Here is a 140964-nt window from a genome sequence, read left to right as displayed (position 1 = left end):
ACTTATTCTGTTATCCCTATAAAAGCAGTGACGATGTACTTATTTTTTCCACACAATGTATCTTCATTTCGGTGTAGTTTTTGTTAAATAAATAAATGTATATTATTTATCTAATTGTAAATGAACAGTCGCATGCCGCCCCCCATAGCATGAAGCGGTGGCTCAGTAATTTTCTGTCATTTATTTCTTATCTGATTTCTGGCAAAAATCAAGTAGGTTGTTTTTCTTAGTTATTGAAACAGCAGCTGAGTCTTTCTTTCTTCTTAACTGAGGCAATGAGGCCTGCAGTTCTTTGGATTTTGTTCTGGGGTCTTTTGTGACCCCTTGGATGAGACATCACTGCAGTCTTAGGGGGTAATTTTGGTCAGCCGGCCACTCCCGGGAAAGTTCACCACCGTTCCATGTTTTTGCTGTTTGTGGATAATGGCTCTCACCATGTTTTGTTGCAGAAATGGATTTATAACCTTTTATTTTTATTTTTATTTATTTTTATTTAACCTTTATTTAACCAGGAATGTCCCGTTGAGATCAAAGACCTCTTTTTCAAGATTATTACTTTGTTTCTCATTTGTTTCTGAATTTCCTCTGATTGCAGCATGATGACTGCCTTTTAAGGCAGGTCCAATTCAAGTTTCTTGATCGAGAACGATATGTACGATATGCAGTTGTCTAAGCATTTCACTGCATATCGTACTGTGTATGACTGTGTACGTGACAAATAAAATTTGAATTTGAATTTGAACAGGTGTGGCAGTAACCAGGCCTGCGTGTGGCTGGAGAAATTGAAATCAGCTTTCCAAAGATGCGATACGCCACAATTAATTTATGTTGTTTAATGATCTGAAATATTTAAGTGTGACAAACACACAAAAAATTGAGAGAATTCAACGTTGTAAATACACCCTTTTAAGTGCTATTGACGCTCAAGTGCCATGGAGGAAAAGACATCAGTAATGACCTTAAAGAAGTAATAGTTGCTACCAACCTGACTGGGAAGTGAGTATAAGGCCATTTTCAAAAAATGCCAATTCCATGATTCTGCAGTGAGGAAGATTATTCACAAGTGGAAAACATTCAGTCATCGAGTTGACCATGGACTCTGCTGTATACCAAAGTATATTAGTCAAATGTGAGGCCATCTGCCTGACAGCTAAAGTGTGGTTAACACTGGGCCATGCACCACAACACTGATCCCAAGCACAGCAGCAATCGACAACAATCCCAGACCTCTGGGGCGGGACCTTAAGGGAGCTGTGTATATACAAATGTCCTCAAACCTCACTGACCTCAGCAATTTTGTAAAGAAGAGTGGGTCAAAATTCCTCCACAACAAGGTGAGACACTGATAAAGCCACACAGAAAACAAGTACTTCAATTTTTTGTCAAAGTTTGTTCTACAAGGTCATGAATCATGGGTCGTATGCAGTTTTTCCACACACTCTTTCTGTAGTTTGACTCTTTTTGTTAAATAAAAAATGATAGTGTAACTTGGCATGTGTTGTTGTTCATGTGAGGTTGTAATTGCTTAATTTAAAACCTGGTTAGAAAGAGATAATTGTTATTATGTCCTGATACATGAAAGCTTGAGTTTTCTTCCTTTTTACTGTGACTGTATATGTAAATTCATCCGATAAGGCACATTTTCATTTTTTACTCAAAAGTAGATACTGTGGAGTTTATCTTCATAGAATGGTTTTATTTGAAGTTGTGCTTTCCAATGTTTCGGGTGTGTAGATTTGTTCCAATCGTTGACTCTATTAACTTTGGCTTTTTTTCACCCATTAAATATATGTATAAACTACACTGTATGTAATTGGTGGGCATTCCACGTGATTCATATTATATCAAATAAACTTTATTTGTACAACATGAACTGACAACAAGAGTTGCCCCAAGTTGCTTTATATTGTTAGACCCTACAATATCAGTACTGTCTCATCAAAAATCATTGTCTTTCTTTTCAGTTCTGTATACATTTTCTCATAGTTTATCCATAGTCATCACCACCTTCCCACTTTGTGCTGCTACACATAGTGACACGAGGTAGGTGAGGCATTGCTTGTCATTCTTAAATGCTGTGTCGTTATAATCCCTTAATAAAATGCAGTTTAATTTCTAAAAGCCTAAATTGAGTTTATTAGTCATTTTCTTAGCTTAAAGCAGCTGTTTTTAACTCATTATAGAGATGATGAGTTTAAAAAAAATAGCCAGTGTCATAAACTGTATCTTTCTGTTCAACCACACGATGGAGCTGTTTATCTGTCATTGGTCTATATCAACTGGCCAGTCTCTTTTATTGCATTTGTTTAATCTTTAATCCATTTCCAAAATAATAACAATAAAAACAAAAATGAACAACTATGATTTGTGTGAGTTTTAACCCGATGAAGATTATATTGAAGAAGACTTTTTTCAAAAGCGCCATCGAGATCACACCAATTTAAAGATGAACTTTCTGCCTCAAATTTGTTGAATTTCACGCCTCTGATGGGATTAAATGCGTTGTCTCGTGACTACAGAAATACTTGTCGTTTTTATTCACATGTCTACTTTCCCTGAAAACATTGGCAGATGTCCACAAAGATGATTCCGGATCTTTGTTTTGCTCCGCTACTGGAGAGATTAATAGCAACAAAAGAATGATGGAAATCGCATAATAAAGTGTCTGCGGTATCTTGTGGTAATACGCAGATGAACTTTGCGCATGCCTGGGCAGCTTCAGTCAACGAGGACTTGAATGGGGAGGATTGGAACCAGATGTTTATTGGGACCGACGTGCCAGCCAATAAGGAGGAGGACCGTTTTGTCTGTGGGAGGAGCTTAGTCTCTATTCTCTACTCAAAATTTATTCTAACAGGTAGTTTAAAATCCAAACAGCACAACAAGAGCCGGGGGAGAAGGGAAGCGGTTATCCTTAACGGCATTGTGTTTCTGGATGTTCCCGGGCGGCGCTGATCATTCAGCATGCTGAGCAGGAAGGGCTCTTGTATGGGGATGTTGAGCGCAGCAGCCGTAGTGGACCGCAGCAGGGTCGGAGAGAGGCTGCAGGCTGCTCTGGCAGGGCTGCACGAGCTGCAGCTTCTCCGGGACAGACAGAGCGATATGGTGAACTGGGCGCTGAGAGTCGACCAAGAAGAACCGGTCACTTCGGTCAATGCAGACTCAGAAGGTGCGCGGCTCATGGGGGCCGAGGAGCAGCGACTGGAGGCGACCCTGACAGCCCTGAAGCAACAGCTGGTAAGATATCATTTCATTAAAAATCTATAAAGAATAAAAACAACAGAATCTTTTGTGATACTATGCTTATGCACAACTTGATGCTGTCATGATATTTTATTGCAGTTTTCATTAAATATTAGAGAGCTTCACTGTGCTCACATTTATTTATTTATTATTTATTTTTAATAAACAGTTTATTTGTATAGAAGGGGTTTCCGTCAGCTGATGCTCATGTGCAGTCCGCCTTCAATTATTACCAGACACACTTTTATGTCCTCAGCTGGGGGTAGGAAGTAGGATGGGTGTCATAAATCAAGGTTCACTGCAGGACCCGAGGACTTTTTAGCTGTGTGTGCGCGCGCACTTGGTGCACGAGGACCGCAGGGGGTCAAACCTCAATCATTAACCACTAATGCTGGGAAATTAAAAAAAAAATGGAACTTTTGCTGTGGATAAGAATCAAGGGAGTCTTGTTCATCAGAGGAGTTGTGGAGACAGAGAGCTCTGTGGAGTTTTCCATGACAAGCTTTTTCCATGCAGGCTGCTGTTATAAGCATTTTAAAGGAAGTGCAAGGGATTAGGGTGCTATACTTGACATGCAGCACTGGTCAAATGCATCAGACAGCATAAGGTTTAAATTGCGTTTTGCAATCATGCTGATAACCACTGGGAGTTTTCCAAGAATGGTCTCAGTTTAAATAGAAACCAGATGATCTAACGTGATCTTCCAAGAGAATGTAGCATTCATAAAATAGTGTGTTTGCAGGCACTGACTCCAGAGATTTCACTTTAAGAACCACTGTAACAGTAAATACCCCACTCAAGCTGCAAAGTAAGCAGTGCTTCGCCCCAACCCCCAAGCTTTCCTCCTGTAGTAGTTTACACAATGGCCAGCCCCTCGCTGTGGGGGAGAAATGAGTTATCCACCACTGCTTCTTCCATGCTCCCCCATGTCCTGCTGGGGTTAATCATCAGCCACAGCTGAGTCGCTTTTGTTTTTCTGATGGTTCTACATTAGAGCTTCTTTTATCTAAACAACAGACCTAATCTTAATGGAATTACAGCATTACTGACATAGACTTTGACTTTTAAGACCAATTTTCCTGTTCAGAGACTGGCACAAAGAAACTCTGAGTGAAATCCTTGTTTGCATGGGAAGCTTTACTGTGTAGCTTAGAAATCTTCTACCTTTCTAAGGAAATCTTTTTAGAGACGGTCTTTGTTCTAGGGTGTACCACTCACACTTTTGTATGTGTTGCCTGTTTTTCAGTCTCGTCTTCGAAAGCAGGATGTGGGCCTGAAGACTCACTTGCAGCAGCTGGACCAGCAGATCAGTGAGCTGAAGCTGGATGTGAGCAAGGCCTCCACGGAGCAGCTGGAGAGTGACAGCAGGCCAAGTTCGGGTGTGGTGGCACACTATATTAAAGCATACACCCAACCTACTACACATACTCTTAAATACTGAGAAGATCCTCATTGAATTGTTCGTTTTCTTTCAAGGTTTCTATGAGCTCAGTGATGGCGGCTCTTGCTCCCTGTCAAACTCGTGCAATTCAGTGTACAGCGAGAGCCTGTCATCTTCACAAACAAGCCTTCTCCTCGCTCCCATCAGCCCTTCTAATTGTCACGTTAGCCCTCCACCACCACAAGTTGATGTATGCCGCCGACGTTCTGCTGATGAGAGCACTACCCAGCCTAACCCTCCGCGGGGTTCAGGCCTTCATCTGGGCAGCAGCAGGATCCGAGCAAGCGCTACAGGCTCCGAACAGGCGCGGCCAAGACCTGTGTCAACTGGTAACGACATCTCTTAATTTTTTATTAAGACAGTCTTTCTTCTTGTAAAAGGAGCCTGAGCTTTGGAAAGTTAATGTCTGTTTTTGTTTCCATCAGGTGATCTTGACAGAATGCTGGCTCAAGTTCCAGGCTACTACAAGTCTGCGGATGCAAAGAAACCCCCAATGTGTCCAAATCTTAAGACCTCCACAGGGGACCCGAAGTTTCAGCGCAATCTGGAGTCCCGCATTGGGACTGAAAAGTACCACTATCCCAGCCCCCTGCATGCGGTGGCTCTCCAGAGTCCCATCTTTTCCAATGGGGGTGAAGCAAGCATGTATGGACTACTAGAGGGTCAAGGACCCCCAGGAAACAATTACAACACCCTAGAAAAGCCCTATGAGACAAAGACACTGACACATTACATTGACAACCTTCTCCAGCGCAGTCTGAGCAAAATCCAGAGTGATGCAGGAAGTCGAACTCTGGAGAAACACAGTGACTATTGCAGGAAACCCATTGAAGATAAAAGTGTTTTTTCTGAAGTGGCTCAGAAAGAGGTGCTTATGCTGCAGCCTCCTCCAACTAAGATGACAAACATCATTCCATTAGACTTCACAGAGAAGAGACACTGCATGGCATACTCCAGCCAAGAGCTGGTCAGTATTGCAGACCATAAGCAGTCGGTGAGAGGCCCACAGGTGCCACAGCAGTACTCCTATCCTGCTGCCATAAAGGAGTACAGCTCTGATGAGGTCACCTATTCATCGCTGAAGAGAAATGATAAACCACAAGAAAGGTATGGCAGTGTAGCAAAGAGCCTTTCTGACAAACGATGTGGAGAAAATCCAGAGCCAAGGCCGCAAGATAGGAAGGATCACAGGCAAAGACCGGTGATGACCCATAGCTCTAGTGCAGAGGAAAGTCAAGGCTTTGAGGTTCATAGCAGTCACACAGCTTCACCTGAGTTTGTCCATGCCAAATTTGTGCCTGCAGGATCTCAGAAGGTCAAAGTTAGGCAGGCAGATCGTAAAAGCAAGGCTTTGAAACTGAAAAGGAAAACCAACGAGAAGCCTCGAGCTGCGAGGCACCAAAACTTTGACTCCTTCTGTGAGAGGACCAGAGAGATGAGCACTGGAAGAAAGGGAGACCACAGAAGATCGGGAAAGGGGAAAGCGACCCAGAAAAATCCCACCTGTCAAACAGAGGGATACAGACAGGGTTCAGGCTCAGACTCCAGCCTCTACAGTCCTGGACTCATGTCTGCCCACAAGACCCACCCAAAGTCGCATCCCAGCCATGTGGTTACAAAGTCCAGCAAAAGCCCCAGACTGCAGTCTCTGGAGTATGAGCAGCCTGTAGAGCAGAGGAAGAAGAGGCAGATGACTGCCAAATGGCCTTCTGATGCGGACATGTTCCTGGCTTCGTGTGGTCAGCGTCTGAGGTCAAAAGAGCCCCACGCTCTGGCACCAGGGAGCATGCAGATGGTCTGGAGTATGAGTGCCAAGCCAGGCCAGTGGATACGACCTGCACTCCCCTTCCAGTCCTCCGTGTCTTCTAGCTCTTTTCTCCACAGTCTTAATGCCAAATACCCTCCAGCACCCTTTCACGTTACCAGTCACTACCCCCCAAGGTGTGAGTCTGAGTATTCAGCTGAATGCGCCTCACTGTTTCACTCCACCATCGCTGAAAGCAGCGAGGGAGAGATGAGCGATAACACCACCAACCGCTTCGGAGATAGCGAGTCCAGCCAAAGCTTCCAATCCTTCTCAGACTCCGACAGCAGCCTGTCTCTGTACGAGGGAGAGCAGGCAGAAAGCCACGATGAGGAGGGAAGCATGGTGTGGGCTGAGGCTGCGCTGGGACCCACCGCAGCTGGAAGGCCCCTCAAGCAGCTCCCACCCCGCCCCGAGCCCGCAGCCTGCCGCATCAAAGCTTCCAGAGCCCTGAAGAAGAAGATTCGTCGGTTCCAGCCAGCCTCCTTAAAGGTCATGACCCTGGTGTAGAAGAGTTTCCTCCAGGCACAATGAGAATTCCTGGGGAAAACACAGAGAGCTTTAGCCTCCCAGAACTGTTAAGATCTAATGCAGTCTATTGTAAGAAAACCCCTAATTCAAGTTGGATCGCATTTGTGCACTGAGTGTGTAATTACTATGACAAAAAACACAGAAAAAAAAACAACAATGTATGAATGAATCTGAAAGTGTAAAAAAATCACTGTATGTACTGCATGTATAAAAATGCAACCTTTACACTTAATTATTTTAAAATACATATTGCTATAATGGAATTTTCTCATAGCTTGCAGCTGCATTGAACAATTTCATTTCTCTGTCTTATAACTGTCTGTACATGAGAAATAAATCTTGTTTAGTTACCATTTTACTTTCACTTTGTTGATTGCTTATAGTTAATCATCTTATTTGAATAAACTGATATTTAATGTACACTGTGTCCTTTTTTCCTCATATATTCAGACAGCTAGATACTGTAGACATTTTTCAAATGAACCAGTGAGCAAAACAGTGTCGCCAGTGTCTTATCTGGTAACTTCCTTCTTCTTCTGCTCTCTCTTTGTTATCAGTCATGTTGGAAAAGTCTCTGCTTAATCCTCACAAACATCCCACTGTGGCTGCCCAGTTTAGCATAGATAGCTCCTTATCTGCTTTCCTGATTCTGCCCAGCTGTTGGTTTAATAAGTCGCAGCTTCAACAATCAATCCAGCCGGTCGTGTTTAATTACAGGGTTAAACCTATCAGCCCCATTCGTTTAAATGTAAGTAAATACATGCAATGACGAACTAAAACACACACTCCCACTCCTAGAGTTTCGCAAACAGACACCTAGATGACGGTCGCTGCAGAGGTTCGGGTTTCTGTGGAGAGACGTGCAGTTTTTAAATCAGTCGGTGTGTATAGCAAGGGGCACATGGGATTTAGAAGTAATGACAGATGATAAGAGCCTCCTCATTTCTGAGCTGTCATGAGAAGCTTAGGCAGAGGGCAGCTGCACGAAGTTGCCCAATAATCTCGTTTCTAAAAAGCCTGCCTCGGTATCTTTCCATTAAAATTCTTTCAGAGATGGGGTGAGTGAAAGGGCATGAATGAAGGTAGGCAGCACTTCCAAAAATCAGTCCTCTCTACTTTGGTCATATTTGATAATGTTTTCTCCCATCAGGAGGCCACAGTGACCTCAAAGTTCACAACTAAGAAGCTTACAGGCCTGACAAACATTTTCAGCATTTGATCAAATTTTGCTTTGATGTGGTCCCTGCAAATCCAGTCATTACGAAGGCCGTTATTTTTGGCTCATGAATCATTTATTCAGCATGAGTCTCGCTTTCTTTTAACTAGAAATGTTCACTTTACCTTCAGAGGTTTAAAAAATGCATTTTCTTTTGAATAGAAATGCTCGATAAAGAGCAGAAGCACATTTCTTCTATTCGTTTTAGACACAAAGGGGAAAAGGGGGAGGGGGTGCATGCTGATCTAAGTCAGCACTTTAAGTTCACAAAGTTGCAACAATCAAAACAGCTTATTAGGGTTCGTACATCCAGCTGACCTCTGTCCTCTTTGTAAGAGTGTCAGCAAGTGGTCGGTGGGATTAACGCTGTTGTTTTCAGCCCAGCTCAGAGAGAGCATGACAGGAGCTGGACTTGTCTTTGATGTTGAGTATTGCAGGATCGCGACGGCCTGACCTTGTGTGTTCAGTGACCTTTCCAGATGTAGGGCCAGCTCATCTCTGAGAGAGCATCTCGTCATAACAAAGAGGTCAGGGGTCTTGTTTTATGCTTGCCGTCTCTGGGCTTTCTTTATTGTGTTCCTCCGTGTCCGACATATCAGCCAGTAACTTTCTTTTAACTCGCTGTTTGAGACCGTGGCAAGAGGGCAAGCCTGGCTGTCTACTGCAAGCCCGTTCCACGCAAAATCTTGCGTTTTCATGCAGAATCAGTCAGGATCTTAACTGTTATTATACTCGGATACCTGGGGGAAATAATTTGCCAAGGTGATGAAACCACGGTGGGTGGAACTGAAAGCTGCACGCTGAGCATCAGGTATGCAGGCAAACACCTGCAAACAGGATCTTCCCATGACATTTTATAGGGTTTAAAGTTGTGTACACATAGGAGAAGGATTCCCAGTGGATACGGGTCAAGTCATACTGAAGGACTACAGATGTCGTGTGGGATCTCATTACAGCCACTCTGCTCTGAGTCTGACACCATATACGTGTGAACACATGGGCAAATGATCACATCTAATCAAGATGAGACATCTTCCTGGCTCACACCTGCCAGTCAAAGGTGTTAACAAAGGTGTTTCGTTTAGTGTTTTTAAATATCATACTTTTGTAAAAAGTCTTGATTGAAATAGCATCAAAGCAATGATGGTACATTACCTAAGTAAGTAGAAAAATTTAAATAGCACATTAGGTTTCCTTACATGCACATGCAGTCCAGGCTTGTGAGTGTTCAGGGAGTTATAAATAGGTGCATGTGTAATGCTGATTTACTTTCAGTACTAGGACAGTTAAACGGTGCCAAGAACGCACGCCACTGAGCTGGCTTTTACAGTTACAGTGATCTTATTATGCATGAACGCCTTACTTCTTCAGCTAACATGCATGTGATTTGATTAATAGTCCATTCACAGCTCCATCTCTGTAAAAGACCCAAAAATAACAAGAGATTTAAAAAAAAGGGGAATCAGATTATTTTAGATTGAAGTTAGCAATTCTGTAACAATGTCACATCTGCAAAACAAGGTAAATATCACAAACAAGCGTGACTGAGAGCAGAAAAAGAACAACAAAGGGCGTGTCACAGACAGGTACTACATTAATTCAATTTTGACTTGGTTCACACTGGGTCACAGATGGAGGAGGGATTCTGCTCTTACACATGCACGAGGTAATCCCAAAACCCGATCCACACCAGCCCTTCCCAATCTGCCTGCATGTTCACAGCGCATAATATCACATCAAGCAGTCTGTTTCATCTCCTCATCACAGTTACTCCAGTATATAATACTCCTTTTTCAATTCACGCTGCTTATTGTGTAATTCTCTTCATTTCTTGTTTGTATATTTCCCATCATCTAGTTCTTTTTTTTTACATGATTTATTTGAGGCTGTGTTGCTTCCCTCATGTGAAAGAGGGTGCTGGGCTTCAGATATAAGATGTGGATTTACTATGTTGACAAATGTGAGCTCAGAAACTCATTACCACTCCGATGAGAGGAGCTTTCCTCTCCTGCCCAAAGTGGAACCCCCCGGAAGCCCAGGAGGGGGTCTCATGCTTTTCCAGGATTCTGCAAGAAAACAAGAAGGATTAACTTTAGTTTAACATGTTGGATAACAGAGCCAAAGCAGACTGACTCATGAGAACAGCCACAGCCGAGTCATGTTTTTATTTCAGATTATCATGGACTGATTTCTGAAGGATGATTGCAGATTTGGCTCATATGAGAACTTAAGATCAGCTGAAAAAGATGTATGTTGGCACAGTAACACACAGATTATTACCTGATGGTGCAAACGTGCAAAATGCAATGATACAGCTTATCAACATGACATCTTAGTGAAAACTGTGGTTGTATTTTGAAATGTCACCAGATATTTTGTGGTGAGCGAACATGTTGACAAGATGACTGGGTTTTTAACTGTAGTCTCTGCGCTTTTAGGTAAGCCACTGATTCAACCAGCAACTCAACTGCAGTCCTTTGCATGGGGGATGGGCTCTGTAGTGTGTGGGAAGGCTTTTGTCCCTTTGCTTACTGTACATATGAATGGGGCTGGACCAGAATGTCCAATCTAATGAATGTCAATAGTCTGAGACTTGGGTTAAGGAGCAGGCTTCGCTGGTTGTGTAGAAGTGGACAATAGAGATAGAGAACAGAGAGACAACACTTTAGAAAAGCAGGGATGTAAACAGGAAGAGATGAGCAACCAGAGACAAGTGTGAAAGATGGAGAGCAATAGAGACAGAGCATGAAAATGCAGAAAATTGAGAAAAAGCTGCAGGGAGATGCATGATGTTAGGGCTTAGCTGGCCCTTTCTCAGCTACCACCTGTTCCTCTTTAAGCACATCCTGTCATTTAATACCTAATCCCTTCATTCATTCCAGCATGTTTACTAACCATTGTCTCTACTCCCTTCAAGCTGTGGTCAAGAGCTGGTTCAAAAGTTCGCAGTGTATGGAGGGCACGCACTCTCAGTAACTGAGGGCATTGTGAGTATTTTCGCTCCTGCTAAGCAATTGTCTGAGACAAAGATTGTGCACGCATGTGAGGGAGTCGTGGGGTTCTAGCATTTGAAGCCAACATTATCAGCTTTTTTAATATGAAAAAAAAAACCAAAACAATGGCAGACAGATAATTGGGCAGACTACAGTACAGATTGTATTAGCAATCCATGTAAAGACACACATTTGTGAGAAGATATGTGCAGACAAAATTAACGACAATATAATAATAATCAATTTGACAGCGAATACAAAGCTCAGTGGAAGCTCAGGTATCTGATCATCAACGAAAGTAAACAAATAACAGTTTTGGATGGAGATCAAAGTAATCTCAGATAATAAAGTAACATCTGATTGGTTAAATAAATCCACACGCTGCTGAGGCGTTTCAATTAAAAATCATAAATGTCAAACAGACAGATGTGCAAGTGGAAAAGTATTTTCCAAATTTAGTCATTTACAATAATGTGCAATTCCTTGAATAATAAAATGCTGATGTCGCTAAGAAAAGAAATATTAACAGCAAGCGACGGTACATTTTTACTACAGTAGCTTTTTTATATTGGTGGGCATGTTTAAATTCAAATCAGTAATATAACACTGTTGTCCCTCTCACTCAGTAACGCTATGCTTGGACTTTGATTTCTGCATACGTGTTATGTGACTACCAGAGAACAGCACACAATGAGCCACCAAGGCCAAAAATTGCTTCCTTGTGGTAAAATGGTATTTTGTGTGGCCTGTGGTGTCGTGGAACTGGGGCAAATCATGATATTTTATCACTGTTCAGGAATTGAAACGGAAACAAGATTTTAATGCTGCCACATCTAACAGTACTACTGACCTTACTTACAAGCTATCTGTAATTCAACAGGGACATTTCCTGTAAATCTAAGTGGTTGGGTTTATCTTGTGGAAACCACAAATATCTGAACACTTCATCACTTTCACCCAACTATCCATATAATATATATTGCCTTCCCTGCTTGGCTAAAAACCACTCCTGTTTTGTTAATATATAAATGCTAAAAACATTGAAGTAGGGATCCAGAAAGCAAGGTGTGAACATGCTCTCTCAGCTAAAAACAGTTGAGATTATATAAATCAGTCGGATATGGAAAATTGACTTTTAATCCAGTAATGCTTTAAGTTTATTAGTTAACGCTCAAGCATGTCTGTGTTTTTATTAAAAAACAGTCCACTCCTAGTGTTTTCACGCTTGGATAGGGAAAATGATTACTCCACAGTCCCCTTGTAGCTTAGTGGGACTGTACCTAAAGTGTGCAATTTAAAAAAAAAAAAATCATAAGCTCATTATGGAAAAGGGAGAGTGTATTTGTGAAGTATTAGGTAACATTTCCCCCTTTTTGTTTTTATCAGTTTCAGTGTCTCCGTGAGGATGTCCTGGCGTTTTTATGAGCAGGATGTCCTGTTTCAGCTCAAGGAATTGCTTCTCTTTTGTCCAGCCTCAGGCTCTAAACTACTAAATTGAACCACCCGGGCCTCATACATCCTCAGAGAGCACTAACTATCTTGCTTTATCTTGCATTTTTCCCCCTACTGTTGGGTTTGTCAACTGGCTCGCCAACAAAGCCACCAATTCTCATCATGAACAAAAAACAAGCCTTGACTCCTCTGAAGTGTTGTGTGAGAGCTCTGAAGGAGGACATCAAAAGAGCGGGGAGAGTGACAGCTGGTCCTCCTCTTGGTCTGGCCCCCTGATAAGATCAGAGTGACAGGAGTACATGAGACCCAACAGGTACCTCCCTCACGCCCCGTCACCCTCCTTACTGCTCCCATATGGCCACTAACAAGACTCTCACCTACCAACATGTCAGTTCTTTCCGTGAATATTCCGACTTCAGGCACATCTGTGCATACAAATAATATCTCTATTAAAATAAAGCGTTTATTCGTTCACCCACCAAGCTACAGGCATTTTATCTTTGACCTCTAGCTATCTTTAGTTATCACCTCCACTCTGTTTGCCTGTCCTTCACATGTGACTGCTCTCCTTCCACAAGATGCCGTAAATCCATTGGGAGCGTTTGCAGCCGACCACTTGAAAGCTGTGGCTTTCTACAGCTCCAACCGTAATGGACTCTAGCCTAACACCTGTAAAAATATTTCAGACTTTGAGCGAGGACTCCCCATTTGTCTCTTTCCAGCCCATGTGTTCCAGTTAAAGATGGGCTCAGCTGGCTTGTTTTAAACAAGTCAATATTCTGTTAATTTTAGGAGCTCTAAACTGTTTGTTTGTCACAGATTTATGATCCCAAGTGCTCCTCATTCATTTAAGCAATTCAAACATTTTTTAAATAGCTACTTGATTTAAAAGGAAAAGCACCATCAAATAAAGAAATTCTAATGAAATACACACGCTGTATTTTCTTGAAAGCATCCGAGACCATCCAATTAAATTCGAGTCAGCTGGGGGAAACTGCTTGTTATGGTGGAAAGTGCCACATTTCCTTGGGGTCAGTATCTTGCCGTTTCGTTTGTTTGCCTCCGTCTCCAAGGTACAGTGGTTAGCTTGCACACCCCTCATCTGAGACAGGTCCCAGCTCGCAGGTGCAATGGAAAAGATCCAACACTAAGAAACTGCAGGAAATAATAAGGCTCTTTCCGTAACACACCCTAACTCAGAACCTCCTTTCTGTCCTTTTGTTTTGCATTAGTCTCTATTTCGCCTTTTTTTTTTTTCAGTGTCTCAAGGCAAAAGTCAAACAAACAGAAAACTGTGGAGCAGACAAATGTAATTTCATCTGGCTCCACTAACAAACTGCAGGACACCCTGAGGTCTTGTCAAAGAGCTGATTTGGACAGGCCTCTTCTCTCATCACAGGGGTCAGGGGTCATGCAGGGAACAGACCAAGTGGTATCAACTCACTGCACCTTCAGGAAACACAGAGATAACAGAAAATATTCCAAAATATCTTTCATAGCTTAATTTATAGATTCGTAAAAGAAAAAAAAACATAAAAGGCCAGTATAGTTATAAGAATAAGAGATGGACAGTTTACGCTACACATTTACGTAAATACATAACGTGAAACCTAATAATTTGAAGCTCCAGAGGGCCAAAGTTTGTTTGAATGCACTCGAGTGTCATTTGTTTATGTTGTACTGAGGAATGGGTCTTTGAAACATGACACAAAAGCAGCTGATGGGGGAGGGCTGGCCCTAAGCCCTTTTACTGTGGTAGTAGGGAAAGTTGAAGAGAAGAATTACGACAGGAAATGGGGTTTAAGCCATTCTAAAAGGATCTTTCAAATAGAGAAAAAAATCTATTATTTCACTAATTATCATATTGTATGAGCTGCATGCTGTGGAAGTGGAAGGAAACATACGGCGAGGCTTCTGTTATCGCTTTTGGATGTTAGCGCCACAGCTTCCTGGCATAAATATGTTAAAAGGGCGGCAAATGAACTTCCCATTTATGGCTCTTAAGATAAACATTAACACCTGAGAGTGAATGTGCTTCCAGATAAACCAGGATTAGTGTTTGATAAATGTTCTGCAGGCAAAGATGAAGGGGCTTCTGGAGAAAACTGGCCTGGTTATGACTAATGTTTCATGGTGTTAACTGCAGAGAAGTGGATAACTCATCCAAATGTGGATGTCAGCTCAGTGAAGCAGGCCTGGATGATGACATGAGGATGATATGTTTATACGGGGTGTGCACTGAGGCAGTAAATCAACACGGGGCTGGGTCGTGAGGAAGGATGATAGTAGATCTGGGGGCCCTTGTGTTTTTAGAAGGATGGGGGATAGTTTGGGGGTAAACTCTGGCACTCTGAGGTTGACCTGCCAAGTCTGACCCTGCAGCTCCTTTGAACAGGACAACCCAGGGGGACACACTATGCCAGCTTGTTGAGGGATTTGCACATGAAGGACAGAGAGTTTAGAGGGTCTCAAAGGAGGAATGCAAGTAAGATCCCTTATCTTTATGTGTGTGTGTGTCATTCATTACAATAAGAGCAGCTGGGCTTCACCTGTATCAAAAACATAACACCCTTTGAGCTTTTGGAGGTGTTTTCACATGAAGAAGTTCAAGAACATCAAAGCATCGCTGAAAATCTGCGTAGATTCAGTTAACCATATAAATATTTGGCAGTGATAGGCCTTGACTAATGGCACAAATCCAACAGATAAATCCGTAGCAACATGTCCGGGCGACTCATAGAAATGTACACTACATGGTTTTGCAAAAAGCGGAGAAAGGGAGTGCTAAAGATCAGTGAACCACGTGCCACTTTGTTAGTACAAGCAGTTTTACTTTTACAGAAAAGCTCTTTTGAAACAATACAGGTCTGTGGCTCTTGCAAGGTTAGGTGGTGGGGAGTTTCATGTCAAAACAACTATTAAAGTATATTCTGTGGGAACTCTGCTCACTATGGCCTCAGGTAGGCTTATGTAGTCACGCTACCTTTCGGCGCCACCTAACAAATGCCACAATCATTAAATAAATAAAGAAAACGATGACAGATAGGGTGACGCACAGCTTTAGAGGTTCCTGTCAGACTGCTCTCCAGCAGCCTTCAGCCCTCATTCAGTTTAATTTGACGCCCTCATGCTCGTGGCTCCCCAGCCGATCTATTTTATTGATCTGTGCTGGGTGTGCTTTAGCTTGATCAATGCCTGTCTCTTTTCACTGCTTTTTACAAGCTGCACCAAAAAGCGTATCCTTCCTCGGTGCGATCAATGACAGCAAAGAAGTCCTCTCTGCAGGATGTGTGTGCAGATTTGGATTTCCTCCTCTCTAGTCAGGAAAGCTATTAAACTCTAAAGAAAAAAAGAGGGGCAAGGAAGAAAAAAAATACAATAAGGCAGGGACCGTTTGGCTGGAAAGTCCAGTTTTGATCCTGTCTCCAGCTGACTCCAGCTTATAGAGCACATTAGCCTTGACGGTCGTTTCTGCAGCTGTCTGAAGATCCTCATCCATGTACCAGAGAAGTCAGCGCGCACTTGCTCTGACCTCTATGGTGCACGCATGAGGATCACTGGCCTTATCTCAAAACTCCAGCATAAAGATTCATGAAGCAGATTAAGGCTGAGAGTTTTAGCCCAGCATTCCAGTAGAGTTCAACATGTGTGAAAGCCAAGAACAGATTCCTGTCTTAAACAAACTGTGTCCCTGCAGCCAGAGAGCTTCTTATTTTAGTGGAGTGACAGGCAGCACATAAGCCAAAGCTGCATGCCCCTGCACAGAAGGGCAACGCTTGGGCATATCTCAGTGTGTATCCACCTAACAAACACCCCAGCTCTCCAGGAGATCCACTATGTGTTGTCATGGCAGTCCTCCAAACACAGTAGGGATGTATTTAGTGGCTTTGTATTTCCTGTGTTTACCAAGCGTCTTGGGCAGTCCTACAGTGAGGCACAGGATGCTGGTCACCACAGCAGCAGCAGTGAAGTCTATGGATCCTCCGTGGAGGAAAAACACACAGCCACAGAAGGGAAGCTAATCTGAGGCGTCAACAGTGTAAGAACTGAGCCTGTACATCACTTTTCCATCAAACTGGGGAGAATGCTAATGGCAAACAACGTCTCTGCTCTTATTCTTCCGCTTCATCGCTCCTTTCATCGCATAAGCAGGCAGGACATCAACATATGGCACATTCTTACAAAGAAGACAGGACATCTCTGTCCCATAAGTGGATTTGTCAACCAGGAAACCAGGTTGTATTTATAGAAGATTCTAAGTAAGGGTCAGAGGACAGTAATCTGGCCTCACTTTAGCCTGACATCAGTAACAATCTGGGCTGGAAGTCCAAGCAGCATATCCATGTGTGAGATCAATTTCCTCAGACATTGTTCCCTCTTAACAAGGCATGCATATGCACCAGTAATGGAGTACTGTAAACCTTAAATGCACCTTTGAGCCTGCTGGAGAGGTGGCAGGGGAATAACTGTCATCAATCACCTAATGTAAACAGCTCAGTTAAGAAGTGATGTGTGCTGCTGTTGCATAATGACAGAGCAAGCTGCTACCCTGCTGACAAAAGGCTCTTTACTGTAGAGGCTGTTTCCTGACACATGCTGGAGTCAGTATGGTGGAGCTGCTTTTACTGGAGAACACTGGATCCCTCTAATGTTGAAAGCAATCATTTTCTCTCTTAATCCTCAGATCAAACATTACTGATTAAATACTTTTGTTAGAATATTGTTTACTGTGAAAGCACACTGCATTTCCATTGCTTTTATTACTGCGGTATAACTTCATGTAACATTTATGTTAATTTTTTGAATTTGTTTGCATGTTTTGTTTTAGCAATTTAAATCAGTACTTCACTCCACTGCAGAAAAAAGCAGACTCTGGAGCTGGAGATATAATAATCTGGATCAGTTTTAGCCAAGCTGGTGCTGCAGCCGTGTCATCTGTCTGATGTCTGTTCAGTCTCACCAACTATTGCATTGTAATATTGTTTTTCACAAATATTCATGCAACTCAGTCATTTCTGTCAATGCCCCCCTGCTGCCTAAACACTGACACCAAGCAGGTTTTCTCTGTTTTTCCTCTGGTCTGGAAATATCTGCCATCCATATAAGGACCTATCTAAATCAGTTCTAAAGACCTACACATTTTCACTTTCTGTTATTCTGAGACGCGTTATGGTTTTGTCGAGTCCACTGTAATTGTTTTCTTACCTCTTTTTTGTTTTATTTTAGCTCTTGTTCCTAATATTTATATTTATATTTCATTTTTATTCGACTCCTTTTATCATTTGAGCTTGCTAGCTAGCTTTGCTTTCCAAAATAATGTGCTGTTTATGTGTGTTTTTGTGTTTTGTACTTGGATTTGTGGAGACCTGACACAGAAAATGGGCTTGCCTTAACTTGACTCAGTTTGACCTGACCTTTGGTTTTGAGTGAGATATCTCAATAAGCACTTAATTGATTATTGATTCAGTCATTTCACCCTGAGGATGAAGGAAATGCAATAGTTCTGTGATCCCCTGAGGTTTATACAGCTTCATCAGTAGTTTTCATTACATTTATTTCTGAATTATTTGGTAAAACTACTAATATTCAGGCTCCTGCAGGGTCCTATATTTAAATGAAAATGTAAGCTTACATATGAAAATGTAATTCCACAACAGTTATATTTATCCACAAATATGTGTGTTATTCGAGTAAGAATGTGTGTGTGTGTGTGCGCGCGTGTGTGTGTGTGTGTGTGTGTGTGCGCATGTGTGTGTGTTAAAATGAATGTGAAAAAGCTGTTTTACATTTAATGTTTATGGTTTTTGTACAGTTTCATTTTCAAAAACATACCACAGTTTACATGAGCAACCAAGCAAATGTTAATTCAAATTTTAAAATAAAATAAAACAATATTAAGGCATTTATTTTCTGTGTTTTCTTTTATGAGAACAACATACATTCATGTTTAATTCAATAATCAGTTATAATATAAGTATAATTTAATTTAAGTTGTATACATTTGAAAAGGGCATTTAATATTTTCATTGTCATGGAGTATATTTGATTAGACCAGTACTTTGACTACATTTTGCATTAGCTTGTTGCTAAAGTTCGTCTGCATCTGTATTTGAATGGTGGTTCAAATAATTCCTATATAGTTAACTACTTACAATTTGAAGCCATAAAAAAATTGTTTTTAATCAGCAGTTACTTTTTGTTTTCATTTCAAATTCTTCTGTTCTATTATTGTCTGTTTCACGAGGCCAGTCGCTCTTTTACTTTCATTCCATGAAGACAAGCCCAGACAGCACATTCATCAGGCAGACACACTGGACCTTTGCGTCATACACTTGAAATACCTCCATAATACCCTTTAATAACATAGCCTAAAGAAGAATCATTGTACCTAGAATCACTGTACTTAGGCAAAAACATGACAGTGATTACTTCAATCAACAAAATCTCTTACTATCACTTTTACTGAGACTGGCCGAAGCTGTTTACAAGACCAGTGTGATCAAATGGTGCTTTAAACAGTTCTGTTTGTGTTACTGGGGAACTAAAAGGTGGCTCACTGTAAACTTTCCAGTCCAGAGCTGCAAATGTGAATCTTAATATACGTTTAAAAAGCAATATCCCTGTTTCCTACATATAATACACAAAGAGATGTGTGGTAACTGAAGAGAAAGAAAGAGTCAGTTCAAAGAAACGTCAGCTGACTTGCACTTCACTACACATTCCTAGCACTCTGCCATTTCTTTATAGTAAATCTAACATTGCAACCCCCTGCAGTTTCCTTCATCCCTGAACGAGTCCCCTGCCTAATGAGGGGCTTAGATTCTGACCCATTACTTCATCTCTGTCCAGGGCCTGTCTTTCCTATCACGTTGTTCAGCCTTACTGGACTTGCCCTCTTTCTGCTTTATCGTTCAGAGTGGTACGAAAAGTGTTCACTGCTTGAACTGACTGGAGACAAAAATATTCTCTCTTGTACAGATAAACTAAAGGGTACTCTCGAAATAAAGACGCATCAGTCCTGCAGTGAGCTAATCTTTAAAATTGGACTTTATTCTCAAAAGTGCAGAGCTATTATTGAGCATTGCTGAATCTTTAAAGCATTATTAACTTTTTTGGCCTCAGGCTGTACAGTAATAGCTCAAGAGTAGCTGAAATCCTGATTTGACTTGATTTGCTGTCATTATATGTAAATGTGTCTGTACTGGAGGATGAATGAGCACACTTTCCTTCAGAATAACACCCTCACAAATGAATAAAACATAAAGATGATGTTAATTTAGAGCATCACTAATGGTTTGAAACATTTTAAGCAGAAAATGAGCGATTCCAAAAATGTAATGACCCATTAGATCCGTGAAAAAAATCACTTAAAAGTATTTCTCTTTCAATAAAGATACACATTTTAACTGCTGAATGGATGAACCTGACCTGTGCTACTATTGCACAATTGCCCTCATCTTGTTGTCCCACTAAAGTAATTATACGGTGAGTAATGTAATTAACTGGGACTACTCTAATGATAATGCTACGATAACAAGTCCCAAAAACCGGTTATCAACATGCAATTACATCCATTATGCTGTCAAAACAATGAAAAGGAGTAAGCAGGCAAATTTATTCAAACTATCTTTATTTATTTGCACAAAAATACTTTCTAAAGAAGAGTCTCTGGGCACAGATCAGCACACTTGCCACAGCACTGAGAAGAGAGCGGTAAAACGAGCTCCTCTTTACACACAAACGCAACATGTCTGAATGGGTTTTGGTGTGAGGGTACTACCTCATGGTGTGAGGTGCTTTTTTTCATCTAACACCCTTTCATCAAATGTCAACTGGCAAATAAGCCCAGCCTACCCCGCAAAGAAGATTACTCAAACCACTCTCTTTGTAAAAGGTGGGAGGCAGGAAGATGCTAAACACAGGCAAATAAAGAATTATAGACATTTAAATGTTTGCCTTTTTGCAAAAGTGCTCCAGACACACAAATGCTCAGGGCGAGTGCGTGGAGCTGCCTGCGTGACAGCTGTCTTATTTATAGCTCGCTTTTACCCAGAAAGTCTTACTCCGAAAGGTCACACGCTATCATCCAGACATCACAAAATAAATGAAGACAAACAAGAGGAGAAAGTGTGCTAACGTGGCATCTGGAGTACACAAGGTTCTCATATCCATCAAAACATAGACACAATATGATCAATGGGCCTCTACAAGTCTGCAGTCCTTGATTGACTTTCTTTGCCGCGAGCCTTTTCTGCTACTCTAAGTTGTTCCGGTGTGGTCATCAACAATGAAATGGGTGTGTATGCAGCCTGTCTGCAGCTTCACGCTCCCCTGATTCTTGTTTTGCAATCAGCACAGGCCGGAATGACACACCCCGCATCACTAACGCTCACTCGTAGAAGCCAAGAGAGTGGATCAGCTACAGACGTCCACAATGCTTGACTGACAAAGGACAATCCAATACAAATAGAAACCATACAGCATATATCACTTATGACAGCTAACTGAAAAAAAAGCATCTGTGTGTGGTGTTATTAATGTAAGTTTGCAGGGGCAAAGTCACACGAACAAATTATCAAATTAATTTGGATGTTTGTTTGCTTTTAATTTAACAAAAGATGAAATGAAATGAGATGTTAAATCTGCACTTACACTACACCACAAATCACTTTTCCATGCACGGAGCAATTAAAACTAATTTCCACTGCCTTAAGCATTACCTCAAGCTTTATTTCTTGCTGCGTAATGACCCAATTCCCCCTGCGCACCGTGCTCACATAGGACAGCCAGTCACCGGGTTCAACCCCACAGGTGTCCAGACTGCAAGCCGAAAAACATCAAAAGGCACCTTTTAAGACCATGCTTATGATCTACTCGGTTTGCCCAATCTGTTTAGCAGAGCTGCCTCTCTAAATGTTAACTCAAGTATCGTCGAAGAATGTCCAGCTGATACTTTGCAGAGCTCTTAAAGATGACTGCTTTGTTGTTGTTTTCTGCCAAAACTCTATATTCTGCACAACCATCGTCAGCTGGGTGTTGAGGCCATAAGTGCTGGTTATGTTACTGATTATAATCTTTACGGACAGGCAAATATATCTCATTAGGAGCTGTGTGAACTTATTTTGAGCTCTACGACCAGGTTCAAACAGATTATTTGCAAAACTACCCGATACTTGTTTACTGCATAATTATGTGGCATCATCACATAACGCAGGTGACTGGCATCACTTATGACTGAACAAACAAGTAATACTGGCTATAATAACAAAACCTAAAACGTGAAAATTCATTCATTGGATGTTTAATGCGTGTAATTTAAATCGACGCGGTGACTAATAGCTGTAAAAACACAGGAAATGTATGGCAAAATGTTCTTCTTTGTGAGGGAATGAAAACATATATTAGCAACCTACAGTATATGTTTATAATATAATGTAGTTGATTACAGTTTATTAAGATGTGGAACCAGCTCCCAGTTTAAAATCAGGAGACAGAAAACCCTTTACACTTTTAATATTGGGCTTAAAACTTTCCTTTTTGCTTATAATTAAAGCTGGCTTAGGTGACCCTGAACCCTCTCTTAGTTATAGTGCAGTAGGCTTAGGCTGTTGGGGGCTTCCCATGATGTACTGAGTGTTTCTTCTCCACTCACCTCGTTTCTCTCTCTATGTGTTTTTACACAACTTTGCATTATCATTAGTTATTGAACAAACTTTTGTCTTTGGTGAGCACAAAGACTCACAAGAATGCACATTTAAAACTCAGATTGTTAACTAAAAGTCTTGCAATTGTTGCTAAAGTTACTCAGTGTTTAGACTTTGTTATATGCGTGCACTTAAGTTTTCCGTGTTGGCTGAGACTCCCGTAGCAATTAATCAAGTCCAGCCAGCGCTCATCTTGAGGATAGCTGTTAAAATGTTTAACACAGCATTCCTGTAACCTTGTGTTTAATAGAGTTTGGGGGAAATCATAGATCAAGAAGGACAAGAAATAGTCGAGAACACGGGGTAACGGTAAGCTTGCCTTGGAGATTAGAGAAGGAATAGAAAAATGGAAGTTATCAAGCAGCTGATGGCATTATACTGGAAGGTTTTAACTCTCTGCAGCACAAAACCTTGTAGAAACTGTTGTTTTAGATGACATGTAGTTTAATACCGACAAATTCAGCAACCAGCACCTGTAATGTAAGAGGAAAATGTATTACAGCCTACAGCGGTTAGGTCCCTCTCTCCCTGGTTAGCATTGTATTTATTTATCAGTGTACTAATGAGTGTGGCTGGAGTGAAAACCTGCAGATTTGTGGCCTTTCTTGACACATGGTTCCACATTCTTGTTTGAGACATTAATGAATAGCCATTTTTTGAGAAAAAAAAAAGCACATTCAATTGTTTATAGGATCTAATTTGTATCTAAGCCACACTCTCCATCCTGCATCGTTACCTCCAGTCTATCTGCAGTCTGCCTGCACAGCTCTGAGGGGACTACCCTCCCCCCAGGATTTGTCCACTCCTTGTGCTGTGTTCCTGGAAGACCGCAAAGAACTAATCAATGAGTCATGTGTCCTGATTACAACCAGCTCCCTATGGAGCATCTTCAAAGGGGCCCCGAAGAGATGTAGGCTAGGAGAACTATTGCCCTCCATGGGGTAATTACAAGTCGAGGCTCTATGGTCTCTAGTTCTTTTCTGTGCACACTCTGGCTTAAAGACAGACCAGACCAGTTAACAATTCACTCAGTCTTGTTAGCGCAGCGGGAGGCTATTCCAACCACTGATCACCAACTGATGGTGTATACCATCCAAAACTATACAAATCCACCCTCAACAGCATATTTTAAGAAAATACATGCTATTGCACAATGCGTATTAATTGAGAGAAGCAAGTGATAAGGTCAGTTAAAGATACTATAAACAGGGAGAGTGACATTAAGATTTGCTGCAGCTGAGTACACGCCTCTCGGTCCCAGGAAAACAAGCCAAGTGTTTAAGTGTTTATGAGTCAAAACTGCCATAAAACTAGGAAAACACATTTAAGTACTGTCTGGCTGCCTCAAGGCTTTCCGTTTTTTTCTCCACCCACTCCACTATTGCTTGTCCGGTGATATTCACACACATCATTTACTTTAGACTGATATCCAAGTCCCGTGGCTGTTTGCTTTGTCCTGTTACAGTAAAACACTGTGTTGAAGAATCCAAGAAATAGCATCTGAGGCAGTTTGCCAAACATGCAATGATTCTATGTTCTGCCAAGATAGCAGCCAGAAAAACAAAGAGCTGCAATCGCTATTATCAGTGACTGATGAGCAGCTGCATAACTGAACCCAATCTTGTGCATCTGTTGCCTATTTATTTAGCTATTACAGCTGCAGTAGTTAATTAGTGCTTGAAGTGATGACTACATAGAAAGTTAATCAGGAGTAGAAGTGTGGAGACAGTGTGGCTGATGTTGTCTTTGGGTTAAGACTCCAGTAAACCCTGTCTGCACGGCAGCAAACAGAGAGAGGCGATCAGGGACAAAACAGTCATTAGTATTAGCTTCCTGTAATGAGGGAAAATAAGAATACGTGTGTGTGCGTGCGTGCGTGCGCGTGCGTGCGTGCGTGCGTGCGTGTGTGTGTGTGTGTGTGAGTTCGTGTAACCTGTGTTATGGGTGTCAGTCAGGAAATTCCCACACAGGTTCTCTGCGTGAAAATCCCTTGCAGGTGTTCAAGTGCTCTAAAAACACAAAGAGAGATAAACAGTACTTTGTTTGCATATATTCTTGGAGTTGTTGCTAATAAGACACTAGTTTTCTGCACTGTTCTCATGCATACACATATAAATATTAGGTCACTGCCCTTGTATAAGTTTTGTTTTTGGGTTGGTTTTTTTTGGCTCTGTCAGACTGCCATCTATATTTTGTTAAACAGGTAACTTCAGCATTTAAATTAAACGACATAAATGTTTGCATCCACATCATACAATTAGGAAAGTATGGCGTAACTCCATACAGCACTGCATTTTTACATAATGCAGAACAAATCGTTATACATTACTGCCCTCATGTGGACAAACTATGTAGCCGTGACTACAGTGCCCTTTGACCTTCCTAGGTAACCTCTGCAGCTTTGGTGGCACACCATATGCTATTGGACGGACATCCAAGTTCATTGGAGTATTCGGTTTGTTCTATTAATTACATTCATACAATATAGCTGAACCAGCTGATGAATGACCTCTGTTTAGTTTCAAAGGAACATGAAGGTTACCAGCATGACCTCCTCAGTCATGATGGTTACATGATTGCTGAAGAAGCACTAAAATATTATTAACCGATATGGAGGGTGTTTTTTTGTTTGTTTTTATTAGCAACTTCTATGAATTAATGGAACTTACAGTTGAAGCATATCAGTAGAAATCCGATGAAGGGGTACACCATCTTTAGTGGGTGGGTCTGGACCCCCGAGCCCCATCAATAAGGCCAAACTAAACTTCTGACAAGGAAAAAAGTAAATGCTGAAATTAAAAATATAACATTGCATAAAAAAGAAATAATAATAATAATATAAAATAATAACATGTACTGGATGGAATTTTTTGAATAAGATAATATTTTGGCAAAAGTCTACATACAATATATTCTACACTACATTTTCAACTACATTAAATTTATACTGTACTTAAATATGGGCTAAAAGATACAAGCTTTACAGATATCATATCATTTGTGAGCAAGCTTAACAAAGTCTGCTCATCAAAGCAAGAAACTGTCCAATACAAAGGGATATTTATATAGTAATAACAATACAAGAGGGTTGATTTATTTCTCGTTTAAAGAAAGAAATGTTTCTATCGCCTAAAATTATTATATGGTAATACAAAAACTAGAAGGTCTGCATCAGTTTGAAAAAAAGTTAAGATTCTGATTATTCTTGCGGGACGTGAACGCAGCATCACACCCTAATTTTTTCCAACATCCGGGTCCTTTGGAACCAACCAGTGTGTGTGGAAACTGGGTAAGGAGGGCAGTGAGGAGCGGTGGAAAGGCGGACTGATGACAGCTGTCACTGCGGACAAAAACACTAACAATCTCTGAAGAGAACCCGAATGGCTCACCCCTGAAACTCCAGGAGACAAGGGATAACACCTCGACAGTATCGCGGGTTATTTAAAGGTGTCGCGAAGGTGAGGTATTGTTTTTGGGGGGCTGGGAAATATGACTGGAGGATCAGTGCCAATTTGCCCTGTCTGTCTCTGGAGAGTCGAGGTTAGCCCCACTAGCTATCCAAGCTAACTACCCAGCTAAACAAGTGAACTAGCTTTAGGTAGGTCTTCGGGACTGGGGGGTGGGGGTCATTGCCGGGGGATGGACACGTCTAAATAGTTCTCGTTTTCTAGAGCGTTAGCTGGGCTGAAAGCTCAATGAGAACCTAATAAGGGAACTTTTCAAATATGAATTCGGGAACGACGAAATGCTAGTTAGCACTCCCAGTTAGCTCAGCAAAGAGCTAGCTAACAGTAGTTAACGCTGGTAGCTAACGCTAAGGAGCAACACATTGCCTCACTTCATTGCATTACTTTTGTTCTAACCCAGCTGAGGCCGTTATTTTGCTTATATGACAGGGGGTAATTCCAGCTTTATTAGTGGGTGGTAACTTAACCCAGCTGATTAATGATGGGTGGCTAATCACCCTATTCTTTGTCAAGGATCAGTATTCGTTAAGTTGCCTGCAGCGTCTGTGATTAGTGCGTTTGACTCTTGGACCTACGCGGTTTAGCTCATCAAACGTCTGCATGGAGTGCTCATGTCTCACTTGGATCCTCTGACTCAGCCGGATCCTAAACTAGGCGTTTTCCCCCCCGTGTCTGTACCAGCCATCCACAGTGGGCTTTTGTCTAGTGATAATGTTAACTCTAATATTACTCTTATGTCTATCAACGCATGTGGAATACCCATTACATCAACTTAAAATGCAAGCGTAATCAGTGGACAGGTATTGTTTGTAGATTTATTTTTTTTTAATTAATTGTGTTATTCATTCTGTACACTTTATCATGCTGCGTTTTGGGTTGGTATCTCTGGCTGGTTTAAGCTACCAGAGCTCCTTCTATATGCATGTCACATTAAAGCTGGTTCATGTCAGTCACAAGTGTTTATCCAAAGCCCTTGTGGGTGCCATACAAGGGTCTGTTTTTGCAGGAGTGAAAATAAGAGATATGAAGTGTCTGAGTTGGGAGTGCAGAACGCATACACTGTGAAACACAGCCAAAAGGCATATGTCTAATTATTCTATCATTTGACTTTGTTTACTGACTTGTTGAAATTATTTTTATCTGCTTTTGTTCCTCCAGGAATTAACACACGTTTCCATCTCCTGGGCTTACGCAGTATGAGTTCCAGTACTAACATGGGGACACAAGGCACTGGTAGAAAGCGTGCTCCTCTAAAAGATCGGTTCTCAGCAGAGGATGAAGCGCTGAGTAGCATTGCTCGTGAGGTAAGGTCATTCATCACCTACATTAATTTTGAAGCTTACTGCAATGAACCTGGGATGCTTTCTCCATAAAAGGTTCCCCTTATGCAATCTGAATCAATGCAAATCAGATTTTTATTCAGCTCAAATGTTCTTGTTTATCCTCGTTGAGATAATGGGGGCTTCAAGTATAGACAGAAGACTGATTTGTCAATTTAAGGGTGGCTAACCCGGGCAACAGAACCATCACTTTTTAAAACTACCAGTTGTAGTACCAAGTAGTTTCTTAAGAGCATTGTCAGTACTCATATGCTTGCCTAAGCAGCATTATGGTTTGTGAGAGCCCTTTTAAACTGAACATGGCGATTAAATCTTTTGCCTAAGCTTTATAATGTAAATGCATGTGTCTACTTACTTTTTGTAACCCTTATTCTATCATTGCAATTACTTAAACCAAAGAAAAAACTCAGGTCATCGTAATGATTTTTCATCAATGTGAAACATTTCAAGAAGACAGAAGTATTTTTTTTTACTTACATTTGTGTGAATTCAAACAAAAAGAATTAAAAATGTTAATTATCTTTTGGCCTGAGAGATTGTGGAAAGTATTTACCAATAGCTTTTACACCATTTGAAATTGAGCTAACAATTTTAGAGCCCAGGTTTGGAGTAACCTGGCTGACCTTACTGATGTTCCAGTGTTGTTTTTTGAAAAACTGGTTGAAAGTTGAGACCAAAGGCTACTCAGCAGAACTTGTATGCAATCTATCAGGTTTCAGACTAGGTTAGCTATCAGTTTAGTTTAACAGCACATTGAATTAGAGAGGTGTACGAAGACTGCAGGGCGACTGATGTTAATTTGAAGTGTGGTGCTCAAAGTTGCATTATCAAAAACCTTCATATCTATATTTAGATATTGATGTTTGTGTTTTTCTAGTTAAGTTGTGAAGCAAGTGAAGACGGCTGTTTTGGAGTCCACAGAGGTTGACTTCACTTGTAGTGTTTTTGTTCACGAAGGAAAAACGCAGGCAAAGAAAAAAGCTGCCTGGCTTGTAACAACATGCCCTGGGATTATTCCATTTTGTTCCACTACAAGCCTTTCATTCCTTCACTTTTCTCCACAATATTGTGGATAACAGCAGAAAAAGCAAATATTGTTTTTGGTTCTTGTTGTATTGTTTTAAATAGTTTTTAAAGGGATCTTTAAATTCATATTTGCATGTAATAGTGATTCTGCAGGTTTTTTTTCCTGTAAAATTTAGGCTAAATCAGATAATTTCTTGCCTTTAAAAGCTTAAACCTAACGATAAATATCAGCCTTTAGTTGATGTTTATATTGACCTTTAAGAGCGAAGTCTTTGATGATCGAAAGCGGTGCAGTTCCTCATTCTTGAACTCTAAGCACAAGGCTCCATTTGCTCTCTTTATAGTTACACAGGCTCATCATAGAAACATGAGTCATCCAACCCTCCCAGTCAGGTCCTAAGTCTCATTCTCTTTGTGCTGCTAACCAGAGATTAGACTGTTTAGGGAGTTCAAGGGGTCAGTGTCTAACTTGTTTCACGTCACCACCTGCCCAGATTCTTAAACCTCTGCAGCTCCTACCTTGTGGTCAGGAGAGCCAAAAGTCGACCAGTCTAAAGTCTTGGCACAGTCCCCGACTGAGAGTGACTGTGAATTTGAGCCTGCACCATCACCAGACTAGTTTTGAGGCCCCTTACATTACTGGGCACTCAATCTTTGGAATACTGGCAGCTTACAAATCAAGCAGGGGACAAGTATTAGAATTAGATTATCACCTCATAGGTGTTGTCCCTCAGATAGGGATCTAAGGAGTCAACTATTTGAACAAAGCCATGCATGTCTTTTTTGATGTAGAGAGAGGAGTGTCTGTGCACAAACTATAGTTCATAGTCCATTTGATTTCATTTGTGATATCACCAAGTCGCTGTTGCAATGGAAAGTGTACAACTTTCCTTATATGGTTAGGAGTGTTAAGAGTTCAAAGAACAAAGCACCTATTACAGTCTGTGTTCATAAGCGTTTGGATGGCTGCTGGGATACAATCACTACCACTCCTATCCCCATTAAAACCTGTTTTTAACAATTATTATTTGGATTTCTAAAAGTAAGACATAGAGGAGTTAGCATTTTCAAGGACTGGTTGAGTATAATTCAAAGAGAGCCGAGACCTGGTGGTTTGCTATTTACAGGACTAGTATAGAGGACATACTAATCAGCTATCATAATTATTTCCACTGGAGTTAAAACAAGCTCAAACAGACCTCCCTTGTAAATGTGGCATTGAGTCTCCTATGGAGCGCACAAACACAACATAACAATCTTGTTTAGCAGATTGTTGCATAAATAAAGGTCAATTTAAAAAGCTCGATATTGACTGTTTCATTTCAGATTGCGATAATGTACAGTATGTTATCTAAATATTAATATTACATAAATTTCAGCATTTACTGCTGAATTTATTATGAAGAATTGTAGGTGATTAAAAAGTTATTGGTCAGTTTCTCACAGCCCGGCATTTTCCAGTTATTACAGACTGAAAGATTTTTGTTTGTTTTTTTATTTTGCAGAGAATTGGGGTTTAATTACAGTAACCTTGAATACAGATTCCTCATTCCACATAATTATTTTTAATTTTACAATAACTTTGACATTTACATTAACTTCTTGTACAGTGTGTGTTTTGCTTCAGGTTTTACAGTGGCATTTTATAGATCGTGTACCGATTAATCTGCTCTTTTTTTTTCTTTCTTTCTTTTTTTAATAAGTTTCACATTTTCAGAGAGCTCAGATGTCTTGAAGTGTTTTCTCAACACTATTCCCAACACTCAAGTCACTTTACTTTGACATAAACCAGAGGAAAAGGAGCCTTCTGTTACATTTCTTATTACTTGAATTTTGGTGAATATCCCCATATGGTGGATTAATCTTATTGCCTCAAGTGTAGGAGGAGTGTTTAATGGCGAACTTCTACTGCTCGGGTTACCTTCTCAGGCCCATGATGTGGCAGTCAGAGAGCAAGGCTGGATGGGCCAGTCTATAGATAGGACAGACAGAGAAGCTCAGCTGTGCTGCTGTGCAGAGCAGGTCATACTGTCAGACAGATCAACAGGTGCAGAGCACACGGCCAGCCATCTCATTTGCTTTCTCATTTGGTCTCTCTTACACACTTGCAACTTTACTTCCTTTTTCACCTTGTACAGATCACAGTGCAGGATATTAAGTTTACCGTAGGTCAAACGTCTGTTCTGGCAAAAACATGGCTACCACATATATCCCCAAATAAAACTGAACATCCAAACCACAACTTATTTTTCATAAGCGACTTGCTCAAAATATTGGAGTTGCTATTATATGTTCATGAAGTTGGTAAATTATTATTAATCAAAATTAACTCTTGATACTGTGGTGTTAGACTGTCTACTTGCTGTCTACTCATTGCTCCCTCTACATCGCTATGAGTCTTTGTACAGGCTGCAGGAGTGACAGAAACCAGGCAATAACAGGGCTTAATTTGGAGTTGAGGTTAATATTTAGCCAATGATGTTGTCATTTTAAACAGTGAAAGTGAAAGTCTGCACCGACTAACAGGTACTTATCTTTGCTAATTAGTATGGTTGTGCCAATTGTGAAGGTCTGGCCTGATAACAATGTTGAAAATAAAAAACTGTCTGCTCTTGCTGTTGCTAATTTAGTTTATTTATTGTTTTTTTTGTGTGTGTGTTTAGGGGTGTGTGTTTTGGTTTGTTTGGGGTTTCTTTTCTCTCTCTCTTTTCCCTTTTCCATTTGTGTGGGGGTAACAAAGAACTCTGTATTTATCACTCTCTCTTTGAACACTGGTGTGAAACGGAAGATAGAAACATCAGCCTCTTCCATTGGTAAATGTCATCTTATTTGCAGATGTCAGTCAGTGGTGCATCTTTCCTAATGAGCAAAGAGAAAGGAGGACTAATGGGTAGAGCAGGGCGATATGACCAAAAATATTTATCATGATATACATTTGGAAATTTGCGATAACGATATGACTGACGATATAATTGACACTAGACAACATGCTTTACAACTCCCCAACTTTATTAGTGCAAAAAACCCCATCAATGTATTTTCACTTAAACAAGCAGCTGTTTTTTATGTGCATTAAAGTTATATAAAGACGTAACAGTGCAAATGCAAATTCCTTGCTGACAGTTTAACCAAAAGGCATTTCCAGTGGAAACTGGCCGACATATCCTCAGCATAACCATGTATAATATCCACAAAACTTTAAAAAGAGGTTATATATACACACACACAATACGGTAATATTATGTTGAAGCACAGTACGTATCACTCCGCGAGGCGCCTGCCTAATATAGCCGTAATGCTCCGACAATCCATCAAGCGGTGCGGGTTCGTAGCTTAGCAAAGTCGTACTAAAACATTTGACAGATTTTCGAGCGCCGTGTACGACATAAAATCGTTTCGAGGTCAGTAAACACAACCAGAATTCATACATAAGGCCCACGGGATTATAAGGGGCACTGTCGATTTTCAGAAAAATCAAAGGATTGAGTTTAAGTGTGCCGTATTTTCCAAACAACACGGCCCGCTAGCATGCTCTACTAAAAATAGTGCTTTGTTGTGTATCTGACGGACGAAAGCTAAACCAGTTCCACACCACTGAAGTTGCAGCATTTTTACAAATCAATTCTGGTTCATCCGTTTCATTCAACGATCCACTTTCGCTCTTCTCATTCTGCGTCGCCGCCGTGTGCATATGTAAACAAAGGCACTGCGCATGCGCGTTTTACCCATATTCTATCTAGAGATGGCACGATACCACTTTTTTATGACCGATACCGATATCATAAATTTGGATATCTGCCGATACCGATATGAATCCGATACAGTGTTTTTTAATCAACAAAACTGTTTTTTTTTTAAATATCTTGCTGCATTTTGTATAAGTTCATACTCAAGTTTAAAACAACAACTACACTAAAGATATTCTGTTATACCTGTATGCAAAAAAAATATTTCATAGTTCAGCAATACTGATCAATCTAATAAACTTAAACCTACACCATCCTCCCTATTCTGGTATTTTAAAGAGTACTTAGCGTAAATATTAAGCAACCTAACTAATAGGGTTCCAACTCCCAGCAACAACAAAAATAAATAAATAAAAAATAGGGAACCACCCCTCACGCTCCACCTCATGATGCTTAATCGACGTAATCAACCTTAATTTGATGCAGTGTGGGGAAAAAAAATGCACAGAAATCAATTATTTTTCAATATATTAAAATATTAAATAAATTCAACATCTTTCTTCAACAGAATTGCAGACTGCACAGATGGTACCTTCCCAAAGGAAAAAGTACTATAGCTTACTAGGGTATATATATACAGTGGGGCAAAAAAGTATTTAGTCAGCCACCGATTGTGCAAGTTCCCCCACTTAAAATGATGACAGAGGTCAGTAATTTGCACCAGAGGTACACTTCAACTGTGAGAGACAGAATGTGAAAAAAAAATCCATGAATCCACATGGTAGGATTTGTAAAGAATTTATTCGTAAATCAGGGTGGAAAATAAGTATTTGGTCACCTCAAACAAGGAAAATCTCTGGCTCTCACAGACCTGTAACGTCTTCTGTAAGAAGCTTTTCTGTCCCCCACTCGTTACCTGTATGAATGGCACCTGTTTGAACTCATCATCTGTATAAAAGACACCTGTCCACAGCCTCAAACAGTCAGACCCCAAACTCCGCCATGGCCAAGACCAAAGAGCTTTCGAAGGACACCAGGAAAAGTATTGTAGACCTGCACCAGACTGGGAAGAGTGAATCTACAATAGGCAAGCAGCTTGGTGTGAAAAAACCAACTGTGGGAGCAATCATCAGAAAATGGAAGACATACAAGACCACTGATAATCTCCCTCGATCTGGGGCTCCACGCAAGATCTCATCCCGTGGGGTCAAAATGATCATGAGAACGGTGAGCAAAGATCCCAGAACCACACGGGGGGACCTGGTGAATGACCTGCAGAGAGCTGGGACCAAAGTAACAAAGGTCACCATCAGTAACACACTACAACGGCAGGGAATCAAATCCCGCAGTGCCAGACGTGTTCCGCTGCTGAAGCCAGTGCATGTCCAGGCCCGTCTGAAGTTTGCCAGAGAGCACATGGATGATACAGCAGAGGATTGGGAGAATGTCATGTGGTCAGATGAAACCAAAGTAGAACTTTTTGGTATAAACTCAACTCGTCGTGTTTGGAGGAAGAAGAATACTGAGTTGCATCCCAAGAACACCATACCTACTGTGAAGCATGGGGGTGGAAACATCATGCTATGGGGCTGTTTTTCTGCCAAGGGGACAGGACGACTGATCCGTGTTAAGGACAGAATGAATGGGGCCATGTATCGTGAGATTTTGAGCCAAAACCTCCTTCCATCAGTGAGAACTTTGAAGATGAAACGAGGCTGGGTCTTCCAACACGACAATGATCCAAAACACACCGCCCGGGCAACAAAGGAGTGGCTCCGTAAGAAGCATTTGAAAGTCCTGGAGTGGCCTAGCCAGTCTCCAGACCTCAACCCCATAGAAAATCTGTGGCGGGAGTTGAAAGTCCGTGTTGCTCGGCGACAGCCCCAAAACATCACTGCTCTCGAGAAGATCTGCATGGAGGAATTGGCCAAAATACCAGCTACTGTGTGTGCAAACCTGGTAAAGACCTATAGTAAACGTTTGACCTCTGTTATTGCCAACAAAGGTTATGTTACAAAGTATTGAGTTGTATTTTTGTTATTGACCAAATACTTATTTTCCACCCTGATTTACGAATAAATTCTTTACAAATCCTACCATGTGGATTCATGGATTTTTCTTTCACATTCTGTCTCTCACAGTTGAAGTGTACCTCTGGTGCAAATTACTGACCTCTGTCATCATTTTAGGTGGGGGAACTTGCACAATCGGTGGCTGACTAAATACTTTTTTGCCCCACTGTATATATTAGACTTAATAGTTACTATATACAGTAATGGACTTCTATTCATTTTACATCAAATTAAAACTTTGGGTGTCAGATAATTATTTATTAAAAGCTAGACATTTTAAATGAGAATAAGAAAGAAAAGTATGTCTTTGTGCCCCCTTTTCCCTGTTAATGCCCTATCGGCCCCCCTGGCTAAACTTTGCTAGATCCGCCCCTGCACAGTTACCAGCCGTCAGCTACGTAGAAAAAGATCCTGGTGTAGAAAGTAATATTAAATAAATTCTAACAACAGCTTATCAAGCTTAAACGTGCTGCTGTTGTTCAGCCGCTGGTTTCCTCTTTCTGGTGCAAAGTGGGCCAAAAACAAACAAGAGAGACGGACTCGCGACAGAAAAGCCGATCAGCTGATCATTAAGCAGTTTCATGATTGAAGTAGCAGCAAGAAGAGGCACTCGCTCCATATATCGTTTGTTAAGCTTAACGCAGGAATGCTGTACAAACATTCAGAGATGGACTTACACACTTGCTTTACTTCTCTCGGGGATAACTTTGTCGGAGATGAAATGCCGGGTTGCTAGCGAAGCTCCAAATGCTATCCAGACCACCGACAGGTCCAGCATCCCACAGCCGCTCTATCACGTGATGCCTACTGCTCCGATGTGCTAACGTTCTGAGGCGAGTTACGGCGTGTTGCAAGTTTTGTGAGGTGCTTTCGTGATATTTAATGGATCGGATTACATTTTTTATTTTTCTCCGATATCCGATCCAGTAATTTAGGTCAGTATCGGACCGATACCGATACGTAATATCGGATCGGTCCATCTCTAATTCTATCACGATATTTCATTTTCCTATCGTTGCCCAAAATTACACCGGTATTACCGTGAACGGTATGATATAGCCCAGCCCTACTAATGGGTTTGTTTTTGTTGGAACTTAACTAATTTTGCCAGCCTGAGTGTGAGTTGAGTCACTTCTGTGACCAAATAATTTTTCACAGTGGCACTCTGGTTTTCAGTCACAGAGCAGTGAACTGCTTGCAGTGTTGATCCCTAATGTCTTTTAAGAAGAGAACACTGGCAGGCTTTAGTTGGAAATGCAGCAAGGACAAGATCAGAGTTTGGTTAATGTATTTTAGCTGATACTAATCTATTAAAACATGTCTGGATATGAACATCTCTAGCTTGTATTTGTTGTTAGGATTAAATGATAATTCATCTGCTAAACAAGATTGTTAAATTGTGTTTGTGCGCTTCAGGCTATTATTGAAACGGGAATAGCGTATGTCCACAGGCGTTCGATTCTGGCAGTGGAGATAAGAAATTGCTGGAATGCTGACAGTGTTTGTCTGCAGTGAGATACTGTACACACTACCCCCAGTATTTATGGACTGCCTTTTAGCTAGAGATAAAGAGCTTATAGTTTCACGAACAAGTTTGCCATTCTCTGTTTGTGGCATGTTTAGTTTCAGAGCATGTTTGGTATGCCGTATTCAGTACCCAATGAAAGGCTAGGCTACATAGTCACCTGTGTCTAATCGGAGCTGTGAAGGGGTTGCTCACATTAGCCTCCATGCTCTGTAAAATTATCTCCTGTTTATAATCTGACTCACTACAACAAATTGTGCAATAAAAGAGGAGTTTTGGTATTCAGGTTAGCTTTTATTTATAGCTGTTTTGTGCTTCAGGGTCACTTGGATATTGTGAAATTGTTTTCAGGCTGACTCATGTTGTTTTTTTGTTTGTTTGTTTTTTTTCTATTTGCTCTGCTTCTCAGTTTATTTGTGCGCTATCGGCATCTCCCCTTGTGAGGGCTTTAAATTAGCCCTCCTGAAGCTAATGGTTAGCACATGTTGGTGGGGATGAGGCATCCCAAGCACTCAACGGGAGCTGTGGCACAGAGGAAGCTGGTCCACAATGTAATATGGACTCTGCAAAGTTTCCATACCGTAAAAAGACAGACGTTTTAGCACCTGTAGCAATATTTGAGTTTAGAAACAACAACAACAAAATCAGCGAATATTAATGTTATTTTTGTCGAGGCAAAACAAAAAAGTTCAATAGAGAAATCTTTGATATTGCTTAAGAATAAGGTATTTACAGAGCAGATCATTTTACAGTTACATTGAGTGGTCTCTACTGTGTGATTAAAGCAGTGTTTGTGAAATAAAAACAAATCTCTTTATTATAATTTTCTTTTTTAAATAAGCACTAATTTGTCTTTATCATCCTGGTAGATCCATAAACTAGGTCGTTTTTGGTGATTTGTTATTGTTGATGTGTTGTTAAAACTAAGCAGGGCTTCATCTTATGTGACAGCACGACCTTCAAGCGAGTGTGAAGAAACCCACGTCTGCCAGATGCCTTCTCTTTTACAGGAAACTGTTCAATATCCAAACATACTCATGTAAATTCTACAGTGTGATTATTTTTATTGCAGCGCTCTGCTGTCTCTTTTATACCTTTTATAAGTTTCCATTTGAGATTGACAGGTGTGTTCATGTTGTGTGTTACAGGCGGAGGCGAGGCTGGCAGCAAAGAGGGCGGCTCGGGCAGAGGCAAGAGACATTCGAATGAGGGAACTTGAACGGCAACAGAAAGAGGTAAGTGGACCTGATAGGCAAAGATACTCTGACCGTAATTCAGGCCATCAGGTACTCTGATTTACTGCTGTGTCTGTTAGCACAAATGTTTTGTAATTTTACTATGGGATTTGGTCTTGTTTTCTTTCTGCTAATCACATTTTAATGTTTTGTCGCTACCTCCTGTTTGCAAAGTGCTCATCTGCATCCACAGCAGACGATCTACAAGCTGTTGGCTTTATAGCATAAAAGAAAGTCTACAGTGACAGTTCACATACAGAAATATACCCATGGAAAGAAAAAAATGAAAGTGCTGCATGTCCACAAATCAACAAAAAAATCTTCTATTCCTGGTTTAAATGTCACCCAGTTTTTCCGTTTCAGCAGTTTTGAATGAAATATGATTGTATGTTTTTCCTGGCATTTCCTCCCTCTGCCCAGCTTTCTTACCGCTCATCCAGCAGTAGCAGCAGAAAATGGGGTCAGATCCACCAGTGGATGGTAGGCCAGTGAGGCAGTGTTGTTGCTTCCATTTCCACTAACACAGCCTGTTGTGTGGGACTGAGTCCCAGTCAACCCTGACAATTTAGCTACACTTGACTTGCTGACTACTATGTACCTCACTGTGGAAATATGCCTCAACAGTGTATTTGCTTTGGAGACACCATAATCTGTGACTGTGTATTTGGAGAGCAGGCTTTGGCCTTTGACTTTATTTAGAGTGGGTGAGTCTGTATGTAAGGAGGCGGTTTGGACCGTTAGCTGTACTCCTCCAGCTACTTAAGAAATGATAGTGTCTTAAATGTTTATGAACTACTTCTGCATGAAATTAATCTGTGTTGGTGTGTTGATGCAGAAAATAGGTTTTCACTGTGTGCTGTTTAATGAGACAAAGGTTTGTAATATATTAGCATGTCTAGTTTATCATTAATCCTGCCGTTTTGCTTGAAAAGGCTAACATTTGCAAATGTTTATGACACCCATTTGGTGATAAACACGCAGAGGTTTTTTTGAATGGCTCGGGCTTTGCACAGCAACCAAGTGTTCCAGTGATCTCTCTGCTTTCACTCCAACTTTCCTTCCTGAATCTAGGCTGACGCAGAAAAAGCCAGAGCCTCTAGTAGTAGTAGATCCAGCAGCCGTCATCAGCGGGTCTGTATCTCCCCTACATACTTCCTCTTTGTCTCCCTCTATTTCCTTTTCTTATTTCCCCTTTAGGCATACAGTTAATCTCTCATCACTCATGTGTGTCTCTCTCTATCTGCTTTTCTACTGTGACTCCATATTTCCACATTAACAGGGGCTGGATGATGATGTCACGTCAGTCCGCAGCTACAGGGTGCGTACATAATACACCCCTGCCAGGTTTATTAAGACTGCACACTCATAGGGGCACACTAATGTGTGAAAGCCGTTGCTCTTGTGTGGAAACCAGTTGTTATATATATTAAGATTTGGCTGAACTGTTTTATTTTGACAGTATTGACTGTTGCTTTAGTTTTCTCTGAGAAATTCCCTGCTTATCTTTTTTTTTTAATGTTTTTTATTCTAAGTCGTCGTCATCAGGAATACGTGACTTGGGGTCTAAGAGTCAATCCAGTTCCCGCAGAAAAGATGCCTTGGTTTGTTCTCTGTGCATATGTGTGAGAGTAGTTTGAAGGCTAAATAGTAGATTCACCTAACCTTATTTTTGCAAGCAGATCTAACTCCTAGATGGCAACTGTTTTAGAGTAGTTACCTTTTTTGTTGAAGTTTCTCATCTACTAATCTTGAAATGCCTTTTCAGTGCAGTTTGCACCATGATATTTTCTGAATGCCTGGCTTTATGATTCTGATTCATTCATAAGAAAACTTGGTGTGACATTTTTCAGCTTTTAAATTCTTTTTTTTCTTTGTGCTGGAAATGCATGCACATTGACACTGGTTCTTAGATATCATAATGGTATATTTCTACCCACTAGTATATGCTCATAGTACTGTATTGTTTGCCCTGCTTGTGGTCTTGGCTGTGAAATAAAAGTGATACAGTGCTTTCCTGAGGTGTTGTAGGTAATATAAGGGCAATATAATGTCATGTTACGGTTATACGTAATTTTAGTAGTTTTCCTAGATTGTTGACAGGCACCCTGATGGCCTCATAATATATCACACATAAGTGAAGTTTTGCAGATAGATATTTATATCTATCTAGAGAGAGGATTTTGTCATAAATACAAACGATGCAATGCTTTTAAAAGGTGTTATAGGCACATAAATGTCCATTGTTAGGCGGTTGCCAGGTGATATAATGACAACATCATATCTGAAATGGATAAAGAACCTTGTGGGGCCTGAGTGGCAGTGTGCGTGTCAAGTTTGGTTGCTCAGTTTCTGGTCGTACAGCATGAGTTGGCAGACAAAGAAACAAAGTCACAGATTCTAAACTGTGTAAGAATAGCAGGGTGTACAGTTCAGCATTACCAAAAGCTTTTTCAAAACACAGTTATGTGTCTAGTACACCAAACATATGCATGCATTTGTAGAAGTTGACCTAACAGCATCCCAGATGTTTTTTTTTTCGTTTGGTTGTTTCTGTTGTTTAATCTTTATCCGATCATAATTCTGTGGTCTCTCCTCCTCAGTCTGATGGCATCTCTACTAGCTCTGCGCTCAAGAGTTCACGCTCCACTGTATGAAACTTAGGTGTTTGCCATTCTTTATAACTTTCTTTTTCTTGAAGTTCCTGTTTCCCATTACAGCTGCATTTTCTTTCTCTTTGCATTGTTTTTCTGTGTTGAACAGAGTTCTGTGTACAATGATCTGCATAGCCATAAGAAGGCTTCATCCCGGCCCTCAAAGAAAGACCTTCTGGTCAGTGTTGTTGTCTTGGCTGTGATCTCAAGCATGGAGATGGTGTAGAGTCATTGTGGTGGCTTGCAGTGGTATTTTCTTGGCAGCTGACTTTACCCTTGTCATCACTGTGTGAAGTGGCGCATAGATCAAGAAGTGTTAATAAAACACACACCAGAGGATGAAATTTCTGTTGGTGGTTATATCCTTCCAGACTGGGCTGTACCACGATCAGAGGAACTACACCAGCCTAACAAAGACCAAACCACCACCTCTTCTCTCCACCTCTACCTATCGGGTTGGTCCTTTGCTGTGCAACTTTTAGTTGACAGACACTCACTGAAAATGGAGCCAGCTGAAGCTGACTATTCCTGTCTGCATGGTGTCGTTTAGTGGAGTTTTTATGTGTTACATATTTGTTAGATATTTGTAATAAGGGGCATTGTTTGTGTGTCATAATAATCAGGGTAGAGAGAAACATACCAGTTGGCGCATAGTGTTGCTCAGAACTTTATACCCACACTTCTTAAAATCATTTGAATTCATGTAAATTACTATGACCAGGGTGTTATTTAAATGGACATGTCATGTCTTATCACACTTTGAGCTCAAAGTCCTAAATGTGTTAGGTTCAGCAAAACATTCGTCCTGTTTCCACTCGCTGCTTCTCTTTATTCTCTCACCGCCTCACTTTTCCACAATGGTCTGCCTCTGTCCTCTAAGGTGACCTTTCCCTGCTCCTTTCCTCTCCAACAGGCCACCACTTCCTCACCCTGCACCACTGGCACAGGGCTGTCTCGCAGCTACAGCACGGTCAGTTTTTGTTCTCTAAGTGGCCAGCATCTCTGCACGCTTCTAGTTGCCTTCAGAGGCAGACCTCCCCCCTCTGTCACAGCCACGTACATGAGATTGGATGCCCAGTGTGGCTGGGTCTGCTTATATTTAGCTCCTGGACTCTGCGCACTTATCTGTGGGCAGATTTTTGTGCTTCGGTTAGATAAGACAGAAGTCTGTGTGAAGCCAAGGCTTCTGATGTGGAGCACTGAAACCAAGCTGAAGTTGGAAAACCAAGTATTTGTTTATTGCATGGCTAAAAGAGAGTCTGTTTAGCTAGTGCGTCATAGATTTATGTGTGCTCTCGTGTTTTGCTGAGTCCTACGTTGTCTCCCACGTGTACCCTCAGGCCTCTATTTGCGACGACGCTGGCCTTTACGGCTCAGGCTACAGTTCAAGAGCTGTAAGTCTTCTGTTTGTCGAACCACGTTATTTTTGCATTGTCATCCCACAGCAGTTTACTGTTATGCCATTAGTGTGATGTCTGGCTCCATGCTGATCCTGTCCTCCTCCTCATCCCATCCACAGCCCTCTGAATACAGCTGGTACTCCTCTGGAGCCAGCTCCACTCGTAGCAGCCCTGTGGTGAGCACCTTAAAACCACCGCCAATCTGCATGAGAGCACCCAAAAACCTACTGCTAACAGCCTCCTCCTCACCTCCTCTCACCGTTTCAGGAAAGCATTTTTGACAGACTTTGTGTGACAAGTGTGTGAACAGTTCTGTGCAGGCTGAGAAGTTGTAGCAAGGTTTAACTTTGGTCCAGCTGATGCATCTGAGATAATTATCCTAAATGCATAAAATTGAATTAGGTTTCTTACTGCTGCTTTAAAGTAAATCAATTCTATTTAAGACCAAGACTTGGAATTCTGTCAGTTGCTGTTTGCTGTATAAAAGTACAGTGATTCCTCATTTTGTGACGTTTGTCTGTGTGCGTATTTGTGTCAGTCTTCCTCAGATGATGACACTGTCAGCAGTGTGTCCCAGGAACGCGGTAGCAGAGGCAGGAGGGACAGTGGGGTGAGCTGTAGTAATGGGGTAGTTGATGTGGCAGTAAACTTAAGCGCTTTTGCTTTTTTAATTGTATTGTACTGGGCATCAATAATGTAATACTCATGTGTACTTATCCTGTCTCGTGTTTTACTCAGTGGCCCTCTCTTATCCTGTCTCTGCCTCTTTCTTCTCTCTCTCTCCCTCTCTCTCTCTCTCTTCATCCTGCGCCTGTTGTAAGTAGTCTTCTGACCTCTTGGACATTAGTGAATCGGCCGCTGATTATTTCAGCCGCTCCAACCGAAGAGGCAGTATTGTGTCTGACCTTGATGATTTGAGTATTCCAGATTTGGATGCTGTAAGTGACTGAACAAAGTTCCAGACGGTGTGCTTGGGAATGGAGTCTAACACAAATTACTTACAAATAAAAATGACAGAAGTGGCTTACGCACGATTAAAAATTATATTTGGTATTTAAAACTCATTCATATTTTTTTGTTTTGTTTGTTTTTGTGTGGAAATTAATCTGTTATTGATAGTAGGGTGCTGTGGGCCACTGCAGTGGTTGTGATTGCAGCATGGACTGCTGGGTATCTAATGTATTGGTGTCTTGATCAGCTGTCAGCTCTGTAGTTTTTGTGAACATGCAGCACTTTTACCTAACTCATATTAACTTGTAAACTGCTTTTACAGATGAGGAAACGGCTTCAAGCTTGACCATACAGGTTGTATGTTCCTAATTTATTGCATGAATATGAACTAAACTGATGGGGTTTTTTTCTTGCTTGCTTTGCAGCTGGATGAAAAATGTGACAAGCAGTATTCAGATTATAGTAGAGTAAGTGCCATTACTTTTTTTTTTTCTTAAGCAAAGAATTAAATGATCTCCAATGATGGTGTTTTGGGGATACTGTGCAAAATAATTTTTAAGCTAGTTAACACTGACCTATGAATCATTCAGGTATTTAAAAAAAAAAACACACACATAATAACCAGTATCATTTCTACACATAACAGACGTCTTGCCAGCAGCCTGAAGTAAAAACAAATCATTTGTTCCCTTTTTCTTAGTTGAAACTGTGAAAAATGCCCTAATTTAAAAGTTTGACAGGCAGAAAATGGAACAAGTGAAGAAGACAGACCCTTAGAGGTCGTTAAGAAATAGGGCATAGACCTGACACAGGACCTGAAAGACCCATCTGACGTACTGTTCACTAAAGCCTCAGAAATGGTCTCAGCAGAAGTGTGGCTGTCAAGAAGCTGTTGTTTAGTAAGGGGAACGGGGAGAAAAGCCTGAGGTGTGCCAGGTTACAAGAACCGAACCGAAAATCAGTGGCAACATGTTTTATGGAGTAATGAATCCAAATTTGATTAGTTCAAAACATCACCAAAATAAGTACGGGTACAACAGTCATCCTTAATTGTTTGGTTTCAATTTCAATTTTGCTACGTTTTGATAAATTGCTACACCTATTTACATATTTTGCTACACCTATAGAGATTTGAGGGATCGCACAAGACTTCTGTACATCCTGTTTGAGTCATGCAGAGGTTGCTATAACAGATGTCTTCAAAGGACAGTTTTGGACAGTCTTGGGGATAAGAGGTCGGAATATTGTTGCTTTTCAGACATGTAGCGCACACCAGAAGATGATCTCCATCGGATCATTTCTCACTGTTAGAGAGGCTTTTGTTTGGTTTAGGCAAGGGTGCATCCTGGGTAGAGCCAGGATGCGTGTCACCCTCACTGTGTTATTATCATGTTATCTCACATCAACGCGAGGCAGGGTTAGCGAGTGTTTCATTTCAGATCGCACATACAGCTTCACCAGGTAGCGCTAAGAAAGTGTGTGTGTGTGTGTGTGTGTGTGTGTGTGTGTGTGTGTAAACAACTATAGTACAATTATACAAAGGAATGTGGAGAGCAGAATGACACCAGACACATTTCTTTTTCTGGTTGCAACTATTGCACTCCTCATCACAAAGTTAATTAAAAAAAATTAAATGTAATGTCTGAGTCATCAATAAATCAAATTCCACTGGGAATTAATTTTCTGTATTACATGCAAGCACAAAAAAATGGGAATAAAAGTAACCTAGTGTATACAAACAGCCGTTTGGGAGTCTGAGCTGGTTTCTCTTTCAGGTGGATTTGAATAGAACAGGATTACTCAAGAGCCATGTAGTATCAGATGATTGCTTTGCTGTGCTGTGCTGCGTTTGTTTTTCTCACTGGGGTTTGGGGTACTTTATGTCCTCAGCCATCCTCCCGGTGTGCCACCCCAGGCCTCTCGGCAGCCACCCTGGCATCACTGGGTGGTACCTCATCACGTCGAGGTAGCACAGACACCAGCAGCGCCTACGACCCCGACACCAGTCTGAGTGAACTTAGGGTAAGAAGTTCAAATACACACAGTGTCACTTTTCTATAATAATTAGTGAATAACTGATTAGAAGTTAGCACACAAAATTCCAATTTGATTTTGGATGTTTGATTATTGTGTTTTTGAGCCTTTTATGTAAACACATATTCCTTCTGGAGCGTTGCCTCTGCTGCCCTCCTGCTGTTCTTTGTGTCTGCTTTAACCAGTTTTCTGTGTGTGTGCATGGGAGGACTGGATGGGACATGTGCCCATGACACTGTCTGTCTCTAAGTGGGCATCTGTATGTCAGCTGGACTGTTTGACATGGCAGCACGGGTGCTTTGTTGTCTCTCCCTTTTATACTCCCCAACCTCTCTGATGCCCCAGTTCACCCCAACCATTCCCTCCATCTGCTCTACAGGATATCTATGAACTAAAGGACCAGATTCAGGATGTAGAAGGGCGGTACATGCAAGGGCTTAAAGAGCTGAAGGTAGAGGGGCTTGAGCTCACAGCATGTCTTCTCTTGTCCTCTGGGAGCAGCATGACTTCACTAACTCACACTGCCTCCCCACTCACACCCCTTGAAGTCTGTCCTGTAGCTCCTAACACCACAGCTGTTTCTTTGCCTGCTACCAGTCAGAATTGCGCAATGACTCTTTATTCCTGCATGGTCTTCTCCCTCTTCCTGTTTTGATCTTAAATGAAGACACTCCCTCAGTTAGTGCTGGTTTTTAATGTCTTAAGAAGAAGAGTAAAAGCTCCACCTGCTGACAGATCAGTCGTTCTTTCAAATTATTTCTTCCACCCAGGCTTTCTTTGGCACAGGGTTCAATGGCCCTCTGGCTCACTGACTTTCACCGCAACTTCCTGTCCTCTAAGGAAGGAAACTGTATGTTTTTATTGATAAGAGTAGTTTACTAACAATCTTATGTTCTTGATAGTTGGATACAACTGGTGCACTTTTAACTGGTTTTCTGCTTTCTGGTGCACTCATAGTTTTTTTTTCTGCCTTATTTCACTGCTGAAAGTGGTTGAAGGCATTTTTATTATTGTATGATCATTTTCACCATTTGTGCATTACATAGTCCCAAATTACATATTCAGTATTTTTAATAGCAGTTTTGTATTTTAAATATCTTTTTATTAATCTGAAACTTAAACATGTGTAGCATGTTTGGCCATTTCATGTTTGATGTGTTACAAAAGCTGTTCTTATACCAGAGAACGCACCTGTTGCATGTAGGTGGAGTGTGAAATAATTAATTAATTTTTTTACGTATTAACATGTTGCAAACCTTTATCAGGAGTCACTCACAGAGGTAGAGGAGAAGTACAAGAAAGCCATGGTATCGAATGCACAGCTGGACAACGACAAAGCCAACCTCATCTATCAAGTGGACACACTCAAGGATGTCATAGAGGAGATGGAGGAGCAAATGTCAGAGATGAAGAGGGAGCTGGAAGAAAAGTCGAAGGTGATAAATCTCCCGTGTGGTAACCTGTAACGTCCCAAACTCTTTACAGAAGAGTTGTGGCTAAAATGTTCTGTCTGTGCTTTCAGGATCTAGAAAGACAAAAACACACATGTACAGTTCTCCAGCATAAACAAGAAGAACTGAAAGAGGGAATCCGCCAGAGAGATGAGCTTATAGAGGTATTGTTGAACCTTAAACTTTTTTTTTTCAGCCTAGTGTTGATGTGTCTGTACTGGCTGCGGAAGATGTTCGGAAACTACTGCGCTAGCTTGATAAGGACTGATTGGCACTGGCCTGCCTCTAGATCCTCTACCATAGATCCTGTCTATTGCTCTGACAGTTCTTCTCATTCCATATATCCTATCAATCATTCATTTCTATATCTATTCCTATTCCAGCTATATCTGCTCTAATTAGTGTCTTTTCACACTGTTTCACCAGTGTCTGTCTTTTTGTCTCTATACATGTGCATTTTCACTTCTTTGTTCCATTCAGTTTTTCTTGTTTTGTTCCTGTCCTGTGTTGTGTCCTCTTGTTGCTGCTCAACACCACTCCAGGAGAGCCAGAAAATGCAGACTAAGTTAGATGCCCTCACCAGAGAGGTGTTTGACCTGCAGGAAACGATAAACTGGAAGGACAAAAAGATTGCGGTAGGAGGTCCCATGCCTTTGCTCTGACAGAACATGAGAGGCAATCGATGGCTGTGGGGTTTTTTGTCCCCCTCTCCGCTCCAGCTCTTTTGCCTCTCATGCTGTCTCTGCATGATGGAGACCCTTAGGCATTAGCACATAACAGAACCCATTCACATACGGTTTGGATTTTTGCATGTCAAAATAACAGATTTCAGTTTGATTGTGTGGCCTCAGCTAACAATAACAGTGTACTGGCACGGCGTTAAAGCCTGCTGTGGTCAACATTTCTGGAAGGATGGTCATGTGAACTCTAAGAGACATTAAGTCCATAAATTGCAGCATGAGATGCATGTTCCATCTGTGAATCGGTCAATTTGTTAATGTAGTCAGCATCGTGTTAATGTAAAGTTGTTGTTTTTTTGTGAGAATCAGAAGCAGTGCCCTTTCAACCCCCTGTGCTCTACCTTTCCTTTTAATCTTTCCCTTTAACCCTCAAAGCTCGTCACCTTGTCCTTCTCTGCTCGTGTGCTGTTTGTTATTACGTCCCTCTTCTTTGTTCGATATGCACAGTGCATGTTTGTGCATGGTACCTGTCTTGTTCCAGCATGTGTGGCATTGCATGTCTATCCAAAGTCTATCCAACTTCTCTGCCTCTTCTCCTCTCTCTTGTCTTCTCTCATCCATGTGGCCAGGCCCTAGAGAGGCAGAAAGAGTACTTTGATTGCATTAGGAATGAAAGAGATGAGCTCAGAGATGAGCTCGCTGACATCAAGGGGAAATCCAAAGCAGGAGAGGTAGGTCAACCGAATGACAAAAAAAAATAAAGGTTACAGGAAAGAGCTGCTGGCCAAAAGATTTTTGTTGTTTTTTTTTTTGTTCTTCTTGGAACTAAGCCTGCTGTTTTGTTGTTATACTTTTTACTTCCACCGCTTTGTTTTTCTTTCCGCTTTCTTTGCTGTTTCACTTATTTTAATTAGTTGTTTTTTTGTTTTTTCCCCTGCTTCCTACTTGTGCATAACTTTTGGTAACTGCTGAATTTGTTCTTGACCCTGACTACATTTCATTAAATAAAATTCCTAATGTATGCAAACATTATCACTGTAGTACTTGGATCTCAAAAGCAGTCAATAACAGCAATGTGAGTTCAGATGATGAGAATGCACACTGCTAGGACGTGTTGTTGTAACCGTTCAATAGATTTAACTAGAGTCATGTTTCTTTACCCACTGCCAGATGGGGTGACGTTATCTGATATCAAATTTTGCAATAATATTAAAGTGTTTTGCAAAACCTGTCAGAACACAAGCAGAACATTGTTTGAAGCCATCATTATTCTCATCAAGCAGTTGTTGTTTCAGTCCAGTTTGTGCTTTCAGGCTTGGATTAGTGCAGCCTGTGCAGTGTCAGGGTGTAAAACATTGGAATGAATGTCTTGATCCACACGTTTAAACCTCTAAAATCATTAACTGTTACATCCTGGAACCACAGCACTCACTGTGCGGGATGGTATCCTATAAAAAAAAGTATAATAGAACAAGGCTTCAGCTAGCTTTTTTTTCCTTAACTACAGAAACATGGGCTGGTCATCATCCCAGATGGTACACCAAACGGAGATGTCAACCACGAGTCTCCGTCCTCAGGGATCACTTTGGTCTCCCAGGAGGCCGCCCAGGTGCTGGAGTCTGCAGGAGAGGGTCCACTGGGTGAGTTGGACCACCTGTTGCCTATATAGTGGGAATGTTTACAGCAAGTTAGGCATTTCATTAATTTTTCCTTGGAAAAGACTAAAGTTTTCAGCTTGATTAAATGTACTCTTCTTGTGTTTTGTAGATGTCAGGCTACGGAAGTTGGCAGAGGAGAAGGACGAACTTTTGGCTCAGATTAGGAAACTGAAGAATCAGCTGGAGGAGGAGAAACAGAAACACTCAAAGGTGGACAGTTCGTACACAGATGGGGAGAGGATGGAAAACGGTACAGACCTGCACCTTATTGAAATGCAGAGTAAGTTGACCTCGCTACCCGACTTACACGACAGCTAAACCGCAACCACCCCTTTTTCTTTTAACGTTGAAACTCTGCTCTCTGTAGGAGATGCCAACAGACAGATTAGTGAATACAAATTCAAGCTTTCAAAAGCAGAACAGGAAATGGGTACAATGGAACAAAATGTAAGTGAAATGTTTTGCAGAAACCTCAGTAAAAAAGTTGGTATTGTGGCTAAAATGGGAAACTAATCCGTTCCGGGTTTTGTTTTTGTTTTTTTTCTCCCCCAGATTAACAGACTTGAAGGGCAAGTCTCCCGGTACAAGGCAGCGGCAGATAACGCAGAGAAAATCGAGGACGAACTTAAAGCAGAAAAACGTAAAATTCAAAGAGAGGTAACAACACCTAAATCAGATTTAGCCCAGAGCACAAACCTGATGTGGCAGAATGTTGACTGTGTTATCTCCCTCTGCTCCCCCACAGCTGCGCACAGCTTTAGATAAGGTAGAGGAGATGGAGATGACCAACAACCACCTAGTAAAGCGCCTTGAGAAAATGAAGGCCAACAGGAATGCCCTTCTGTCACAGCAATGAGGCAAGGCAGCGTCACCACAGAAGCCCTTAAATCCGCACCTCAGACCTCTGACTGCCATATTGCGACTGGAGCACATTTCCATTTTCAGCTGTAACACTTTGAGATTTGTAGCTAACCAAAAACACTTAAAACCTGTAGCACAGGCAAATGAACTGAACTGTTTTCTTTGTTTTTCTGAATCAAGAGACATTGGTTTTGTGTGGGAATGAACTCAGAAATACGACTAATAAAACTACACGAGTTGCTGGGAGATACATCTGAGGACATTTCTCCACTCACTACTTAAAATTTCAGAGCTTTATACTACATCGTGTTATCCATGAGATTTATTTCCCTCTGACTGGGTGCTTGACTGTACTTTTTGTTTTGTTTTGTTTTTTGATGTGCTTTTTTTTTTTTTTTGTTTTTTGTTTGTTTGTTTTTTTTGTTCCATAAGTTGCATGAATGAGTATAATGATGCTTTTTAAACAATTCAACCCTGATGGCTGCTCCAGCCCCGCACCTTCCTGACTTCCTCTCACACAGTGAAGTGCCTTTTCACACCAGGAGATTGGGGGTCTGCACCGCTTAATAAAACAATAATTGTTTTAACAGGTACATGTATTTAAAAAGGAATAAAAAATAAATAAATAAAGGTGCAGTTATTATTTGAATATATATATATATATATATATATATATATATATATATATATATATATATATATATATATATATATATATATATATATATATATATATATATATATATATATATATATATATATATATATATATATATATATATATATATATATATATATATATATATATATATATATATATATATATATATATATAAAAAACCAACTGTCTGTTGCGGTTTCTTTGAAATTTTTCAAATATTTAAAAGATTTCTTGAAAATAAATGTGTCATTTACAGAAGTGTGGATTCCATTTTATTTTATTTTTTTATGTAGGACAATCGACCTACATTATTTCTGCATAGATCTTAAGGCACTTTAAATGTTAGGTACAATAGTTCTACTGGGAACTGTTGTACTACTGGGGATCTACTGGGATCTTCCCACACAACCATCATAGGGTTTACAGAGGGGGGTCCAAATCTCTGGGTGAAAATCCCTTGCTGATGCCAGTGGTCAGAGAACTGTCAGACTGCTTAAAGCTGCTAGGACAATAACAATAACCCAACCACTCCTCACAACCAAGTTGTGCAGAAGAGCATTTTCTTCTGCAACAATATGTTGAACCTTAAAGCAGATGGGTTACAGCAGCAGAAGACCACACTGGATGCCACTCATTTCACCTAAGAACAGGAAACTGAGACTAAAAAGAAAAATGCCCCCTGGGCTGATTTCTGCTGCAGGATCATTGTGTGATGCTGTCACATCAGCATGTATCGAAAACTCTGCTGAATGTTTCCAGCACTTTTGAATCTGTGCCATGGAGAATTAATACAGTGCTGAAGGCAAAGGGGTGTCTAGCAAGGTGCACCTACTTAAGTTCTGTCTCTTGAACCTAAACTAAAAGCTGGTTTGACAGGAGAGGGGTCTGATGGCTGATGATGTGCCACTTTTGGATACTCTTAGAACAAGAAGTAAGCTGTCACTCTGAGACTGAGGCTCCGTTGAGATCATTTCTCATTCATGTGAGAAGAAATGAAATTAATTTAACAGGGAGCCAGTGACGAGAAACTAAGCTGTTCTTATTAACCAAGAGGTCTTCATTTGATTCTAATACTGAAGAGAAGCCCAAAATGTTATCAGGGGCCAAACGAGGACAAGGCTGGTTTAACCACATACACCGGATACTCTGTCAATGTTCAACCCAACCATTATAGCGCCATCTTATGGTCAAATTGCTGGCATCCTGAAAGATGATTTCAAACCAGGAGGATTTTAAAAACCTCAAATGAAGCCCATCATTATGGCCCTTTAGTGATTCTTTTATGAGCTAAAAATACTTCAATGGCCAAGCTGAAGATTCATGCTAACATCTGGTGTCCTGTCATTCCCACTGCCCTGAAAGTGAAGGCTACAAAAAAGCCACAGAACAAAACTGCAAATTTTGTGGACCATTTTTATTAAATATTATCTGCTTTTCTTGTGTTGTTTCCAGTCAAACTTTCTTTCCCATGTATGTCTTTTAACACGTTAATCCCACTGCTAAGCAATACTTGAAAGGGGCTGTCAGAGTTCTTCACTTCAGGTTGTATTACTGTGATGTGCGAGTAAAGAATTGAAGCTGATTTTGGAATCTTAAAAAGTGGAGCACATCTTTTAGATTTCTGCTTCTCTATGCATAGAGCGAGGGAAGCCTACACCAATTTCCACTTTTGAAACTCTGAAATCAAAAGATGTATGAATTTAATTTGTCCCCGTTTGGAATCACTAGAATAACTCGGGTTCGCTTTCTTCTTTAAAAACGAAACAGAGTAAATCAGGTAAGTACAGTTCACTCACTTTTCTGGTCTTCTGCAGGTGTTAAACTAGTTACTGTCCCTCAGGTGTTGATGGAAACACTGGCAGAGCTGCTTTAACCTCCTTCACACAGAGTGCTGACACAGCTTCGACTGACAGGTGGAATGGAGAAGTAATAAAAGTCGAGCTCATTTGCTGGCACGTTTTCGGGTTTCGTTATGGGACTTGTGACCCACTTCTATTTTCCTGGCTTCATGCCTGAAGTCTTAGTGTTAGGAAACCATGTGGAGCCTTGGCACTTTTCAGTAAGCCGTTCAGAAAGGGTTTCCTGCAACAGAGACCCTTTTATAACAGAATTTTTACTCATAAAGACAGAAATGTGAAGTCTTGTTTTCTATAAAGTATTTATTTACAGTATGTGTTATTTAAGAAAAAAAAGAAAAAGAGCTTATATAGTTGATTTTTTTCAGCCATGATGAGCAGTTTCAGCACCTCTCAAACACTTTGTAGAGATCGGGTAAGTTGGCAATCTGCAGCACAGTGCCATCCTCGCTGAAGCTCTTCGGAGGACTGAAGAGGGTTCGGAAAGCTTTAAAGATGAGGTGTTCGACTTTCCACCGCCAAGACTTCACCTCAGTGCCCTGAAACGTCACGAGCGTTACACCTCACACGAGACAAAACAAGGTCCATAACTGGCTGGACAATTTCTGCAAAGTTCAGTATTCACACCTGCTCCTCTCCTGGCTCGGCCTCCAGGATGTACTGCTTCCTGATGGAGTAGAACATGCTGCACTCTTTGCTGAAGTCTCTGAAACAGTCCTTTTCACCGTCCCAGTTCACCTGCACGACATCGCCGCACAAAGGTCTTCAGTTTGTGTTTCCAGAATTGTAGCTTAAATGGAGAGGCTATGATTTAGGTTACCTCAGTTGCCAGGCGCAGGATGAACATAGGGAGACCCTCCATGACTGGGGTGTAGTTGTCGAGGAGTAGCGGGAGTCCTAGTAGGTTTCCTTCCTGTTGTGGGTGTGTTTTGGGTTTGGTTTCTTTTTTGGTTATAACATGAGTTCGAACAATGTTGAAATGCAAGCAGAAATTATCTAAAGAGAATATTTCTGACCTGGTCTATCTCCATGGAGAAGTAGTCCTCTAGCATCTCCGCTTTCTTTTTCAGGAAGTCCACTATGTACTGAGCCAGGCCTTCTTTGGGACCGTCCTCTTCAGTCCAGCCGCTCTCCTCTGACTCCAAAGCCAACATGGCCAAGTCATAAAGAGGTGCTGGGGTCTGAAAACACATTATCCATCATTAGGATCCACACAGTGTTTTCTAATCACTGACGTTGTACACTTTACTTACAGACAGTCTGAGTACACCGAAATTTCCAAAGTCATAAATGAGTATTTGGTAGAAAAGCTCCTGGCTGTAAGAGAAACACATTATCTGACATAAAGCAGCAGCACCAGCTTGAAAGAGCAGAGCTGAACAGAGTTTTTTCACGGTTCTCACCTGAGTTTGTTGGTGTTGAGCAGGTAGAGCTTAGTATGATGTTGCACCAGAGACCACTGGGGATTGACGCAGCCCACAAACGAGTGGTTCTGCATCATTTCTTGAAGGCCTGGAGAGAACGTGCATGAATAAAACATGTTTGGCTTTGTTTTGTTATGTAAATCACAAAAACCGCTCTTAAAGTTCATCAAGAAAGGGTTTATTTGAGACATGCTGAGAGGTCGAATGAATCATTACGAGAGCATGATGTAGCAGCAGAAGAAGTTGCGTAAAGCTGGTTATGAAAAACGACCTGGGCCCCGGAGCAGGAAGTCAAATCAGTGGAACATTTTAGAGAGTCAAAGAGGTTCTTATGTTAGACTGCTCAGTTTAGCCGGGATGGAGATTCCCCAGATCTGATTTGGCGCTAGTGCTCAGAGGTACAGGGCAGGTTTTGTGACGCCACACCTTTATGTGTGTTCTCTGTGATCTCAGCTCTCAGCTCTTTGATGCTGTTCAGTTTGATGAGTCGTCTCTTGGGCGTGGCTGCAGCCGTCAAGTCCTCGCCTTCTTCCTGCTGCTGCTCTTTCTGCTCTGTCCTCGGTCGCTTCCTGTCTCACAATAACGCACACAGACCCAATCACACCCGGTTACATTAAAAATGCTGTGGGACTTAACAGGATGTGCCAATGATCATACATGTTAACACACATTTAGTTGCAGATATTTGTTGTCTTAAAAATATAAAGTCTACATGTACTCCAAGATTGGACTGGATGACTTTCTTTGTTGGCCACTTGGGGGCAGAAGAAACCAACAGTATTCATCTGGAGTCATGTTTCTGCTAAGCTAACTCCAATATTTATCCTTTCTTTATCTACTTCTACAACAAGGAGGAATATGTGGCTCTGAAGCTGCCAGATGTTTGACTTTTCTTGTCTGATTTGTCACAGCTGTTTTGTGCTGCGTAGTTGGCTCACTTTAAATTTTGCCTGAAACTCTTTAATCACCCTTTACAGCTCAGGAATCTATCTATGAAGGATCTTCGGTGTTCATGTTTTAACAACTGTCTCGCCAAAACTCTTAACAATCTGTTATTCAGTCTCACCCCTAGATGTCAGTACGTTACAGTCAGCTGAATTCTGTTTTCTTACTCCTCCATATTCAAGTGAATAATGCAATAATGCCAGCTACAGTTGCTGCTGTAGGACAAACATCTCTGGCCGTTCATCTGTAGTGAGTGTGACTGTCACTCCACCGTTTACCGTCAATATGTGTCCACGTCTATTTACTCTGGCGGAGGCTGTAAAACTTTGTGAAAGGAGTCTGATACCACTTGGTGAGTCAGTGAAAATCACTCCTGTGTAATCACAGCGATAATGAGCTGAGTTTTTGAGGATATCCTGAACCTTTCTGTTGATAAGCGCTGCTCTTTTTTCAGCTGTTAGCTGTTGTTAGCTGGCGCTGAAAGTGAAACTTTCTTTAAAGTGGATCTAAAATCACTCTCACAGGTAGTGAATAAACTCTTTTACAATCTGAGTTTAATCAAATAGTTTATCAGAGGGAAAGTGTGATTCTTAGGATACTCGAGCCTGGTGGTACACTAATTACCTCATGTATGTGTGGCCAATCTTTAGCCACATACATAAACACATGTCCATCTCAGCCACTGTATTCAATATGACTGGGCAACATGGCAGCTTTCACAAACCATCGCCTGCTCCTATGTATTTTATTCTATTTCTATATTAATTCTAATTTAATGAGAAAGCAACACTTTGTTGGAAGACATATTGATACACTCCTCAATGCATATTTAAGAGCACAGCGTTCTTTTTTTCAGTTAAATAACCTTAAAAAATGACATGCTGTAACTTTAAATGCCAGTGTTAGTTAAACACAACACTGCTTTTGTTACTGATTGGCCCTAAGGGTGATGTCTCATCAGTGAGGGCTGATCCATGTTTACTTTTACATTCTTCTTTCTGCTCTCTTACACAACTCATTTGCTGCGGGTCAATGTTCAGATTTGCTCACAGTGCAGGATCAATCGTACATTAGACTTGTCCTGATCTAACTTGCAGAAATTCTGACAGGATTACACTTAAAGTTACTCCCTGACTGAGTCTTTAATCCCTGCTGACTCACACAATCTAATGCTGCTACTGCTACTGCACATATGTCATTCACCTCTGATTATCAAGAGCACCGACGCTGCCTTGTTCCTCGCCCTTTGGCACCTCTGCTTCCTGTTCAGCCAGCGCCTCCAGCATGTCTGAGTCATCTACATCGTCTATCTCTATGCTGTCCGCCTGGATGGCTTTGATCGCAGTCTGCCCACTGCTGGGACCAGCAGGCTCGGGATCAGGGAGCGGCTTTTCTTTTGGTTGGAGGAAGGCATCTAGCTTCTGTGTGCGACAGTCGGTCCTCACCATCTGATGTGCGTAGACTCGCTCGCTAGACTCCGATGTGGTGCTGGAGGCCTTAACCTCAGTGTTACCTGAGACTGACAGTCCCGGCAACAACGTCTACACAAAGACAGAGATGGGCACAGACTGTAAATGACCTGGTGGTAACTTCCACTGCTGAAAGATGAAGCCAGGGCAAAAGCCTTTCATACAAATGTTGTCACTTGTGGTTGCAAAAAAATAAAGATGGAGACAGGAACGCTAAATTTGAGCTTTAAAATAAATGCAGGAAATTAAAGCGACTGTATCCATCTTTTATCTACAGTCTGCAGTAAACACGTGGCGGTGCACAATACGTCAGATAATGTGGACGTGAAACAGTAGGGGCACAGTAAGAAAGAGACCTTGTCACTTCATACCTGAGTGAAATATGTACGTGAGGAGTTGGAGCCCAGGAGTTTGCTCTCGATGTGCTTCTGAACGCTCTCGATGACACTGTCCTCATGCAGGAAGTGCACTTCATGTTTAGTGGGATGAACATTAACATCCACATTCTGAGGAGCGATTTCTAAGCTGTGAAAGTTAGAAAGCAACAGTGATTCAAGGTTGTAACTCAAGAAACAGTGTTAGAAGAGTCCTAACTGTGATTCAGATATGTCAATAACAAGCAACAGATGGTCTTTCTTGATGCAGAGAAGCCCTTTGACCAAGCTGAACAATTTGGTTTAGGTCATAATTTCATTAACTCCTTTAAGGTTCTTTTTAATGGCCCTATGGCAACTGTTACAGCTAATGTGGTTAGGTCTAAAAACTCTTAAAAGAGGAAGCCAACAGGGCTGTCGCCACTATTATTCAGTCTGGCTATAAAGTCGTTAACTGATACAAAAAGATGTGACCCTGCAGTCTGCAGGATTGTAATCGGTCAGGATCTTCATAAGATTACTTTATATGCTGATGATGTTTTATTATTCTTGTCTAACCCTACAAAAAAATCAGTAAATTGTCTAATAGAAGTGAAACATTTATTTAGCACCTTATCTGGTATAAAAATGTATTTCTCCAAATCTGAGGCTATGTCAGCAACAGACACCCAAATCTTTTACTTCCTCCCCTTTAGAAATGGTCTCTGATGGGTTTCGTCTACTTGGGTATATTTCCAACATCCCAGTTCGATCAGATGTTTAAAGCTTATTTATTCAATAAGATTAAGCAAGATCTTGAACTTTACAACTCACTCCCTATGTCCTGGTTACACGGGGTCTCACTCTATCAAGCGAGGATGATTCAAATAGAAAAAAAAATTTAAAAATATAAATGAAAGTTTCATCTGGTCCAAAAGATGGGCACTCATAAAGAAGTCAACTTTGCAGCTTCATAGAATTTAGAAAATATCAATTGAGATGTCTTCTTCAATTTAGCTTTATATTGAATCTTCAGCGTCTAAGCATCCTCTTTCAAACCTAATTGTTATGAAGAATATGAAAACTGTAAAAGATTGGTGTAGGAACCCAATCACAATAAAAACACTCAAGGACTGGAGGGAATGGATTGCAGTGAGAACTGAAATAACATCCATCTTCCCCAACTGTTACCAATCCGGATTTCTTACCAGGTCATTTAAACAATGGACTGTGAGGTTTTCTTTTAGAGACCAACTGGAGAATGTGGTCCTACTGACCTTTAATCAAATAGAGCAAGAATGTAAGACAGGAACAACCTCTTGCATTACTTTCAGATAAGAGACTATGTCAATAACAAAACCGGTCCACTAAACAAGGTCAAGGACTCTGACACTGAAATTTTCTACAAGGAGTAATGTTTCAGTTAGCGTGTTGTACAAAATTCAGAGGGTGTACTCTGGGACCAGGACAACTGAGACAGACCGTTGGCAGACTTTTCTTTCACACAGCCCCTTTCAAACTTCAAGTCTGCCACTTCACTTTAATGTTGTAAGTGTAAAATAAACTGTCTTACACACATTTGAGTTCTCTATGAATTGCAGAAAACTGAATTGAAACTGAGCTCAACCTGCTGTCTCTTCTCCTTGATCTCCCAAATATTTACATCTGTCTTTTCTGTGGCAGGAAAAAAATGTACTACTTAAGAGGATTTCTCATTAAACTCACTCAATCACCAGGCAGCACTGGATGATACTGGAACACACGCGTCATTATGTGCCTGGTCCAGTTTTAACAAGTTTTTAACAAGAACCTTTGCATAAAACTTCAAGCGATGGTCAAGCTGTGATAACTGAGTTACAAGGATAGATGAATGTCAAAAAGATGTGTGTCTTCCCCCTGCTAAGCCTAACTATTATTGTTGTTATTAACAGATGTACGACTTAAAAAAGCAAACACACACACAAAGCCACACAGGTAAAGTACATTACCTCAAGTAAAGGAACGGGTGTGTGTTCTTGGGGAGATATGCAGCATAAACTGTCTCAATCGCTTTCTTCAAAGCGCTCGACTCCACCAGACGATCTGAGACATCGCAGAAGACAGCTTCATTTCACAGAAACACAGCAGCTAACAAGATTAAATGCTAACTGCTGCGTTTCCAGTAAGTTTCTGTGGTACGTACGGTTTATGAACAGGATCAAAATGCATTTCTTGACTGAATAGTTTGCGTTTGAGATGTAGCCTTTCATCTTATAAGCGAGCTTCTGATCTTCACAGGCAACCTCGATCAGCTCCCTGGGAACATACCACAGAGCCGGTCATGCAATCAGCTCAGAGGTGAGAAGAGGTTGCATAAAAAGCAGCGCTCATCAAAGGAGATTTGCCGGAATACCTGCTGACTGCGTTGCCAAAAATCCCTCGAATATTATCCACTACAGACGCATTGGGAAGAGTCCTTACGTCTGCCACGGTCTCTCCTTGCTGGAAAGAGGAGTCACAAAAACAGACAGCAAATAGTTTATTTGAAGAAAACTGCTTCGCGTGCTTGAGGGAGGCATTTAATTTAAATGAAAAATAAAGCACATCTTACCTTTTTGACAGAGAAGCTTTTTCCTGAGTTGTGTATGGCGTACCTGCAGAGTAAGACAATGTTAACAAGTTGAAGCAAATTCACCAAGAATCATGAGAGACGAATAAAACCCACACCTGCCGACCACTTCTACAATCCTGGAGTACTCATCGCTCGGGCTCTTTAGAGCTTTTCTCCTGGTGGAGACGTTATAGAAAAGATCCTCCACCTGCAATCAACAAGAAGAGCAGCTTCTCAGCATCTATAAATTGTATTTTAGAGAACAGCTCATCTGCAAGGAGAACTCACAAGGATCTGCGTTCCCTGGTTTCCAGCACATGGTTTGGGAGGGCCTTTTAGTTTGCCATCGCTGTAGTTGGCTCTGCAAGAGAACACAACCAATTTATGAGAGAGCTGACATCCTAGTTGTTTTGTAGCCTTTAGTAAGGCTTTAGAGCAGATAAGGAATGCAACAGTACCTGTAAGCGCACTTTGCATCAGCAGTCTTTGTGGTTATGGTCACATGGGCAACATGGCTTATACTAGCAAGGGCCTGCAGACAAGAACAAACACAATAAATGTAATGCAGAACAAATTAATACAGTGAAGGCAGACAGAGGTGCACAGCTCACCTCTCCTCTGAATCCATAGGTTGCGATACTCGAAAGGTCCTCAAAAGTTTGAAGTTTGCTCGTGGTGAACCTCTCACAAACGATTTCCATGTCCTCCTTCTGCAGTAGTGAAAAAGAGTTTCACTTGGTACACAGCATATTCTGAACAAACTACCATAACGTCACCAGCAGGGTCATTCTGAGGCAACCCTTCATACTGACCCTTAAAATTTGAAGTGATTTTTAATCAAAGCCAAACAAAGAATTTTGTTTTTCATAGCATAAATATGTCTGACGTAACATAAAACATCATTTGTAAGCTTGTTTGTAAGCTTAGGCACTCATTCAGTTTTAACTTCATGCATTCAGTTGTTATAGTCATATATCATTGTATGCTTGTTCCTCACTGCGGTGGGAAAACTAAAGCCTGTGACAAGTAATTATGAGTAAGTACTATGTAATTCTCCATCTGGTCAAAACTAAGATTTATACAATTTAACAATACATCGCCGTGGGTTGGAACATGAAAATCATGTCATTTTAATTACATTTTCTTGAAAAATCAATCCTTTTTTTAAAAACTTATATTACTTCTCATTTTGTCATATTTAATGTTACCAGAAATTACTGGGGCAAATTGTTAGAAGACATGAAAAAATGGCTGTAGTTACAAGAAAACAGCTCAAGTATAAAATGTTCAAATGTGTTAACAAGTACACTTGAGTTGGTGTCTTCCGTCTTTCAGTTCAGGGAAAGACTTAGCACACTCAGTGACAGAAGAAAACCAAAATAGCTTAACCCTGACTGCGTAATGATGAAGCAGAGGCCACCCAGCTAAAAGGGCGGGTCACCCACCCTGATGCCAGTGCCGTTGTCCTGAATTTGAAGAAGTTTCAGTCCGCCGTCTTTCACCGTCACCTGAATGCTTGTGGACTTTGCATCCAAACTGGAACAATTGTAAAACACAAAAGTGTATTTACCACAGGGTCACACTGCACGCTAAGAGGAGACAGTTACAGGTCTGTTACTATGTTACACGTGATGTAAACAGTCACCCCGGCCATGTATGGCCACCTTTAATAATCCCGCTACTTGGATATTTAAGTCACTAGTCGTACAGTGACTTAAATATCCTAACGTTAGTGCTCACGTTATTGAAACTGCTCTTTATATAGCTGCTAATTTACCAGTTTTCAATCATTTCTTTAACGGCGTTGGCAGGACGCTGAATAACTTCTCCCGCAGCAATGCGGTTGACAACAGTCTCGTCGAGCCTCCGGATAACTCCCGCCATGTTTACAGAGCTGCTGACTTCTAGTTTGGTTAAAGAGCAGGCAGAATGTGCGAGTACGTAAACATATGGAATAAACGGTATTTATTTAAGCTAAAGTGCAGCATTACTGCTGTACACGAAACTGAGCACGCTTGTGACCAGAGAGGAAGCAAACAAATAGACCACTCACTCCGCCTGAAAATGTCAGAGTATGTCAGAAGTTATAATGTCGGTCCCTCAAATACCTCAATGACCGTTATAATAAACGTTTTAATCTCTTTTAAAAAATAAACTATAATTGCGGAGAAAATTTTTAGACATAATTTTCAATTTATTTAGATAAAGGCACGCATCTTCCTAAACACACAATCTTCGACGACAGCGCGGGTAGAAGGCGGGGGCGGTGACTACGTCCGGCTGTAGAGCTACGTAATTCCCGAAAAGTCTTCTTCGTTGGCAAATATTTTTGAAATACTGTAGCCTAGCGACCCGTAACGGTTGTGTAATCATGCTTTTTGAGGAGTAAACAGTTATTTTTGTGAAAAGCTAAAATAATTACGGTTATATAGTTCAATTACAAATATGTTTGCAGAAAATAAATGGCAATTATGTGTTTTACTTTCTCCCCCCCCCCCCCCCCCCCTTTTGTTTGATCTATTAATCAGAATCAGAATCAGAATCAGAATACTTTATTGATCCCTGGGGGAAATTATTTTTTGTTACAGTGCTCCATTTTAAACCAACATTAAGACAAGACAGACAATATGCTAACTAAGAATAGTACAATATATACATATATATACATACATACATACATAAGTCACTTATAAATAAATATTTGGAAAAGAAACATGTGTAGTTGTAGCAGCAAACAGTGTGTTAAGTGGATGCGTTGTACAGGGAGATGGCCACAGGCAGGAATGATTTCCTGTGTCGTTCAGTGGTGCTTTTCGGTAATCTCAGTCTCAGTCTATTAGTGCTGAGACTGGTAGACAGATAATACTGTGGGTCTTTGCCATGCCCATTTCTGGGTTGTACAATTTTGAAGTGTTTACTTAGGCTTAAGGTAATAAATAGCTTAAGTAATTAGCCATAAATACCATTACATAATGAAGTCCTGAGAACTGCGCCCTGGTAAAGATTGGTCTACAAAAAGGTCAGGGGTCACAACCGCTTACAGAATTGCCCCCAAAAAGCCTGGCTTCACAATCACAGACCTACTGTATAACAACATTACATTCATTTAAGGGAACCTTAGCTTCATCTTTTGCCTTCAGCAATTTTCAGCATAGGCTAAAGCTACTTGGGCTTCTCCCTTATTCCCAAGAGGTAACCACATATGGGTAGCTCAGCATATTTGATTTGGCAGAGTTTTTTCTTTTCTTTTTTTAATGCCAGATGTCCTTCCTGACAAAATCCCAAAGGGATGTGTGTCGCCTCTAATGATCTAAACAGGGATCTTTCGCTTGTGAGGAAATTGCGTAAACCGCCATGCTGTTGAGTGAATATATAACATAAATGGCCAAAGTAACATTAAAAAGCGATTTATTTTGATGACCTTTTTTAGAAACAGTATTGCCAAAGCATCAAAATAACATACATCCAAATATCTGAATAGTACACAGTAATCGTTAAAATAGCAAAATGTATGGTATAGTACGTACAATGCAGCTCCATAACGTAGTTGTTTATATATTCACCTATGAAGTGAAAGGTCTATGAAAGATTCCAACAGAGGCAGAAATCCACTTGGGATTGCATCAGGAAAGGGCATGCTGTGTAAAAATCTGCCAAATCAAACAAGGAGAGCTGCCTGTTTTTCACATGGGAGCAGCTGACAGTAGCATATACAATATAAACCTGCTATGGCATGTACAGAGGTAAAGACATTTGACCTCTAAATTCCAGAGCCTTGTTCTGTATGAGTACAACATTCCCACCAAATAGTTTGTATGTTAAATACTTCCACTCCACCAGAAGACTTAACCCACAGTGGCATGGTCTGCGTTGTATAATATCAAATGTTCAGACAAGGCAAAACTAAATAATTACTAAATTACGTATTTTAAAAGGTAAAACTATTAGGCATTAGCGCAGTTTTCTCCCCTGTACTCTTGGCTGATTCACCTTTGAGGCCCTTGCCTGTGCACATAGTTGGCCAGACCACAAACTGCCTGCATTCCTCACAAAGCTGCATGCCTTTCGGCCGGTGGGCTACGGCAGAACAGTGGCGGGAGTTCAGAATCTTCCAAAATGCAAATCTTCTCAGATATTTTATGAGGATTTATTTTTTCATGAAAACTAATCTAGGTTACATGAACCCTCTGTGATTATGACACTAGGTGCCAGAGTTATGTTGCTATGCTGCTACGTTATGTTGCTGCTACGTTTTAGCCCCAAGCAGGGTGACCTCAATCGGATAAAATGCTGTGAGAAAAGGCCTTGTGTCACCATTCAGATAGTACCCTGCACTAGAGTTTCTCAGCGCACCCACTGCAATCTGAAATAAATCCAGGCTGGATTTTAAAATTTGTAGTTTCATTTGAAAGTTAAGAATGGGTTTCCAGCAAGAATTAATGAAAATACTCCAAAATCTCAATCCTGAAAAGCAGATTGTCCTCAAACACCTGCAGGAAAGCAAACAGAATGAGGTAGCAGTGAAAAACACATACTGGGTAAGTTTCTGCCACCCTGTACCCAGGAATCTGCATTTTGTTATATCGCCTAGAGTCAAATATGGATTATAATGGAGGTCTCAAACAAAATATATTTCATCTACACTTTTTGCTGAGGTTTAAGTTGCAGTGAGAAACCATGTGAGCTCAGTTCTCACAGAGCCACGTAATATTTTCCACCTGAAATCCTGCTTGGTTTTGTAAATCCCCTCAGAATCTGAACCAGGCTATTTCCGTGTAACCGTTTTTTCATTTTTATGCAAAAGTATATGCCTATGCAAGCAGCCCCGAGAGCTAACTCGGCAGGGTTTAGAAGTTCAGCAGCTCGTTGTGCCGCCTTCTTGAGCCTTTGCCAACTCGACTTCAGTGCCATCAAACAACTAATTGCAGGCGTATGCAAACAAAGGCCACAAAAGAAAATGGAACAACCTAAGAGGTCACTGGAAGTATGAAAGGAAGTCATCTTGGCAGAAATGTGACTCTAATGTTTGTCTTACTTGTGATTTGCTTATTCTGTGCTTTCTAGGCTCTTTCTGCAGCTAAACCTTGAAGGACTGCGGTAACATCGATCACTTTATGCCAAAGGAAAAGCTATAGCTGTGTGCTTGAGTCTGAGATGTACCGTGGGGACTTGATGTCTATTCAGTGTCCCTGACTCAGTGCAGGACATCCCAGTATGCAGTATTTCAGCAGCAGGATGTACCACAGGATGCAATACAATAGTGCTGGAAATAACGCAGGCATGTAAAAAAAAAGAGTAAATGTAAGCAAGATGTAAGGCATTATAGCTGCTCCCTGTTTTTTTTTTTTGTTTGTTTGTTTTTGCATCTTTTCCACTGGCAGACAGCATGTATAACATCATTGTGGAGAGCTACCCTCCCTGCAGTAAGTCTGTGTCCTGTCTCAATGTAATCTCAAGTCCTGGATGAGGTCAGAGCTGGTTGTGCATTACTCCAGTCAGTAATTGCTCCTATTTTTCTCAGAACATTTCCTCTAGTGCGACATAGTGTAAAGTGCTGATTACAGCTCTGCCACTCCTGTGGCGACCTGCCACACGTAAAGACAGGCACAAGCAAGCACGCATGTTAGTGTAGTTGCACACGGGACATGCACACACACGCAGCTTTGTAAGCCAAAGCGTGTCCAAAGTGGATTCAAAAGGTAGACTTAAATAAACTTTTCTCTTGTTGCAAGCTGCAGACACACACAGAGAAAATACTCTAAAAACACAAACACTGTCAACAGGTGAAATGACAGGCAAATGAGATGCACACCTGCTGCTGAGCACCCTGGGAAATGAGCTCAGCACTGGCCTAACACGGCCTCCACGTACGCCAAACAACGTGGATCCATTTCACACCTTCAAGTCGCTCTCTAGACATTCTGCACTGACACAAGCCTGCTGTTTTGTTACATCTGTGTGTTTATATCTACACCTTTTGTCACCAGCAAGTTGGTAATCTCTGGCTTAATGGAGATAAAAACTGGTGACAGGGGGTTGAAAGAGTACATTATTGTACTCTTGATGTGGGAATGCAATAATCTGCGGAATTTGCCATCCTCTCAACAAGTGACAAAGATAGAGGAGCTAGTCTTTGCTCAAATGACAAGGTTTGTCCAACATGGCACAGATCCAGAATCCACCCAGATAAGAGTGGCCATCTAATTTTATCATATTCAAGAATTTCATAGGCTGAATCTCATCTGGATATGGATGAATTAAGCAAAGCAACGTTAACACGTTTGGAAATGTGCTCAGCCCATTGTCTGCAGACTTTCATTAACTTTCATCATCTCTTTAGCCAAGCATGATCTCACCTCTTTGAGAACCACTAAGACTTCCTGTGTCCCTCCGTGACAGTATGCGCCCAGAAATGGATTCAGCAGCTGCTGCTCTTCCTTTTCTCTTTGTTTTCTCACACTCCATTTTTTTCTCTAGTGTCAATCTTCCTCTTCCTACATGCTCTCCTTATCAGCACAATAGCCTCAGGACATGTTATAAACAACAGATGAACACATGGCTTCCTACATAGAGGTAAAAGAGAGGAACTTCAGCCAAAAACTCAATCAAATCATTTTGTGTTTAACCATTTCTGTGGTTGAATTTTAAATATAATCAACATTACGTGTCACTACTGGAGTTATCACTAAATACAGAGTAAATAAAAAATAGATGAAATGTGGATGTCTCAGTTTTGCATGTTATTCTTTTTGTCATGTATGGCAGTGCCACAATCAGGTGATTAAATGAATGTGATTAGTATAAACTAAATTTATACCACTCAAGTAAATTAAATTTGACCAGATTCAATTACACTTCATGTTTCACACTGTTCTTATGTAACAAATAATATTGAAAATTTACATGTCTTCACATTTTTTTGAGTGTGGCAATAGAATACAAGGTCAGGATATCAACAAGAGTCATTTCTGTACATGAACGTACATAAAAAAATGTTGTCGAAACCACAGATGTTTAAATATTACAGTGTGAATTGATGTCAAACAAGAATCGGAGCAAAGCACGGCCATTGTTTAGCACCTTCAGGCTGGCTTCCATCCCCACAAACTCGTCATGCTAAAATACAAAGCAAACCATTTTTACAGCCTAGTTAAAAAACAAAAACAAAACAAAGATGTCCATAGCTTATTTCCCTTTTCATGACAACTGTGAATGGAGTGAATTTGTATATAAGTCACTCTTTTTTAAATGTATTATCCTTAAAATTATGCAGGATTAAGGGTGTAGCTTATTTCAGTAACAGATAGATGCCAACAGGAAGGAATAGTTGTTAGCTGTATGCTAGGCCTCACCTCTGCTAACCCATTGTGTCTGTGGTGTTGGAGTCTTCCGGAGAATTTTTTAATACAATTATGGCAAACAATATGGCCAGTGTTAGTCAACTGTACTGGCAGACAATCAAAGAAGTATGCTCAGTTTTTTTGGTAGTGAAATTCTAGCATGATTTGTTTTATATGTTAGCACAGACACAGATCTCTGGGGGTATCTTGCTAATGAAGGTAGCTATCGTTTACATTAAGCCCTCCTTTTTATGATATGATGGCTTAAAAAACCATAATGACACAATCAAAATGTCAGACTCTAGGGTTCAAATAGATAGAATAGATTTATAGATAGATTTATAGATAGAAACTTTCCTTTTATGGTTCAGGCCACATGCAGACCGCTTTGATATTAAGCAAGCCAGACCAGTTAACCTCTTCTTTCTGACCATGTAAAGAAGTTTAAGTGCACATTTAATTCGATAGATCTTAATATAAGAAAAAGTGCAATTTCAATAATACATCTCCATTTTATCAGTTTTACTGGATAAATAAATTATGTTGTAGTAAATTTAAGAAATCAGGATGGATGAAAAGCAATCGGACTCATGAAAATACAGTTCGGATTTTCCAAAACTGTCTAGTTGGTTGGATTGGTGTCTTTGCTCTGCAAATTCTGGCCTCCGGGCCTTATGTTTGACATCCCTGGTCTAGAACAACCAACCATTATTGTCATTTCTGGAGTCATGTTGCAAGCCTAACTAAAAAGCATGGTCGGTTAAGGCTTATATTGTACATACCCACATTAAAAAAGACCTGCAAACAGCACTGCGGCCCCACCCAACAATTGAAGTTAAGCTTTTCCATTTGAAGCATTTATGAGAATATGAAGCCTTTTGAAGTGATACAGAGCTCTCCCCATTTATACGGTGAACACCTTGTGAAGATGTTCAGATGTCATTCAATGTCATTAAAAAGGTATGGCCTACAAACTACGTGCCATGTACTTTCCAGCTCTTCATGGGACCTCCTCGGTTTTGTTTGGTGCTGAATTCTCTAAGGTTGGCAGCTGTTGAATCTGTGCAGGTTGCCAATTAAATCCAAGGTTTATATTCTTCATTACAGAGTGTGTACTGGTGGGGCACAGTCCAAGAGTGTGGGAGTCCGGGAAGGTGGTGCTGTTCACGACTTGCACTCCTCTGTTTGTTTAGCAGTGTTATCAAAGTGTGTGCATCATGCAGAATGAGTGTGAACTGTATCACTCAACACTTTAAACGAACCTTACTTAGTCTACGAGGTCTCTGCAAGGACGCGGTAATCAGATCTGCGGTGCAGGATATTCTTCCTCCAGTGATATGCCTTCTTTGTCCCCTTTTGACAATAACAGTTGTACATTTGAGCTGAAGTTGTGGTATCACATAAATCATAACAGTTCACACTGAGTTTGATTCACACATTCTTGGTGGTGTTTTAGGAAGGGGGAGGACCTCAGCTCTGAGTCACTGTGTGTCCGAGTTCATGTTTCATAATCACTGCTGTCAGTCACAAAACCAAAAGGCAAGACATGGGTTGTGTATTTTTATTGAGAGCTACATGGGTTAAAGGACTGCCACTGTGAATGCTACCCAATGGTATGTAGTGTAGCAACTATCTATGAACCAAGAGAACATGACTTTTTATGTCTCTATTCCAACTGCTCCTCTGTGTGCCTTGGGTGGTGCCTGAAGCGAACAATGAAGGATTGTCTTCAAGTCTTTACTTGAGCTGCTATGTTGTCTCACTTCCTTTGGATTGGTTACATCAGCGTTCACGCTGACATGGCTATTTTAGGTATGAGGTTGGAGCTGCCCTTAAAGAAAAATCACTGAATTTTAGCCTCTCTATCTCTCTCCTTTCAAGGTTTAACAAAACACGGGTTGCAAAAATCCTGTCTTGGAAACCCAGATGTCCTTCCTCCAACTTTTAGGCTACATTTCCACATGAGAACCCTTAGTAAACAACAAAGAAAGGATAATATCATTTCAGTTTATAGTGAATGCCACAAAAGAAATCGTTAATGAAGCATGAAAAGCAGAAAAAAAGAATGAATGATGGGATCATGTTGAAGGTGTAGCCTTTTTTTTTGCACACTTGAGGCTACACCTTCAACAAGGGCTGGTAGGGCGGCACTCTTTGTAATGATCATCCTCGCCCAGTGTTTCTATTGTTTGTTAATATGCTCATCATAGTAAGAAGTTTGAGGTTAACCTATTAGGAAGTCTTTTCTACAGAATCCAGGCTTGAATGGAATTCCAGTGACTGTTTACATTGTTCAGAGAGGATAGGTTTCATTCCTGTATTAATTAGTTTTATTCCTTTGCAGCGTCTCAACCTCTTAACAACCGGTAGTTGTTTATTTTTATTCAGCGTATATCATCAAAGTAAATATGATTAACTATGATTTTTTTTAATGAAGAGGCCTATAATTAGGTACAGCTGAATCTGAAGTCCCATTAGTTCCCATTTTTAACATATTTATAAGCAGAGATGGCTTTATCAGCTAGTGCACCATGAGAAAAAGTAAGACATGGACCCTTAATGGCCACCCCGATGTTTTGTGAATGAAAGAAAACATTAAAAACTGGTCAATTAAATAAGTAAGCATTAATCCTAAACCTAAACCACAAACATTTCCTTAAGTGTTATTCATTTGCCAAAAAAGGACTAAACCAATGTCACTGATGGCATGTTCTTCTCATTTTATTTCTACAGTACTTTGCAAAGTGTCCAATCATTTCTTTATATTTTGATTCCCGAGAGATCCATCTCACCCTTTAGTTGATCTATCTACTATTGACCAAAGCCTCATCAGATAAAGTCTCAGTCGAAGGGTGGCTGTCAAAAAGCCAGGAAAACTAGGAGAAAATGGTAAAGTATGTCAAATTATACAAAACTAAACAGAATATCAGCAGTAACAGATATTATTGACTTATGAATCCAAAGGTCAGGACAGCGGTACAACATGTGAAATCTGAAAATTCAATCAGAAAGAAACAAATGTCAAAGAAAAGCACCCGAAAACTGATTGAAAATTCACTGACTTATAATGATTTCAATGTACACAGACCTTTCTGCCTACATGGCTGCCATGGAACAAGTCAGAGGCTACTCTGAAGCACAAGCTTTAACTGCAAAGTAACATAGTTAACAAAATGCAGTCTGGTTACAATGTTATTTATACATTGTTTGATTGCAGTTTGCAAAGTACAGGACCCATCCTTGAGGCAAATCACAGTGATGTGGCAACCAGATGCCATAGAAGGTGAATGACATTCCGTGACTACAAGCAACTAACTAACTAACTGCTATGCAAAGTGGGCGGGACCTGAAATAAACTTTTATCGCTGGATACTGTTAACTGATATATTGCCTTAGAAGGCCTTAGACCAGAGCCTGGAATGTATGCAAGGAACCAGCCCTTGACTTCAAAGCAAATTGCTTGCAGCGTGGATGGAGCTTTAGGGAATGATAGGCAGTACACCAGTACATCTAGCACATCGTGTTGAAATGGTCACTTCCAGGCTCCAGTTGCTTAGATGGCCCTCTATTTACTACCAGGTCATATCTCAGTCAACTACAGTATGTTCTTCACTCCTCAGGTAGCTACAGTCACTCGCCTGAATGTTGAGTTTATCCCAGATACCACTCGCTTTGCCCAGCCTGCATTTTTTTTCACCTCTATTTGTTTGAAGTCGCTTGAATTGATTCAAATTTTTTTTCTTTTTTCACTTGTCGCCATGTCAGTGCGATTTCCTTCCAGAGTGTGCGTGGGTACATGAGTGTACCTACAATTAAAGCTAATAGCTTTTATTACGTGTAATGTTATTAAACATTTTATAGAAGGAATTAAATCTCCTCATCCACCCTTTATGTCATTTTTGCCTTTCTTCCTGTTTGTTTGAATGTTTGGGTTTTTGTTTTGTTTTGTTGTTTTGTTTTGGTTTCTTTTTTTTGGGGGGGGGGGGGGGGGGGGGGGTACCGAGCCATGCCCTTCGCTCCGTCCCTGGTAACAACAGCCGTCTCAAACTACTATGTCTGTATTAATGTGTCCGTATGCCCCTACTCCCTGGTGGAACACCCTGCTATGACCTGTTGATAATTAATTTACAGTGGGTTTATCCTTGGCCTTTATAACCGGGTAACAATATCTGCCAGCACGATCACACAAAACGTATTAACTGATAATAACTAATGATTCAGAACAGTGTTAGGTGGGGGCGGGAGAGAAATATGAGCGATCAACGCAGGGTTTTTATGAACTAGCAACGCATTACCTGATAGGGCTAAAACTAGCCACAAAGTTCGGCTCCAGTTTACAGCAGTAGTAGCGAGTGAGTGTCAGGAGTGGGATGATAACATCTGGGCAGAGTTCAGCTGGCTCAGGACAGCCACGGACACTGAGAGCTGAGCAGAAGTGAACAAACTGCGGAGCTGCTGCAGCCGGTGAGGCGGGGCGAGGTCTGTCGACACTACTTTTTTCCTCCGGTCGATGCGTCTCAGACATTCTCGCCAACATGTCTCAAGCATGACAGCAAACTGGTTTAGCTGGGTGACAGGGGAAAAGGCAGTGTAAGAGTAAACTTTCGGCAGGTCACACCTGGACTTGGAAGCTCGGTACAGCTGTGAACAACAACACGGTGAAGAAAGCAAGATGACTGCTGTGAAGTTTAACCGACGGAGAGCTTGACGGGTACACCAATGAGGTAGGCTCAGCAGACGGTAACTGTGGGGGCTGTATGGCTCTGTGCTGTTAGCCCCTGCGGTGTTTGGGCTAGCTGGATCCAACATGAGACTACAGACTGACCCAGCTCCGGTTAACTTTTCTAACTCGGTGGGGGGAAAAGTTTTGTCCGTAAATGACAGACTCACTTGCGTAGCGGCAACACAAAGCTATTTTATCTGTAACTTATTTACTTAGAGCTTGTTGTCCTTTAACGTCTGCTCCAGGGCTTTGAGCTTTACTCTTTACTCCTGGTGTTTCTTTTCTCGTTTATATGAGATTTCTGGCTTTACATGAAAGTTCAAATGGAGTCGAGGGTGTTTGGCCAGAGGGAGGGGCCACACCCTAACCATCTATCCTGTGGTTAGATTCCATTTCCCTCATTGTGCTTTCACCGGTCCAATGAAATTGTAGCAGATGTTGTTGAGCTGGGTTTGTCACGGTGTATTGATAGAGTGGTATCTCAACTTGGGTGCAGCTAGTTGATTTTTAAGAAAGTGAACTCCACCACTGTTGTAACTATGGACCCAGACAGTGTAAATATGCCACACAAACAGTAGAATAAATGCTTCTGTTACTTTTGATTTGTTAGAGTCTTTATCATGTCAGGGTGTTTTTTTTTGTCAAATAGTACATGTTGTTATCTTTAGATTTTATTCTATCTCGCATGACAACAAGAAGCAGCGAATTAGACATCTGTGGGTTGTGTGAGTGTATCTGATTACAGCTGAACCCAAATTTGGTTCAAAAACATTTACAAGTTGCGTATCTTTTTGCCCTTTGTCCTCTCCTAAGACCACAGTATGGCGCGTCGCTCTCAGTGTTCCTCTGCTGGGGATAACCCCCTGGACCCCAACTACCTCCCTCCTCACTACCGGGAAGAGTACCGCTTGGCCATTGACGCTCTGGTTGAGGGGGATTTGGAGGGGTACTATGAGTTCCTCAAAAAGGCGGATGTGGTGGACTTTCTGTCCACACCTGAGATTCAGCACATTATGGGCTTCGTTCAGGGTCCCCAGCTGATCGGACACTCTGAACAGCTTTTTCTGGAAAGCGGGGGAGATGGATCCTCAGACACTTACTGGCCGATTCACAGCGACCAGGACGTCCCAGATTTGGACCTCGGGTGGCCCCACTTGCAACTCTTCAGTGTGCCCACAGAGGTTACCACTCTGGTCAACCCCCCTGAGCCAGACATGCCAAGTATCAAGGAGCAGGCCCGGCGACTCATCAAAAACGCTCAACAGGTTGGCCTGCGGTTTCCTTCACATTAATCACCATTGTTCTTTTTTCGACTGTCATGCTCATGGCGCTTTTGTTTTCGCTTTGGTCGCTTTGTTTTCTTTCATTTCCTCAGGTCATTGCCATAGCGATGGATATGTTTACCGATGTTGACATTTTTGCGGATGTCCTTAACGCTGCCACGAGAAACGTTGCTGTCTACATCCTTCTAGACGAGCTGAATGCACATCACTTTGTGAGCATGGTATCCAACTGCAGAGTAAACCTGCAGAGCATTCAGGTGATTGAGTATTCTTTGCAATGCATTTTGTCTTCTTACATGTTTAATTTCCACTCCCATTTATACTTTATGTCTGGCCTTTTACTTCATATACAATATGCACGATCTGTGGCTCAAAGTAGTCCTTAACAAATTTGCTGTTTATGTCTGCTTAAACTGATTAAATGGTTGAAATCTATTTTTATTATGCGTTTTGAAGGCTGTTTTGTCTTCATTTGGAATGAATGGATTTGGCACTACAGGCCACTGAGGAGGGGTGGGGGTGTTTGGAAAGCACTGAGAGATGACCCATAGTTGTTTTGTCTTTTCATGGGATTTGTTGACAGTATTACAAAATTTTGAATATCACCAGCTTTATCTCCCAGTGGTCTTTTCACAGTAAGCTATATTGTCCAACAAAAGCTAAGCAATTGGTAAAAGATGACTCTCTCAAGTCTCCACTGGCACAGGAAAGTTCTTAGAACTGCATTTTATGCTATTGTGTAATATAAATAAAATGCCAGTATTAATACATCTGAGCCTGATATGTTGAGTAAATGGAGACTGACTCATTTAGTGATGTTTAAAAAAAATCACATGACCAGTATAGTACTGCAAAAGTGAACTACGTATACAATCTTTTTCTCCTTTTCTGTGACGTTATCTCAGAAGACGCAGTGCTAATGCAATGCTGCCACCTATCTTGGATTTATGCAATTGAAAACATTGCTAGATGTGCTTCATACATTTTTAGGTTTTATAAATCTTAAGGTGATTCCTTGTGCCTTGCAGTTTTTACGAGTGAGAACAGTGTCTGGCAGCTTGTACAAGTGTCGCTCAGGCAAATCCTTCAAAGGTCAGATGATGGATCGCTTCTTGTTGACTGACTGCAGGGCTGTGCTGAGTGGAAATTACAGGTGAGGCTGTTTAAAACTACTGCAGAATCCTACTACACCAGGATTGTTTCCTAATAAATGTGTTGTGTTTGCAACAGTTTATTGAACGTTTTAACGATTCTTGTATTAAATTGCACTTATCTTATGTCATGTCCAGCTTCATGTGGTCTTTTGAGAAACTACACCGCTGCATGGCGCACCTGTTCTTCGGACAGCTCGTGACTACCTTTGATGAAGAGTTTCGGATCCTGTATGCTCATTCCCAGCCGCTGATTGTTGAAGATTTGGTTCCTCCAGTGGAAGACATGAATCCATTACAAAAGAGGGAATACGCCAGTGACAGGCTATCACTGTACAGGGAGCCTATGAGAACTCTGCCAGCAGCTGATTCTAGTCAACCAGATGAATGGGCCAGACAGTCCTGTGATGAACGAATGGATGACGATTGGAGAAGGGTGCCCTTTAACACTAAGGAACCCCTGCGTGGACCCGCAGATTTGTACAATAGGTTTCCTTCCCAACAACCACACGTGGACCCATCATTTGATCAGGGATGTGCCAGGATTCCACCGATGGAAAATCGACCCTTTAAACATCCTGGCTTTGCTGAAGGTGTTCAAGGAAGATATCCTTATCCATTCCTGCAAACTCAGGGAATGCCAGAACCTGAGTCCCAGGGGAGGCATTTTTACAGGGGCCAGCAGCCTTATCTAGGACCAGCACCAGGACCAGAAGCAAATTACAGCTATGACAAGTTCTGGAGCCAAGGCTATCTTTCAAGAGATCAATACTCTGAATCTGCTTTACCACAAGAGATGCAACCACCTGATTTTGACCCTGTTTTTAACTACTTGTCATCTACCAAAGACTATGATCAGAGCTCAGAGAAAATGCTTCCTGCAGCAGATTTTAGTTCGTCTCAACCTAGAAGACTAAGTTTAGGCCATCCATATACGTGCCAAACCTCTCCCACGCCCTCCAGCCACGCTGATCAGAGGCAGTTTCTTCAGGAGTCTAACAGTGACCGCAAGGATCCCATGGTTAAAAAGGGGCTGAGAAACTGGAGGATTAACTCATACCTTAGTGCATATGATAATTCAGGAGATGAAGGCCTGCCAGTGGAACCACCTCAGGCCCCAGATCCTTTTGAAGAGCCCCGTAACACCATGCAGAAAACAGCACCAGGGGTTGATTTGTCACTTCCTAAAATCCCAAATGTCAGAGAGTTCAAAGTTCCTGTTATATCCAGGGTGAGTCAGATACCAAATTATGCCAAAACAACAGCCAGAGAACAGCCTAAGGTATTGCCCGATGAACCTCCTGCAGTGGCAGAAGAAACCAAAACAACACCATCAGAGTCACAAACCACAAACAAGGAGGAAAAGAGGACAGAGGAGGGAGAACAAAATGAGCCAAAGACTTCTGTGCTTCTGCGGTCCGATTCTTTCCGAAGGAAACTAAATGCTAGTGGAATGAACAGGTGCTCCAGGTTAAGGTCCTCTCTGATATTCAGCTCTCTGGATCAGCCAGCTCCTCAGGATAGTCAAACTACCCCCCCTCCTGAGCAAAAGGACGGAGACACTGAAGACAGTGACAAAACTGAATCTGAAAAGATAAAACTACCCTTTGTTTCTCAAGTTCTGGGACAAAGGAGAACTGCTGCTAGAGAACCTTACGAATGGACTCGGTACCTAAAGACATCCACAGAAACAAAACCAGACAAGGAAAGCACTAAAGGAGATGATAAAAATTCATCAAAGCAAGAAGATTCAAAAGACGTTTCAGAAAAGCGTGAGGAAACAGAGTCAGCAAAAGTACCCCATGTAGAGCAGCCTAATCTTTCGCCATCCATGCCTCGATCCAAGCTTTCTGAAGCTGAGCTACCCAAAACCAATCAGCCGGTACAACCACCTAAACCTTTAGCCACCCTTCTACCATATGCAGATATGAATGATCCTGATGTAAGATTAATGTTTTTCAAAGAGCTGGCAGCAAAACGCAAAGCTGAAGCAGCCACAAAAGCTGCAAAGGGCAAAGGAAAAGACCCGGTGAAACCAGAAACTGAACTAAAAGTCAACAGTGGTGTCAAAAAGGAGGGACCTGAACCAAGAGAATCCTCAGAAGACAGGGCTTCCAAAACTGAGGGGGAAAAGAGTGCTACTGCAGACAGTCAGTTAGCTAGTGTGTCTTTTGAATCCAGTGAAAACATTAACCAGCAGGACAGTCAGATCGAAAATCACTCCAATACCTCCCAGAGCTCTAAAGAACAAAATAAAGTAGCAGAAGATTTAGGCACAACAAAACTGGACAACAGTCAGTCAACAGATCTTCTTCCTGCTTCCTCAGAGTTACCTCTGAACAAATCACCACAAGAACCCATGCTGTCAGATCCTGCTGATGACGAGAGCAGCCCCAGTCATCCACCCACAAATCCTGCTCCCACTAATGTTTCTTCACTTACACAAAGTACTGATAAAAAGGAAACCCCAAGCCCGGATTCTACCTCAAAGGAGTCTAAATCAGTCTGTGCCAATTCTGATGAAGGACTTTCTGCGTTGGCTTCTCACACCCAAAATCCTGAATTGACTCATTTAGTAACCGGCATCTCCCCTCCTGCAGTAACATCAACAGTTGACGCCTCTGACCCATCAATGCTGAGATCCTCCTCTGAGAATAATCTGCTAGATTATGGTTCACAGAAAAGTCCAGTTTCTTTATCGTCCAGTACGCCTTCTCTTTCTACCACTGAAGAGAACAGACTTTCAGAAGATTCCAGTTCACACCCTGCTTCTGGCATATTAGCTTCAAATGATGATAAAACAGAGGCACATGACTCTATGAGCTCCTCGCCAAAAGGGTTAGCAGAAGATTCTAAATCTAAAGATACAAGTAACCAAACTCCTCTAGATTCCTCTTCCAAGTTGCCGTCATCCCAGACTCCTTCAGCAACTGACTCTGTACATATGGAATCTGGTGTTTCTCCTGAGGTGTTTGTTAGTGGTGCTGAGTCAAGCTCATCCTCGTTACAGTCCACCACAAGCGTTTCTGGTGCTACAACTTCCACAGAAAGGTCAGAAAAAGATATTTCTGAATCAGAGAAAGCCAATTGTAAAAGCGAAAAAGAGCCTTCTGTAGCTGAGAAGAGCATGACTGAATCAGAAATGCAGGTTTCTGAATCAGAAAAGAACCTTTCTCAAGGAGAAAAGTGTGTTTCTGAATCAGAAAAATCTGAGGGAGCTCTATCTGAAACAGAAAATGCCATTTCTAAAAAACAAGAATCAGTAAAAGATATTTTTGACTCTGAAAAGAGCATTTCTGAACCAGAAAAACATATCTCTGAATCGGAAATAGGCACGTCTGAATCAGAGACAGCTGTTTTTGAAACAGAAAAGGCCATTTCTGAGACATCAGACCCAGAAAGGGGTACTTTAGAATCAGAGAAAGGTGTTTCTGAATCACAAAAATCTATTTCTGAAACATCAAAATCAGAAAACGATATTTGTGAACCACAAACACGCCTTTCTCAAGTAGAAAGACGTGTTTCTGGGTCAGAAAACATTGTTTCTGAACCAGAAAAGTCAGAGAGAGATGTTTCTGAATCAGAGATAGGTGTATCTGAAACAGAAAAGGCCATTTCTGAAAAACCCGAATCAGAAAAGGATATTTCTGAATCTGAAAAGACTGTTTCTGAATCAGAGGAAGGTGTTACTGAGTCAGAAAAGAGCCTTTCTCAAGTAGAAAACATAGTTTCTGAACGAGAAAAGTCAGAGGGAGCTGTTTTTGAATCAGAGATAGGTGTATCTGAAACAGAAAAGGCAATTTCTGGAAAACCAGAATCAGAAAAGGGTATTTCTGAGACTGCAAAGACTGTTTCTGAATCAGAGGAAGGTGTTACTGAGACAGAAAAAGAAGTTTCTGAATCAGAAATTTGCTCAGTTCAAAAGGCTGTTGCAGAGGATTCTGTGGTTCCTGAATCTTCACATGTCAAAGGTGATATCATACCTAGTAGCCCTTCTCCACCTGAGCCATGTGTACCTGAGCTAAAAGAGCCCACTATTACTGTACCCACACCCACGGACACTCCAGCCAAGCATTTGCCATCAGAAGCAAGCTCCACTGTCATTACAGACTCTACTCTTAATGCTTCGCAGTCAGAAACAACTGCAGCTCCTCAAGACGCACAGATACAAGCAACCCCTCCCTCTGACCTCAACTTTACAGGAGCTGAGGCACCAACCCCTGCTGAAACAGGATCACGTTCCTCTCCTTTGTCTGAGTCAGTTGAATTCGTTTTGCCCCCTGAAGCTAAAAAAGCAGAAACCAACATGTCTGCATTGCACACTCTCGCTGATACAAATTCCCTTTCCAACCAGACTCCATCAGAATCGGATAAAGCCCCCAAAACTCCCTCTAGCACAAATGAGCCTACCTCAGAGCCACCTGTGCCTGCTGAAAATAGTAAAACAGAGCCTGAGCAACTGGACACAGGCGGGAGAAACTCAGATCATACCCAGGGTACAAAGGAAAGCAGTGCCAAAGAGTCTGTCGGCAGTGAGAAAACGAATGACCAAATACAGCAAAGTAACTTTTCTGAATCAGCAGAGATCACATCCAAGCAGCCCAAATCGAGCCAGTCTCGCTACCACTCATCCACAGCCAACGTGCTCTCGAGCAGCAACCTCAGAGACGATACCAAGCTGCTCCTGGAGCAGATTTCCGCTAATAGCCAAAGCAGGAATGAGGCTACCAAAGAGTCTCCCGTTACCGATGACGAGAAAGAAGACAAAGCTGACAAAAATGCTAAAAGGGAGAAAGAACGAGGACTTGATAAACTAAACAAAGGGCAAAAATCACCTCAGGAGCGAGAAAAGCTGCTGGAGAGGATCCAGAATATGAGAAAGGAGAGGAAGGTTTACAGTCGATTTGAGGTATGAATGTATTACCAATATTGTTTGCTATTAGAAGCATTAATATATATTTAATTACCCTTGTGGTGAATCTATTTATTTTTTTTGTCTCTACTATCACAGATGACAACTTAAATGGGATCCAAAGAAAGATGAGATATTAAAAGGTGGATACAGGATGTGTAGAAGGAAGTGAAATTAAATAAATAAAAAGCTGGCAAAGATATTTGTTGGAAATGGGATTTCTCTTCTGGGTTGTATGGAAAACAAGGCTTATCATGCACAGAAGAGTCAGGGAACGTGTACTGAAGCGTGAATTTAGACAATATGCAAGTTATTGCAAAGCCGTTGTCCCAATTACGTGCGACGTGTTCAACAACGAGCTTCTTACTGTGGCTGAATCATCAAGTTGCTCCCAGTATGAACTGAGAGCATGAGTGCAGGATCGAACATGTTTTTACTGACTGCAGGGTAACGTGCAATGTGTCAAACCAAGTTTCTGTGAAGAGGCCTTCTTGCCGTAATCTTTTACAACACTGACAGCAGCGTCAGCTAGTTTTATGACGAGATGTTAGAGAACTGATAATCTGCAGTGGTCAGATTTTGTAAAGCTGTAATATACTATAGTTTGTATTATAATGGTTCACCTTCATCTTAAAAAGATGATAATTACATATATTTGGAAGTAAGTGGATCTGTGGATCATGCTGGCATAAATAAACTGTAAAGTTTTTCATCCTAAACATGCAACCGAAAACAAGGAAATGCACACGATGGACTCAGACGTCGACGTGTAACACTGTGTCGTTTTTGTTTTCAGCTGTTGAAAGCAGATGTCATTAAGGTTAATGATGAATATTCAAAGGTGCATCAGGTTTACTTCAAGGTCTTGTTTATATACACCATTCAACGCTTTTTCATTTACACATTTTGGGGAACAAACCCCAAAATCCAGCATATGAAGCTTTTTTAAGTGTTTACTTTGCCCGTGGAAAGCCAAAACTATCCGACAGTATGGGGTTGTATTTTATAATCTGCTGAAACCAACCTTTTATTTGTCTTTTAAACTTTTCTCTACCCTGCAGTTTTTAAATCAGTACTTGTTCTACGTGTCTGTTGAAACTGATCTTGAAGCTGTGAAGAGTTTACATATGTATGTTTGAGTATGTAGAGCTGAGCAGTGACAGTGAGTTCTCACAGATTTACAGTATCATACCTGTCTTCATCACCTTTTGCTGTTTGTAAATAAAACTTCTTAAATATATCGAGGATTGTTTGTTTTTGTTGTTGTTTTTCTCCCATGTCTGTGGTGCAGTTCATTAAATTCATCTTTGATATAGCACAGAAAGAAACTCAGGTACTGCTTTAAAAGTAAATTTTAGGTACTATGACACTATTTCCACAAAATTAAACATGCCATCTAAAATAAAAATAAAACCAGAATTAAATAATAAATTATTTAAATCCTTAATTGCAAGAGGTTTTTAAATATTTACGTATATAATGTTTCATATGTAACATGTTCGTGTGTAACTTGAAAACTCCATTTGATTTAAAATATCCAAAAAGAACACATACATTATATTTTATATAACAGATTTCTCTTCTAAACCTACACAGATTTAGTAGCTTTAACACAGTGATTGCAACATACTGCATATTGGCTTTGGCGCAGTACAATCAGATCACAGCCTTTACACCAGCACCATCTTCAGGCCATTTATGACATCTATGAAAACTTTAAGGATCACAGGAAAAAGTAATGGGAGAACAAGTTTAGGAGAAAACTTTATTTTATTTTTATTTTTGCCTGTTTTTCCTAACACGTTTATTCTCTAACGTGAAACTTTTGCTCTTTGAAATTTTCTTTCTTATGAATTTATCGGGTTATTTTGTCGTCACACATTTACTATTATTTTAATAAGCTCGCGAGAGATGTGTCGAGCTCCTGAATTTAGATTTCCAGCAATAATAAAGAAGTAACTCTTCTGTGATCCAGTCTTTGTCAGAAGATATTTACCTATCTGAACTTTGCAAGTTTTAGGCAGGTGTGAAAAAATGCTGTAAACAAAGAATGCTTTCAGAAATATAAATGATTGTTTATTGGCCCCAAATGTTTTCTGCAGTAGGACAATGACCCCAAACATACAGCCAGTCATTAAAAATTATTTTCAGCATGAAGAACAAGAAGTACTGGAGTGACGGCATGGCTCCCACAGAGCTCTGATCTCAACATCATCAAGTGTGTCTGGTATTGCATGAAGAGACAGAAGGATGTGAGGAAGCCTACATCCACAGAAGATCTGTGATGTTTGGAGCACCCTACCAGCCGAGTTCCTTCAAAATCTGTGTGCAAGTGTACCTAGAAGAATGGATGCTGCTCTGAGGCAAAGGGTGGTCACACCAAATATTGACTTGATTTAGATTTCTTTTTTGTTCATTCACTACATTTTGTTGATTGGTGGAAAATAAATAGCATTCTTTGTTTACAGCATTTTTTCCTCACCTGCCTAAAACCTTTGCACAGTACTGTATCTGAACTCACGTAACCTTCCTAACTCGTTGGGATTTCTCTTGCAAAACACTATATAACAGATTACACTCTCACTGTGCATAAATTTGCCTCCCAGCCACAAGCGGTTATGAAAGAAGTCGCCATATGTTTCGTAAAAAACTGAACAGTGGTTCTCTTGTGTTTCTTTGTCTCTGCTGCCTGCAAATGTCTTGATAAGCCGGCGCTGAATTACACTAATCTTTAAAGAACCTTCACTGCTTCAAGTGCCTCACATCTGAAGGGAAAACTTTGAAGTTTAGTCTTTTTGTTTTGTTTTGTTGTTGCTTTTTTTTGCTTGCATTTTAATTTATTTTCACTATTTATTACAGAAGAATATAAGTTTACACTGAGAATGACTGTTAGGAGAGTGTATCACATTGCAGCATTCAGCTGGTATGCGTTTATTATTAAGAATCTAATTGATATGGATGGAGAGGATTTGCCACCAGGAATCTTTGTTTATGGAGGACCTTGGAAGTACCTCACTTTTTTGAATTTGGTGAGTACCTTGATCGTTTATGGGTAATTGTTGTGAAGGATTAATGACCCTGCGATCCCAACAAGGACAGTGGGAAAAAACAACAATGTTGCTTGTAATGTTTCAGTTATTGCAAATGACGTTCTTTGGACTGGCGGCAGTGAATGATCTTCAACCTGAGAAAAAGGCTGAGAGTACTCTGAGCAAGTTTAAAGACCTTCTCTTCTCTGTCTTTGCCTTTCCAGTGGGCACGGTGAGAACCCCACATTTGCAAATCCTACATTCTTTCAAGTGCAAAAACCCCCCCAAAGCAAAACACTATGCTTCACATTAACTCTGCCTTTGCTGCCTTTTCTTTAGTTTGTTGTTCTACTTTTCTGGGCAATCTTTGCATATGATAGAGAATTAGTCTACCCAGCTACCATCGACACCTTCTTCCCTCCGTGGATGAACCACGCTATGGTCTGTTGACTTATGTTCTTCGGCATAATAAATAATTACTCAGCATCGTTTGTATTTTTAAAACATTTTTAAGCAATTCTTGGTTGGCCTGCCGGGACTTCTCATGTTGCTGTTGGCTTTTTCTTTAGCACACATTTGTCCTTCCCATCTTACTTGGAGAGGTGCTGATGCAGCCTCACGTCTACCCACAGACTAAACATGCACTGACGGCATTAGGAATCGTGGGCTTGGCTTACTTATCTTGGTAAGTGCTGACTCAGCATTAACAGCATAATCAAGCACTTTAAAAAAAGCATTTCTTCAGTTTTTATCTTTCATTTGACACTGATTGAAGTTCACCTTCATGTGGCTGAAAGCACAACACTGTCTAAATGCATCTATTTTTGCTGCTCCAGTGTGTATACAGCTTGCGGGTAAAAGCTTCTTTTCAACCTCCACAGCTCGGGCTCACATGTTGTAATGCAGCCAATAACTCCTCATGAGTACAGAACAAACCATAAGCATGCTGTTCATTGCATATGAGATGTTTAGTTTTGCTGCTGTTTTGCTGTTACAATAACTGCGTGAACACACTGGGTGAATGTTTGTATGAGCCAAACCTTTTTTTTCCTTCCTTTTTTTATTTTATATTCTGAACATGTTCTGCAGGATTATATGGGTGTACATGTCAGTCGGGATTTGGGTGTATCCTCTTCTTGGGCGCTTCAGTGCTGCTGGTCTGGTGGGCTTCTTCTTTTTTAACATGTCTGTGGTGATCTTGCTCTACCTGCTCGGGAACGAGCTCAGCAGACGGGTCTGGGGTAAGAGGAGTTACGTTTGCCATATCATACCAAAAAAGAAAGGTTTAAAAAAATAACAACAACAGAATCTAATCTGTCTCTTTGCTTAACTCTCTCTTTTGTCTCCTCTCTCCAGAAAAGGACATGAACAAAAAGACAAGAGAAACAAATTAATTGAACCTTTCTCCCACATGGCCACATGGTTCTTTTTGAAGTGAAGCTATGCAAACAATCCATTCTTTCTCTTACTAAAAACAGTTTAAACCACAGGACAAAACACACCCTTGCCTAATGCGTTACACATTGTTCTGATTTGATGACTGGGTAATGATTGCAATAAAGACTGTATTCTTCTCCACTTGCACTCCTTGTAGCACCAATTTAGCATTTAGCTAAATATTAAATAGCACTATTGAGACAGATTACTTGCAACAAGCAGTACAGCCGTGGGTTACAAAGGTAACAATAAAGCAATCAGGATCCATATTTAACATAACGCAGTTGTGTGCACCTCTGAGATATTCAGTGCAACATTTAAACTGAACATACTGCATGTTTTATCCTGTGATCATGAAAAATCTGCAGGGTGATGTGAGAATAACTTGTAATCCAAATAAGCATTGATTTGATGACATCACAAATCCTTCAAAATCCATTTGAGGCTGTCTGCATCAGTGTCCATCTCCCACGTGTGTGATCATTAAATCATCGTTTGACTCAACCCGACCGGACCAGTGTTGTTATTGTGGTTTTTCTCTTGTCTCCATCCCCAATATTTTGAACCTTAACAATCTCCATGAAAGTCTGTTTTTGTATCCATCCGTCGCTCCAGATGAGCTCCTTGTTTCTTTTTCTTTCTTTTTTCCAAAGGAGATCAGGGACCACGCAAGTCCCTGTAGCCTTTTAGGTGATGGAGGTAGTTTGGATCCGCATCCACCAATCCAACCGAAAGGATCTTTGCCAATAAATGCAAGTCATCGTCGCTCAGATCATTCTGTTGAAGAAATTGAAGTCAGATATTTTATCCAAACTATTCTCAGTAAGTTCAGCATTTAACTTTTGATTGCCACTTACCAACTTGTTGTTTGCAGAGGATTCTGGGAGCTGGGACTTTTGTGACTTGTTTCCCTGAAAATGATAAGAATCATTACACAGAGTTAGTCTTTGCTTCCTTGTTCCACCTCTATGCACTCTCTATAAATGTTTCTGTTTGCTTCTTACTTGATGTGAGCTACATTTAAAAAAGAAAGAAAGAAAGAAAAATAAATAGCTGCTTACCTCTTTGAGTCCCGTTGAAAACCAATATATGACAAAGAGAAGACCAGCAATGATCTTAAGGCAAAACGAACAGCAGTCAGTATCACACAGGTTACAGTCACCACTAGAAAACACAATCTTTGAAAAATGAACTTACTTACAGCTAAAAGACTTAAAATAATATATAAATAGGTCTGCACTTACTCCGATCAAGTACAACATGTTTGCTTCTGTTGTGTCTGCCCTGTTTGTGCTCTGATTCGTAACCTAAGGAGAAATAAAGAGGTTCCTTCTTCTCCGAGACATCAGACCACAATGCGTAAGACAGGAGAGGAAAACTCCCATAGAAGAACCAGCCGTACAGGATAGACTGCATATTCACCAAACAGGTTATCTTATGCCTGAATGATGTCAGTCATGAGATAAATGTGCGGTTACGCAAACAACTGCGTAAAATAGGCGGATTTGTGTGTGATAAGAGCTATCATTAGCTGTAAGTCTTAACGCAGGTTAAGATGATCTCACCAGTGACACCTAAAAACAACAGATGTCAAAGAGTGACAACCTGCCTGTCATCCGCTCTGTCATATATTTACGCATTGGAAACTCTTGGAAAAGTTTAACTAAACTGCCTCCTCCTCCTTCACCGGCAATGCACTGAAATAATATCTACTGTATGTTTATCATACTTTCAAAGTATGCAAAAACCTGTTTTTGACTCAGCCTGTCCCCTGTTTCGTGCAATCAGTAGTCGATTTTAAAATGCAGATCAGATAGCATTGTTTGTTTTCAGTACAAGCTCAGTTTCATTTTAAAGAGATTTGAATGAGAGATGCATACATATGGCTTCTTCTTTGTATGATACAACCTGTATTAATGGTGAACTGTGTTCACAGATAGTATTTTCTGGAAGTGTTCCTGCCCCCATGCACTGATTTCCATGACACAATAATGCCTGTATTTAATGCCTGTGTTTCCTCAGGGCCCAAAGGCCAGAGGCTGTCCAGTATTGTCCCATGAACACAAAGATTTCTCCACATTCTCTGATTCTTTTGATGATACTGTATGATGTAAAATCGTTCCAGCATTTTGTTGTCCCAATCCCAGCTTTTTTGAGACATGTTTTTGCCATCAAATTTAAAATGAAATAATATTTTTTGTGAAATATTAAAATGTCTCTGTTTAAACATGTGATGAGCATAAAATATGGGTTTGACAGCTTTGCAAATCGTTGCGTTCTGTTTGCATTTACATTTTACACAAATGCAAATAAACATTTTCATATTTTATGTGTAGTATATTGCAGTATAAAAGAAATCAGCTAACACAAAAAGAGACAGACAGACTGATAAATGGCATTGTGCACCAGCAGATGGAGTTTGAATGATATGAATCTATCTGACTTTTCATCTCCTTTTAAACCATTCAGTCAAACAAAAGTTTGGTCTGAAACCTAGCTGTGTTCGCCGGATTTTGAATGAACAGATGTGGATCTCTGTTACAGAAGCTTACTGTACATCAAGGAAATGTCCAATCTATTTTTAACTGGTGCAAAAAGCTCTTTTAAAACCAGATGATAAAAAAGAGAATTACATTGATTTGATGTCCTCATTAGCTGCATTGCTGTTTTCATTATTTTAAAATATATGCATATTTGAGTCTCTTAATGCCTACTTTTTTAATATGTTTGTTGAGTTTACCTTCTTCTCGTATTTTATCTTATCTTAATGAAGGTGACACAGTCTATTTGTTTGTTTGTTGAATCGGAGTAAGTGAGTTTGCTCTCCACCAGGGGGAGCCCGGTGGTTGTGAACCAGCTCAAGTTGGCGAACATGGTTTTGGAAAAAGACACGACACCGGTAGAAGTTCGAGATTCTTCTAGTATACTTACAGCCTGATTACATAAGATGAACAAAACTACAGGTAAATAAAATATCTGCGATTAGAATGCAGATATAACTTTTTTTATAACGCCTCACATTTAATCACATACATCTGCAACTTATAGTCACATTCAAAATGTGCTTGTATTATATATTTATATGTACTTACATATTAATTAACATTTAATCTTGAATACCGTTATATGTGTTGTTATTTCGAATGTATTCATTTGTGGACTTTTCTTTTGCTAGTTCATACTACGCACTTCAGTAGTAGTCTTTCGCGCTTTCACTTTCCTTCTTTTACTTACTAATTAATAACAAATAAATGCCGTGTGTGCTCTGTATGAACGCGAAACATTCAAGAAAAAGAAAACGGGGAGGTCTGTGTGTGTGTGTGTGTGTGTGTGTGTGTGTGCATGTGTGTGTATGAAATGGAGTTCGGGGACTAGGAGAGTAACCTCCGTGTTTTCATACCTAGGTAAAGGTAGTACAGCGCAGCCGGTATACGCATGCGCGGATGCGCTCGCTCTAGAACATTTCGGCAGCTTCGCGACATTTCTTCACGTCCATGAAGGAAAATGCGTGAAAACGCTGTTAATACTTCCGGTATTGTAAGCTGCCTTCAAATTAAGCCTTACAGCGTTTATGTGTAGAGCTTCTCTACGCGTCTTTCAGAGAAGTATTCAAATCTCCTTGACCGTGTTTTGGACATTTCGGGACTCTTATGTATATATTTTAACTATCTTGTACTCTTCTCCGCTCTGCTATTATAAAAACACTTTTATTTCTAAAAGGACATAACGGACATCCAGAGTTTGAGACGACTGCTTTAATGTAACCACTCCGATGCTCTGTCAACAACTGCTGTACGGCCAAGAAACGCGTTAAGTAGGGTTTTACCTGGGAGTTGTCTTTGGACAGCAGCGTACTGTAATGTGTGTTTTTAACAGTCGGACTAACTAACGAACAAGGCACTGGCAGATCATAAACTTGTCGGGTCTGGTGGCTTTGGTAAGATTTGCTCTTGGCTCTAACATAAGAGACACCTGGCTGTAAGTTGTTAAACTTGTGTTTTTAGCGGAACAGTAAAGAATAGCGGGGCTTTAAGTTCAGATACTCAGCTGTGAAGTCACTTCAGGTTTCTGAATGAACTCTTAAGTACGTTATGTTCCAAACACAGACATAAAGTCTTTGGGTCTGACTAACGTTAGCTTGCTATATCAGGACTGTCTGTATAAGTCAGCCATGTACCACGTGTCGAGTGCTTAAACATATATGTTTCTTAAAATATTTTCCAATCGCACTATGATAATTTTAAGTACTGTCATTAAGTTGGTCAAGTGCCATCAGTCTGAAATGATCTACCTCGCCTGTATACGTCAAGGTGCATGCTAGCGTGTGCTAACATTACGGACAAGAGTTATACTTCCGCTTACAATATTATAAACGCATACATTTGTGACCCAGAAAGAAATGTGTAAGTTTATTAATTATGTTTATGAGAGTGTAAATCGTAGGGGTACATACAGTTATTGGCAATACTCGTATTTAAACACGTTTTGGCATGTGCTTTAATTTGTAAACCGCGACGGAAGTGGTGTTATTTGACGATTTTAGCAACCCTAACGGAACTCACCCAACACCGTTAACTGTAGCTTACTAGGCTAATCTGTTTACATGGTCAGTTTAGACTGCAACGTACTAGTGCTCTCGCTATATATACACACATATATATATGTAGGTGTACGATCCTGAAGTCATGACTTAATCTGACCGCAGGCTTGCGTCTGTTTCATGTGGCGATGATGTTGTTTTGCCTCTTTCGGCTTTGCTAGGTGATACCAGCTAGATTACACCTTGCAAATGAAACGGGGGATATGTGACTATACTCTGGAAGGTTATATTAGCCCAAGTGTCTTCTTCACAGAGCCTGAGATCCTGCTTTTGCGTGCAGCTAAAGGGAGAACTACAATGCTGTGCTGGGGAAATGCTTCCTATGGACAACTGGGCTTGGGTGGGATTGATGAAGAGATTGTGGTTGAGCCACGAAAATGTGAATTCTTTCACGGGAAGCAAGTGAGTGATGTGGGGTGTGGCCGCAGACACACAGCTTTCCTGCTGGAGGACGGGACGGTGTATACCTGTGGCTGCAATGATCTTGGGCAGCTTGGACATGAGAAAGCCAGAAAGAAACCCGGTTGGTGATGTCTGCTGTTTGTTTGTTTGTTTGTTTGTTTTTCTAATAAAACATTGGGGGGTTTTGTTTTGTTTTTTAAAGTTGCTCACTGTGCAAGCACTTGTTTATGTCATCTATTAGAGCAAGTTGTGGCCTTGGATGCACAGATCATAGTGGCTGTATCATGTGGAGAGGCCCATACACTCGCCCTAAATGACAAAGGACAGGTTTTCTCGTGGGGTCTTGGTTCAGATGGACAGCTGGGATTAAATAACTTTGAAGAATGTGTTCGCGTGCCTAGGTAAATTCATCAACTATCAGGAAACCCCTGTGTGTCCTACTTAACGCACTACTTGCTCATCCTTTGTTTTGTAAAGGCACCATGAAAAGACCTAATATAGCCATTCTTCTCTCTCTCTTTTTCCTCTGTATGAAAAGAAACATCAAGACTTTGTCAGATGTTCAAATTGCTCAGGTAGCCTGTGGGTACTGGCACTCCCATGCACTTTCAAAGGGTGAGGAATGGTTTGCACTTAGCACATATCCAGAGCAGCTTACAGTGTTTATGTCATGTTAAACCGTTTCAATTATATATGCGTTTTTAACACAGGGGGCCACATCTTCTCATGGGGCCAGAATCGATATGGCCAACTTGGGTTAGGAATCAACGGACAGAGCATTTCCACACCCCAGATGATTCAGTCTCTGCAGGGCATTCCTTTTGCTCAAATATCAGCAGGTGGAGCACATAGCTTTGCCCTCACTCCCTCGGGAGCTGTGTTCGGTTGGGGGCGCAACAATTTCGGTCAGCTTGGTCTCAACGACTGCAACGGTGAGTGGTAGAAGGTTAGAAGGTGCCCCTGTACATTCAAACCCGAAACTTTGACTAATTTTCAGGACGTCTTTTTCAGATCGGTATTTCCCGGCCCTCCTGAAGTCCCTCAGATCACAGAGAGTGATTTACATTTGCTGTGGAGAAGATCACACGGCTGCACTGACCAAGTTAAGTTGCATACTTTTTGGTTCTTTGATAGATCTGCAGCGTTGTGTGTACAGAAGACCGAAATTTGAAACTGTGGGATTAATGATTAGATTTAAAAGTGGCTCTTTTAAATCTAATTAATGGTTTTAATTCTTAGGCTTAAAATCATTAAACTGGGCCTTGGACTTTTACTGGGATTTACTCCCATGCTGGGTTATGCTTTCTTTACCTTCTTCCTAATTCATTGCTGTTGATGTTGTTGTTTTTAATCTGCCAGTGTATATGTGTTACATTTTCTTAACTGATCCCAAACAGCAGCCAAGCAGGATTACAGATGCATCACTTGTCACAGTCAGTGTGTTGTGTCCTCGCTCTCCAGTTTGCATACTGCTCAGAGACAGCTGCTGCCAAGCGACCAGTTAGAAAACATCCCAGTATCACTGCAGTACATTAAGTCTGCTATACATTAAGATTTCAGTGTTTTGCTTTGTCACACAGATGTTTAAAAGCTCTCCTTTAGAAAAACATTAAGCTGTTGTCAGATGAACAAACTGTTCAGTACCCACGGGTGCTGTAGGTGCAGTTTCTGGGTTCCTCTACTGCTTAAAACGAGCTTGCTTTCTTTCTTCTTTTTTTATATTCCTTAGCTCCCCTCCCATTTAGCCAAGTCTCTTCTGATTGGCTGCCCCTCATACCGAAGGCTTGACTAACACATCAGTGTGGCTTCACGGCCAAAGCTATACGCCTGAGATGACTATATTAGGGATGTCTGCACTCACTGACATCATGCTGATATAGAATAAACTGCCTGAAACTGCCTGAGCATTTGGCTCACTGGGATTACTTGCGCACATACTGAGCTCATTATTTGATGCTGCAGGCATTTCGTCTGAGCACCCTCCATTGTAACAGTTTATATCAGAGTCAGAATACTTTTATAATGACGGGGGGAAATTGCTTTGTCACAGACTCTCAAGCAAATGATATGAAAGGTAGAAAATGGAAAGAAATCATAAAAAAATGTAAACCATCCTTATAAAACTAAGATGCTCCACCAATGGTGAATTATGTTAAAATAAATACTCCAAAGTTAAACAATAGTATGTACAATATAAAGAAAATATGAGAAGTAAAAATAGTCCAGGTGTCATAAGGGGAAGATATGAAGTTTGATCATCGCAGTTATAAATCATTTCCTGTGGCGTTTTAGTGCAGTGAGGTTTTGCTCCTGTTACTGTCCTGCAAGTCATGGAATGAACGTGAAGGATTGTCGGCTATCATCTGACATCTGCTCTCAGAGTCGAGCTCCACACCTATAATACTGGCCTTGTGGATCGGTTTGAGTCTGCTGGTATCATGCTGCCCCAGCCCACCACAGCATAGAGGATGGCAGTGGCCATTACAGACTCAAAACATCCTGGGTCATCCATTAGATTTTAAAGGAGTCATCCAAGAAAATAGAGATGACTCTTCTTGTAGAGGGCGTGAACACTGAGGTATTTTTATCCTGTCTGCACCCAAACCACACGGATGGAAATAGGGGTGACCAGCATTCTAACCCTCCTCACATCCACAACCCCCATGCTCTTCCTCATCACCTTGTGTGATACATCACTACTGCAGAGTCATTAGAAACCTGTGAAGGTGGCAGGTGTCTGTGCAGTGCTGAAGGCTGTGGTGTACATGGTGAAGGGAAAGGGAGAGAGGACAGTCCCCTGCTGGGCTTCGGTGTTGCTGTCCAACATGGTGCTGCAGGTGGTTTGCAGATCAGTGAGCCAACTATCCAGGTCACTGCCAAGGCATCCACCCAGCAGAGCCGAGCTGGTGGTGGTGAACACACTGGAGAAATCAAAACATGACCCTCACAGCGCTGGGTGGATGTAGGCCCTGTTGAGCAGGTCAAGGACCGGAAGGGATCTGACCATGTGCTGGAAGCTGGTCCAGGATAAGTCTCTTCAGGGTCTTCATGAGGTGTGATGTCAACATTTTTTGGTACAAGTACGAGGTGTGACCTCTTCTACACAGGGAAAAGCATTATACGTTTTCAGTGGGTAATCATGCTCATCATGTAGTCTTCTTTTATGAATAGTCTTCAGTAATTAGGCTCATAAGTAATGCCATTTCTGTGTTTACTTCTAATTTTTAGAAAAGAATAGATGAGTTGGGATCGTTATTTAGAACCTGGAATGTTTTTTGGTTTGTTAAATAGTGAAGTTTTAAATCTTCTCGAGCGGTGGATAAAAATGCCCATTTCCTGTCCAGGTGCCCAGACGCAGTAAGTTTGTTTCAGTAGTGGCCTGACGCTGTAGAGGAGGAGGATCCCTGCTGTAAGACTTGGATGTTAAAATAATCCCCCTCCTGGCATGTGACATTACTAATCTAGCTGTTTCTGGTTAAGGAAAAACTAGACTGAAATCATTAACACGACAGCTGTCTTTCATGCCTCTCTGTCTCTTCAAGCCTCATGTTCAGTGGTCTTTGCTAACACTTTGGCCTTAGCAAGTTAGCACAGTGCTAACCCTTTTGAAGGTCGGAATAACTGGTTCTGTTGTTTTTAAATGCAGGAAGGGGGCGTGTTCACATTTGGAGCAGGAGGATATGGACAGCTTGGGCATAACTCTACAAATCATGAAATAAACCCCAGAAAAGTGTTTGAGCTCATGGGAAATGTAGTCACACAGATTGCATGTGGAAGGTAAAATCGACTTTGTTTTTGCGCGTTTATCTAAAATACAACGTCAGTGAATTATACTAAAAAGTCACAAGGCTGCTAGTAACGTTTCAAATTGCTGTGCGGTCAAGGCAACACACGCTGGCTTTCACGCCGTCATCGGGGAAGATGGATTCATTTGGGCTCGGAGGGAACGGGCAGCTTGGCACACGGTCCACTTCCAACAGAAAAAGCCCTGCTCTTGTTAAAGGTCCCTGGGTAGTCGCCAGCACTGCAACAGATACAGGTGAGGGGACAGCAAATGTAAAACCAAAACATCCTTCCATTTTTGAGGGGTGTAAAGTTTGAATCATAAGCAGTCAAATGTATTAATCGATAGGGTTCTCCATTTACGTTTTCTCTGACTACGTTTTCTATAATTCTGCTGTGTATCCATCTGAACGTGGAGATTTATTAGCTTTAATCTGAATCTGAAGTTGTAAAAGCACATTACATCATTAGTTTGATGGGTTTATTTCAAACGTAAAACTCGATGGTAAGATGTTTTAATAACACAAAAAACCTATTTTCCCTCACTTTTGCAGATTCAGAGGAGAACTGTTGTGTCAAACGGATTTATGCTGGAGGAGATCAAAGCTTTGCTCACTATTGCAGTACCAACGTAAGTTTTCCCTCTCCTCTGAAACAGAGATTTCATGGAGATGCTTACAAATGTACAGCACGTTTTAATAATTGCACAGCTGTCCTGAATGCTATCGTTTTTACTCTACAGTAAAAACAATGGTACTGGCAGTACTCGATAATAGTGAGCAGCTGAACAACAGTGATTTGAACTAAAGCATTATTATCACTGCTGGGGAGTGAGAGCAATGTCAGGCAGATGAGCTGAGATTGTAAATATTTCCAGACACAACCTGTAATTATCTGGAATTTAAAAAAAAATCTTAGCACATGGGTTCGCGTGTAATTTTATACCACAGCATTGTTTGACAACGTCACCATTCACATGAGTTAAAGAAGGCGAAACGTACCAGTAAAACCATAAGAAATTTGAAAAATAAGAAAATGACTTCAAGTTAAAATCTTGTAATTAAAGTTTTCGAATTCCAGGAAACAGAATTGCGTTTGTCAATCTAATTAAAGCAGACTGCTCCAGCTGATCCCCGACAGTCAATGCAAGCTGGTGTTGGTTTTAAAACACGTTGCCATGTAGCGTATGATGATTTTTCAAGCAGAATTTAATTTGTAATGAGGATGTATGTCACTTTTTTTTCTTTTCTTAGAAGCACCTTCTTCTAAAATGTGCCGCAGATAGCTGTGAATACTGTTTTTACACACATCTGATCTGTTTCTTCACTCAGTTTTATTTACACAGGTTTACATTTTTCAGTTTTTATTTGTCTAACTTTTATACTTTTTGGTGCAGAGCCTTCAGAACGGAGATGACACAAGGATACAAGATCCCCAGAGAAAGATTTACTCCTTGAATGAGGATCTCATACAAAAATGGTTGAACCACTCACAAGGAAGACTCCCGCTCGACATCTCCAAGTAAAGTTTTCTTCTTCTTTTTTTCCCCCTCAGTAGATCCTCGGCATATTGGAGTTTTAGTTTGTTTTAGACATGGTGTGTTTGAGTAGAATCAAATTACCAGATCCTTTTTGGAGATTTACACAGTAATTATTTGCCTTTTCTGGTTTCCTTAGTGAGATCGACCTCGTGTTTTCCTCAGCAAGCTGCCTAAATGGGTCTTTCCTGTCAATGAGGTAAATGCACTCCAGATATTTCAAAAGTCATAATCTAGTCAGAAAAATCATTTTGACTGATTTACATTAAAATCAACACTTTTTTTTTTTTTTTTGCTGAATTTCTTGTTTATTTACTCTCTAATTAGATAATTAAAGCTTTCTTAAGCTGCTCCCGTCATATGAGCCAGGTGAATGCACGAGTTTGGTAGGCTATATAAAAACATGAAATTGAGATGGCCACAGTTTTAGCCATGAAAGCAGGAAGCTCAACGATAACAACATTCAGTACTGACACTTATCTGCTGTCATGGTAAATCTAGAGCTTGTTCTGTTGTCACCGCTTTGACCAGATAAAAAGCGTGCTCTCCTGGGTTGAGAGCAGATTCTGATTTGGCCACTGAAGCATATCCTGTTTCTTTGCTTTGAGAAACCTTTGGGCTGCTTTTGAAGTGTGCTTCAGCTCATTAACCATCTGCACTCTGAAGCGCTGTCCGATCAGTTTAGAACTTTAGATTAATATATATATATATATATATATATATATATATATATATATATATATATATATATTTATTTTATGTATTGTTATATTATATATATATATATATATATATATATATATATATATATATTTATTTTATGTATTGTTATATTATATATATATATATATATATATATATATATATATATATATATATATATATATATATATATATATATATATATATATATATATATATATATATATTTTATGTATTGTTTTATATATATATATATATATATATATATATATATATATATATATATATATATATATATATATATATATATATATATATATATATATATATTTTATGTATTGTTATATATATATATATATATATATATATATATATATATATATATATATATATATATATATATATATATATATATATATATTATGTATTGTTATATATATATATATATATATATATTTTATGTATTGTTATATATATATATATATATATATATATATATATATATATATATATTTTATGTATTATATATATATATATATATATATATGTATTGTTGTAGTTATTGCCTAGCGTTTTTGTAATTATCTCATTCTGAGTGCTGATTTTGTTTTTTCCCTTTTTTTATAAACGCAGTCATCCAGATCACTACAGTACCAGCAGTAAATGTTCAGGGGTGGATATGAACATGGCTCGCCTGCTCTTCAACAAAGTAATCCAAGAGGGTCACCCTGAGATTGCTCAGCAGGTCAGTGGCCACATATAATATAGTTCCATCCACCCATCCATCTCCTTTTACTTGTTCAATTCAAGGTCTTGGAGGGGACTAAATTCTGGATTCTTCACTGTAATTCAAAACTGCATTCTGTGTCGTGTCAGTGCCATGCCAAATACTTGGGCACTAATATATTTTCTCTGACTGGTGAAGTTCCTCTGACTTGGAGTTTCTTTTTCATTCCTCATACTCTTCAACAGTGTTTATGACCTTTGCTCATCTGCTGTCTTGTCAACGACGTTCATTTTATTTTGATTTGGTACCTGACCAGAAGATGTTTTTATAGTGTAAATGTCCCCAGTGACGTTTTATTACTGTGTCGGCTCCAGTTATTTCCGGTACTCTGGTCCATTCAGTGTGTTATTGTTGCACTTTACCCCACACCTCATCAGCAGTTTGTATGCATTCAGGATTATCACATTAATCATAACAGACCTGTTTCCCTTCGTCTGTCTGCCTCAGATTGCTGCTAGTCTGGAGAAGAACCTCATTCCCAGGCTAAACAATTCTCCTCCAGACATCGAAGCCCTGAGACTCTACCTCACTCTTCCAGAATGCCCTCTCTTCACTAACCGAAATAACTACGTCACCATCTCTATCCCATTTGCCAAATCAGTCATCAGCCTAAAAGAGGCTCCACTGAAGGTACTAGGTAGGTAGGATGAAGGAGTTTCTTTAAGCTTTCCATACTACATTAGTACTACATACTATACTTAAGACCTTATTGTTCAGGAAAATAAGGTCTTAAAATAGCTTATATTTGTCATAAATCTTATGCAGGAATTAAATTCCAGATGGTATAGTTAGGACTGGGAAAAATGAGCACTTTACACTGTCTTAAAAGGGTTTTGAGGAGCACAAATTTAGTGTTTGCTCATGTATTTGCAGGAAACTGGTGGTCTACGTTTGAGTCCCCAGTCTTCCAGCGGCTAGTTGAACTGTACAAGGAAGTGGTGGTGTATCTGCTGCAGATGCACAAGGTGGGCATTCCCGCAGTAGAGCAGAGAATTTTCACCTGTTTTCTGGACACGTCGCTGCGACTCCTGGAAATCCTACACAAGGTGAGGAAAAAGGTGCAGTGTTAAATTCCTGCTGCACATTATATCCTTCTTTAAAGGACTACAAGTGGCAGTCTCTCCCACTTCTCGCTTCAGGTGAGCGAGAAAGCGGGACACATCATTCAGTATGGCAAGTTCTACATTCATGAGTTGGACAACCTGATAGACATCCGAAATGACTATGTCACTTGGCTTCAGAGGCAGATGTACCCAATGGTGAGTCTGGATGTTGGCTCTGCGATTCAGTAATACATCTTTCTATGTTAAGGTTTTGATGTGAACCTTTTGTTTATGCTCTATCCCCAGGGACATGATGGTGTGGTGACTCTGTGCAAGTATCCCTTTGTATTTGATGCCCAAGCAAAGACTACACTCCTTCAGACAGATGCTGTCTTACAAATGCAGGTACTACTCACTAAACCTCTTAAAGGCAGTTTCTTACCTTTATTCTCACTAATCGCTTCATAATCATGTGTTTTCTGTATTAACAGATGGCAGTGGACCAGGCACAGATGCAAAATTTCAGCTCCATGTTCCTACCGGCTGTGGAATCCGTCAACCCGTGCCTCATCCTCATCGTTCGCAGGGAAAACATTGTTGGAGACACTATGGAAGTGCTCAGGAAGTCTAAGAATGTTGACTATAAGAAGCCACTAAAGGTAGAAACAGCATTTAAGTTTGAAGCTTTAAAAAAAAAGAAGCAGCATAACCCAAACCTGATTTAAATTTGGCCACCATTTCCATTCCAGTCATATTCTTGTAAACTCTGGATCCCTTCCAGTACTTGTGCTATTATTGGATTGTTTCCAGGAAGTCCCGTTCTGACAACATGCACATGTGCGTGTGTGATTTCAACATGGACCTCCTTGCAGTCTACAACGACACCACTAACTCAGGGAAGAAACATCATACAGCTAAGAGCTAGAGAGTGTAAAAAAGGCACTCTTCAGGTTTATAAGTCCACAACGTCCAAACGTAGCATCAACATTAGGTCACAAGCTTGACTTAAAGCATGCTAGGCCTTTTTTTACAGTGTTGCGAATTGTAAATCCGTTCTTAAGGTTCAAAACTGTAGATTCTGTCTCAACTCCTCACAATTTCGACACAGAAGTGGTGATCCAGTGAGCACACAGAGTGGTGCAAGTGGTTGGAACAGGATTTCCAGGTAGCGATCGCTAAGTATCGCAGGAGCCGTGGCCTTGACAACGAAGACAACTGAACGAGCTAACAGCCAAATTTAAATCAAGTACACTTAGGATGAAGTTCCTAGTTATGAATGAAAATACATATATGAATGTGAAAGATGCTGCTCATGGTAATGAACCCACAGAGTATGCCAGGTTCAAACGGTACTGTGACTTACTTGTGACATTTGTGGCAGGTGATCTTTGTGGGAGAAGAGGCTGTCGATGCAGGCGGCGTGAGAAAGGAGTTCTTCCTTCTGATCATGAAAGAGCTGCTTGATCCCAAATACGGAATGTTTCGTTACTACGAGGAGTCTCGCCTCATCTGGTTTTCAAACAAGGTACTTGCTTTAAACCAGGCGGCATCTCCGCGTGATCTTTGTGAAAACCTTCCTCGATTAAATGCTGACAATCACCGACTGTCCCTTGCAGACATTTGAGGACATTGACTTGTTCAACCTCATCGGGGTCATCTGCGGTCTGGCCATCTACAATCTCACCATCGTTGAGCTCAACTTCCCCTTGGCCCTTTACAAGAAGCTTCTGAAGAAGAAGCCAACGCTAGAAGACCTGAAAGAGCTAATGCCAGATGTGGGAAGGTCAGATCAAGGAACAGTCACCTGAGGTTTCCATTTAATATGTTTATGAATGGTAGTTTACCTTGGCATTGTCTTAACGTCATCTAAACCTTTCAATGCCACAGTAATCACACAGGGAATTGTGTTCCTGTTCATCCAGGAGTCTGCAGCAGCTACTAGACTACACAGAAGATGACCTTGAGGAAACCTTCTGCTTGAATTTCACAGTAAGATGATTGACTATCAACATTTTCTGCTGTGGTTAAAGTAAGTTGTGTCATCCACCTATCATATGATTTTTATTTTTTCAGATCACAGAGGAAAACTACGGTGCCACAGAGGTTTTGGAGCTTGTACCAAATGGGGAAAACATTAACGTCAATATGTCAAACAGGTAAAGATTTTTTTTTTTTTTTTAAAGTTGTCCTGATATTTATCCATTAGCAGTTATCCACTAAGGGATTCATGAATATTTTGGACTGTTGTTGAAACATTCACGTTACTCTCATTTTTCTTACTTTCTTCTCCTCTAGGCAAGATTTCGTCAGTGCCTATGTAGACTATGTTTTCAACACATCGGTAGCTCCACTCTTCGAGTGCTTCTATTCAGGCTTCCACAAAGTGTGCGGTGGGAAAGTTTTAGAACTCTTCCAGCCAAACGAACTGCAAGCCATGGTTATCGGCAATACCAACTATGACTGGATGGAGCTTGAAAAGGTTTTGTATTAAATAGTGATTAGTAAAAATTGCATCTGGCCACGCAATGTGAAGAAAATATCTGCATAGCCTTTAGGACTATGAAATCTGTATTCTTCCTAGTGTCCAGCAGGGGGCGACTCCTCTAGCTGTATTGAAATTTCCTTATGTCTCACTTGATTTATTACCTCAGTAAACATTTTACGAATTTAGTTTATGGTCTTGTATGCTAGTTTAACATTCCATCTAATACAGTATAATCTTCATTTTGTGAATTAAGGAAACATTTGCCGGTATGGTGTGATTGGCAGGTTGCTGATGTAAGAGTGTGCAGTATCCTTGGTTTCTCAGTCAATACATCATTTAAAAGCCCCAGTGGCCACTGTGAATCTCACTTTTTAAAGTGAGCCTTGTACATTATAAGATGGATTATGAAAATCATTTTTGTTTATGCTCTTTTGCTCATAGACTACTGAGTACAAAGGGGAGTACTGGACAGACCACCCTACAATCAGGCTTTTCTGGGAGGTGTTTCACAATCTTCCATTGGAGAAGAAAAAACAGTTTCTCTGTAAGTGTTGCCCTAAACAGCAGAAAAGTTAATTTCATTAATTTTGTGTGAGTTTGCATGTTACATACGGACCTTGAAGAATGAAGAGAAACAAAAATCTTGTCTTTACAGTGTTCCTCACTGGAAGTGACCGCATCCCCATCTTGGGCATGAAAAGCTTGAAACTGGTGATCCAGCCTACTGGTGGAGGGGAGCATTACTTACCTGTCGCCCACACCTGCTTCAACCTGCTGGACCTGCCCAAGTACACGAGTCTAGAAATGCTCCGTGAGAAGCTGCTACAGGCTATAGATCACAATCAAGGCTTCAATCTTGCCTGATAGAACATAAAAATCCATGTTGAGACTGTTGATGGCAACCACATTCCCAGATGGTTTTTTGCAGACTTCTCAGTCTGGATGAGTCAAACACAAGTTGAAAAAAATAAAAATTAAAAAGGAGGCCACATGACACTAAAGGTGACTGAGATGAACGGCTGGACTTTCATGTTAATGTTGATTTTTTTTATTTTTTTTCCAGCTGCTTTCTTGCCATCAAAGTATTTGAAGTCCAATCCCACACAATTTGATTCACATTTAATATTGCTCATGTAGATATGCTTTTATTCATGTTTGGATAGGACGAAGCAAACTACTGGTATATACAGCACAGGGGCATAAATAAACTGACAAACTCCTGTAAAATACAGTGAAATTTTTCTAATGCTTAACACCTAATTTATTGTGACAGTGAGATGCTTCTATTATGTTTTTACTGGTTTAAAATGTAGTCAAACACCACAAAATACCACGTAATTCCACCCCCCCAAAAAATATAGAGAAAAATAAGACCTGATTCACATCTGACAAGGTGTCAACAGAAACATATTTTTTAAACTACACTCTAGCAGTATTTTCTGCATGGCTTTGTCATCAAAGTGACACCGTATTTTACAGGAGTTTGGGTTTTTTCATCCCCTGTTGCAAAAATTGTTAGCCAATGTAAATCTACTTTGTTTGACAAAGGTTCTCTTGTGACATTTGCTCGAGAGCAATGCGAAGTGTTTGCTATAGATGCTGAGTGGATTTTCTTGGCTGTCTGCCTTAACAATCCACAAATAAAAACAAAGTACAGCCACTGAAATAAATGGGTTACTTGCTGGTAAGGTTCTAAGTTCTTATGAAAGGTTGGTTATTTTTAATATAGTACCTTGTGTTTGAATATTGCTGTAGAAGGTATTTTTTAACAAAAAATATACCACATTTTGTTTTTAAAAGGGGTTAATTCTGCTTTTTGTTATTTTCTTTCAAATATGTTCTGATGATGGATGTTCTTATGACACCTGACCAGAGTTTCAGAGGAGGTGGTAAGTATAGGTATGTGTAATCCGTGTGCTCAGGCATCAACGTCTTCCTACTCTTGGGTTTGTATGAAGTTACAAAGGGCAGATGTCATCTCGGGCACACAGCCATTTCCTATTCACATCCTGCAAGTGGAGGGGCTCATGAAAGCGGTAAAGACAGCCAAAGTAATTATTTACGCCAAAATCTAGACGGTAAATAATGGCGATTTTTTTAGATTTCACATTTACAATATCACTTCATTCTTCCAAAGAAGGTGATTTTTCCCTATGATTGGCTAATTGTTGACACAATGACACATTTCTTCAAGGGCAACTGTTGAGGTGTCAGAAATGTAGTCGAAAGCGCAATAGAAACCTTTGAGGGGCAGCCAATCAGAAATAAAGTTACCTTAAAGTCAGAGAGATGAAATCTGAGGGCCTGCATTAAGGTAGAGTATAAGAAAAACAAAGCTGCTGTGATGAATTAAAATATGTTGGAAATCAGAATAATAGGTCCCCTTTAAAGTCCAGCTTATATAGTAAATTAACCTTTAATATTTTAACTGTCTGTTCCCTCATGAAAATACCCATCAACACATTCCACTTCAAGTCACAATTTAATCATAAACTGTACAAGTTGAATGATGTGCACACACTGCAGAATATGGCCTTAAAGGAGGCAAATACACTTGTCTGTTGTTGCCCAATTTGGGGGCTTTGTGTGTTAGTTTTGGTATCAGTGGGGCAACTCGTGATGGACAAGCTTATAGTGGGAACCACAGGAAGGACAGCGCTGGGCCTCTCCCTCATGAAGCCAGAACCACACAATAGCAGTGTTGTCTTCCTCACCTGCAAAGATTTTTAAAAAGTTATAATTAAAAAAAAAAAAAGTTTTTAACACTGGTAAAACAGATTCATAAAGGGGAAATTGTATTCATTATGCATCACTTACAGAGACATCCCACCAGCCTCTTGGTTCCAATGCCTGGCACAATGTGAGGGTCTTCTTTGGTACCAGCATAGTGCTTTGGTTTCAGGATGCTGTAAGGGTCCTATGATGTAAACGGGAAAAAGAAAAAAATTAGCTTATGTGCAGTTCAGGTTCATTATCATATGTATACAGTAGCCTACCTTTCCCTGTTTGAGGGCCTGGAGGGTACGGCGCTCCAGCCCAGTGGCCTGTTCTTCATCTGTTGGTATGCCTGAAAAATTAAATAGCAAAAAGGTTTCTATTAAAAAAATGAATAAATGATAATAATATATACAAATAATAAACAAAAAAAATCTGTATTTGATTCAGCTGCTTAAAAAAAAATCAGTTTTATATTAAAAGCCTATAATAACTTGCTTAAATCTTACCTCTTGCATATGGCCTCCGCACACTAATAACTAAAAAGACTAAAACTAACACAGAAACCAACACTAAACGTCTTCTAAGAACAAAAACTAAACTAAATTAAAAAGAAAAGCTCAAAACGAAATAAAAATTATAACTAATTAGAAAATACAGAACTATAATAAACTCTGTAATGAGTGCGGGCAAGCCTGCACGTCAGCATTGGACGCCTCCCACAATAACACACTCCTGTCCCCTATCAGGGTGCTGGCACCTGCCCAACGGAGTCTGCCAAAGGAGGTGGGTCTATCAAAGGCCTTTCCACTCGCTAAAGTCCAAATGACCTTCATTTTTTTTAAGGTGTACTTTATAGTCGTATTTAGGTAGGGGTTTTGTGTATCTCAAAGCACTTAGGCCTCCCACAAATATGTTTTACTTCTGTAAATAAATATGTACACAGGTGTTTCTTTTTGCTGTAAATAAAACACTGGCGGTAGCTAGCTAGCACGTACTGCAAACTCCTTGTTACTAACTTGTCAGCTACCAAACTAAACAATAAAGACACCGCTAAAATTGCCAATATAACCAGCTTTTCGCACTAAGTCGAGTGAGCGGTGACAGCTGTGGCTGTAACGCACTCCGGAGGCCTGTGAAGTCACGTCTCCTGTCGTAAATACGGAGTCCTACCTCTCACTGTGGCCATTGAACGGTGCAGCGGGGCCAGCACGCCGCTCCTCAGCTGCAGTGTTGTTGTACAAGCTCGGAGAAGAAGACGTCCCGCCATTATAGTGCCTTTTTCAAGTACAGTGAATGACCTGGCTCTGCTATAAACCGGACTGAAATGACCCCACTACAACCGCCTGAGTGACGGGTGCGCGGGCCAATGAGCAGAAGCGCAGCTGATCCGACCAATCAGATTCAGCAGTGGGAGGCACGCTCTACGGGTGGTAAACACCGCTGTATACTTTATTATAGAAAAACGTAGTTTCATTTTTGTTATGTAAAAAAACAGCAACAAAAAAAAAAACCACTTTAAGATAGCACCTGTTATTGTAGTTATTTAGTTTACATTTCCGTGCAATTACAAGGGAAGAAGGAACCATCAAACTCAAAAACCAAATGTACAAACCATACACGGGCATTTGAAATTGCAGTGCTCCCACGGACCTCAGACTTACACTTAAACAAACATAAAAGATAAAAATTAAAATCTTATGTACATAAGGTTTGCTCCCAACACACATAGGTGTTTACATCAGCGCTGTAATTTGCACTAATCAACTGAACAACTACTACTGTTATAACTTGCACATTATTTTTTCTCAGTTTATATATACTGACATATTGGAAGTTACATTTACCTTTTGATGCACAGATACAATGCACAATCTGTACATTTTGTAAAAATTCTTAATTATTTAAACATCTTCCAGTACCCTGCTCTGTTTGCGCAATAAAACCTGGGTTTTCCACTTTCATCTGTACTTCGATCTTAATAACTGTACAGTACTCTGTTTTTGTATATTGTCCATGATGTAAATATGTGTTTCTGTAAAAAAAAAATATATATATATATATTGTGTGTGTTTTTGTAGAGCAGAAGCAGTCAGCTCATTTGAGGGTGAAAACAAACTCAAACAAACTCAACAACCAGACGGTGTTTTTTGCTGCTGTTACAATCAAATTTCCCCTTGTGGGACAATTAAAGGATTTTTCTATTCTGTTCTATTTGTAAAAATGTGCTATATTTCCCTATGAGGTGTGGTATTTTAAATCCTTTTACCACTGTGCTCGAATAAATATAGACCAGCAGAAAGAAAGAGAAAAATGCTGACAGAGGTACTCTGCAGTGGAGAAAGAAGAAACTTGTTGAAACGTTGTTTCTTTTATTTTTCTCCTGTGATCCAGATGGAGGCGGTGATGGACCAACAAACATCAATACTCACATGCTGGCTCACATGGTGATGACAAAAAAAAGAAGGTGTTACAAGCTGTAAAAACGTGATGTGTGAGTGTGTATATTTCTGTGGAGAGGGGAAAGAGTATAAAAAGACTGGGTCCCGCTGTATTACTCAGGCTGCACTACAGCGTCTATTCACAGGCGCGATCCCACTACTGAGCGGCACGGGGGCTTTGACCTGCTCCGTTTCCGACCTGGGCCGGTGCACCCCTCCTTAGGCGACCTGGTGGTCCCGAGCTCCCCCAGGAGCACCATATCGATACCGAACTTAGTGCGGACACCCGATCGGCATAGTCCGCTGCAGCTCAGAGCTCCTGAGCTCAAACGATCCGCCAGCCTCAGCCTCCCGGTAGCTTGGATTACAGGCGCGCGCCACCGCACCCGGCAAGAGGCGCCCTCGTTTACGCAGACTTTAAGGTTTACACACCTGACGTCATCAGGAAACTGCTGCAGATAGCAGCCAACAGCAGCCGTAAAGGTGCTGCTCAACACACAGTCAACACACAGTTACTCATTTAAAATGTCTAGGTTTTAATAAATAAAACCGAATCTTACAACCAAAGTGGTCATCTCATGTAAAAATATATAAAAATTCATTATTGTATATAGTAAATATTAAGTCTAATATATGCCCTAATAAGCTATAGTACTTTTTCCTTTGGGAAGGTACCATGTGTGCAGTCTGCAATTCTGTTGCGGAAAGATGTTGAATCTATTTATTTACTGTAGAAAAATAATTGGTTTCTGTGCATTTGTTTTACCCTGGCAATAAATTAAAGTCGATTACGTTGATTAAGCATCATTAGGCGGAGGGTGGGGGGCGGTTCCCTATTTTTGCTGGGAGTTGGCAACTCTGCTAGTTAGGTATATGTAATTATTGATTAGGTTGTTTGATATTTCCGGTAAGTACTGTTTAAAATACCAGAATAGGGAGGATGGTGTAGGTTTAAGTTTATTAGATTGACACATATATACCAACAGGACAGCGTACATCACTGTCACAACAGCATTTGTTTTCATTCAGAGGCTTTATGGCTTTTCCTGTAATTCCTGGTGGGCTGTTCTCTAGTCAAAATGCCCGGGCTGATTTTTTTTTGTCCCAGTCCAGTCCTGCGTGTTCATCAAAGTCAATCACTGAAAGAAAAAAAAAGTTCACCGTCTCTTTGAATTTGCAGTGATGGTCATTGCTACTCCCCTCCAGTTGGAGGCGCTGTTGGACCAAGAAACAGCGGTGGTTTTCAATGGAACGAGAGGACAGAGAGACCGTGTTTGACGCTTTTATAAGCTGTAAAAACGTGATGTGTGAGTGTGTATATTTCTGTGGAGAGGGGAAAGAGTATAAAAAGACTGGGTCCCGCTGTATTACTCAGGCTGCACTACAGCGTCTATTCACAGGCGCGATCCCACTACTGAGCGGCACGGGGGCTTTGACCTGCTCCGTTTCCGACCTGGGCCGGTGCACCCCTCCTTAGGCGACCTGGTGGTCCCGAGCTCCCCCAGGAGCACCATATCGATACCGAACTTAGTGCGGACACCCGATCGGCATAGTCCGCTGCAGCTCAGAGCTCCTGAGCTCAAACGATCCGCCAGCCTCAGCCTCCCGGTAGCTTGGATTACAGGCGCGCGCCACCGCACCCGGCAAGAGGCGCCCTCGTTTACGCAGACTTTAAGGTTTACACACCTGACGTCATCAGGAAACTGCTGCAGATAGCAGCCAACAGCAGCCGTAAAGGTGCTGCTCAACACACAGTCAACACACAGTTAGGGGAGACCGGGGATAGTTGTAACGTGGGTCAGTTGTAACACTTCCAATTTCTCCAATCAGGGCTAAGTTTCAAATGATGCGACTCATCCTGTGCATGCCCAATTCAGCTCTGCTATCACATGTGAAAAATCAGCACATTTTGTCAAACACAGACAATTTAACACGAAAAAAAGTAATTTGTATGCCAAAAAGTAAGTTTTTCTACTTTATTTCAATTTCTAATAGCATTATCTGCTTTGCAGTTAAACTCATCAAACTTAAATTGTGTTATTTGTATGTCTATGGGGATATATTCTGTGTAGGTCTTTAGTGCTAATGTTTTAGCCGTTGGCTGTAATGTTAGCTAGTTCATGGCTATAGGAGTCTGGGTCAGTTGTAACAGCAACAGTCTGGGTTAGTTGTAACAATGCAAATGTTACAAGTTGCCACACTATTACTTTAACTTATATTAAACAAGTTGGGGCAACGACATCAGCAGAGAGAGGTTCACTGGTCGCATTTGTATATGTGGTTAATGCCATTGGCAACACAATTCCTCCACTGTTTGTGTTCCCACACATACATTATGCAGACCACTGTGTCAGAGATGGACCAGTAGGAAGTACTGGTAGTGGAAATAAATCAGGATGGGTGCAAGAAACAGATTTCCTCATCTTTCTGAAGCACTTTGCAAACCACACCAAGGTAAGCCATGATAAAAAGTAATGGAATTGCGATGCTGGTGAACAACTACATTTTTTCAGCTTCATTGTTATGTTCAAAATTGGTGCAAGAGTTGTAGGTTATAATGCCCACTGAGCCAATGAGGCCAAACTCAAGGAAGACCAATCAAAATTAATGAAATATTCAGTTGCAGAAAATTCCAGAATTTGTCTTTTTTGGGGGGTTGGAATATGTTCAAAAGCTAGATTTCTGCATTCTGTCACACACACACACAGCTACATAAATGGCTCTAAGTGCATTCATGTGTTGAATAAACAAAGATTACATGTTAATATTTTGTTAGTACCCTTATTTCATTGTGTTACATTTCACCCCGGGATATGTTACAACTAACCCAGACTATGGGGTTAATTGTAACATTTCACTCTTTGTGTTTGAGACCATACCATGCAATGGGTAATTGTGCTGCAGAGAAAATAGCTGCACTATTTAATAGCAGAGACATGTAAATACTTTGCATTACATTTTGAATCCACTACCTTAAAAGAGCTTCAATTTACAGACAGAAATGTCAAAAATGTTACAACTATCCCCGGTCTCCCCTACTCATTTAAAATGTCTAGGTTTTAATAAATACAACCGAATCTTACAACCAAAGTGGTCATCTCATGTAAAAATATATAAAAATTCATTATTGTATATAGTAAATATTAAGTCTAATATATGCCCTAATAAGCTATAGTACTTTTTCCTTTGGGAAGGTACCATGTGTGCAGTCTGCAATTCTGTTGCGGAAAGATGTTGAATCTATTTATTTACTGTAGAAAAATAATTGGTTTCTGTGCATTTGTTTTACCCTGGCAATAAATTAAAGTCGATTACGTTGATTAAGCATCATTAGGCGGAGGGTGGGGGGCGGTTCCCTATTTTTGCTGGGAGTTGGCAACTCTGCTAGTTAGGTATATGTAATTATTGATTAGGTTGTTTGATATTTCCGGTAAGTACTGTTTAAAATACCAGAATAGGGAGGATGGTGTAGGTTTAAGTTTATTAGATTGATACATATATACCAACAGGACAGCACACATCACTGTCACAACAGCATTTGTTTTCATTCAGAGGCTTTATGGCTTTTCCTGTAATTCCTGGTGGGCTGTTCTCTAGTCAAAATGCCCGGGCTGATTTTTTTTTTGTCCCAGTCCAGTCCTGCGTGTTCATCAAAGTCAATCACTGAAAGAAAAAAAAAAGTTCACCGTCTCTTTGAATTTGCAGTGATGGTCATTGCTACTCCCCTCCAGTTGGAGGCGCTGTTGGACCAAGAAACAGCGGTGGTTTTCAATGGAACGAGAGGACAGAGAGACCGTGTTTGACGCTTTTATAAGCTGTAAAAACGTGATGTGTGAGTGTGTGTGCTGTGTGTATATTTCTGTGGAGAGGGGAAAGAGTATAAAAAGACTGGGTCCCGCTGTATTACTCAGGCTGCACTACAGCGTCTATTCACAGGCGCGATCCCACTACTGAGCGGCACGGGGGCTTTGACCTGCTCCGTTTCCGACCTGGGCCGGTGCACCCCTCCTTAGGCGACCTGGTGGTCCCGAGCTCCCCCAGGAGCACCATATCGATACCGAACTTAGTGCGGACACCCGATCGGCATAGTCCGCTGCAGCTCAGAGCTCCTGAGCTCAAACGATCCGCCAGCCTCAGCCTCCCGGTAGCTTGGATTACAGGCGCGCGCCACCGCACCCGGCAAGAGGCGCCCTCGTTTACGCAGACTTTAAGGTTTACACACCTGACGTCATCAGGAAACTGCTGCAGATAGCAGCCAACAGCAGCCGTAAAGGTGCTGCTCAACACACAGTCAACACACAGTTAGGGGAGACCGGGGATAGTTGTAACGTGGGTCAGTTGTAACACTTCCAATTTCTCCAATCAGGGCTAAGTTTCAAATGATGCGACTCATCCTGTGCATGCCCAATTCAGCTCTGCTATCACATGTGAAAAATCAGCACATTTTGTCAAACACAGACAATTTAACACGAAAAAAAGTAATTTGTATGCCAAAAAGTAAGTTTTTCTACTTTATTTCAATTTCTAATAGCATTATCTGCTTTGCAGTTAAACTCATCAAACTTAAATTGTGTTATTTGTATGTCTATGGGGATATATTCTGTGTAGGTCTTTAGTGCTAATGTTTTAGCCGTTGGCTGTAATGTTAGCTAGTTCATGGCTATAGGAGTCTGGGTCAGTTGTAACAGCAACAGTCTGGGTTAGTTGTAACAATGCAAATGTTACAAGTTGCCACACTATTACTTTAACTTATATTAAACAAGTTGGGGCAACGACATCAGCAGAGAGAGGTTCACTGGTCGCATTTGTATATGTGGTTAATGCCATTGGCAACACAATTCCTCCACTGTTTGTGTTCCCACACATACATTATGCAGACCACTGTGTCAGAGATGGACCAGTAGGAAGTACTGGTAGTGGAAATAAATCAGGATGGGTGCAAGAAACAGATTTCCTCATCTTTCTGAAGCACTTTGCAAACCACACCAAGGTAAGCCATGATAAAAAGTAATGGAATTGCGATGCTGGTGAACAACTACATTTTTTCAGCTTCATTGTTATGTTCAAAATTGGTGCAAGAGTTGTAGGTTATAATGCCCACTGAGCCAATGAGGCCAAACTCAAGGAAGACCAATCAAAATTAATGAAATATTCAGTTGCAGAAAATTCCAGAATTTGTCTTTTTTGGGGGGTTGGAATATGTTCAAAAGCTAGATTTCTGCATTCTGTCACACACACACACAGCTACATAAATGGCTCTAAGTGCATTCATGTGTTGAATAAACAAAGATTACATGTTAATATTTTGTTAGTACCCTTATTTCATTGTGTTACATTTCACCCCGGGATATGTTACAACTAACCCAGACTATGGGGTTAATTGTAACATTTCACTCTTTGTGTTTGAGACCATACCATGCAATGGGCAATTGTGCTGCAGAGAAAATAGCTGCACTATTTAATAGCAGAGACATGTAAATACTTTGCATTACATTTTGAATCCACTACCTTAAAAGAGCTTCAATTTACAGACAGAAATGTCAAAAATGTTACAACTATCCCCGGTCTCCCCTACTCATTTAAAATGTCTAGGTTTTAATAAATACAACCGAATCTTACAACCAAAGTGGTCATCTCATGTAAAAATATATAAAAATTCATTATTGTATATAGTAAATATTAAGTCTAATATATGCCCTAATAAGCTATAGTACTTTTTCCTTTGGGAAGGTACCATGTGTGCAGTCTGCAATTCTGTTGCGGAAAGATGTTGAATCTATTTATTTACTGTAGAAAAATAATTGGTTTCTGTGCATTTGTTTTACCCTGGCAATAAATTAAAGTCGATTACGTTGATTAAGCATCATTAGGCGGAGGGTGGGGGGCGGTTCCCTATTTTTGCTGGGAGTTGGCAACTCTGCTAGTTAGGTATATGTAATTATTGATTAGGTTGTTTGATATTTCCGGTAAGTACTGTTTAAAATACCAGAATAGGGAGGATGGTGTAGGTTTAAGTTTATTAGATTGATACATATATACCAACAGGACAGCGTACATCACTGTCACAACAGCATTTGTTTTCATTCAGAGGCTTTATGGCTTTTCCTATAATTCCTGGTGGGCTGTTCTCTAGTCAAAATGCCCGGGCTGATTTTTTTTTTGTCCCAGTCCAGTCCTGCGTGTTCATCAAAGTCAATCACTGAAAGAAAAAAAAAAGTTCACCGTCTCTTTGAATTTGCAGTGATGGTCATTGCTACTCCCCTCCAGTTGGAGGCGCTGTTGGACCAAGAAACAGCGGTGGTTTTCAATGGAACGAGAGGACAGAGAGACCGTGTTTGACGCTTTTATAAGCTGTAAAAACGTGATGTGTGAGTGTGTGTGCTGTGTGTATATTTCTGTGGAGAGGGGAAAGAGTATAAAAAGACTGGGTCCCGCTGTATTACTCAGGCTGCACTACAGCGTCTATTCACAGGCGCGATCCCACTACTGAGCGGCACGGGGGCTTTGACCTGCTCCGTTTCCGACCTGGGCCGGTGCACCCCTCCTTAGGCGACCTGGTGGTCCCGAGCTCCCCCAGGAGCACCATATCGATACCGAACTTAGTGCGGACACCCGATCGGCATAGTCCGCTGCAGCTCAGAGCTCCTGAGCTCAAACGATCCGCCAGCCTCAGCCTCCCGGTAGCTTGGATTACAGGCGCGCGCCACCGCACCCGGCAAGAGGCGCCCTCGTTTACGCAGACTTTAAGGTTTACACACCTGACGTCATCAGGAAACTGCTGCAGATAGCAGCCAACAGCAGCCGTAAAGGTGCTGCTCAACACACAGTCAACACACAGTTAGGGGAGACCGGGGATAGTTGTAACGTGGGTCAGTTGTAACACTTCCAATTTCTCCAATCAGGGCTAAGTTTCAAATGATGCGACTCATCCTGTGCATGCCCAATTCAGCTCTGCTATCACATGTGAAAAATCAGCACATTTTGTCAAACACAGACAATTTAACACGAAAAAAAGTAATTTGTATGCCAAAAAGTAAGTTTTTCTACTTTATTTCAATTTCTAATAGCATTATCTGCTTTGCAGTTAAACTCATCAAACTTAAATTGTGTTATTTGTATGTCTATGGGGATATATTCTGTGTAGGTCTTTAGTGCTAATGTTTTAGCCGTTGGCTGTAATGTTAGCTAGTTCATGGCTATAGGAGTCTGGGTCAGTTGTAACAGCAACAGTCTGGGTTAGTTGTAACAATGCAAATGTTACAAGTTGCCACACTATTACTTTAACTTATATTAAACAAGTTGGGGCAACGACATCAGCAGAGAGAGGTTCACTGGTCGCATTTGTATATGTGGTTAATGCCATTGGCAACACAATTCCTCCACTGTTTGTGTTCCCACACATACATTATGCAGACCACTGTGTCAGAGATGGACCAGTAGGAAGTACTGGTAGTGGAAATAAATCAGGATGGGTGCAAGAAACAGATTTCCTCATCTTTCTGAAGCACTTTGCAAACCACACCAAGGTAAGCCATGATAAAAAGTAATGGAATTGCGATGCTGGTGAACAACTACATTTTTTCAGCTTCATTGTTATGTTCAAAATTGGTGCAAGAGTTGTAGGTTATAATGCCCACTGAGCCAATGAGGCCAAACTCAAGGAAGACCAATCAAAATTAATGAAATATTCAGTTGCAGAAAATTCCAGAATTTGTCTTTTTTGGGGGGTTGGAATATGTTCAAAAGCTAGATTTCTGCATTCTGTCACACACACACACAGCTACATAAATGGCTCTAAGTGCATTCATGTGTTGAATAAACAAAGATTACATGTTAATATTTTGTTAGTACCCTTATTTCATTGTGTTACATTTCACCCCAGGATATGTTACAACTAACCCAGGCTATGGGGTTAATTGTAACATTTCACTCTTTGTGTTTGAGACCATACCATGCAATGGGCAATTGTGCTGCAGAGAAAATAGCTGCACTATTTAATAGCAGAGACATGTAAATACTTTGCATTACATTTTGAATCCACTACCTTAAAAGAGCTTCAATTTACAGACAGAAATGTCAAAAATGTTACAACTATCCCCGGTCTCCCCTACTCATTTAAAATGTCTAGGTTTTAATAAATACAACCGAATCTTACAACCAAAGTGGTCATCTCATGTAAAAATATATAAAAATTCATTATTGTATATAGTAAATATTAAGTCTAATATATGCCCTAATAAGCTATAGTACTTTTTCCTTTGGGAAGGTACCATGTGTGCAGTCTGCAATTCTGTTGCGGAAAGATGTTGAATCTATTTATTTACTGTAGAAAAATAATTGGTTTCTGTGCATTTGTTTTACCCTGGCAATAAATTAAAGTCGATTACGTTGATTAAGCATCATTAGGCGGAGGGTGGGGGGCGGTTCCCTATTTTTGCTGGGAGTTGGCAACTCTGCTAGTTAGGTATATGTAATTATTGATTAGGTTGTTTGATATTTCCGGTAAGTACTGTTTAAAATACCAGAATAGGGAGGATGGTGTAGGTTTAAGTTTATTAGATTGATACATATATACCAACAGGACAGCACACATCACTGTCACAACAGCATTTGTTTTCATTCAGAGGCTTTATGGCTTTTCCTATAATTCCTGGTGGGCTGTTCTCTAGTCAAAATGCCCGGGCTGATTTTTTTTTTGTCCCAGTCCAGTCCTGCGTGTTCATCAAAGTCAATCACTGAAAGAAAAAAAAAAGTTCACCGTCTCTTTGAATTTGCAGTGATGGTCATTGCTACTCCCCTCCAGTTGGAGGCGCTGTTGGACCAAGAAACAGCGGTGGTTTTCAATGGAACGAGAGGACAGAGAGACCGTGTTTGACGCTTTTATAAGCTGTAAAAACGTGATGTGTGAGTGTGTGTGCTGTGTGTATATTTCTGTGGAGAGGGGAAAGAGTATAAAAAGACTGGGTCCCGCTGTATTACTCAGGCTGCACTACAGCGTCTATTCACAGGCGCGATCCCACTACTGAGCGGCACGGGGGCTTTGACCTGCTCCGTTTCCGACCTGGGCCGGTGCACCCCTCCTTAGGCGACCTGGTGGTCCCGAGCTCCCCCAGGAGCACCATATCGATACCGAACTTAGTGCGGACACCCGATCGGCATAGTCCGCTGCAGCTCAGAGCTCCTGAGCTCAAACGATCCGCCAGCCTCAGCCTCCCGGTAGCTTGGATTACAGGCGCGCGCCACCGCACCCGGCAAGAGGCGCCCTCGTTTACGCAGACTTTAAGGTTTACACACCTGACGTCATCAGGAAACTGCTGCAGATAGCAGCCAACAGCAGCCGTAAAGGTGCTGCTCAACACACAGTCAACACACAGTTAGGGGAGACCGGGGATAGTTGTAACGTGGGTCAGTTGTAACACTTCCAATTTCTCCAATCAGGGCTAAGTTTCAAATGATGCGACTCATCCTGTGCATGCCCAATTCAGCTCTGCTATCACATGTGAAAAATCAGCACATTTTGTCAAACACAGACAATTTAACACGAAAAAAAGTAATTTGTATGCCAAAAAGTAAGTTTTTCTACTTTATTTCAATTTCTAATAGCATTATCTGCTTTGCAGTTAAACTCATCAAACTTAAATTGTGTTATTTGTATGTCTATGGGGATATATTCTGTGTAGGTCTTTAGTGCTAATGTTTTAGCCGTTGGCTGTAATGTTAGCTAGTTCATGGCTATAGGAGTCTGGGTCAGTTGTAACAGCAACAGTCTGGGTTAGTTGTAACAATGCAAATGTTACAAGTTGCCACACTATTACTTTAACTTATATTAAACAAGTTGGGGCAACGACATCAGCAGAGAGAGGTTCACTGGTCGCATTTGTATATGTGGTTAATGCCATTGGCAACACAATTCCTCCACTGTTTGTGTTCCCACACATACATTATGCAGACCACTGTGTCAGAGATGGACCAGTAGGAAGTACTGGTAGTGGAAATAAATCAGGATGGGTGCAAGAAACAGATTTCCTCATCTTTCTGAAGCACTTTGCAAACCACACCAAGGTAAGCCATGATAAAAAGTAATGGAATTGCGATGCTGGTGAACAACTACATTTTTTCAGCTTCATTGTTATGTTCAAAATTGGTGCAAGAGTTGTAGGTTATAATGCCCACTGAGCCAATGAGGCCAAACTCAAGGAAGACCAATCAAAATTAATGAAATATTCAGTTGCAGAAAATTCCAGAATTTGTCTTTTTTGGGGGGTTGGAATATGTTCAAAAGCTAGATTTCTGCATTCTGTCACACACACACACAGCTACATAAATGGCTCTAAGTGCATTCATGTGTTGAATAAACAAAGATTACATGTTAATATTTTGTTAGTACCCTTATTTCATTGTGTTACATTTCACCCCGGGATATGTTACAACTAACCCAGACTATGGGGTTAATTGTAACATTTCACTCTTTGTGTTTGAGACCATACCATGCAATGGGCAATTGTGCTGCAGAGAAAATAGCTGCACTATTTAATAGCAGAGACATGTAAATACTTTGCATTACATTTTGAATCCACTACCTTAAAAGAGCTTCAATTTACAGACAGAAATGTCAAAAATGTTACAACTATCCCCGGTCTCCCCTACTCATTTAAAATGTCTAGGTTTTAATAAATACAACCGAATCTTACAACCAAAGTGGTCATCTCATGTAAAAATATATAAAAATTCATTATTGTATATAGTAAATATTAAGTCTAATATATGCCCTAATAAGCTATAGTACTTTTTCCTTTGGGAAGGTACCATGTGTGCAGTCTGCAATTCTGTTGCGGAAAGATGTTGAATCTATTTATTTACTGTAGAAAAATAATTGGTTTCTGTGCATTTGTTTTACCCTGGCAATAAATTAAAGTCGATTACGTTGATTAAGCATCATTAGGCGGAGGGTGGGGGGCGGTTCCCTATTTTTGCTGGGAGTTGGCAACTCTGCTAGTTAGGTATATGTAATTATTGATTAGGTTGTTTGATATTTCCGGTAAGTACTGTTTAAAATACCAGAATAGGGAGGATGGTGTAGGTTTAAGTTTATTAGATTGATACATATATACCAACAGGACAGCACACATCACTGTCACAACAGCATTTGTTTTCATTCAGAGGCTTTATGGCTTTTCCTATAATTCCTGGTGGGCTGTTCTCTAGTCAAAATGCCCGGGCTGATTTTTTTTTTGTCCCAGTCCAGTCCTGCGTGTTCATCAAAGTCAATCACTGAAAGAAAAAAAAAAGTTCACCGTCTCTTTGAATTTGCAGTGATGGTCATTGCTACTCCCCTCCAGTTGGAGGCGCTGTTGGACCAAGAAACAGCGGTGGTTTTCAATGGAACGAGAGGACAGAGAGACCGTGTTTGACGCTTTTATAAGCTGTAAAAACGTGATGTGTGAGTGTGTGTGCTGTGTGTATATTTCTGTGGAGAGGGGAAAGAGTATAAAAAGACTGGGTCCCGCTGTATTACTCAGGCTGCACTACAGCGTCTATTCACAGGCGCGATCCCACTACTGAGCGGCACGGGGGCTTTGACCTGCTCCGTTTCCGACCTGGGCCGGTGCACCCCTCCTTAGGCGACCTGGTGGTCCCGAGCTCCCCCAGGAGCACCATATCGATACCGAACTTAGTGCGGACACCCGATCGGCATAGTCCGCTGCAGCTCAGAGCTCCTGAGCTCAAACGATCCGCCAGCCTCAGCCTCCCGGTAGCTTGGATTACAGGCGCGCGCCACCGCACCCGGCAAGAGGCGCCCTCGTTTACGCAGACTTTAAGGTTTACACACCTGACGTCATCAGGAAACTGCTGCAGATAGCAGCCAACAGCAGCCGTAAAGGTGCTGCTCAACACACAGTCAACACACAGTTAGGGGAGACCGGGGATAGTTGTAACGTGGGTCAGTTGTAACACTTCCAATTTCTCCAATCAGGGCTAAGTTTCAAATGATGCGACTCATCCTGTGCATGCCCAATTCAGCTCTGCTATCACATGTGAAAAATCAGCACATTTTGTCAAACACAGACAATTTAACACGAAAAAAAGTAATTTGTATGCCAAAAAGTAAGTTTTTCTACTTTATTTCAATTTCTAATAGCATTATCTGCTTTGCAGTTAAACTCATCAAACTTAAATTGTGTTATTTGTATGTCTATGGGGATATATTCTGTGTAGGTCTTTAGTGCTAATGTTTTAGCCGTTGGCTGTAATGTTAGCTAGTTCATGGCTATAGGAGTCTGGGTCAGTTGTAACAGCAACAGTCTGGGTTAGTTGTAACAATGCAAATGTTACAAGTTGCCACACTATTACTTTAACTTATATTAAACAAGTTGGGGCAACGACATCAGCAGAGAGAGGTTCACTGGTCGCATTTGTATATGTGGTTAATGCCATTGGCAACACAATTCCTCCACTGTTTGTGTTCCCACACATACATTATGCAGACCACTGTGTCAGAGATGGACCAGTAGGAAGTACTGGTAGTGGAAATAAATCAGGATGGGTGCAAGAAACAGATTTCCTCATCTTTCTGAAGCACTTTGCAAACCACACCAAGGTAAGCCATGATAAAAAGTAATGGAATTGCGATGCTGGTGAACAACTACATTTTTTCAGCTTCATTGTTATGTTCAAAATTGGTGCAAGAGTTGTAGGTTATAATGCCCACTGAGCCAATGAGGCCAAACTCAAGGAAGACCAATCAAAATTAATGAAATATTCAGTTGCAGAAAATTCCAGAATTTGTCTTTTTTGGGGGGTTGGAATATGTTCAAAAGCTAGATTTCTGCATTCTGTCACACACACACACAGCTACATAAATGGCTCTAAGTGCATTCATGTGTTGAATAAACAAAGATTACATGTTAATATTTTGTTAGTACCCTTATTTCATTGTGTTACATTTCACCCCGGGATATGTTACAACTAACCCAGACTATGGGGTTAATTGTAACATTTCACTCTTTGTGTTTGAGACCATACCATGCAATGGGTAATTGTGCTGCAGAGAAAATAGCTGCACTATTTAATAGCAGAGACATGTAAATACTTTGCATTACATTTTGAATCCACTACCTTAAAAGAGCTTCAATTTACAGACAGAAATGTCAAAAATGTTACAACTATCCCCGGTCTCCCCTACTCATTTAAAATGTCTAGGTTTTAATAAATACAACCGAATCTTACAACCAAAGTGGTCATCTCATGTAAAAATATATAAAAATTCATTATTGTATATAGTAAATATTAAGTCTAATATATGCCCTAATAAGCTATAGTACTTTTTCCTTTGGGAAGGTACCATGTGTGCAGTCTGCAATTCTGTTGCGGAAAGATGTTGAATCTATTTATTTACTGTAGAAAAATAATTGGTTTCTGTGCATTTGTTTTACCCTGGCAATAAATTAAAGTCGATTACGTTGATTAAGCATCATTAGGCGGAGGGTGGGGGGCGGTTCCCTATTTTTGCTGGGAGTTGGCAACTCTGCTAGTTAGGTATATGTAATTATTGATTAGGTTGTTTGATATTTCCGGTAAGTACTGTTTAAAATACCAGAATAGGGAGGATGGTGTAGGTTTAAGTTTATTAGATTGATACATATATACCAACAGGACAGCACACATCACTGTCACAACAGCATTTGTTTTCATTCAGAGGCTTTATGGCTTTTCCTATAATTCCTGGTGGGCTGTTCTCTAGTCAAAATGCCCGGGCTGATTTTTTTTTTGTCCCAGTCCAGTCCTGCGTGTTCATCAAAGTCAATCACTGAAAGAAAAAAAAAAGTTCACCGTCTCTTTGAATTTGCAGTGATGGTCATTGCTACTCCCCTCCAGTTGGAGGCGCTGTTGGACCAAGAAACAGCGGTGGTTTTCAATGGAACGAGAGGACAGAGAGACCGTGTTTGACGCTTTTATAAGCTGTAAAAACGTGATGTGTGAGTGTGTGTGCTGTGTGTATATTTCTGTGGAGAGGGGAAAGAGTATAAAAAGACTGGGTCCCGCTGTATTACTCAGGCTGCACTACAGCGTCTATTCACAGGCGCGATCCCACTACTGAGCGGCACGGGGGCTTTGACCTGCTCCGTTTCCGACCTGGGCCGGTGCACCCCTCCTTAGGCGACCTGGTGGTCCCGAGCTCCCCCAGGAGCACCATATCGATACCGAACTTAGTGCGGACACCCGATCGGCATAGTCCGCTGCAGCTCAGAGCTCCTGAGCTCAAACGATCCGCCAGCCTCAGCCTCCCGGTAGCTTGGATTACAGGCGCGCGCCACCGCACCCGGCAAGAGGCGCCCTCGTTTACGCAGACTTTAAGGTTTACACACCTGACGTCATCAGGAAACTGCTGCAGATAGCAGCCAACAGCAGCCGTAAAGGTGCTGCTCAACACACAGTCAACACACAGTTAGGGGAGACCGGGGATAGTTGTAACGTGGGTCAGTTGTAACACTTCCAATTTCTCCAATCAGGGCTAAGTTTCAAATGATGCGACTCATCCTGTGCATGCCCAATTCAGCTCTGCTATCACATGTGAAAAATCAGCACATTTTGTCAAACACAGACAATTTAACACGAAAAAAAGTAATTTGTATGCCAAAAAGTAAGTTTTTCTACTTTATTTCAATTTCTAATAGCATTATCTGCTTTGCAGTTAAACTCATCAAACTTAAATTGTGTTATTTGTATGTCTATGGGGATATATTCTGTGTAGGTCTTTAGTGCTAATGTTTTAGCCGTTGGCTGTAATGTTAGCTAGTTCATGGCTATAGGAGTCTGGGTCAGTTGTAACAGCAACAGTCTGGGTTAGTTGTAACAATGCAAATGTTACAAGTTGCCACACTATTACTTTAACTTATATTAAACAAGTTGGGGCAACGACATCAGCAGAGAGAGGTTCACTGGTCGCATTTGTATATGTGGTTAATGCCATTGGCAACACAATTCCTCCACTGTTTGTGTTCCCACACATACATTATGCAGACCACTGTGTCAGAGATGGACCAGTAGGAAGTACTGGTAGTGGAAATAAATCAGGATGGGTGCAAGAAACAGATTTCCTCATCTTTCTGAAGCACTTTGCAAACCACACCAAGGTAAGCCATGATAAAAAGTAATGGAATTGCGATGCTGGTGAACAACTACATTTTTTCAGCTTCATTGTTATGTTCAAAATTGGTGCAAGAGTTGTAGGTTATAATGCCCACTGAGCCAATGAGGCCAAACTCAAGGAAGACCAATCAAAATTAATGAAATATTCAGTTGCAGAAAATTCCAGAATTTGTCTTTTTTGGGGGGTTGGAATATGTTCAAAAGCTAGATTTCTGCATTCTGTCACACACACACACAGCTACATAAATGGCTCTAAGTGCATTCATGTGTTGAATAAACAAAGATTACATGTTAATATTTTGTTAGTACCCTTATTTCATTGTGTTACATTTCACCCCGGGATATGTTACAACTAACCCAGACTATGGGGTTAATTGTAACATTTCACTCTTTGTGTTTGAGACCATACCATGCAATGGGTAATTGTGCTGCAGAGAAAATAGCTGCACTATTTAATAGCAGAGACATGTAAATACTTTGCATTACATTTTGAATCCACTACCTTAAAAGAGCTTCAATTTACAGACAGAAATGTCAAAAATGTTACAACTATCCCCGGTCTCCCCTACTCATTTAAAATGTCTAGGTTTTAATAAATACAACCGAATCTTACAACCAAAGTGGTCATCTCATGTAAAAATATATAAAAATTCATTATTGTATATAGTAAATATTAAGTCTAATATATGCCCTAATAAGCTATAGTACTTTTTCCTTTGGGAAGGTACCATGTGTGCAGTCTGCAATTCTGTTGCGGAAAGATGTTGAATCTATTTATTTACTGTAGAAAAATAATTGGTTTCTGTGCATTTGTTTTACCCTGGCAATAAATTAAAGTCGATTACGTTGATTAAGCATCATTAGGCGGAGGGTGGGGGGCGGTTCCCTATTTTTGCTGGGAGTTGGCAACTCTGCTAGTTAGGTATATGTAATTATTGATTAGGTTGTTTGATATTTCCGGTAAGTACTGTTTAAAATACCAGAATAGGGAGGATGGTGTAGGTTTAAGTTTATTAGATTGATACATATATACCAACAGGACAGCACACATCACTGTCACAACAGCATTTGTTTTCATTCAGAGGCTTTATGGCTTTTCCTATAATTCCTGGTGGGCTGTTCTCTAGTCAAAATGCCCGGGCTGATTTTTTTTTTGTCCCAGTCCAGTCCTGCGTGTTCATCAAAGTCAATCACTGAAAGAAAAAAAAAAGTTCACCGTCTCTTTGAATTTGCAGTGATGGTCATTGCTACTCCCCTCCAGTTGGAGGCGCTGTTGGACCAAGAAACAGCGGTGGTTTTCAATGGAACGAGAGGACAGAGAGACCGTGTTTGACGCTTTTATAAGCTGTAAAAACGTGATGTGTGAGTGTGTATATTTCTGTGGAGAGGGGAAAGAGTATAAAAAGACTGGGTCCCGCTGTATTACTCAGGCTGCACTACAGCGTCTATTCACAGGCGCGATCCCACTACTGAGCGGCACGGGGGCTTTGACCTGCTCCGTTTCCGACCTGGGCCGGTGCACCCCTCCTTAGGCGACCTGGTGGTCCCGAGCTCCCCCAGGAGCACCATATCGATACCGAACTTAGTGCGGACACCCGATCGGCATAGTCCGCTGCAGCTCAGAGCTCCTGAGCTCAAACGATCCGCCAGCCTCAGCCTCCCGGTAGCTTGGATTACAGGCGCGCGCCACCGCACCCGGCAAGAGGCGCCCTCGTTTACGCAGACTTTAAGGTTTACACACCTGACGTCATCAGGAAACTGCTGCAGATAGCAGCCAACAGCAGCCGTAAAGGTGCTGCTCAACACACAGTCAACACACAGTTAGGGGAGACCGGGGATAGTTGTAACGTGGGTCAGTTGTAACACTTCCAATTTCTCCAATCAGGGCTAAGTTTCAAATGATGCGACTCATCCTGTGCATGCCCAATTCAGCTCTGCTATCACATGTGAAAAATCAGCACATTTTGTCAAACACAGACAATTTAACACGAAAAAAAGTAATTTGTATGCCAAAAAGTAAGTTTTTCTACTTTATTTCAATTTCTAATAGCATTATCTGCTTTGCAGTTAAACTCATCAAACTTAAATTGTGTTATTTGTATGTCTATGGGGATATATTCTGTGTAGGTCTTTAGTGCTAATGTTTTAGCCGTTGGCTGTAATGTTAGCTAGTTCATGGCTATAGGAGTCTGGGTCAGTTGTAACAGCAACAGTCTGGGTTAGTTGTAACAATGCAAATGTTACAAGTTGCCACACTATTACTTTAACTTATATTAAACAAGTTGGGGCAACGACATCAGCAGAGAGAGGTTCACTGGTCGCATTTGTATATGTGGTTAATGCCATTGGCAACACAATTCCTCCACTGTTTGTGTTCCCACACATACATTATGCAGACCACTGTGTCAGAGATGGACCAGTAGGAAGTACTGGTAGTGGAAATAAATCAGGATGGGTGCAAGAAACAGATTTCCTCATCTTTCTGAAGCACTTTGCAAACCACACCAAGGTAAGCCATGATAAAAAGTAATGGAATTGCGATGCTGGTGAACAACTACATTTTTTCAGCTTCATTGTTATGTTCAAAATTGGTGCAAGAGTTGTAGGTTATAATGCCCACTGAGCCAATGAGGCCAAACTCAAGGAAGACCAATCAAAATTAATGAAATATTCAGTTGCAGAAAATTCCAGAATTTGTCTTTTTTGGGGGGTTGGAATATGTTCAAAAGCTAGATTTCTGCATTCTGTCACACACACACACAGCTACATAAATGGCTCTAAGTGCATTCATGTGTTGAATAAACAAAGATTACATGTTAATATTTTGTTAGTACCCTTATTTCATTGTGTTACATTTCACCCCGGGATATGTTACAACTAACCCAGACTATGGGGTTAATTGTAACATTTCACTCTTTGTGTTTGAGACCATACCATGCAATGGGTAATTGTGCTGCAGAGAAAATAGCTGCACTATTTAATAGCAGAGACATGTAAATACTTTGCATTACATTTTGAATCCACTACCTTAAAAGAGCTTCAATTTACAGACAGAAATGTCAAAAATGTTACAACTATCCCCGGTCTCCCCTACTCATTTAAAATGTCTAGGTTTTAATAAATACAACCGAATCTTACAACCAAAGTGGTCATCTCATGTAAAAATATATAAAAATTCATTATTGTATATAGTAAATATTAAGTCTAATATATGCCCTAATAAGCTATAGTACTTTTTCCTTTGGGAAGGTACCATGTGTGCAGTCTGCAATTCTGTTGCGGAAAGATGTTGAATCTATTTATTTACTGTAGAAAAATAATTGGTTTCTGTGCATTTGTTTTACCCTGGCAATAAATTAAAGTCGATTACGTTGATTAAGCATCATTAGGCGGAGGGTGGGGGGCGGTTCCCTATTTTTGCTGGGAGTTGGCAACTCTGCTAGTTAGGTATATGTAATTATTGATTAGGTTGTTTGATATTTCCGGTAAGTACTGTTTAAAATACCAGAATAGGGAGGATGGTGTAGGTTTAAGTTTATTAGATTGATACATATATACCAACAGGACAGCACACATCACTGTCACAACAGCATTTGTTTTCATTCAGAGGCTTTATGGCTTTTCCTGTAATTCCTGGTGGGCTGTTCTCTAGTCAAAATGCCCGGGCTGATTTTTTTTTTGTCCCAGTCCAGTCCTGCGTGTTCATCAAAGTCAATCACTGAAAGAAAAAAAAAAGTTCACCGTCTCTTTGAATTTGCAGTGATGGTCATTGCTACTCCCCTCCAGTTGGAGGCGCTGTTGGACCAAGAAACAGCGGTGGTTTTCAATGGAACGAGAGGACAGAGAGACCGTGTTTGACGCTTTTATAAGCTGTAAAAACGTGATGTGTGAGTGTGTGTGCTGTGTGTATATTTCTGTGGAGAGGGGAAAGAGTATAAAAAGACTGGGTCCCGCTGTATTACTCAGGCTGCACTACAGCGTCTATTCACAGGCGCGATCCCACTACTGAGCGGCACGGGGGCTTTGACCTGCTCCGTTTCCGACCTGGGCCGGTGCACCCCTCCTTAGGCGACCTGGTGGTCCCGAGCTCCCCCAGGAGCACCATATCGATACCGAACTTAGTGCGGACACCCGATCGGCATAGTCCGCTGCAGCTCAGAGCTCCTGAGCTCAAACGATCCGCCAGCCTCAGCCTCCCGGTAGCTTGGATTACAGGCGCGCGCCACCGCACCCGGCAAGAGGCGCCCTCGTTTACGCAGACTTTAAGGTTTACACACCTGACGTCATCAGGAAACTGCTGCAGATAGCAGCCAACAGCAGCCGTAAAGGTGCTGCTCAACACACAGTCAACACACAGTTAGGGGAGACCGGGGATAGTTGTAACGTGGGTCAGTTGTAACACTTCCAATTTCTCCAATCAGGGCTAAGTTTCAAATGATGCGACTCATCCTGTGCATGCCCAATTCAGCTCTGCTATCACATGTGAAAAATCAGCACATTTTGTCAAACACAGACAATTTAACACGAAAAAAAGTAATTTGTATGCCAAAAAGTAAGTTTTTCTACTTTATTTCAATTTCTAATAGCATTATCTGCTTTGCAGTTAAACTCATCAAACTTAAATTGTGTTATTTGTATGTCTATGGGGATATATTCTGTGTAGGTCTTTAGTGCTAATGTTTTAGCCGTTGGCTGTAATGTTAGCTAGTTCATGGCTATAGGAGTCTGGGTCAGTTGTAACAGCAACAGTCTGGGTTAGTTGTAACAATGCAAATGTTACAAGTTGCCACACTATTACTTTAACTTATATTAAACAAGTTGGGGCAACGACATCAGCAGAGAGAGGTTCACTGGTCGCATTTGTATATGTGGTTAATGCCATTGGCAACACAATTCCTCCACTGTTTGTGTTCCCACACATACATTATGCAGACCACTGTGTCAGAGATGGACCAGTAGGAAGTACTGGTAGTGGAAATAAATCAGGATGGGTGCAAGAAACAGATTTCCTCATCTTTCTGAAGCACTTTGCAAACCACACCAAGGTAAGCCATGATAAAAAGTAATGGAATTGCGATGCTGGTGAACAACTACATTTTTTCAGCTTCATTGTTATGTTCAAAATTGGTGCAAGAGTTGTAGGTTATAATGCCCACTGAGCCAATGAGGCCAAACTCAAGGAAGACCAATCAAAATTAATGAAATATTCAGTTGCAGAAAATTCCAGAATTTGTCTTTTTTGGGGGGTTGGAATATGTTCAAAAGCTAGATTTCTGCATTCTGTCACACACACACACAGCTACATAAATGGCTCTAAGTGCATTCATGTGTTGAATAAACAAAGATTACATGTTAATATTTTGTTAGTACCCTTATTTCATTGTGTTACATTTCACCCCGGGATATGTTACAACTAACCCAGACTATGGGGTTAATTGTAACATTTCACTCTTTGTGTTTGAGACCATACCATGCAATGGGTAATTGTGCTGCAGAGAAAATAGCTGCACTATTTAATAGCAGAGACATGTAAATACTTTGCATTACATTTTGAATCCACTACCTTAAAAGAGCTTCAATTTACAGACAGAAATGTCAAAAATGTTACAACTATCCCCGGTCTCCCCTACTCATTTAAAATGTCTAGGTTTTAATAAATACAACCGAATCTTACAACCAAAGTGGTCATCTCATGTAAAAATATATAAAAATTCATTATTGTATATAGTAAATATTAAGTCTAATATATGCCCTAATAAGCTATAGTACTTTTTCCTTTGGGAAGGTACCATGTGTGCAGTCTGCAATTCTGTTGCGGAAAGATGTTGAATCTATTTATTTACTGTAGAAAAATAATTGGTTTCTGTGCATTTGTTTTACCCTGGCAATAAATTAAAGTCGATTACGTTGATTAAGCATCATTAGGCGGAGGGTGGGGGGCGGTTCCCTATTTTTGCTGGGAGTTGGCAACTCTGCTAGTTAGGTATATGTAATTATTGATTAGGTTGTTTGATATTTCCGGTAAGTACTGTTTAAAATACCAGAATAGGGAGGATGGTGTAGGTTTAAGTTTATTAGATTGATACATATATACCAACAGGACAGCACACATCACTGTCACAACAGCATTTGTTTTCATTCAGAGGCTTTATGGCTTTTCCTGTAATTCCTGGTGGGCTGTTCTCTAGTCAAAATGCCCGGGCTGATTTTTTTTTTTGTCCCAGTCCAGTCCTGCGTGTTCATCAAAGTCAATCACTGAAAGAAAAAAAAAAGTTCACCGTCTCTTTGAATTTGCAGTGATGGTCATTGCTACTCCCCTCCAGTTGGAGGCGCTGTTGGACCAAGAAACAGCGGTGGTTTTCAATGGAACGAGAGGACAGAGAGACCGTGTTTGACGCTTTTATAAGCTGTAAAAACGTGATGTGTGAGTGTGTGTGCTGTGTGTATATTTCTGTGGAGAGGGGAAAGAGTATAAAAAGACTGGGTCCCGCTGTATTACTCAGGCTGCACTACAGCGTCTATTCACAGGCGCGATCCCACTACTGAGCGGCACGGGGGCTTTGACCTGCTCCGTTTCCGACCTGGGCCGGTGCACCCCTCCTTAGGCGACCTGGTGGTCCCGAGCTCCCCCAGGAGCACCATATCGATACCGAACTTAGTGCGGACACCCGATCGGCATAGTCCGCTGCAGCTCAGAGCTCCTGAGCTCAAACGATCCGCCAGCCTCAGCCTCCCGGTAGCTTGGATTACAGGCGCGCGCCACCGCACCCGGCAAGAGGCGCCCTCGTTTACGCAGACTTTAAGGTTTACACACCTGACGTCATCAGGAAACTGCTGCAGATAGCAGCCAACAGCAGCCGTAAAGGTGCTGCTCAACACACAGTCAACACACAGTTACTCATTTAAAATGTCTAGGTTTTAATAAATAAAACCGAATCTTACAACCAAAGTGGTCATCTCATGTAAAAATATATAAAAATTCATTATTGTATATAGTAAATATTAAGTCTAATATATGCCCTAATAAGCTATAGTACTTTTTCCTTTGGGAAGGTACCATGTGTGCAGTCTGCAATTCTGTTGCGGAAAGATGTTGAATCTATTTATTTACTGTAGAAAAATAATTGGTTTCTGTGCATTTGTTTTACCCTGGCAATAAATTAAAGTCGATTACGTTGATTAAGCATCATTAGGCGGAGGGTGGGGGGCGGTTCCCTATTTTTGCTGGGAGTTGGCAACTCTGCTAGTTAGGTATATGTAATTATTGATTAGGTTGTTTGATATTTCCGGTAAGTACTGTTTAAAATACCAGAATAGGGAGGATGGTGTAGGTTTAAGTTTATTAGATTGATACATATATACCAACAGGACAGCGTACATCACTGTCACAACAGCATTTGTTTTCATTCAGAGGCTTTATGGCTTTTCCTATAATTCCTGGTGGGCTGTTCTCTAGTCAAAATGCCCGGGCTGATTTTTTTTTTGTCCCAGTCCAGTCCTGCGTGTTCATCAAAGTCAATCACTGAAAGAAAAAAAAAAAGTTCACCGTCTCTTTGAATTTGCAGTGATGGTCATTGCTACTCCCCTCCAGTTGGAGGCGCTGTTGGACCAAGAAACAGCGGTGGTTTTCAATGGAACGAGAGGACAGAGAGACCGTGTTTGACGCTTTTATAAGCTGTAAAAACGTGATGTGTGCTGTGTGTATATTTCTGTGGAGAGGGGAAAGAGTATAAAAAGACTGGGTCCCGCTGTATTACTCAGGCTGCACTACAGCGTCTATTCACAGGCGCGATCCCACTACTGAGCGGCACGGGGGCTTTGACCTGCTCCGTTTCCGACCTGGGCCGGTGCACCCCTCCTTAGGCGACCTGGTGGTCCCGAGCTCCCCCAGGAGCACCATATCGATACCGAACTTAGTGCGGACACCCGATCGGCATAGTCCGCTGCAGCTCAGAGCTCCTGAGCTCAAACGATCCGCCAGCCTCAGCCTCCCGGTAGCTTGGATTACAGGCGCGCGCCACCGCACCCGGCGAGAAACAGAAGTGCTCCTCGGGCTTTTATCTTTCACAAAAGTGACGTCACGAATAACACAGCGCTATCAAGCGGTGAAAACCGGGTACTGTTATAAAAGGTCTGCACACCGTTTCCTTTGGTTCTTTTAATTCCTCTTTAGGAACGTTAGTAAGTCGTTCCCTGAAAAAACAAAAGGTTCCCCGGATAGCCAATTAGAAGGATTCATTGAATGTGAAAGACTCCAGGAAATATTATTTCTTTTTTCTTTCTAAATTTCCAGCACTAATAAAACCCCATTGTTTATTCCACATATCTATGTACATGAGCAAATGTCTATGTACTCTGTAATAGGCCAATACTCTGTAATAGGCCAATAAATCATAGTAATTTACTTGGTATTGACATAACTTTTTCCATATAATGTAACCTTCTTTATAAAGTAAAATAAGCTCAAGCCTAGCCTATGAACTGGAAACTGGACTGATTATTTAACACATCTTGATAACTTGGATTAACTCACCAGTAGATAACCACCAGTAAATATGACAGCATTCGGAAACTTTTTTTTTTTATTGTTTAGATTTTAATATATTTCCTCTTCTTTGCTTACAGTCCGCTACATGAATAATAGTCAGTGATACAAATAAAAGAAGGTCACTTGCATTACAAGCATTGGGTTGTCATGCCATCATTTTATTTATGATGAAATGTCTCATAAATACACTCACCAGTCACTCAGTAATGAAAATATCATCACCTAATCACATGGCAGAATCTCAGAGTATTTAGGCATATAAATACTGGATCTGATAGGAAAGCAACACTAACTCAAATAATAACTCATCACAACCAAGGTTTGCAGAAGAACATCCATGAATGCACATTATGTCAAACCTTAAACCAGATAGGCTACAGCAGCAGAAGACCACACCGGGTCCCACTCCTGTCAGCCAAGAACAAGAAACTAAGACACTGCAAAATCTGCCAGATTTGGACAACAAGGGCTTGGAAAAATGTTGCTTGGTCTAATGAGTCGATTTCTGCTAAGACATTTGAATTGTAGGGTTAGAACTTGGTGTAAACAACATGAAAGCATGGGCGGATTGTGGAAGAGACTGTGTCAGCAAGTTCCCTTAAAAGGTTTGTGCTCAAAGCTAAATCTGTGTTACAGAAACTCAGCCTTTGTGTTTTTCATTATAGGAACAAAAAAATTCTGTAGCCTGCTATTTTTAACAGCTACTTTTATAGGTAATCTTAATTTTTTGTTATTATTGTTTATTTTATTTGCGATATTTAACTATATTTATATTAGCTATATTAACTTTAAAGATTTGAAACCTCTGTTCACGTCATATGTTTTGCTACTGAACATTTAAAATATATTTCTTCTGACCGTGCAGTTAAAACAAACTAAACAATAAGTGATTTCATATCTTTACAAAATAACATATTATATTTAGCTATAGACCACATGTTGTGACTTCCTTCTGATAAAGGGTGAACATGCTGTACTAAAGCACAATTGTGGAAAACTTAAGGTTTCAATTCAAAGAATTAGTTTGGCCTCAAACAAAGCTGAAGAAGTCAAAGAATAATACTAATACAAACACAATACATTACAGCAAACAATAATATCACGCACAATCATGCCTCCACTGTATGTTACTGATAGAGATACATATATATGTATTCCATCTCACTGCCCAATAGACTGCCTGTAGGCTTCATATAAGTCTATTGGGCGGTGAGATGGAACTCGTCTCACTCAAATGCCGCCAGATCAAAAAGTATACATCTGGTAGACATTGAGGAAGACATTGTTAGAAAAAAGACAAATTTTTATATGATTCAGTGGTAAAATGATGGCTGAAGTAACATTTTTCTGGCTCTCTTTTCCCATTCACCTGAATGAGGAGCTATTAGTGAGGACACATTAAATAATTCAAACATGACAGAAATAAAATGAGGAAGCAATTTGGTGCCAGAATATGTGTCTCTACAACAAACTGTAGGGAAGGTACACACCACGGAAGAAAAATAATATTAATAATAAAGAATTTAGCCAAACGTAACATACACCTGACAGTTAGCTTTGCAACAGTCCCACCAATTATTAGGCAAGAGTAAACACAGTGAGACAGTTACTGATGTCACAGCTGCACAACAACTAAACATACTCTATAAAAGCTGGCATTACAATAAAATGGTCCCAAGTCTAGCAACACTTGGACAACATGAAAGGTTTAATATATTCAGATTTCATAATTTCGGAATTTCCGCAGCAGATTAGATGGAGAGTCACCAGCCCAGCGGAAGCGTCGATGGCAGAAATCACCTGCAGCAATGATAAGAAAAAGTCACTTCACTTCCCTTTATGCAGTTCAGTACTTTTTAAACAGCTACTGTTTACTCTAGAAGAAATTCACATGAGGAACAGTTCAGATCCTTCACTGAGTACTCAAGCCTGTTGTGTACTCGGCTTGAGTATCCGGTAAGCTGTACTGATGCTCGTGGAGGAAAGTCTATAATCATAGCTGTGTTTCAGCTATAGTAATACTGACTTGCAAGTGTTTATCTCAGAGGTTATGACTGACTTCTAACTCTAAAAATTAGTTTCAGAACAAAGTCCTTACAGTGCTCTTTAGCAGCAAATATTTGAAACATTTTGTGGCAGTATTATAAAGGAAAAAGGAATCCACAGCGAGCTTCTGTAGAATCTCAGGAAAACTGCATCAGTCCTCAGGGCTACAGGAAAGTGTCAGCCCTGAACACTGAAGCTAAAAACTAGCTAAGAGGAAACTACTAACATGGTCTCACAGCCAAGTTGTGAATAATTGCTGAACCTGAAATTATAACCAAAATAAAATGAAATCAGTGCTTTAAAGTGGTAGCTTTGAAGTGCAAAGTGCAAAACCTCACAAAACATTGGGTGGGCGTGCAGCCCCTCTTTAATATGAGCACTAAAGAGCTCCTACTTTTATATTCCATCAGCTTAATATAAGAGCAGAGAAGCTCTTGAGCAGCTGTTCTGAATATCCATTGCCTCTCTGCAATGAAATTAGATTGAAAATACACCAAATCATGTCTATCATACTGGTATCAATTAAACTTTTCTCATGTCTGACTTTCAAAAATAAGGATCCTATGGCACTGACCACTTCCTTACTTGTATTTTGTGTGTTGTTATGTATTGCTCTCCAGCAACATCTTGCTTTAAAGAATTGGAATAAATTTCAGTTACCCGAGTATGCCGTGCTTTCACACGAAGATTTCCCCGTTTCCTGCTGCTCACAGTGAAAGCTCTCTGCTTGTGACGTGATGGGGTCTTCTGGTTTGGAGCCCTCCAACATTGGTTCCTTCTTATTTCTCACAGCCCAGTGCATTGACTGTAAACAAATTAGCAGGCTTTTTAAGTGTCAATGGTTGCACAGTGTTTTTAAGAATCTAAAGAGAGGACATTACGTACAGTTTTCACTGAGTCGTTCAAGGCCTGCCAGTCATGGAATGGGATCGTAACTCCGCTTCTTTTCCAAAGATCATAGTTTTTCCTTTTGGTTTCATCGCATAAAACCTCTTTGGCTTCCTGCAGCTTCTGGAAATCTGCCACTTTCACAACAGAAAAAACGGTTTTAATATAAAATTTAGAATTTAATAAAGCAATTTACTGTATACAGCTGTAAGCATCCGCTCTATTAGCATTATTTGCTTTGAAGTTAAGACATCAGAAACAGACATTAACTATGTAAGAAAAGTGTGAATGAAGAGGTAATGAAGGGGTAATAGCACACTTTGTAATACTTTATTGCTTCGGGCTATGAAAAAAAGGTTATATGAAATATGACTCACACACAGTTAGTGGTGTGTGTGCATTACCTGCTCTTGGGCTGTCGAGGTGTTTGTCTGGATGACATGCCAAGGCTCGAATCTTGTATTCATTGAGAATCTGTTCAGTCTGCAAGAGAACAAAACAAAACAAACCTCATAGTCTGATGTGATCTAATCAATAAGATCTATGTTATCTTGACCGTGTTATTGACTATTTGAGACCCTCAGCTCTGCCAGTCTATGAGTGTTGCTGATTGCTGAGTAATATATTGAGTGAAAATTGGCGATCACAAGACCACGGTGGATATGTGTGTTGATGTTGATAATCAAAGATTTGTTTTAGTAAGATACATTAAAAAATCACACTGATTGCATATCTAATCTAGTTATACACAAATGAATTTAAATGCTGGCTGGCAGACACTGGATGACGCACGACTAGTTTCACATCAACAGGTCTCTGTTGGTTCAGCCTAATCTGAGGCACACATACATTTTTATTTTCACATTTTTTGACTCAGCAGCGTATAGGCTATTGACCCAAATAATTACTGACTTATAGATCGAGACTATATCCGTTCAGCAACCCAGGAAATAGTCTGAGCCTTAAACCCACTGACGAGAACTTACCGATGACAGTTCATCACATCCCAGTAACCCGTAGTAATCCTCCAAATCCTCAGGTTTACAGCTCAAAACAGCCTCCATAAAAATCTGTCGGAGAAGCACGTATGGCTTCTTTTAACGGACCACAAATGCTGCTGAACGTGATCACAGCTGATCAGTTAAAGGGTTGCCAAAGGGTCCCCCCTCTCACTCACTTACTATAACCAACTAGCTAACTACTAACTGTTAGCAAAGTTTGTCTTAGTATGGTTTTGTCAGCTAGCGTTAGATTTCAGGGATTATTAAACTGTTAAAATTGTCAAGGGAGATCTCTCCTGAGTTGTTGGGAGAGCCCAGCTGCCCCTTTTTACCGTATGACGTACGATGCATTCAAGGGTCTTGATAATGGTCCTGCTTACTAGAAAATTCATTTATTCATCTGGCTAAGAAACAAAGGCAATGGTAGCTTTAGGAAATTAAAAATGTTATATTTTTATGTAGTAAAACTAAATTTCTTTCACATACTTAAGGCTTGTGTGGCAACGAAAAAAGAAAATGACAGATTTGTAACTGGGGCATTAATTAAGCTTTCAACGGCTGCACGTCAATATAAAATCGTTTATATTTACGCGAAACACATCACCGAAAGGCTTGAAAGATTCGTGAGGGCTAACCTATGATTAGAAATCATCCGACAGCACTTGAAGGCAACAATATTTGTTATGGTATAATGTCAGCGACGTAGAGGGGGGCGTTTCGCTCGTGACTACTGGTGGAGAACGAGTCACGTGTGCTATGCAAATGAGCCAGCTGTCCGAGAGGAAGGCTCCTGCTCAGCGGCTCTGCGGGCTGAAGATGGCGGACGGAGAGAACAGTCTCAAAACGGCCCTTTCGGGCGCCTCCGATACGGGGGAACCTCCGGCTAAGATTTCGAAAATCAGTCCAGGAACTAACTATGGACTAAAAGCCGTCGAAGCGGACCAGTTCTCGTGCGTCTCCGCGGCAACTGAGAGCTGGGAGGCGGCGTTGAATTGTGCGCAGCCCGCGGAGAAGGAAGCTAAGCCGGTGATGGCGGTAGAACAGGCCCCGGCAGCGCTAGGCGGAGACAACAATGGACTGGAAGTATTGCTCTCCGACCCTCACAAGCCAGTTGGGAAACTGGACGACACCACTGTCTTTGGCGCAACCGAGGACAGTCCAGGTATAAAAAGAGAAAAACTTTGAGTATTTAAGTGACTTACAGTGAGAAAAATTCTCTTTGCCAACTTAACCGGTGAGCTAACTGGCTCCATGTGAAACAGTTAACTTTGCTAATGTTAAATACAGTAATGCTGTGTGGGTGTCGAGAACTGTGTACTCCTGAAAACGGGAACTTTTCCACTAAATTATATTTCGCTAAACGGAAGTAGAACTCTATCAGTGATCCTGCCAGCACAAATTTGTCCATTTAACTTTTTCATAACCACGCAAAACTTTGAGAGCAACTTAGCGTTTGTTAGCCGGTTGAAAGTTGACTTTGAGAGACTGCGTTCACCGATTTACTTTTGTAACGGGTCGTAGCAGTTATTAAAGAGAGTCGCGACTTATATCTAGTCTTATTTAGTTAATTTTCTCCATGTCTGTACTTAGATTTTCTTGGGCACGATGATCTTCCCTCTAACGGTTTGGCTGTCACTCCGGAGCACATCACTGAAGACGATGACAGGTCCTCACATGCAAGCTCCAGCGACTGGACTCCTCAACCGCAAATAGGTAACTAAGATAATCAGATCATTAATAAACTACAATATCTTAGATTACGCCACTTATAATATGTATTTAGTGCGTGTGTATGTATATATTTAAACCACATAATAATTGTTTGCATTGTACAAGTATGTGTGTACAATTTTTGAAATCCAGCCATACTGAGATGTTATGTTCTTGCTCGCAGGTTCCTACAGTTTCATCCAGCAGCACATTAGAGAGACAGATCCAAGGGCCATCCTGAGGGATTTGCTGCCCGAGACTGTACTCCCACCAGATTTAGATGACATGACATTGTGGCAGATCATCATCAACATCTCAGAGCCTCCAAAAAGAAAGAAGCGGAAAGATATTAATACCTTAGAAGATGTAGTCAGGCTACTACATGAAAGTAAAAGGATACTAGTGCTGACTGGTGCTGGGGTATGCATTTTTTACTTTATCATGTAGCTCTACTGTGTAAATTCGATTTTCAGTACTAGTGTTCATTGCATTTCCTTATTATTTTTATTTTATTTGTTGTAGGTTTCAGTTTCATGTGGAATACCAGACTTCCGCTCCAGAGATGGAATTTATGCACGGCTTGCTGTAGATTTTCCAGATCTTCCAGATCCTCAAGCTATGTTTGACATTGAGTACTTCAGACGGGACCCTAGACCGTTTTTTAAGTTTGCTAAGGTTGGTTTTACATGAACAATAGAATAACAATTTGAATGCTCTCTAACAAAGAATTATTAATCTTAATCCAAACCATAAATCTCTTCATGTAGACCATTGCAAGGTCTACATGACTAGTGGATTGTGCACTTTCATTCTGTGAAAGGGTCATTTTGAAAGGGAAACTACTTAAATGTAAGCCGCTTATGAGTTCCTGTTAAATTTTGTAATGTTGTTTAATATGGTGCCCCACACCCCCATGTTTACACCAACTTTTAAATGGAGAATCAGAACCTGTTTTTTAAGTTAACTTAAAACATAACATAATGTTCAGTTAAATTTGACCCATTTTGACATTTGGCAACAGTTAAGAAAAAAAAAACCATATACAGGGAGTGCAGAATTTTTAGGCAAGTTGTATTTTTGAGGAATAATTTTATTATTGAACAACAACCATGTTCTCAATGAACCCAAAAAACTCATTAATATCAAAGCTGAATGTTTTTGGAAGTAGTTTTTAGTTTGTTTTTAGTTTTAGCTATTTTAGGGGGATATCTGTGTGTGCAGGTGACTATTACTGTGCATAATTATTAGGCAATTTAACAAAAAACAAATATATACCCATTTCAATTATTTATTTTCACCAGTGAAACCAATATAACATCTCCACATTCACAAATATACATTTCTGACATTCAAAAACAAAACAAAAACAAATCAGCGACCAATATAGCCACCTTTCTTTGCAAGGACACTCAAAAGCCTGCCATCCATGGATTCTGTCAGTGTTTTGATCTGTTCACCATCAACATTGCGTGCAGCAGCAACCACAGCCTCCCAGACACTGTTCAGAGAGGTGTACTGTTTTCCCTCCTTGTAAATCTCACATTTGATGATGGACCACAGGTTCTCAATGGGGTTCAGATCAGGTGAACAAGGAGGCTATGTCATTAGTTTTTCTTCTTTTATACCCTTTCTTGCCAGCCACGCTGTGGAGTACTTGGACGCGTGTGATGGAGCATTGTCCTGCATGAAAATCATGTTTTTCTTGAAGGATGCAGACTTCTTCCTGTACCACTGCTTGAAGAAGGTGTCTTCCAGAAACTGGCAGTAGGACTGGGAGTTGAGCTTGACTCCATCCTCAACCCGAAAAGGCCCCACAAGCTCATCTTTGATGATACCAGCCCAAACCAGTACTCCACCTCCACCTTGCTGGCGTCTGAGTCGGACTGGAGCTCTCTGCCCTTTACCAATCCAGCCACGGGCCCATCCATCTGGCCCATCAAGACTCACTCTCATTTCATCAGTCCATAAAACCTTAGAAAAACCAGTCTTGAGATATTTCTTGGCCCAGTCTTGACGTTTCAGCTTGTGTGTCTTGTTCAGTGGTGGTCGTCTTTCAGCCTTTCTTACCTTGGCCATGTCTCTGAGTATTGCACACCTTGTGCTTTTGGGCACTCCAGTGATGTTGCAGCTCTGAAATATGGCCAAACTGGTGGCAAGTGGCATCTTGGCAGCTGCACGCTTGACTTTTCTCAGTTCATGGGCAGTTATTTTGCGCCTTGGTTTTTCCACACGCTTCTTGCGACCCTGTTGACTATTTTGAATGAAACGCTTGATTGTTCGATGATCACGCTTCAGAAGCTTTGCAATTTTGAGACTGCTGCATCCCTCTGCAAGATATCTCACTATTTTTGACTTTTCTGAGCCTGTCAAGTCCTTCTTTTGACCCATTTTGCCAAAGGAAAGGACGTTGCCTAATAATTATGCACACCTGATATAGGGTGTTGATGTCATTAGACCACACCCCTTCTCATTACAGAGATGCACATCACCTAATATGCTTAATTGGTAGTAGGCTTTCGAGCCTATACAGCTTGGAGTAAGACAACATGCATGAAGAGGATGATGTGGACAAAATACTCATTTGCCTAATAATTCTGCACTCCCTGTATGTCTTTTAGCTTGAAATTGTTTAATTTTCCTAAAGTAACTTAAAATTTTATCACAAGAACTGTTTGTGTTCCCACCAGATTTGATCAGGCCCCTGCAGGGACGGGAAATTTAAAGGATCGTGGGGAATTCTCCAAACAGTGAAATAGTAAAAGAACACAGGAGTGATCAAATAAGATCCACAAAATAACAGAGGCTATACAGAAGTCAGAGGGTCCCTTATCATAGACACAATATCTGTAATAGGGTGGGAAGGTGGTCCATATACAGTAGTATATTGTGGTACAGTGGGTAGCACTGTTGCCTCACAGCAATACTTTTCCTGGTTGAAAAAATTGCTTAAAGTTCAATAGCTGTGTGGGTGTGTCTTGTAAACTTACACAGCATTTAATGTTTTTATCTTCTCTCTTAAGCACATTGTGTTTACATATTAATAAATGTGCTACATGAATAAAATTGCAATTAAGTACTCCGAATAAAGTACTGTATGTATTTGCTAATAGAGATTAAAACAGATCTCATAAGATGGGTTGGGTCATAACATTACAAAAGGACCTGAGCTGCCATTTCAGTGAGTGTGAGAAACTGATGTGGAAGTCCCACACATGCCAGGTTTCCTAGCACTGCTTTGAATGCACAGACTAGTTTGCATTAAGCATTTTGTATATATATTGTGTTCTAAGTCAGTTAATACTGCACTCTGAAAAAGGTTTAAAAAAAGGTTTTAAAGATTGATCACTGATTTATTATTATCAAATATATTCAAACCATGCTATGAGGCATGAAATATAAACAGTTATTAAGTGTTTAAATATGGTCCAGAAAAGCCATGGTGGGGGCATATGACTATAGCAATGTTTGCATTTTCTTCACAAGTACTGAATGCATAATTTTATATTACAGGAGATCTACCCTGGGCAGTTTGAACCTTCTCCCTGTCATAGATTTATATCTATGCTAGATAAGCAAAGAAAGCTGCTGCGCAATTATACGCAAAACATTGATACACTGGAACAAGTGGCTGGGGTTCAGCGGATTATCCAGTGTCACGGTGAGTGGTGCATGTGATTGATCCCTCTTGCTTATTTCGTTATTTGTTTTTTTTATAGTTCTTCCCCAGTAATTCAATGTCAATTATATTTTAGGGTCATTTGCAACTGCATCCTGTCTCGTCTGTAAGCACAAAGTGGACTGTGAGGCTATAAGGGAAGACATCTTTAACCAGGTATGTGTTCACTGCAATCTAATCCAGGATACCACTTTTTTGCAGACACTGTTGGATGTTGCACCATCACCAAGGCCAATAATGCAGATACAGATTGCATGTAGAAACATCGTGTGAAAAACCTCTTTAATAAGTATAAGGATTTATCTGTATATATTTGCTGTTAGGGGTCTCAAATATCTACGTAATTACTTGTAAACAAGGGAAACCACATGGACATCAAAAGCTGATAATACCCTTTTTAGTTTTACCTCCCAAACAACCCATAACATAGCTGACTGTTTAAAATATTCCAGAAAGATTGCCTTGTTATTGCTGTGAGTGATTGCCCACCCCATAAAATTTGGATGGTGTTTAGTGGCGCTGTAGTAAATAAATAATACATTAAATTCATCCATCAGGTTGTCCCTCATTGTCCACGGTGTCCAGATATCCCTCTGGCAATCATGAAACCAGACATTGTCTTCTTTGGAGAGAACCTTCCAGAAATGTTTCACAGAGCCATGAAACAGGATAAAGATGAGGTGGATCTCTTGATTGTCATTGGCTCTTCGCTTAAAGTCCGACCGGTTGCCCTCATCCCAAGTATGTTTTATCGAAACGGATTCACTTTTAGTGTCTGTAACATTAAACATACTAACCGATATGTTTCTGTATGCTTTGCATGTCATTCAAACACCGAATATTTGTTTTTCCTCTCTATCCAGACTCCATTCCTCATGAAGTGCCTCAGGTCCTGATCAATCGGGAGCAGCTGCCTCATCTGAACTTTGACGTGGAGCTACTCGGGGACTGTGACGTCATTATCAACGAGCTCTGTCATCGATTGGGTGGAGACTTTGAGCAGCTCTGCTACAACACTGTAAGATTAACTGAGATCACAGAGAAACCCCCTCGGTTACCAGAACAGCCACCAAGCGAGGCCTTGTCTGCTTCGAGTGATGCGACTCAGGAGGAGCAGAAGCGGCACACTACAGACTCTGTAAATATGCCTTCGGAGGAGACAGAAAGTCTGAATGTCACAGAGACTGCTGATAATAATGTTACACCTCTAGAGCCTTGTCCAAATGCTCAGTGTCCAACGGAGAGCACTGAATCTCCAGAGAAAGCAGCAGAAGGTGCGCCAAAAGAGGAGGCACCCGAACGAAAGAGTCAAACCTCCAACCTTGAATTTCGTAGACGTTGCTGGATGAGTCGAGTTAACAGAACTCCAATCAGCAAACGCCTTGAGGGTAAGATTTAGACCACGGTAAACAAGCAAAGCTGCTTTAATGTAACAAATAAATTGATTTTGGATGTGTGACAAAATCGTGCAAAGACATGTTGTGTGTCCCTTTGCTCAGCAGTTTGTTTTTTTTTTCTCCCTCCATACAACTGTCATAAACAATGAACAGATCCCAGATAGGTGTGCAAAGCTCACTGATCCTCTTTTGTTTTCCACAGCAGGCCAATACCTGTTTCAACCACCAAATCACTATATCTTCCACGGGGCAGAGGTTTATTCTGACTCTGAAGATGAGACGTCGAGCTCCTGCGGGAGTGACAGCGAGGACTCTGAATGCTGTGCTGAAGGGGAGGAAGACGACAGCGAGCCGGAGGATGCCGACGTAGTACCAGCAGTGGATGGAGAAACATGCCTCAAAGACATAGTACAGCACACTGTAGCCACTGAGGCCACGTCAAGTGTGCAGACAGACAATAATTCTGAAAAGACTGAGAGTACCACACACCTTTAAATGTAAATTACCCAGTCAACAAAGCACTAATTGTCTTTTTATAGATATATATAAATATATACATATAAGTTTCATATATTTTTGACTCTTCATCCTTAATATTCAGGGTTTCCTCCAGAAATGTTGTTAGACCCAGTGGTCAAAGGAGATTTATTCTGTTTGGTAGCAAATAATCCAGTCTTTCTCGCTTTTCAAACCATAAGTAGGTAGTAAATAATAGGCTGTATGAGTGGAAGAGCATTAAATTAGACGAAAAAGTCTTGGCTGTTAGCTACACAAATCAAAAAAAGAGTATTAGTTTATCACAGTTCACCTGTTCATTTTTTACTTTCAGGATTCCCTGTTATAACTCTTCTGAGTGTGTGTATTTTTGGGCTAACAAACTGAACAGCTGTAGCTGCTCTTTCATAGATTGAAAGTAAATGTAAATACATTCAAACATGTTTAGTGTTCAGCGGGCCTCTGGGCTGTCAGTATTCTGGTGGAAACCCTGCTCTCGTTTTTCATAAAGTTGAAGTTGTGTGGCAACTTTGTGTGAATATGCAGCAGGTTTTTTTTCCCTCTTCTTTCTTTCTCTGCCCTGTTTGGTCACATGCACATGTGTCTGAAACTACATACTGTATACTACTTACTAAATAGAGTACTGTGGGGGTTTTTTTTCTTATGTTTACTTTCCATGTTCTTTTCTGATTTTGCATTCACATTTTCAGAAATTGAATTATTACTTTAATTTAGATTAAGCTTTAATTTCTACATTGCAGTGACTACAGGCAAATGTTCCAAATGTTATTTTCGGTCCATACAACGACATCACCTGTGGTCTAATAATACTTTTTAGAGCTGGTTCATGCTACCATTAGAAACATCAGTTTGTAAGCCAGCAGCTGATAAATGGTGGGTACTATGAGTTTCAGACACATACATAAATCTTCTGATGGTTTACTTGAACGCACTAACTGCAATATAGAAAGTTCAGTTCTGCCTTTTCATAAGGGTCATTGGTGGAAAAGTGACAGTACTCTTTAATTTTAGACCAAAGAACACTTTATCAACACTCTCCTTCATTGTCATAAGCTTTGTATGTTTAATCTGTCATTTAAAATTTGGGAAAAAATATATAACTATCGACAAGGTGTTCCTTCTGACATGTGGCAGCTACTTTTTATGGTCAAGCCTCTTATTTTTATACTCTGATGTGAGACATACTCATCAAAGGGTAGATGATGGTTTTTATCTGTACAAAGGTATACTGAGTTGTAATAATAAGCCTTAGGAATATATTCACATTGAAAATGGCACTTTTTGTCCTCCTTATAAACCTGGTTTTGTTGCCTGTGTCACTTTTCATTGAGCATTAAGGAGTCTGCTGCCTGCAAAGTGTTGGTATATAGACATAATTGAGCCACTGTGTTGGATACATGTCTACACCAACATAATTCACATGCCATTGACAAGGTAATGTTTTGTTTACGTTTTAAGAAGGAACATTTTTACATCATTCTAGTTGTTATTTCTCATGGAGTTCTCAGTAAAAAATATAGGAAAGAAAATTTTTCTGACCTCTCATTTCTATTATTGCAAACGCATCTGATTGGTGTCAATATCAGTATCGTCAGACATTAACACAGCGCCACCTAGTGTTTCATCCGGCTAGTTCCTGAGTCACGTGAGCTCTTGAAGTTTGGTGAGACGGTGGGGTCCAATTTCAACATCAAATTTGGTGGACCGCATCGGGGGCTTGCGCATGCGTATTATGGTACCTAGTTTTAAATGTGTTTTATTAAACATTTTAGTTGTCACTCGGCTTATCACATTGTTTAGCTAGCCGCAAATTCACGTATAGAAAGCCAAGGAACATTATATAGCCCTAAAACCTCGGAACTACATTTCCCAACATCCTTTCAGCTGCCCTGTAATACGGCGTGTCGTAAAACTTAAAAGGAAAACGGTGATGGACTCCGCCGGAGACGCCTGACAGTTTTTGTCTTCATCTTTAATTGTTGTCTGAAATGTTCATCTAGCGACGCAGTGCTTCGGTTCACCGGACCAGTGAAAATGGAGGCTATGGAAGATGACAGTTTGGACGTAAAAGACGACCATAACCACAACTACCGCGCGAGCGGCAGTAATAAAGTCCGCACGTATCTTAGCAGCCAGCTGTCGGAGATATCGACGGTCCCGCAGCCCGTCTGTGCGACGGTGCCGGTTGGAGAAGCGGGTACTCGACAAGGGAAACTGTGGTCCGGTGCAACCGGCGGGTCAAAGTTCATGGACTCGGATACAGGCAGCGAGAGCAGCGAAGTCAGCGAGACTGACAGCACCGCTCCGGGAGCTGCTTCCGAGGGAAAATTCGCCCTCGACTCGACTTCCAAGTTCCGTAAGTTCACTCGAAGCAGGGCCCGAGAGCTCACGGTCTCAACGCAGCTCGGCCTCCGATTATGTTAGTAATGTATGTGGAGAGTGATGCTTTTGGCTTCTGTTCGGTCTGACATGAAGGCTTAATTCAGCTCCCCTCTCTTCACACAGTTCTGAATGCAATGGCAGTGGAGGACTACCGGAAAAACCACTGGCCAAACCTGGAAAAGGCAGTTGACCGTCTGCTGATTCAGAATCCCACAGACCACATCTCGGTTTCTTATGCACAGATATACAGGTGAGACAGCACAAGTAAAGGGATGTTGAATAAACACCCCTCTGAACTAGACACCCCCCCCCCCCCCCTCAGATTATGATTTCTGTTGCCATAAGAAGCGCCATATATATATATTACCATGTGATTAACTGAGAATTTTAATATAACCTCAAATGCCTGTCTTTTGTTTTCCTAGTTATGTCTACAAGTGTGTTTGTCAGCAGCACTCTGAGTTGCTCTACAATGATCTGACATCAAAAATAACAGGTCACCTGCAGCAGGTTTCCGCCCATCTACAAGTAAGCAAACCCAAATGCAAGATGTAATCGTACAGCACATGCAGAAACTAAAAAACTAACTCTTTTTGCAATGTTTTGCAGGCTAGCCCACTCGAGAACTTCATTGAAAATTTCAACATTGCACTGACACAATATATAGCTTCTCTTCAGTGTATAGTCCCCGTCTTTATGTACTTGGTAGGTACCACTTATCAGCTTTTTTCCCCCCCTTTTTAATCAAATATTTGGCAAATCCCATGCAGGGAAGTGTAGTTTTGTGTTAGTTTGTTACTTAAATTTATGTTTGCACACGCTTCTCTTTTCAGAACAAGTTCTACATTGAGTCCAAACTGAACCGAGACCTCAGAGAGGATCTGATGAAGCTGTTCGCTGATCACGTCGCAGAAAAACACGTGAACACACTGATGCGTGAGTGTACCGCTTCATCTCATGCGCTTTGCTCTGATTAATCACGATGTGATGCAAAGTCACAAAAAGGGGAAATTAAATAAATAAAAATCCTCCCTTTGGTCAAGTCAGTTGACACCATCTTGTCCATTGTGCTCGTTCTTTTCAGCTCTGCTCATTAAAGCTCGGTCCATGCCCTTTGAAGTGCAACCCTCAACAATGGCTAGTGTGGTTAAGGGCCTCTACAGCCTCCGACCAGGTGATTTTAGATAAATTATTTATCTCACACTCCTCTTATTCACAGATTATTTTTTTTTAAATTAATTAATTAATTTTTGATTTTGGTTTCCTCTCTCAGAGTGGGCCCAGCTCGCCCCAGATCTCTTCTCCGGGTTTATCCCCCAGATTAACCCTCCTGCTGTAGAGTCTCTGCTGCAAGACTACGCTGCTCATGACCAGAAACTACAGATGGAGCTCTCCATGAATGGATTCCCACGGTCAGTTTTCCAGAGTCTTTAGGATCAAATGAAGACTGAGTCACATCTGCTTTAACTTGGGTCTTGTGCTTGTTTTCCAGAGGTGACCAGTCTCGCAAACGGGCCAGCGAGGACTCGTGATGGCCGGCGTCACTGGATTTGCTGCAGAA

At 40.8% G+C, this 140964-nt stretch overlaps 10 protein-coding genes across 20 annotated transcripts in view; 7 read left to right on the top strand and 3 right to left on the bottom strand.

Moving 5' to 3' along the window:
- The first annotated feature begins 2844 nt into the window (after positions 1-2844).
- Positions 2845-7439, top strand: dact2 (dishevelled-binding antagonist of beta-catenin 2). Its single transcript, XM_080868069.1, has 4 exons — positions 2845-3237; positions 4490-4622; positions 4720-5013; positions 5110-7439. The coding sequence occupies exons 1-4, from the start codon at positions 2965-2967 to the stop codon at positions 6996-6998; spliced, it is 2589 nt and encodes an 862-aa protein (XP_080724195.1). The 5' UTR covers positions 2845-2964; the 3' UTR covers positions 6999-7439.
- An 18592-nt stretch (positions 7440-26031) lies between these two features.
- Positions 26032-49084, top strand: lrrfip2 (leucine rich repeat (in FLII) interacting protein 2). Of its 8 annotated transcripts, XM_080869357.1 has the most exons (27): positions 26034-26651; positions 27010-27155; positions 36649-36735; positions 37156-37215; positions 37807-37866; positions 38015-38053; positions 38268-38336; positions 39336-39383; positions 39496-39564; positions 39758-39841; positions 40300-40356; positions 40727-40780; positions 40906-40962; positions 41325-41396; positions 41611-41724; positions 42163-42204; positions 43628-43759; positions 44151-44222; positions 45037-45207; positions 45294-45386; positions 45765-45857; positions 46532-46633; positions 47410-47542; positions 47670-47840; positions 47928-48007; positions 48113-48217; positions 48306-49084. In XM_080869357.1, the coding sequence occupies exons 1-27, from the start codon at positions 26600-26602 to the stop codon at positions 48414-48416; spliced, it is 2373 nt and encodes a 790-aa protein (XP_080725483.1). In that variant the 5' UTR covers positions 26034-26599; the 3' UTR covers positions 48417-49084. The 8 variants fall into 8 exon arrangements, with proteins under 8 accessions (XP_080725485.1, XP_080725483.1, XP_080725484.1 ...); XM_080869359.1 differs by lacking the exon at positions 44151-44222 and having other exon boundaries at positions 26032-26651; XM_080869358.1 differs by lacking the exon at positions 38268-38336.
- A 1442-nt stretch (positions 49085-50526) lies between these two features.
- Positions 50527-59967, bottom strand: mlh1 (mutL homolog 1, colon cancer, nonpolyposis type 2 (E. coli)). Its single transcript, XM_080868581.1, has 19 exons — positions 59497-59967; positions 59165-59255; positions 58331-58429; positions 58178-58251; positions 58008-58080; positions 57836-57927; positions 57720-57762; positions 57522-57610; positions 57312-57424; positions 57118-57211; positions 55148-55301; positions 54511-54848; positions 52789-52931; positions 52342-52450; positions 52192-52255; positions 51955-52119; positions 51759-51851; positions 51566-51676; positions 50527-51477 (listed from the first exon to the last, which is right to left on the bottom strand). Exons 1-19 carry the CDS (start codon positions 59601-59603, stop codon positions 51322-51324), a joined length of 2208 nt encoding a protein of 735 aa, XP_080724707.1. The 5' UTR covers positions 59604-59967; the 3' UTR covers positions 50527-51321.
- A 9487-nt stretch (positions 59968-69454) lies between these two features.
- Positions 69455-78368, top strand: fam83ha (family with sequence similarity 83 member Ha). The gene is made up of 6 exons (XM_080869834.1): positions 69455-69783; positions 70596-71047; positions 71158-71322; positions 72094-72218; positions 72355-77125; positions 77228-78368. The coding sequence occupies exons 2-6, from the start codon at positions 70604-70606 to the stop codon at positions 77237-77239; spliced, it is 5517 nt and encodes a 1838-aa protein (XP_080725960.1). The 5' UTR covers positions 69455-69783; positions 70596-70603; the 3' UTR covers positions 77240-78368.
- Positions 78369-79319: 951 nt separating this feature from the next.
- Positions 79320-81459, top strand: LOC308388360 (androgen-dependent TFPI-regulating protein). The gene is made up of 5 exons (XM_080869035.1): positions 79320-80157; positions 80264-80389; positions 80497-80598; positions 80727-80842; positions 81247-81459. The coding sequence occupies exons 1-5, from the start codon at positions 80011-80013 to the stop codon at positions 81452-81454; spliced, it is 699 nt and encodes a 232-aa protein (XP_080725161.1). The 5' UTR covers positions 79320-80010; the 3' UTR covers positions 81455-81459.
- A 3079-nt stretch (positions 81460-84538) lies between these two features.
- Positions 84539-98355, top strand: herc4 (HECT and RLD domain containing E3 ubiquitin protein ligase 4). 4 transcript variants are annotated; one of them, XM_080869566.1, is made up of 24 exons: positions 84539-84557; positions 86448-86717; positions 86838-86997; positions 87135-87211; positions 87307-87528; positions 87608-87699; positions 90243-90373; positions 90481-90635; positions 90934-91010; positions 91776-91900; positions 92056-92115; positions 93252-93363; positions 93853-94042; positions 94279-94451; positions 94545-94664; positions 94755-94853; positions 94940-95107; positions 95830-95973; positions 96065-96231; positions 96371-96437; positions 96522-96604; positions 96744-96927; positions 97375-97477; positions 97589-98355. In XM_080869566.1, the coding sequence occupies exons 1-24, from the start codon at positions 84542-84544 to the stop codon at positions 97795-97797; spliced, it is 3204 nt and encodes a 1067-aa protein (XP_080725692.1). In that variant the 5' UTR covers positions 84539-84541; the 3' UTR covers positions 97798-98355. The 4 variants fall into 4 exon arrangements, 3 of the variants coding, with proteins under 3 accessions (XP_080725692.1, XP_080725693.1, XP_080725691.1); XM_080869567.1 differs by lacking the exon at positions 84539-84557 and adding an exon at positions 85168-85531; XM_080869565.1 differs by lacking the exon at positions 84539-84557 and having other exon boundaries at positions 86120-86717.
- A 147-nt stretch (positions 98356-98502) lies between these two features.
- cox5b2 (cytochrome c oxidase subunit 5B2) lies at positions 98503-101023 on the bottom strand. The gene is made up of 4 exons (XM_080869568.1): positions 100822-101023; positions 99930-100000; positions 99751-99850; positions 98503-99647 (listed from the first exon to the last, which is right to left on the bottom strand). The coding sequence occupies exons 1-4, from the start codon at positions 100916-100918 to the stop codon at positions 99535-99537; spliced, it is 381 nt and encodes a 126-aa protein (XP_080725694.1). The 5' UTR covers positions 100919-101023; the 3' UTR covers positions 98503-99534.
- Positions 101024-125836: 24813 nt separating this feature from the next.
- On the bottom strand, positions 125837-130319 carry dnajc12 (DnaJ (Hsp40) homolog, subfamily C, member 12). Its single transcript, XM_080868918.1, has 5 exons — positions 129708-130319; positions 129126-129204; positions 128719-128858; positions 128494-128638; positions 125837-127587 (listed from the first exon to the last, which is right to left on the bottom strand). The coding sequence occupies exons 1-5, from the start codon at positions 129783-129785 to the stop codon at positions 127505-127507; spliced, it is 525 nt and encodes a 174-aa protein (XP_080725044.1). The 5' UTR covers positions 129786-130319; the 3' UTR covers positions 125837-127504.
- Positions 130320-130463: 144 nt separating this feature from the next.
- sirt1 (sirtuin 1) lies at positions 130464-138554 on the top strand. Its single transcript, XM_080868917.1, has 9 exons — positions 130464-130884; positions 131313-131435; positions 131617-131852; positions 131955-132107; positions 134943-135090; positions 135185-135264; positions 135666-135849; positions 135972-136496; positions 136708-138554. Exons 1-9 carry the CDS (start codon positions 130479-130481, stop codon positions 136998-137000), a joined length of 2148 nt encoding a protein of 715 aa, XP_080725043.1. The 5' UTR covers positions 130464-130478; the 3' UTR covers positions 137001-138554.
- Positions 138555-138805: 251 nt separating this feature from the next.
- Positions 138806-140964, top strand: part of cacul1 (CDK2 associated cullin domain 1) — a 4264-nt gene continuing 2105 nt past the window's right edge. The window contains exons 1-8 of the mRNA XM_080868675.1: positions 138806-139377; positions 139527-139653; positions 139829-139931; positions 140013-140108; positions 140237-140339; positions 140488-140577; positions 140677-140815; positions 140896-140964. The exon at positions 140896-140964 is cut by the window's right edge and continues 2105 nt beyond it. Coding sequence (XP_080724801.1) covers positions 139056-139377; positions 139527-139653; positions 139829-139931; positions 140013-140108; positions 140237-140339; positions 140488-140577; positions 140677-140815; positions 140896-140935 — 1020 coding nt within the window. The 5' untranslated portion in view covers positions 138806-139055 and the 3' untranslated portion in view covers positions 140936-140964. The remainder of the gene's footprint in view (positions 139378-139526; positions 139654-139828; positions 139932-140012; positions 140109-140236; positions 140340-140487; positions 140578-140676; positions 140816-140895) is intronic.

This window comes from Rhamphochromis sp. 'chilingali' (genome assembly GCF_963969265.1).
Source record: "Rhamphochromis sp. 'chilingali' genome assembly, chromosome: 20".
In the NCBI taxonomy this organism is placed as follows: Eukaryota; Metazoa; Chordata; class Actinopteri; order Cichliformes; family Cichlidae; genus Rhamphochromis; species Rhamphochromis sp. 'chilingali'.
This window is presented reverse-complemented; position numbering and strand designations above follow the sequence as displayed.

What these genes read in the sequence shown, in the direction of transcription:
- dact2 (XM_080868069.1), top strand. Translation starts at nt 2,965, where the DNA reads ATGCTGAGCAGGAAGGGCTCTTGTATGGGGATGTTGAGCGCAGCAGCC. An exon ending in CAGCCCTGAAGCAACAGCTG is followed by an intron (nt 3,238 to 4,489) that starts GTAAGATATCAT and finishes CCTGTTTTTCAG; the next exon opens with TCTCGTCTTCGAAAGCAGGA. An exon ending in GCCAAGACCTGTGTCAACTG is followed by an intron (nt 5,014 to 5,109) that starts GTAACGACATCT and finishes TGTTTCCATCAG; the next exon opens with GTGATCTTGACAGAATGCTG.
- lrrfip2 (XM_080869357.1), top strand. Translation starts at nt 26,600, where the DNA reads ATGTGGAATACCCATTACATCAACTTAAAATGCAAGCGTAATCAGTGG. An exon ending in AAGGGCTTAAAGAGCTGAAG is followed by an intron (nt 44,223 to 45,036) that starts GTAGAGGGGCTT and finishes AACCTTTATCAG; the next exon opens with GAGTCACTCACAGAGGTAGA. An exon ending in TGGGTACAATGGAACAAAAT is followed by an intron (nt 48,008 to 48,112) that starts GTAAGTGAAATG and finishes TTTCTCCCCCAG; the next exon opens with ATTAACAGACTTGAAGGGCA.
- mlh1 (XM_080868581.1), bottom strand. Translation starts at nt 59,603, where the DNA reads ATGGCGGGAGTTATCCGGAGGCTCGACGAGACTGTTGTCAACCGCATT. An exon ending in GATGCAAAGTGCGCTTACAG is followed by an intron (nt 58,081 to 58,177) that starts GTACTGTTGCAT and finishes GTTCTCTTGCAG; the next exon opens with AGCCAACTACAGCGATGGCA. An exon ending in CACGTACATATTTCACTCAG is followed by an intron (nt 54,849 to 55,147) that starts GTATGAAGTGAC and finishes GTCTTTGTGTAG; the next exon opens with ACGTTGTTGCCGGGACTGTC.
- fam83ha (XM_080869834.1), top strand. Translation starts at nt 70,604, where the DNA reads ATGGCGCGTCGCTCTCAGTGTTCCTCTGCTGGGGATAACCCCCTGGAC. An exon ending in TAAACCTGCAGAGCATTCAG is followed by an intron (nt 71,323 to 72,093) that starts GTGATTGAGTAT and finishes TGTGCCTTGCAG; the next exon opens with TTTTTACGAGTGAGAACAGT. An exon ending in GTGCTGAGTGGAAATTACAG is followed by an intron (nt 72,219 to 72,354) that starts GTGAGGCTGTTT and finishes TGTCATGTCCAG; the next exon opens with CTTCATGTGGTCTTTTGAGA.
- LOC308388360 (XM_080869035.1), top strand. Translation starts at nt 80,011, where the DNA reads ATGACTGTTAGGAGAGTGTATCACATTGCAGCATTCAGCTGGTATGCG. An exon ending in ACCTCACTTTTTTGAATTTG is followed by an intron (nt 80,158 to 80,263) that starts GTGAGTACCTTG and finishes GTAATGTTTCAG; the next exon opens with TTATTGCAAATGACGTTCTT. An exon ending in GGCTTGGCTTACTTATCTTG is followed by an intron (nt 80,843 to 81,246) that starts GTAAGTGCTGAC and finishes CATGTTCTGCAG; the next exon opens with GATTATATGGGTGTACATGT.
- herc4 (XM_080869565.1), top strand. Translation starts at nt 86,384, where the DNA reads ATGAAACGGGGGATATGTGACTATACTCTGGAAGGTTATATTAGCCCA. An exon ending in CTCCCGCTCGACATCTCCAA is followed by an intron (nt 91,901 to 92,055) that starts GTAAAGTTTTCT and finishes TGGTTTCCTTAG; the next exon opens with TGAGATCGACCTCGTGTTTT. An exon ending in ACCCTGAGATTGCTCAGCAG is followed by an intron (nt 93,364 to 93,852) that starts GTCAGTGGCCAC and finishes TGTCTGCCTCAG; the next exon opens with ATTGCTGCTAGTCTGGAGAA.
- cox5b2 (XM_080869568.1), bottom strand. Translation starts at nt 100,918, where the DNA reads ATGGCGGGACGTCTTCTTCTCCGAGCTTGTACAACAACACTGCAGCTG. An exon ending in TTCAATGGCCACAGTGAGAG is followed by an intron (nt 100,001 to 100,821) that starts GTAGGACTCCGT and finishes TTAATTTTTCAG; the next exon opens with GCATACCAACAGATGAAGAA. An exon ending in AGGCCCTCAAACAGGGAAAG is followed by an intron (nt 99,851 to 99,929) that starts GTAGGCTACTGT and finishes TTTACATCATAG; the next exon opens with GACCCTTACAGCATCCTGAA.
- dnajc12 (XM_080868918.1), bottom strand. Translation starts at nt 129,785, where the DNA reads ATGGAGGCTGTTTTGAGCTGTAAACCTGAGGATTTGGAGGATTACTAC. An exon ending in TGAACGACTCAGTGAAAACT is followed by an intron (nt 128,639 to 128,718) that starts GTACGTAATGTC and finishes ATTTGTTTACAG; the next exon opens with TCAATGCACTGGGCTGTGAG. An exon ending in TGAAAGCACGGCATACTCGG is followed by an intron (nt 127,588 to 128,493) that starts GTAACTGAAATT and finishes TCATTGCTGCAG; the next exon opens with GTGATTTCTGCCATCGACGC.
- sirt1 (XM_080868917.1), top strand. Translation starts at nt 130,479, where the DNA reads ATGCAAATGAGCCAGCTGTCCGAGAGGAAGGCTCCTGCTCAGCGGCTC. An exon ending in CGTTTTTTAAGTTTGCTAAG is followed by an intron (nt 132,108 to 134,942) that starts GTTGGTTTTACA and finishes TTTATATTACAG; the next exon opens with GAGATCTACCCTGGGCAGTT. An exon ending in ACCGGTTGCCCTCATCCCAA is followed by an intron (nt 135,850 to 135,971) that starts GTATGTTTTATC and finishes CTCTCTATCCAG; the next exon opens with ACTCCATTCCTCATGAAGTG.